This window comes from Narcine bancroftii, chromosome 5 (assembly GCF_036971445.1).
Source record: "Narcine bancroftii isolate sNarBan1 chromosome 5, sNarBan1.hap1, whole genome shotgun sequence".
Classification (NCBI taxonomy): domain Eukaryota; kingdom Metazoa; phylum Chordata; class Chondrichthyes; order Torpediniformes; family Narcinidae; genus Narcine; species Narcine bancroftii.
In genome coordinates this window covers 225,361,262-225,505,440 of record NC_091473.1, presented here as the reverse complement: position 1 = coordinate 225,505,440, position 144,179 = coordinate 225,361,262, and the positions used below count along the sequence as shown (strand labels likewise).

The window sequence follows — 144,179 nt, the reverse complement described above, 5'->3', positions numbered from 1 at the left end:
TTTTTACAGCCACAATTCTTTTCTCCATAATTGGGCCTAGTAGGTCAGATTGCATTCATGAGTAGAAATGACCAAGCAATATTTCGAGCTGACTGGCCATTTCTACCCACGGACGCTGTCTGACTTCCTCTGGCAACTCGTCGTCTGCTCAAGATTTCAGCATCTGCACCTTTTGTGCTTGGCACATTATTTTCATGCTATTGAGAGCACGGCAGTTTGTAGCCCCTTTATCTTCCATCTGGAAATCCTTCAACTTCCAAATCCAAAGACGATCAAGTCAGTTTTAACCTCATGATTCCTTCTTCAATGGAGATGTAGTTGGCTTTTGGGAGCTGACTGGTCTGCGTGTCCCAGAGCAGGTCAAGAATGGTTCAACTCATTCGTAAGAAATACCGTTCATGTTCAAGCAAATTAAAAAGGATAATGGCATGAAGAAGCAGAATATAATTCAGTTCATCAGATAGAACTCTGACTGCTCTCAGGGTGGAGCACAAACAGGATGTGTTAGGAAGTCAAACATCAGTGCTAATTATCGGGAATCGCACATTGGCTGGAGGCATTGCTGATCTTTGTGATGTGAAAAACTGGAACAGAGAGGCCTGTTTGAAGTCTGAGCCTGGCTCTGACTGAGGAGGGACCATGTGCTCCCCTCACTCACTCATGAAAAACAAATGAATGCCCATTAATATTTGCAAAGAGGAAGACATTTACAATGGAAAAATTAAAGCATATTAATTCTGCTCCATCTCTCTGCGCCAAATTTTCAACTCCTTTTTGACGGATGCCGAAATCCACCCAAATAAGTTAAAAATAACACAACAGCGGATACATGAGTGAGCAAAGAGAGGCTGGAGGAACTCAGAAGGTCAGGCAGGATCCATGGAGAGAAATGGTCTGTCAAAGCTTTGGGCTGGGACCCTTTGTTGAGAGTAAAAGTGGAAGAGGAGATGGCAAGCATTAAAACCAAAAGGTTAGGATAAGGGATAATAGGATACTAGACAAATATACAGGGGGGGGAATGGGTATGGAGGAGACCAATGAGGGTTGGGGGAGAGTATTGTGTAGATTGGAAGCAGGTAATGGACAGATAGAAATGAATCCGAGTAGGGGGTGATCTAAAGTTGGAAAACCCAATTGCCATTGGGTTGTTGGATGCATCTGCACAGTGAGGATTATATTTCAGTGCATGAGGTCTGTGAAGTATCCAACTGCAGGTGCAGTTTTACACTAGCTTAAAGTTATGACCTGTTTCACTTGAATGTCTCTCGTGGGATCCCCCCGGGGGTGCAGTGCTGCCAGAGTTCACCGGAGTGATGCTCTGGCACCTCAGAGGGCAGCTCCAGGCACCTCATGGGGAAAGCTCCAGCACTTCATTGTCACCGTTTTTGGTGAGCTCCGGCACCAAAAAAATTAGCTCTGCATCCCTGGGGTCACCCCATAATATCTTCTGTTTTAAATAAATACAATTGATCCAGCCTTCCTGAACCCGAGTGCTCCATTGAGCAACCTCTGTGCTCAAGGTTCATTCCAAGTGTTAATCATTCACTGAGCAAAGTTTTACTCTCCCTTCTTCTCAGACCCACTGTTTAAGCCAGTGGTTCTCAACCTTTTTCTTTCCACTCACATACCGCTTTTAAGTATTCCCTGTGCCATAGGTGCTCTGTGATTAGTAAGGGATTGCTTAAGGTGGTATGTGGGAGGATAGAAAAAGTTTGAAAACCACTGTTTTAATCGTACCTTATTGACTCTTTATGTGCACGGTTTCCTAACTCCAAAGGAAATGGGCCAATGACAATTTTTCTCAAGCAAAATATTTCAGTAACAATTGGGTCTAGAGCTGTGGTTCTCAACCTTCCCTTCCCACTCACCTACCATCTTAAGCGACCCCTTACTAATCACAGAGCCCCAATGACATAGGGATTACTTAAAGTAGTAGGTGAGTGGAAAGAAAAAGGTTGAGAACCATTGGTTGAAGCTCTAATTTCCTGGATTCCCCTCCAGCGATCCTGGGCTCCAAAGCATCACCAGCAAGCTCTAATCCTCTCATCATTTTTAATCCTGGTGATGTTTTATTTTGGCCATTATGTGCTTCCAGCATTGTGATTGCACTGAAGATTAGGATTGAGAGATTAGGAGTTTAGGGACGTCAAAAACAACTGCAGATGCTGAAGATTTGAAGCAAATTTGGAAAATGTGACAATGTGGGAAGCGCCCAGTTGTTGTTGGCCGTGCCCTCACAATATCCGAACAATGTTGTGACAGTTCCCCCTCCTGAAGCTTTGCTCATGATTGAGTCCAGATAGCGTTTGCAGAATTTGCAGACATAAAGACACAATTTGGGCAATTACACCCCTCCAAACTCTTTAAAAGAACCTCCCTGATGGGCTCGTTCTCTATTGCCTTAAGATAATTTACTTTCCATGCCTAATTTTGCTGTTAAATCTGGTTTTGTCACCGTTTCGGATCAGGTACATCGGATCCTAGTAACTTGTGTGAAAAAAGTTATCTAAGTTCTTTGGCCAATTTCCAGTCAGATAAGAATTTCCTTCCTTCCTTTATCAATCTTCTATCCCTATTACACATCCAATTTCCAGGTCACTGCAATGCATTTCCTTGCCACTGCGAAAGCAATTTTAACAAATTTAACTTAATCACTTAGTAAATTTAGTTTAGGTCTTGTTCCTTCAATGTTCGGTGTTGGAGGGTTATGGGCAGGGAGCAGGTAGGTGGAACTAGTTGGAGTTTCACGTAAATCGGTGCGGACTAGAAGGGCCAATATGGCCTGTTTCCGTACTGTAATTGTAATATGGTTATTTCTCTCATCTCCACATAGAGCCACTCCGTTGTCCCTCATCTAATTAATGCACATCTTTTCACACTCTCCAATGTCTTGACATTCTTCTTAAGGGTTGGTGCCCAAGAATAGTGGACACGGGAGCTGAGGCTACCTAATGATTTAAATGTGTTCAGCATAACTGGCTTGCCTTTATACTCAGTCTCTCTTTGGACCTTGCTAAAAGGTTTCAGATTTGTGCCACATCTTCTCACAGCTCAGGTAAAATACAAGTCTACAGACACAGTGGTTGAAATAATAACACAAAGCAAGGGAAACACAGCTTGTCAAACAGTGTAATTTATGTAGCAAAGATAAATATAAATGACACATTTCTGGCTTGAGCCCTTCGTCAAGGTATGAAAAAATGTAAACAATTGCCTGAACATAATGGTTGGGGGAGAGGTGCAGGGGGAGAGGTGCAGGGGGAGAGGTGCAGGGGGAGAGGTGCAGGGGGAGAGGTGCAGGGGGAGAGGTGCAGGGGGAGAGGTGCAGGGGGAGAGGTGCAGGGGGAGAGGTGCAGGGGGAGAGGTGCAGGGGAGAGGTGCAGGGGGAGAGGTGCAGGGGGAGAGGTGCAGGGGGAGAGGTGCAGGGGGAGAGGTGCAGGGGAAGAGGTGCAGGGGGAGAGGTGCAGGGGAAGAGGTGCAGGGGGAGAGGTGCAGGGGGAGAGGTGCAGGGGGAGGAGCATAGTCCCAACAGCATATTAACCTCCTGCCTTTGGGACTGTGCTCCTCCACCCCATCATTTTGTTCAGGCGCCTGCCAACATTTTTCATTCCTTGATGAAGGGCTCGAGCCAAAAATGCTGGTTAGGCTCTATAAAGTACACTGTTTGGCTGGTTGAGTTTCTCTAGCATTATGTCTTTACTTCTCATAGCTAAGATGTACTAAGTCAATTAGAGTCAGCATTTGGTAAAATTCCGACCATTGTAATCAAGACTCTGGTGGTGCCAGATAAGCACATTTTCTGGACTATTGGATATTACTCCCATTAATAACCCAACTCAGTTGCAATTCACTTTTTAAAAATATGTTAAACTGTAATATAATAACATTTGCAGCAGCGTAATCCATTGAACAGGATGAATCTAAAGGGGATGCTGGAAACAGGGTGCTCTGTGAATTGACAGAGAGTTTTAGAACTGGAACCACAATGAGATTAAGGGAGCGCCACATTCGGGGAGTGGTGAGTCTAAACGGGGCACCGCATTCGGTGAGTCTAAATGGGGCACCACATTCGGTGAGTGGTGAGTCTAAACAGGCCACCGCATTCGGTGAGTGCAGAATCTAAACGGCACTCTGCATTTGGTGAGTGGTGAGTCTAAACGGGCCACCCCATTCAGTGAGTGGTGAGTCTAAACGACGCACCATGTTCCGTGAGTAGTGAGTTTAAATGGCGCACTCCATTCGGTGAGTGATGAGTTTAAACGGCGCACTGCTTTCGGTGAGTGGTGAGTGTAAAGCAGGAGTGGGCAAGCTACAGCCTCCGGTCCAACTGCAGCCCGTTGCCCATTTTGAAGTGGGCCATTGGAGAAAAAAAATGGCAGCGCTGCTGGAGTTGTTGTAATAGCAGAGCTGCCACTGGGGTGAACCCGCGGAGAGCAAAGTCCCAGCACTCCCCATGTGGTCCATCCACCTAGTCCGAATGTTGTTGGTTCTGTGCAGGCTTTAAAGAAATTGACAGTAGTTGAAAACTGCCAGGCTTAATATTGGTTAGCCCGTGACTCATTATATTTTTCTGTATGTGGCCCACAACCAAAAATATTTGGGGACCCCTGGTCTACAGTGAGTGCTGCATTCAAGGAGTGGTGAGTTTAGAGGGGGTACCACATTCGCTGAGTGGTGTCTAAACAGGGCACTGCATTTGGTGAGTCTAAAGGATGCACTACATTTAGTGAGTGATGAGTCAGCATCGAAAGTTAACTTGGCAGCGATTCATGTTCGCCGTATCATTGAGAGGGCACAGAATTGCAAGAAAATTCCCACTCTCTAGTGTGGGGTGTACTGAGAATCCACCACACAAACCCTACTGTGGGGACATTCGGTTACCAGAAATACATTGTCCTTCCCATCTTGATATAAACATAAGTATTAGACAAGGACTGCCTAAAGAAATCTCTTGGTGCCTGCTACATTGACCACCGCCAGTGGGCTGATCTCGCCTCAAACCGTGCATCTTGGCGCCTCACAGTTCGGCAGGCAGCAACCTCCTTTGAAGAAGACCGCAGAGCCCACCTCACTGACAAAAGACAAAGGAGGAAAAACCCAACACCCAACCCCAACCCACCAATTTTCCCCTGCAACCGCTGCAATTGTGTCTGCTTGTCCCGCATCGGACTTGTCAGCCACAAATGAGCCTGCAGCTGACGTGGACATTACCCCTCCATAAATCTTCATCCGCGAAGCCAAGCCAAAGAAAAGAAAGAAGACTTTAGTTACATATCTCAAAGAAACTGCTGGTTTTTATAAAAACCTCCCAAAGCACTATAAATAAAATTATGAATTAATTACTCTCTGAAGCTGAAGGTGGACAAATGCAATTTTGTTAATCATGAAAAGAAAAGAATTGAGCACTTAATGGGCCCCGATTTTCTGTCCGATCAACAGCAAGGCTCAATGTGATCAGCTTCTTTGCAAATCATGGTGCAATCTCTGCTGGGGGCATTTGCAAAAGTTGGCGGTTTATTAACTTGGTGGAAGGAGCATGTCGCTGTAGAAACGCATACATTGACATGAAGTTTGCGAGATGAAACACAGTAAACATTGTCATAGGTTAGGATTTGCTTTTCTTTTAACTGAGCATTTTAAATGATACACTGAACATTAATAACTGCCAAATGGCACTAAAAATTAACTGTTGGAAATATAGTTCATACTCCTTCAGTTTAAAATGTTGTTGAGATTTTAAATGGTTCCAGCTGGTCTCTTTTTCTTTCTCATAATCTTGCCTTTTATTCCCTTTTGACCACTCTGTGCACCTGATTTAACAGATGCTCCACTTCAGCAAGCTTCCCATTAGAATAGAGATGATCTACAGGACGAGAGGAAAACTACTCATCTTCCACTCCACAATCAGGCTCAGCCTAACATATCCATGCTAACCAAGTTGGCATTCTGGGCAAGCCCCATTTGCTGGCACTTAGACCACACGAAACACCCTTTGATGTTCCAATTGTACCCACTTCTCTTGCTTCCGCTGGCATTGTTACAGATTTGGACTGCCCTCTGAGTGTGCCCCTCAAGTCCCTTTTAAACTTCTCCCCTCAGGTCCCTTTTAAACCCAGGCCTCTTGTTCTAAAATTTTGAGAAATTTAAATTTTAAATGCAATTTTTAAATTTAGACATACAGCATCGTTTCAGCCCCCAAGTCTGTTCCGCCCAATTAACCTACAATCCCTGGTGTGTTTTGAACACCGGGAGGAAACCGGAGACCCCAGGGAAAACCCACACAGACACAAGGAGAACGTACAAACTCCTTACAGACTGCACGGGATAAAATCCTAGTCTCAATAGCTGGCGCTGTAAAGGTGTTGCGCTAACCGCTACATTAACCATGCTGCCAAATTAGGTTGTGAGCATTCACTTTAATCTAAGCCCCTCATGAATTTATAAACCTCGAGGCTTCCTATGTTCGGAGGGGGGTGGGGGGAAATAAAACAAAAAGCCTATCCAACCTCTTGTTTTCAATCAACTCCTCCAGTCCCAGCAACCTCTTGGTGAATCTCCTCTGAACCCCTTCCAACTTGTTTATATCTTTCCTACAGCTGGGTGACCAACACACAGAACTCCAAGTGTACCTTAAGGTCCCAACTTTGGTGGGAAAAATACATTGTCCATTCAACCTTGATATAAACTTAAGTATTAGACTTCAGTTACATGTCTCAAAGAAACCTCCCAAAGCACTTCAAATAGAGTCTCCATGGTGTTAGTAAAAGTATTCACAGGTCAAAATTCAGGTCAGTTAACTGGAGATGCAGCCTGAACAGACTGGGCAAGCCGTATCGTATGCCTTGATGAAGGGCTCAGGCCCAAAATGTTGGTCATGTATTTTCATTCTTGCTATGTAAAGCACGCTGCATGATTGCTGGGTTTCTCCAGCAATTTTGTGTAAACTACAATCACAGCATCTGCAGGCTTTCTTGTTTAATTCTGAATTGTTCTGTTGTTGGTGAAAGAGACTGCTTGGTGCCTGACTCACTGTACTCAGTCGTTGCACTGTAGTACGCAAACAACGCTTGTGTGCATATGCGTTCGAAGGCTGAGCTCCTATTTCACTGACTTCCTCACTGAATGCTACAAAAGGATAGACCCTACACTAAACATCCATGAGTCAAGGCTTCTCTGTCCTCTTTACTTGACTGATGGGGAGGACAAGGAAAACCCTTCAAGGAGTGGTACGGTTAGCATAGAGGTTAGTGCACTGCCCACCATGACTACCAGCCGCCCCACATCTCCATCGGGCACACAAAACTCAAAACGGTCAACCAGTTTACCTATCTCGGCTGCATCATTTCATCAGATGCAAGGATCGACAACGAGATAGACAACAGACTCGCCAAGGCAAATAGCGCCTTTGGAAGACTACACAAAAGAGTCTGGAAAAACAACCAACTGAAAAATCTCACAAAGATAAGCGTATACAGAGCCGTTGTCATGCCCACACTCCTGTTCGGCTCCGAATCATGGGTCCTCTACCGGCATCACCTACAGCTCCTAGAACGCTTCCACCAGCGTTGTCTCCGCTCCATCCTCAACATTCATTGGAGCGCCTTCATCCCTAACGTCGAAGTACTCGAGATGGCAGAGGCCGACAGCTTCGAGTCCACGCTGCTGAAGATCCAGCTGCGCTGGGTGGGTCACGTCTCCAGAATGGAGGACCATCGCCTTCCCAAGATCGAGTTATATGGCGAGCTCTCCACTGGCCACCGTGACAGAGGTGCACCAAAGAAGAGGTACAAGGACTGCCTAAAGAAATCTCTTGGTGCCTGCCACATTGACCACCGCCAGTGGGCTGATATCGCCTCAAACCGTGCATCTTGGCGCCTCACAGTTCGGCGGGCAGCAACCTCCTTTGAAGAAGTCCGCAGAGCCCACCTCACTGACAAAAGACAAAAGAGGAAAACCCAACACCCAACACCCAAACCCAACTAACCAATTTTCCCCTGCAACCGCTGCAACCGTGTCCGCCTGTCCCGCATCGGACTTGTCAGTCACCAACAAGCCTGCAGCTGACGTGGACATTTACCCCCTCCATAAATCTTCGTCCGCGAAGCCAAGCCAAAGAGTGCACTGCTATTACAGTGCCAACGATGGGGACTGAAGTTCAAATCCCATGCTGTATGTAAGGAGTTTGTATGTTTGTATGTGAGATCAGATGTGTCAGGTAAGTGGGTAACTGTCAGGGGAGGGAAGAAAAATGCCTGGAAAATGGAGAGCACACCTGTGACTATCCCTCTCAGCCACAGGTATATTGTGTGGGATGCTGCTGAGGGAGATGACCTGACAGAAGCTGGCCGCAGTGACCAGGTCATTGGCACTGAGCCTGGCACAGTAGTACAAAAGGTAAGGAGGAATGCAGTGGTCATTGGGGACTCCATTTTCAGAGGTACAGACAAGAGATTCTGTGAGCCAGATAGGTATGCCCGCATGGTGTGCTGCCTCCCTGGTGCAAGGGTACGGGATATCTCAAATCGGGTCCAGAGTATTCTGAAAGGAGGGCGAGCAGCCTGATGTCTTGGTACATGTGGGTACCAATGACATAGATAAAAAGAGGGAGAAGGTACCGAAAAAGGATTACAGCGAGCTTGGACGGAAGCTAAGAAACAGGATCGCCAGGGTGGTGATCTCTGGATTGCTACCTGTGCCAAGTGCAACTGAGGACAAAAATGGAAGGTTAAGACAAATGAATGTGTGGCTGAGGGGCTGGTGTAAAAGACAGGGTTTTGACTTCTTGGACCATTGGGATCTCTTTTGGGGAAGGCATGACCTTTATAAGAAGAATGGGTTACACCTAAACCCAAAAGGGGTCAATATATTGGCAGCTAGGTTTGGTACAGCCGTCGGATGCAGTTTAAACTAATTTGGCAGGGGGGTGGGAACCTGTATGATAGGGCAAAGGACAGGAAAAATAAAATAGGAAAAGTTAGGTTAGGCAGTGAAAGTAAAAAATCAGAAAGAGCAAGGTGGGTGAAAAAAGCAAATCTGAAGGCTTTCTATCTTAATGCAAGAAGCATTCAGAACAAGGTAGATGAATTGGCTGTGGAAATTGAGACAAACAAATACGATTTGATTGGGATTACAGAAACATGGCTGCAAGGTGGACAAGCCTGGGAACTTAACATCCCGGGGCATACAATATTTTGGAGGGTTCGGCAAGAAAGAAAAGGGGGTGGGGTAGCACTGATGGTGAGAGAAGGGACTGACACGATTGACAGGAAGGATATTAACTCGGAAGATGCAGAATCTATAGAACTGAGGAATAGCAAGGGGCGGAAAACGTTAGTGGGGGTGGTATATAGGCCTCCAAACAGTAATGTAGAGGTGAGGGAAGGCATAAAAAGAGAAATTAGAGAAGCGTGCAATAAGGGAACAGCTGTCATCATGGGAGACTTTAATTTACATATAGATTGGACTAGCCAAATTGGTAAAAATACTGAGGAGAAGGAATTCCTTGAATGTTTACGGGACGGTTATCTAGACTAATATGTCGAGGAACCAACTCGGGAGCAGGCCATTTTAGAATGGGTATTATGCAATGAAAAGGGGCTAATCAGCAATCTTGTTGTGCGAGGCCCTTTGGGTAGGAGCGATCACAATATGATCGAATTCTCACTCGACATGGAGAGTGAAGAAATTAAAACCGAGACTAAGGTCCTGAATTTAAATAAAGGGAATTATGATAGTATGAGACGGGAGTTGAGTAAGATTGATTGGATGGTGTTTATGGGGGAGTTGACTGTGGATAGACAATGGAAAGCATTCACAGATCTAATGGAGAAATTGCAGAAATCGTTTATACCGGTTTGGCATAAAAATAAACCAAAAAAAGGTGACTCAACCGTGGATAACAAGGAAAATTAAAGACAGCATTAGGTCCAAAGAGAGAGCATATCAATTGGCCAAAAAAAGTACAAAATCCGAAGACAGGGAACCGTTCAAGATGCAGCAAAGGAGGACAAAGGGATTAATCAAGAGAGCAAAAATAAATTACGAAAGTAAGCTTGCGGCAAACATAAAAACCAATTGCAAAAGCCTTTATAGATATGTCAAGAGGAAAAGATTGGTGAAATCCAGAGTAGGTCCCTTGCAGTCAGAATCAGGGGAATATATAATGGGGAATAAGGAAATGCAGACCAATTAAATTCTTACTTTAGTTCTGTTTTCACAAGAGAGGATACAAATAACGTCCCAAGAATGTTGGGAAACATAGAGACTAATGCAAGGGAGGAGCTAAAAGAAATCAGTATCTCTAAGGACATGGTCTTGGGGAAATTGAAGGGATTGAAGGCCGATAAATCCCAAGGGCCTGATAATCTACATCCTAGGGTACTTAAGGAAGTGGACATTCAGATAGCAGATGCTTTAAGAATTATTTTCCAGAACTCGATAGACTCAGGATCAGTACCCATAGATTGGAGGGTAGCTAATGTTACCCCATTATTTAAAAAGGAGGTAGAGAAAAAGCGGGGAATTATAGGCCAGTGAGCCTTACATCAGTAGTGGGCAAAATGATGGAATCCATTATTAAAGATGTAATAGCGGAGCTTATGACTAGCAGAGAAGGGATCGGACAGAGTCAACATGGATTTACAAAAGGTAAATCGTGCTTGACAAATCTATTGGAATTCTTTGAGATGGTGACAGGTAAAATAGATGGGGGAGAGCCAGTGGATGTGGTGTACCTGGACTTCCAAAAGGCCTTCGATAAGGTCCCACATAAACGAATGGCATGCAAAATCAAGGCTAATGGGATTGGGGGCAAGGTATTGATATGGATTGAGAACTGGCTGGCAGATAGAAGACAGAGAGTTGGGATAAACGGCTCATTTTCTGAGTGGCAGGCGGTGACCAGTGGGGTGCCACAGTGATCTGTACTGGGACCCCAGCTGTTCACAATATACATTAATGATCTAGATGAGGGGGATTGGATGTAATATCTCCAAATTTGCAGACGACACTAAGCTAGGAGGGGTTGTGTGCATTGAAGAGGGGGGTCAGGAAGCTCCAGTGTGATTTGGATAAATTGGGGGACTGGGCAGATACATGGCAAATGCACTACAATGTGGATAAATGTGAGGTTATCCACTTTGGTAATACAAACCGCAAGGCCGATTACTATTTGAATGGCAATAGAGTGGGAGATGGGGAAGTGCAGAGAGACCTAGGGGTTCTTGTGCACCTGTCACTGAAGGCGAGCATGCAGGTACAGCAGGTGGTTAAAAAGGTAAATGGTATGTTGGCCTTCATATCAAGAGGGTTTGAGTATAGGAATAAGGATACCTTACTGCAGATGTACAGGGCCTTGGTGAGACCACACCTGGAGTATTGTGTGCAGTTTTGGTCGCCTTATCTAAGGAAGGATGTTCTTGCAATGGAGGGAGTGCAGAGGCGATTCACCAGGCTGATACCTGGAATGGCAGGAATAACTTATGAAGAAAGATTGCGCAATTTGGGTTTGTACTCGCTGGAGTTTAGAAGATTGAGAGGGGATCTCATAGAGACATATAAAATTCTGGCAGGACTGGACAGAATGGATGCGGATGGGATGTTTCCAATGGTGGGGGAGTCCAGAACCCGGGGCCATGGTTCGAGGATAATAGGCAAACCATTTAGGACCGAGATAAGGAGGAATTTCTTAACCCAGAGGGTGGTGAATCTGTGGCATTCATTGCCACAGAGGGTAGTAGAGGCAGGTTCATTGAATATATTTAAGAGGGAATTAGATATATTTCTTCAGTATAAGGGAATTAGGGGTTACAGAGAGAAGGCGGGTACAGGGTACTGAACTTTAAGATCAGCCATGATCTCATTGAATGGCGGAGCAGGCTCAAAGGGCCGAATGACCTACTCCTGCTCCTATCTTCTATGTTTCTATGTTTATATGTTTCTCCCCATGTCTGTGTGGGTTTTCCCCAGATGCCCCGGTTTCCTCCCACCATTGAAGACGCACCAGGGGTTGTAGGTCAATTGGCTGTAAGTGGCCAGCATGGGGTTGTGGGCCAAAAAGTCTTGTTATCATCCTGTATTTCTAAAAAACAGAGGAGCCTCCTTGAAAAGATGGATCCTCACCAGCTCTTCGAAATTCCTCCATCTTGAGAAGGACCATCGGGGTGGTACCAAGCAGCTCAAACCTCAAGAGCACACCAAATTCTCCTAACTGCTTGTCCACCTATGAAGAGTTGAGATTGGACAACTTCAGCCACCTCAGGCTCCGAGACGTGCAGTGGTAATAGGTTGTCCTCCAAGTTGAGGAAGCGCCCAAGAAGATCAAAAACACTCCTTTTAATTTACACTTGTTTCTCAGTTTTTGGGTCATTTACAGTGTCCTGATCGTAACGTTCAAAGGCAACGCAATCATTTGAGATACAGGTAGTCCTCGACTTCTGACCTATGCAAGTTAAGTCCACCTGCACAGAAGACTGAATTTTAAAAATATCTTTATTAAAACTATTGTACATGTATTTTGTATTAAAAGTACTGTGTACAGTGGCCCGCATTCCCAGCGGCAGACTGAGGCCCCTGCTTCCTGTGGCAGTCCGAGGTCTTCGTTCTCTGCGGCAGCTAGAGGTCCCCGAGTTATGGCCACCCTGTCTGTCCCAATTACAGTCATAAGTTGGGGACTACCTGTACATAAACCTACTGGAGAAACTCGGCAGGTCACACAACATCGATAGGATGCAAAGGGTGACTGATGTTTCAGTCTTGGGCCCCTTGGATAACCCTTGATGAAAAAACATTGGTTACCCTTTACTTCCTATGCACGACCTGCTTAGTTTCTCCAGCTCGTTTGTGTATTGCACTTGACCTCAGCATCTGCAGATTACCTTGATCACAATCAGATGTCCTTTTCACTCAACTCCCTCTGCAACCTCTATCAAGAACTAAATGAGCAGAGGCAAGCCTAATTCGTCATTGATGGCATCCATTTATTTCCTGCAACTAGTTCTGTTTAATGGTGGTGGTGGTTCAGGAAATAGTTTTGGCTTGAAGCCCAAGGGAGTTCCCCTTGTCCTTCTTCAGACCATGGAAAGGTTTTGCTTATGTCCACCCTGGCAGGTGAAGGCAGCCTCAGGTTAACCAAATGGGCAACTCTTTCGTGTGCTAGAACGTCAGCAGTGCTGTCTGCCTGGAGTTGGCGTGCTCTCCACATTACCACCCACCCCCTGCCAGTGTTCTGGTGATCTGGTTTCCCCCTCATTCTCAGAGACATCCTGCAAGGTTAATGGGCCCAACAAATGTGGTAGCATGAGAATTGGAGAAGTTGATGAACATGTGAAAGAGAAAGCTCATACAAAAATGAATAGGGGAAATGGAGCTGTTGGGATTGTTCTAAGAGCTGGCATTGTCTTGATGGGCTGAATGACTTCCTTCTACATCATGAGAAAAATTACTGGGTTTGTACCCTGCATAAGAAGGCTTCTAGGAAAAGGAACCTCCAAAACATGTTGGTTGGCTACCCATTGTAAGAAGTGAGAGATTTAACAAAGACAATGCCAGAAGGTTAGGTTTGATCCCTTATCTTGTCACCAAACCCACAGACAATGGGTTGCATACCTTGCAGAGGCCAGACACCAGCTCTCAGATACCCCTGGACCAAGACCCATGAACAAGCATCAGTCCACTGTTCTATCACAGATCTCATCACATCAGGAGATCTCCGCTCCACAGCCTGCAACCTGTTGGTGCACCCTTCTATGTCTTTCCCAGAGTCCTGGTGAAGGGCTCCCATCCTCATCGTCAACCTTTCCTCCCCCTGATGCTGCTCATCCCAAAGAGGTCCTCCAGCAGTGTGTTTTATCTTCAGATTCCACCACCTGCATTCTCTCCTGTGTCCCCAAATGAGTTCACCGACAACTGGGAGGGTTTCTTTTGCTGATCTCTCATTAGTTGCCCCTGCTAGAAAATGCAATGGCAGCAAGAGTCCTGGAACAGCCTCGGGCAGACTGGTCTACAGAACAATTCAAAATTTATTGTCATGAGCATGTCACAAAATAGGTTGTTTTGCGCCAGCTTTTAACAAGTGCAAATGTGGCTATAAATTGTATTTATAAAATAAATAAACAAATCTGTGCAAAAGCAGAGGAAGTGAGGTGATATCTGTGGTCCACTGTCCATTCAGAAATCTAATGGCAGGGGAGAAGAAGCTGATTTTGTACTGTTGGGAACTCAACTTCAGGCTCCAGTTCATCCTTCCTGATGGTAGCAGTATGAAGAGGGCTTGGCCTGGGTCCTGATGGTCCTTGAGGAGAGATGCTACTTTCCTGAGACACCGCCTCTTGTAGATGTCCTTAATGGATGGTGCTGCTGAGTTCACAACTCTGTATTCTTTCTATCCTGTGTATTGGCACCTCCCTTCCGGACAGTGATGTAAACATACCAAACCTCATGAAACTTCTCGAAAGCTGTGACTGGCTGGGAGAGATACCGAGATGGGGAAGGTGGACAGCAAGAGCCTGGAGGAAATGACATTGACAAAAAAATAACTCAACAAGTTTTAAAAGGTGGTCTCTCAGCTGAACACAAAGGGATGTATCTGACTTCGGTCATGTAAATGGATAATTGACTGCAAGGGTTAAACTGCAAATTGATTTTAACGGACCTCTTTTTCCCCAGTGATTTCCATTGACTGCCACAAAATCCCATACCTCAGAGCGAAGTGTTTTATTCATTCTGTTTCAGATTACTTGGCACTTACAGCTCATTAACTCAAATTTCTGTAACTTTGATCCACGGTGCAGTCTTTTCACTGCAACCCTCATTATAATCAGCTCCACTGACCTCAAGTACTCCTGGTGACAAGATCAAAATGTGGGAATTCAAAAGCTACAGGCGATGCTAATCAGCCACTGATCACGGGAGACGGCTTCTTGATAGTTTTTGATTTAAAAAATAAACCTTTTAAAATATATATAGAAAACACAAAAAAAAATCAGTCCATGTTTTTCATTACATTCATAATGTCATCAAATTAATAGATTCCTTGTGTATCATCAAACCAAAACATGCTAATTTCAAGCCAATAATACAACCCATGTATTGTACTGTAACCCAACACCCTACACTTTTGTTTCCTTATTCCACTATTTGCTGTACTTAAGCATGGGTTGACTTGCCTGGATAGTACACAAATCTTCAAGTCAAGTCACCTTTATTTATCATTCATACCATGCTCACACACAGTAAAGACAAGATAGTGTTTCTCTAGACCATGGAGCATATTTACATACATATGTTAGAATAGAAGTTAAACGCATTAAAATATTAAGATAAACATAGTAACATCTTAGTACATGTATCAGCAATTCCATTCCATTCCATCTCACCTTATCCCATCCCATCCCTATCCCATCCCACCCCTTCCTATCCCATCCCATCCCATCACATTCCATCCCATCCCATTCAACTCAATTCATTTCTTGGAACAACACCTCCATGAAGCATTTGAGAGGCAGTGAGACAGTTCCAGCCTCACAGTTTCCATTGGCAACAGGACCTTCCCCACAAAACCTTTGCACGAGCTATTCTGTCCCACAGTGCATCCCTTAGCATGTACTTCTACAACCTGGTATGTGTCAGTTTGCGTCACTTACAGGCATCTCTTGCACTGGAATTCCAAAGAGATTCAGCATTCTGAGACGACTTCTCGATGGGACACCTGGAAATGCTTTGGAGGGGAGGGCTGAAGTGGACCAGGTGCTCCATTCCTGATCATTTTTCAGTGATCTAGCATGACTGATGCACCCCCCGCCCACCCCCATTTCACTCCTAACTGCCTCTTATTATATACAGTGGCATGAACATCACCTGAAAATGGTAATGTCTTTGATGCTGAGAAGAGGCTTCTCTTCTTGGAATGGGGCGGAGGGGTTGGGGGGGGGGGGGGGGGAAACAACATGGTACAAGAATAACTGCTGTCCTATTTAACAGGGTTGAGGAGGAATTTCCTCTGACGGAAAGTTGCGAATGGTTTGTAACTCTTCTCCCTGACCAGCTGGGCAGGCGAATCACTGAATTCAAGTCCGAGATGGACAGCTTTTTATTCTGGTGGATTGACGTACAGGGGGGAAAATTGAGTTAATCCAAGATCAAATTAGGCATATTAAATATCAGAGCAGTCTTTAGACAGTTCATGGCCTACTCCTGCTCCTTTCCCTGATGCTGTTGTGTGCCTGTGATTTTTAATATTCTCATCCCCACATCAAATCTTGCCCTCAAGGGAACCCCTCCCCCCCCACCGCCATGACTCTGAACTCGCTGAAACGTGCCTTCCCCCCCCCCACCCCCGCAAAACCTAAAACACCACCAGCTCTACCACCTCTGACAAGGTGGTCACCCAGTTGCAGTCTTTGGACTTCTATTGCCTCACAAGTGCTGGGGTTCTAAGGTGAAACCAGCTGCATCTAGTTAGCCAGTAAGCCGAAAAGGGCTCCAAACTAAACTGGAAGTCGCTTTCCGCCTCTTATCTTCCAGCTGGTCCTCAAAAATCAATATTTAATTACCTTGAAGATCTGATACAAAAAGAAATTTGCAGGTTGCTTGCTGTGGGAATGCAAAGTTAAGTTGGGAGCCCCTGCAGTTTACTGGATGACTAAATACCATCGGACCTGCTGTCTAATTAATGCTGCACACACATATGACAAAGCTCCTTTGTGGTAAGCAAACAATGACAAGAAAGAGTGCTCTTGCACTGGATATCTGACTGGCATGTGTCCCTGTGCAGTTTGGCAGCTGGCATGATCCCAAGGACAGCCCTGCTTGGCAACGGAAACAGTTTGACAGCATTGACCTGCCTCGTGACAGCAACATTCTGTTTTGCCTCTTGTCACTGCAGCGCTTTGAGCTCCTGACAAACACAAGCTGGAATTCAGGAAGCTGACTTTTGTTCTTGTCATCAGCTTTGCCCATTTGGAGCTTCTTTGTCAGGGGAAAATGTCACGGTGGGAACTGATGAGTGGGAACGAGTCCTCTAGTCTGGTCCGGGACCTTCCTTCCCACCCCCTCCTGCAATGCAGGATCTTTGATGCAAAGCTCAGAGGCAAGTCTGCGGCTTTGAGTTGTTTCTCTGAGGTTATGAGAGCATAACCAGGGCTCTCGTCAACTCTGACGGGTCTGACAGGCAGCTCTCTCCAGCAACCAATCCTTGTTTCCTACTCAGATCTCTCTTGGGGGGAGTGGGGAAAATGAGGGGGTTATCTGGTATTCACTCAGCCGTTTCAATATTTTCTCCTTTGACAGGTTAATCTGATCAGATTAATTTAACACTGACTTTGAGTCACAGAAATTCCAACTAAAGTATTAGAAGAGATTTTTTAAAATGTGAGTTAAACTTTCAACTCTACTAGTGCTCCGTGGCTTAGCACAGATAGGATTCACATCATCTGTTCATTGAATCTGGTGTGAAAGTACCTCCCACACTCATCAGCTCCAATATCAAGGATAATGTCCAGAAATGTCAAGGGAAAACTATCTAACAGTCCATCCTGACTCTGACCCATACACTCGGATCGCATTCCGAAGGCTATCAAAGCTGATGCAAGAATGTTCAACGGTCAACGTGAATTTATTGTCATACATACGGCTTTTAGACTGCAATGTCGGGAAAATCGCAGAAAAAAAATTAATATAACTACTGCCCGTGTGGTTGTTCACATTGGGCGCCTTTTTAGACTACAAGGACCTGAGTGCAACAGTCCCAGGGGTTGGACGTGCAGTCGGGTGGATAACCATCAACAAATTTTTCCAGAACGATTTACACTGCAGGCTTCCTCCAAAAACGTTTAGGGGTCCCGCAGGATAAATCCCAGTGCAGGAATTGACTCAAAATTCCTGCACATTCCTTTTTAGACTTCCCGCGTAGCGTCAAAATTCCTTGATTGTGCAGTTACATGCCTGCAGTCCAAAAACTATAATACACAGAAATACAACATACACACCCACTGATATTCTTTCTTGATGTAGCCGAACAGGTACGTAAAATACACCACCTAGAATTGCAAAAAAAAATGGATGACCACAAATGCAAGACTGAAAAATTAATAATAAATGTACAATGGGGATATTTTTTTAAATTCATAGTTGCATTTAGTGCAAGAAAAAATAAACAATGTTTCAGTCATGCACACAGATATTTTGGTGGTCTTGGGGCAGTTTATGGTTAGGGCTCGAGTAGGGAAGGATTCAAGAGCCTGATAGCATCGCACAGCACCACACAACCACACCCTGAGCACAAATAATGAATGGGCCTTTTCAATTTGGCAGCTAGAGGGTCGGGAGGTTGCGACGTGAAGTGTGTCCGAAATCTTCTGGGTCTATGTGAAGAGCAGCTGAATTTTCTTTGTTCAGACCAAACAAATTATCTTGCTTTTTGAAGACGTTCTTAATTCTGTTTCTCTTTCTACTTGATTTGCAGAGTGGTTCTAGCATTTTCTGCTTTTTAAAAAATTATCTAATTAATCAACCTCTTGTTGCTTTGGGGATCCATAAATAATGACCTTTCACTTGTTCAGCACATCTCAGTGCAATCTAAAGTTCAGGTTTATTGTCACATGTACCAAGATGCAGTGATGGAGACTGTTTTGAGAGCAGACCAGTGGGTATCTCATGCACAGTACAATATAAAATATAAACAGAAAATACAAAACAATTAGTACGCTTTTCATTGCATTCATAATGCCATCAAATTAATACACTCATGTGTCACCAAACCCAAACATGCTAATTTCAAAGCACTAATGCCACTTGCCTGGATAGTACACAAAATAAAGCTTTCCACTGTATCTTAGTTCTGTGACAGCAATTCCATTCCACCTCACCCCATCGCATTCCACTTGCCTCATCTCATTCCATCCCATCTCATCCCATTCAACTCAATTTATTTCTTTGACCAACACACCCATGAAGCGTTTGAGAGGCATTTACACAATTCCAGCCTCACAGCTTTCATTGGACAGCAGGACCTTCCCCACAAAACCTTTGCACAAGCTATTCTGTCCCACAGTGTATTCCTTAGCATGTACATCTGCAGCCTGGAATGCATCAGTTTGCATCAATTACTTACAGGCATCTCTTGCACTGGAATTCCAAAAGGTTCAGGCAGACAAGATGACTTCTTGATGGGATACCTGGAGGAAGTGCATCAGAGGGGGAGGCTGAAGACACAGTACAAAAGGAGCAGAGTTACGAAGAGAGAGATCAGTCAGTACAAAGGAAATGCAAAAGCACACACAGTTAACGATGGAGGAACTCAACAGATCTCGCAGTGTCCATAGGAGGTAAAGATTCATATGTTTATACCTTGAAGAAGGGCTCAGGCGCGAAACATCAGTAATATATCTTTACCTCATATGTGAGACCTGCTGAGTTCTTCCTGGATTTACTGTGTGTTTTTTAACTACAATCTCATCCTCTGCAGACTTCTGTGTTTCACAGAGGAAAGGCAATGTATCTTTACTACTTTTGGGTTTAATCCAGAATCTGATAACAATAGGAAAGAAACCGTCTTGAATCTGCTGGTGCGTGATCTCACACTTATGAACCTTCCTCTTGATGGGGGGGCAGGGGGGATGAAGAGTCCTTTAATGTGTTGGCTGCTTTTCCAAGGCAGCGGGAGTCAATGGGGGAGGAGGGGATGGGTTTGTTGATGGGCTGAGCCACGTCCACAGTCCTCTGCCACTTCTTGTGGTCTTGGGTGGAGCAGTTCCCGTCCCATGCAGTGATGCATTCATTAGTGATTCATTAGCTGAGGCAGAATGTAAAAGCATGGAAGACATGGTGCAACATGAAGCTTTGATTATGCTCCAGACGGAGTACTGTGCGCAGCTCTAGTAGCCACCCAAGAGGAAGGGTGTGAATGGAGTGGAGAGTGTGTCAAGGAGATTTGCCAGAATGCTGTTTCTTCATCGTGTATTTCTATGAATATAAAAATGGGACAGAAGAGAATTTTAAAAAAAGCAAATGGCAAAAATGTCCTTGTAAATTCTACTTTATATTTTTATAATTTTAGATGCACTGTACAGTAACAGGCCCTTTCGACCCACGAGCCCGTACCGCCCAATTACATCAATTGATCTACAACTACTGGTATATTTTGGTGGGTGGGAAACAGAGCACCTGGAGGAAACTCACGCAGACACGCGGAGAATGTACAAAGAGTGTGGGACTGGCTCTGTAACGGTGTTGCACTAACCACTACGCTAACTGTTCCGCCCTTGGTTGACAGTTGTCATTCCAGTCTCATTGGAATAGGGATCCAGGGATGTTTGGTGGCATTCTTTTTTTGAATATTATATTTTATTAGAAGATAACATTTTAATTTTGTAACTGCGGTTATAACTTTTACAGCTATCCAAAAAACACTACATGGTTATATAGAAAAAAACTAAAAAAGACTACTAAGAAAACCCTACAAGAATTCCTAATCCCCCACCACACCCCCTCTACTAATCCTAAAATCTACTCCCCCTAAAAAAAATAAAGTAAGGAGAATAACTTAAATCATTCCATCACTTACAACGTGGAGGTGAAGCTGCACCCATTGCCATTCTCAAATTTTAAATTTAAAACAAACAAAATATGGGCTCCAAATCTTCCTAAATACATAATATTTAACCCATATATTCTCCAATGGTATACAGGACCTTATTTCTGAATGCCATCTTTGTAAATTTAGTTCCAGCTGATCTTTCCATGATACCACAATACATTTCCTCACTACTGCCAGTGCTATTTGTAAAAATGCTATTTGGAATTTATCTAATTTATTAACCAAAAACATTTCACTAAATTCCTCAATTAGAAAAATCTTTCGATCTAAATTAAATTGTATTTTCAGGATGTCTTGCAGACAATTTCTCCATCTCATCTAAAAACCCTTCACCTTATCACAAAACCAAACTGTATGCAAAAAAATGTATCTTTTTGCTTATTACAATGAAAACACAAATCCGACTCCCTCAGTTTATATCTTTTCAAACATTCTGGGGTTAAATACAATCATTCTTGATTTTGAATTAGCTGGCTGAGGGTCAAAGCCTAATCCAGAGCCTTATGGTCCAAGACTTGCTCCAGTTGTATGATCTGAAGTATATTTTAATGAATCCTGAGATACCTGTCCAAGATCACCAAGGAAATTTTTTTTCCCAATCTCCAAGAAACATCATTGCGAAAGACCTGAATCCAAACACTTCTGGCTGGGAATCTTTCATCTCTCTCTCCCCCACCATCGAGATGACAGTACACATAATCTGGTAGCATTGGTGATAATGGGAGAGACTCCAGATGCAGGAACCTGGAATGAGGAGCAACCTGATGGAGGTCAAGCAACATCTCCGGAAGAGAACAGCGAGTCGACATTACAGGTTGGAAGAAATCTTGACGAAGGGATCCGATTTGAAACATTTCCTCTCACTGACGCAGTCTCGATCTGCTGAGTTCCTGCCAGCAGATCGTTTGTTGCTCCGATTTTGCAGCGTCTGCCATCATTTTTGTCTTCGATCACGACTCCACTGCAAATCTTCATCGAATGCTGATTTCCAAGAAGTCCTTTTGGATGGAAACTCTATGAGTCCCTCCCTTTACCTCTTGCCTCTGTGGTTTCACTGCCAGTCTTTATGAAGGGTTCTACCCAAAATGTCCACCATTTTTTCTTCTCCCCGCTGCTCAACCTCCAGCAGATTTGTTCTTTGTTGAAATTTTAAAAAATATATATATAAATTTATTCAAAACAGGGTAAAAACTGATTCCAACCATTGAAACTCGTGTTGCCCAATTTTATCCAATTAAACAAGCAACCAAACCCACACACATTTGGAGGGCGAGAGAAAGCCAGAGCACCTGAGGAAAACTCACGCAAGACATGGGAAGAACATATAAATTCCTTACAGACAGCATTGGATTTGAACCCAGGTCGCTGTAATAGTGTTTCACTATCTGCTACAAAGAGGGCATTTGATGATATAACAACTACAGCACGAAAACAGGCCATCTTGGCCCTTCTAGTCTGCACCGAACCAAGAACTCTTCTCTAGTCCTACCTACCTGCACCTTGCCCATAACCCTCCATTCCCCTTTCATCCTTAACTGACAAAATGGACTCTGCTGACAAAATGGACTCTGCTGACAAAATGGACTCTGCTGCCACTACTTCTCCCGGAAGCTCATTCCACACAGCCACCCCTCTCTGAGTGAAGAAGCTCCCCCTCATGTTTCTTCTAACCTTTCCCCTTTTCCGATTCACTCTTTCCCACAGCACAAAAGCTGCTCAGAAATATACAGATCTTCTCCCCATCTCTCTGTGAGAGCTACCCAATTTCTCCATTACACGGGAAGTGACTGTTGCTTGGGTGCTTGGTGTGAGAGGAGATTCAGAGATTGACTGATAGGGTGATCCAGAGTCAGGACATCCACAGCTCCTCTGATCCGAAACACATGGAGAGCAGAGAAGATGCCTTTCCCCAGTGAGATGACGGATTAATTTCCTTCCGGCGACCCCAAGAACCTCCAAACACCATAAAGCTGTTGGGCCGCCTAGTTAGCACAGCGCTGTTCCAGTGCCAGTGACGCAGCTTCGAACCCGGCACTGTCTGTAAGGGGTTTGTACATCCTCCCCGTCACCTGCTTGGGTATCCTCCAGTGCTCTGGGTTACTCCCATGTGCCAAAAGATATGGAGTTGCAGGTTCATTGGGTGCAAATGGGCAACTCAGGTCTCAATGGCCAGAATCAGCTTCTAGCAAGTTGTAGATAAAATTTAAAAACTAAACAAAAATTTAAAACAGGGTGCAGTGAGAATCAGATATTTCTAGACCTTGATCTAAAGAGTCTCCCTGCATCCAAACACTTTTCAGATTCTGGCAGGTTTTTTTTCCGTGCTGCAGTACCAAGCTCTGACAAATTATGGTGAATCGTTCTAAAACAAAGCATTAGAACAAAAACTAATAAAATGAATCCTCCACGATAATCGCAGAAATGTGCAACACTGGTGTAAATTCCTTGTTTGTTTTCATGATATAGATAATGGGACCTATATAAAAGTAGGTAAAATGCATGTTGGGAGCGGGGTTGGGGGGCGGGGTGGGCAGTTCCACCTGTAACTTCTCATTGCAAATGTGAAGTTATTTCTGCGATGTGTCTCTCGTGCCTACACTTAAATTAGTGTCACTAGAGGATATGGAGGTAAATCTGCAATAAGTTGGTTCCAGCTGGCAGCATTTTGTTTAAGTGTTTTGCAAGTTCCTTTGTTTTGATCCATGTCCTTTGATCAAGGATGCTCTCACGAGGAGGTAGCACTTTGCCTCCCCTTGCTGGCCAGGCCATGGTACTGCAGGCCTGGGACTCTAAGGTGTCTGTCTTCCCAATGAAGGGTTTTTGGCCAGAATCGTCGACTGCTTATTGCTTTCCACGGATGCTGCCTGAACCCCTGAACTCCTCCAGCACGTGGTGTTTCTTCCCCCACCTTGTACTCGTGGAGGATTCATTTTACTAGTTTTCCAGATGGTTCAGGCACAGCCCAGCTCAACACTGTCCCTGGCCCTTTTGTACAGTGGTCATACTTGCTAAATGTTGACCGTCACGCCCTTTCCTCCACTGGTCTTCTTCGCAATGCTCCACAGTCGACAAATCTCCCAAAAGGAAGTGGCTTATTTGCACAGGGCTGCATTCGCAGGTTGCCCAACAGAGGGTGGACACTGAAATTATGTGCATTTTAGCCAGGAGGGTGACTCCTTGTCCAGGATTCCTGCTGGGACATAGCACCTCCTCCAATGCCAAGATTTAAACCCATTTCCATGCTTCTCCGTTCCGTGACCCAGGTACACATGATCGTGGCTACGTGCCTTGTATAGGTGCTGAAGGCCAAGGATATATATAAATAGCAGAGGATCCAGGATTGTGCCTGTGGGTGAAGTGGGAATAGTCTCCATGCAGCAATTATGTATGCACCAAGGTGCATTGTTTTTCCTCATGTTCATTCTCCTCATTGTAACTCTATAGTCCTTAAACTGTGCTGTATAAAGGTTGGAAATAACCCATTGGATGTTAGGGACAACCTGCCAGACTGCCTGCAGACAAACCCTTGCCACTGTATATAATGCAACAAATAAACTTTGATTCCAGCATCTGTGGTTCTTGTGTTTTCTTCCTTCCCAGTATATTTGACTTAACAAAGCCTCAAAGCTAATCCCAGGCCAATCTCCCCATCTCTGGCACTCGGCTAACTTAGCCAAGTGTCAGAGGAGCAACTTCTTTCAAAGTAAACACTGACCTCGACTTTAAAAGCCTGACCGCATTCTCTCTGACTAAAGGTCAGGTGAGTTGAACCTTCCTGAGAACGGGTGCCAGTTGTTGTGCACCTGCTCCAGTGCTAAGGCTTAAATCCATTTCAACAGTTGTCCGTTCCACGACCACACATGTACATGCCCATATGATGTACTCTCAGTTGCACATGAAGGCCAGGGATGAATATAAATAGCTGAGGACCCAGGATTGAGCCAATGGGTGAAGCGGAAATACTCACCATGCAGCAGCTAAATAAAGTACATAAAAAGACCATCTTCTATCCTTCCGATTGATACCGTATTTCAAATTCATCTTAATCCCTGCTATCCAGAATTCAAGCCACCGGCAGCCTCAAGCAACCAGCAAAAAAAATTGCAGGAAATAAACAAGTTTAAAAAAATGCATAATGTTATAATTGGCTTCCCCCCCCCCACCCCCAGCAGTTAGTTCACCAGTCAGGAAACACGCAATCTCAAGCAACCAGGAAATTTACTTATCCAGCATCTACCAAACCTCATATGGATTCAGAGGGTGGGGTTTCCTGTAGTGGATGATTTTTTAAAAAATACACACAGTGTGATGGGTGTCTGGGATGCATTGCCAGGGGTAGTGGTGGAGGTTGACACAGTAGGGACATGTAAAAGACACGTGGATGGGCACATGGATGCAAGAAAAATAGAGGATTATAGGAGTGAGGGAGGGATTGTAGGGCAGCACAACATTGAGGGCCAAAATGCCTGTATTGTTCCATCTGTCTACAAATTCAGTTAGTGTTCAAAATTTCAACGTGCATATTGGAGTAAACAGTAAAGGACTTAAAAGACTTTGGCCATGAGTGAGCTGCTTGTGGGATAACAATATAACAAGTTCTGATCTGGACATCTCACAAACCTGTTCCTTGTCTCCTCTCCTGTCATCCATCGGGATCTTTCAACACTCCAAACAGCTGGTGAATGAAAGGCAGTACATTTTTAAAAATTAGACTGAACTAAATTTTAAATTGAAATTTAAATTAGACATACAGCATGATAACAGGCCGATCTGGCCCACAAGTCTGTGTCGCCCAATTAACTTGCAACCCCCGAACATTTTGAAGGGTGGGAGGAAATTGGAGCACCCAGAGGAAACGCCACACAGACATGGGGAGAGCGTGCAAACTCCTTACAGAGAGAGCTGGATTCGAATCCGGGTCGCTGGCGCTGTAATGGTGTTGTGTTAATTAACCGTGCAGCTTTGGAAGTTTTACTGATCAGCATGAACCTTGCTGCAATTCCTATTTTATTCCATGGCACAGCCTTAAACTGAAATAAACTGGGCCACCTTTTGAGGCCCAAAACACGTGAAGCAACATTTCATGTGAATCTGCAGGGGTCATCTACTACATCCAGTGCTCACGCAGTGGTCTCCTCTACATCGGAGAGACTGGGATATCTCTTCGTTGAGCACCTCAGCTCTGTCCGCTGGAGAGACCGTGGATCTGCCAGTGGCCACCCATTTCAATTTTCCATCCCATTCTCATGCACTGCCAGACTGAGACCATCCACAAACTGGAGGATCAACACCTCATCTTCTAATGAGCACCCTCCAAATGAATAGCATCAATATCAACTCCTCTGGCATTCATTAACACCTCCCCCCATTGTCTCTCTACCCCCTGTCTCCTTTCGCATGGACGTGATCAATTCTTACCTTATTCTGGATTCCTTCCCCGTTGGTTGAATTCTGAGACTTCCTGCTTCTGGCTTGCTTGTTGAAGAAGGCCTCAGTCCCGAAATGTCGGATAATATAACTTTTTGTCTCTCATGGACGCTGAAAAGACTGGCTGAGTTCCTCCAGCATTTCGGTGGGTTTTTAACTGGAATACAAACGGGCCCTAAAAGTTTCTGATGAGCTGGCTGTCTTTTTTGCTGATTTCTGGGTATTGCTGGGCCCGTTGAGGCCGTTGGGAGCCTCTGGGGCTGCTAGTGTTGGGGCTCAGTTGGCCGAAGATATTTCTCGCACCTGTTCAGTGGACCTCTAGATCCAGCTGGGATGTTGGGAAGAGCCAATTTAACTGTCAGGCGATGGTCTCCCTCTCATCATACAGCAGCCAGGGGAACTAACAGTGATGTGTGGGGAGCTGCCATCTGATGAATGCTGTTTCCAGAAGCTTAAATTTTAGCCCTGACAGCTGCTATGAGATACCGGTGTGGGGCCAAATCAGCCCGCGGCAGGGGCTCTGAGCTCCTGCAGACATCAAAGAGAGCAATTCAGCCCGTGATAATTACCTGTGCGATAGAGGCAGCAGCTCAGAGGCTGAGCAGCTCATGAAAGAATAGGTGCAGCTTCGGGAGCCACAGAGCTGTCCGTCACTCCCCTCCCTCAGTCCTATCAATCCCTGCCCCACACTGCATGTCCTTCAACCTGCTTCATCTGGGTTAACACACGACCTCACCACTCCCCTCTCTCACCCCTCATCAATCCCTGTTTCACACTACATGTCCTTCATTCTGCTTCATCTGGGTTAACACATGACCCAGAGCTGCCTACCTACCTCTCCCCCCACCCCACCCCCCCCCACCACCCCAGCCCTCATCAATCCATGCCCTGCACTGTACATTTCAACATTTCATCTGTTTCATCTGGGTTGACATGGGCCACAGAGCTGCCCATCACTCCCCCCACCCGTGTCCCTCAGTCACGCTAACTGTCCCCAGGAGGTCCATCCCTCCCACTCACCTCGATCAGGTTGGGTCAGGGTGAAGCTCCCCGGAGCTCACCCATCACTCACACACTGACTTGTGCTCGCTCTCCTGGGCCGGGAGTGGGGGGCGGGGGGGGGGGTGAAGAGGATTCTCAGGTTCCCATCAGTCAGACCTGTGGGATGGGGGAGGTGAAGGTTCATTCAGGTTCTGGGCAATCTCCCAGGTAACAGGCAAACACGTATCCATTTGCTGAAAGCATCCAGATGGAAAAGAAGAGATACAATCAAACCCCTAAGCTTAAATTGTGGAATTGTCTGTCACTTTAAATCACATCAATGATTTGCATATATGTATTCCTCTCACAATCTCTTTACTTTCCAAATGCTTCACAGACAAGAGAATGCATTTGCCGTTATGGAGTCAGAGAGGGTCACAGTGCACGGGACCATACCTTGTGCCCAACTTGTTCATGCCGACCAAGTTAGTGTTCAGAACTGGTCTCATTTGCCTGCGCTTGGTCGACATCCAGCCCTTCCCATGTGGGGGTGTGAAGTGTGGACCAGTTGCAGTTGTTGGAAACATGGCTGCCAAATTTGCACACAGTTAGCTCCCAACAAACAGCAGTGAACGGGATGCCCGATAACCTACTGCCATGGTCGGATCCCAAGGCCAGGGGCCAGTTCACTGAGGCCAGCAGTCCACTTCGCACATTACTGTCGATGACCCGGTCGCACATTTCCGTGGTGATGAGGAACTCTGGCCACAATCTGGTTCCAGTATGGGTTGGAGTCTGTCTTGGGTTGGAGAGTGTTGGGGTTGGGGCGGGGAAGCTCCTTCAGACCAGGTCTGGAAGTGGGAGCCTACAGAGGTTCAAGGCCATTGCAAAAAAAAATACCGAGTGTCAATGGTTGCCAGGCCTTTGTCTTCTTCACCCCAACAGTGGTTTCCACCCCACCCACCCCCACTCCCTTGACACGTTTTCGGGCACATTTACCCTCAAAAAGAAGAAACATGCAAACTTTAGACAATTAAAATAGGCATGTAAAGTAGTTTCTGTGCAGACACCTGCAGTGTTCAAGATGATGACAACCATTCCCTTTATCTCACTGTGAAACACAAGGATTGTTGGACTTCCTGTAATGTTCTTCCTGTTGAAGGAATGGGCACAAAATTTGCAGTGCATCTGGCTTCATCTGCTCCACTGGTTTCCAAGGTTGTCTGGATCTGTTATTCCTGTAACTAGGATGCCATACAAGACAAGGGAAGTCTACGCAAGGCCTGGTTCATTCAGCTGGACAAGTATTGAGCCCATTCAAAGGACTGCAATCACCACCCTTGATCTGATGGCAAAGCTGACACTCAAGGCATCAGATCCTTTCAAACAGGTCAATGAGAGGCTCTGATCACCATGATCCAGAGGCTGAATCATCTGTTCTGAGCAAGAAGATCAGGGGACTCTGGTCTCTGCCATATCGTTGACTGTCGGGGCTGTGCTGAGATCTCATTACACAACCAAGGGAACTCTGCCCTGTCCTAAAGCCGGAATGTCAGATTGAGTCTCTGGCCTGGTAATTGCCTAATATTGTTTAAATCTTGGCATTTGGGAATCTCCCTGATGCTCTCTACAGAGGAAAGGAATGCACTCCTAAGATTACTGAAAGGAACCAAACAGGCTGGAGAACAGGAGGACTATGCAGACCCCCAGGAGACCATGGGTTTCTGCATCACTTTTATGCAGTTTTCTCTCTCTCTCTCTCTCTCACACTCGTATTTACACAGTCAGACACATTCTTTTTCACACTCTCATGCACTGACAGACATACACACTCATAAACACACACACTTTCACACATTCACATTCTCTCTCCCACATGCGTTCTCTCCCACACTATCACGCACAATCGCTGTCACACACACTCTCACATACACGTAACCACACAATCTAAACTACACACATAGAAAATCATACTCTCTCACACAAACTCTTACATTCAAAAATCACACCCTCGCACATTCACAAATTCTCACCCACATAACTCATCGTGCACACACTTTCACACACTCTCTCTCTCTCTCACACACACCCACACACAATCTAACACACACACTCTCTCTCACACACAAGCACACTCTCCAGAACACATGCCCACCCTTTTTGTCAGTCTCTCACTCACTCTCATCCACCATTTTCTTGGGTAAACTTAAATTACAACCATCTCTCACTCGCACCCTTTCATACACTATCTCTCTCTCACACACACACACACACACACACACACACACACACACACACACACACACACACTCTCTCTTTTCCTGTTGCACACACTTTCTCTTTGCCCTCCTGGATCCAACACCAGGGTTACATCACAGAGGATACATGCACACATTACACACCCAGAGAACCTTATCATAGTTGCTCAAGTTGATCACTAATGATAAAATTTGGAGTAATCATTAATTAGAGCAGCCATTCTCAACTTTATTTTGATGCTTATGGCCTCCTTATGACTCTGCTCAAAGTTTACAGGTTCCCCCTCCCAGTGAAGCAGTCAAGTTTTGGCTTCTTCTGTACTTCTCTCCGACTGACTACAGAGCAAACGTTAAAAAAAATTCATGTGAGGTGAAAATTCATGTGAGGCTGGCGCCCACATTGAGAATGGCTGAATGAGAGATTTCTCCTCTGAGAGGACATCCACAGATGATGAGCGAACCTCTCATGCCTGAGAAGCAATGATCATATTCATTCAGCTGATTGAGGATGCTGGACACTGAGAGAGATGTAAAGCACAAGTGGCAGAGCTGAGCCATTGTTGAATTCTTTCCACATCCTGTGTCTGCGAAGAGAAAGGTTCGGGACATCTTTGTGCTGGTTTCTCCAGCATGTTTGCGAATTGCACTCGAGCTCAGCATCTGCAGACTTTCCTATTTACTTTTTCTGACATTACTGCAGTTTAAGTGAGCCACACAATGTGGCCACTGGTCCTCAAAGGCTTGAAGAATAAGAATTGACTGTGTCATTTCCATAAGATCATGGCTGATTTCATCTTGTCCTCCATGCTTCTACTTGGTCTTCATAATATTTTAATCTTGCTTATTGCAAACACCTTTTTCCTGCCACTTTGAAAACTTGTTGATGTTTTAACAGTTGGGGATTAGCCTCGGCACAGGTTTTATAGATGGACGCAAGGGTGACAGAAAACCTCTAACATCATCATAGCTCAGCCGGTCAAGCAACTGGCTCAGAGTTCCAGTGACTCATGTTCAAACCTGACCCTGACGCTGTCCATGTAAAATTTGCAAGACCTCTGGTTCCCTCCCTCATCCCCAGCAGATATAGGCTGATGGGCTCATTGGAAACTCTGTCTGGTTAGGGTTAGGTCTATAATTCATGTGGATCAGTCAGAACTCTGGTTGGAGAAAGGCCAATTTTGAGGAAATAAGAAAGCATGGATTTGGACAGGTTGTTTACTGTCAGGAATGTGCTTGGTAAGTGGGAGGCCTTCAAAGGTGAAATTTTGCAAGTAAGAGTTTGTATGTCCTGTCAGCATTAAATGCAAAGATAACAGATATAGGGAACCTTGGTCTGTGAGGAATATTGGGGATCTGGTTAAGAAGAAGAGAGAAGTGTCCAGCATGAATAGGCAACAAGAACCCAATGAGGTACTTGAGGAGTATTAAAAAAAATACAAAATAACCTGAAGAAAGAAATCAGGAGGGCTAAAAGAGGGCACGAGGTTGCTTTGGCAGACAAGATGAAGGAAAATCCTAAGGACTTCTACAGATATATTAAAAACAAAAGTAAGGGACAAAATTAGTCCTCTTGAATATCAGAATGGTTGGCTATGGAGCCAAAAGAGATGGGAAGATCTTAAATAGGTTTTTTAAAACCTGTATTTAGTCAGGAACCAGGTGTAGAGCCTACGGAAGTAAGGCAAACAAGCAGTGAGATCATGGAATCTATGTAAAACAAAGAAGAGATGCTGTCTTCAGGCAATAAGGTGGCTAAATCCCGGGGGCCTAACATGGTATTCCCTCGAAGGAGGCTAGTCTTGAAATTTCCGGGTGCTTGGCAGATATATTTAACGTGTCCTTAGCCATGGGCGAGGTGCTGGAGGATTGGAGAGTAGCTTCTGTTATTCTGTTGTTAAAAAAGGTCTCAAAACAATTATAGGCCAGTGTACCTGACATCAGTAGTGGGTACATTATTGGAAAAGATTGGATATACAAGCATTTGGATGGTCAGGGATAGTCAACATTGCTTTGTGTATGGTACATCATGTTTAACAAATCTTTTTTGAGGAGGTTACCAGGAAAGTTGATGAAGTGTTCATGATGAGGGAGTAAACTAGATTTAACATTGGCTTTATGGGAGAAGTCAGAGAGTAGTTAGTGAATGATTCCCTCTCTGACTGGAGGCTTGGGACTGGTGGCGTCCCTCAAGGATCAGTGCTGGGTCCATTGTTGTTTGTCATATGTATCAATGATCCAGACGATAATGTAGTAAATTGGATCAGCAGGTTTGCAGATTACACAAAGCTTGGCGGTGTTGTGGACCGCAAAGAAGGCTTTCAAAGCTTGCAGAAAGATTTGGACCAGCTGGGAAAAAATGGGCTGCAAATGGCAGATAGAATTTAGTGCAGACAAATGCAAGGTGCTGCACTTTAGAAGGGCAAACCATGGTAGGAGATGCACAGTAAACAGTAAGGCACTGAGGAGAGCAATAGAACAGAGGGATCTGGGAATACAGATACATTATTCCCTGAAAGGTAGATAGGGTCATAAAGTGAGTTTTTGGCATATTGGCCTTCATAAATCAAAGTATTGTGCAGTGGAGTTGGGATGTTATGGTGAACTTGAATACACATTGGTGAGGCCAAATTTGGAGTATTATATGCAGTTTGTAACTACAGGAAGGATATCAACAAGTTTGAAAGAGTGCAGCGGAGCATTACAAGGATGTTGACGGATCATCAACAACCGAGTTACAGGGAAAGGTTAAACAGGTAAGAACTTTAGAATGAGGAGAGATTTGATAGAGATATACAAAATTATCATGGGTATACACAGAGTAAATGAATGCAGGCTTTTTCCAATGAGGTTAGGTGAGATAAAAACTCGATAATATGGGTTATGTGTGAAAGGGGAAAAGTTTAAAGCAATGGTTTTCAAATGTTTTTCTTTCCACTTACATACCACCTTAAGTAATCCCTAAGCCATCGGTGCTCTCTGATTAGAAAGGGATTGTTTAAGGTGGTGAGTGAGTGGGAAGGAAAGGTTCATTTTTACTAATTAATATAGCTACTCCTCTTGCTTTTGAATTTACAACGCTGCTGTTACATGTCCTACCCAATCTCTCTTTAATTTCTTGTGCTCCAATTCAGTTAAATGTGTTTCTTGCACAAATGCTATATCAATTTTTTATTTTTTCAGTAAATTTAGCAGTTTCTTCCTTTTGATTTGGTTATGTATTCCATTAATATTTAAAGTCATATAGTTCAGCGTAGCCATTTCATACTTTGTTTATCTTCCAGTGGGAAGGGAAGGTTGAGAACATACAAACCCATTGTTACTGAACTATTTTGATTGAGAAAAATTGTCATGGGCCCATTTCCTTTGGAGTTATGAAACTGTGCACATAATGAGTCAATTAGGTATGATTAAAACAGTGGTTTTCAAACTTTTATATAGACAAAGCCCACAATTTTTAGATTTTTTTATGGTCATGTAATAAAACAAAAATGTGATATTACACAATTTCACTGAGCCTACTGTAAGGCAGACAAAGATTTGCTATCAGCAGAAATTGACCAGCGCACCTTACATTCGGAGAAAGAGAAGCAAAAGAGAGCCCCTCCCCAGAGTTATTGAATGTCCATGGCTTCACCTCTGAGCTCCCACAGCTTTCACAGCCACATAGCCTTCAGTCCAAACCATCAGAAACCTGAGCTCCAGACATGATCAGGGAGCCTCCAGTCCCATCGGCATCCACTCACATCCCTTTTCCAATACCTTGTATCCCTTCACCCAGTCTCCAGCTGTCCACAGCCTGGTGTGAATCCCTTGACTGTAATTGCCTGCAGCTTGCGTGGTTTCCTCGCCTCAACTCACCAACAGTGTTCTTCAGCCTCAGAACCTGGTCTGCCACTGTGGTCACTGCCCCATGAGTGACTGTCCTCTGCTCTTCCTTCTCAAATGTGAGGTGGTCTCACCATTTCCAAAGCCCTCTGCTTCCCCAGAGTCTGCAACCCATCGTGGCCGCTGTCATACATAGGCACTGACATCTTAGACACACCCTGCGGTCATGGGATTTTAAAATAAACAACCGTCGGCTCCTTTAAAGGAGCGTTTAAATCCTGTATGGAGCTGATGGCAGACAGACTGGGTGGTTTGGACCCTGTGGGAGAGCGCTGTATCTCGCTCCCTATGGATCCGCTGCAGTGGCAGCGTTGCCATTACAGCAGGTCCTGCAGCGCCACCATTTTTTTTTAACCCAATGATTTGCACAAAGAGAATAGCAGAAACATACAAATGACTGGAAATTCTGAAGAATTCACCAGCTGCACTTGAAGCTGAAAATTCCTGGGTGGGCAGAACTTCTACCGCCCCTCCACACATCTATTGTCATTGAAAGATTAAGTAGCAGTCTGCTCTGAGTTGATGCTTCACAACAATCATTAACAATGCCTCCCGGGGGAACAGTGGAGTCTCTCCGGACACCTGAACAACTAAAACTAAAGGAATATCGACCCTGGCCCAACACAGACAAATTCACACTGCTGGCACTGCAAGCAGTCCTTTCATTCCAGACCCTGCAGTCCTTCCTTGATCAGGTTAAGTTCGTAGCAGAGTGTTTCATGACGGTAGGCCATCCGTATCTGAGGGACATTGGTCTTCTGAATGTGGTTGCCTGCTGGCCCTTCCTTATGATAATCTGGACCAAGAAAGTGGACTTTCTCCTGGAAGATAAAACCAAAAGAGTGTGATCGTACCAAGACATCTCACAGCAATGTCGTTGCTTTTTATTCCCACCTGCTCTAGCAGGCACACAGGTAATTACTGCTATACAACCTTCTCCGTGAGAAATGCTGTAAGACCTTAAGACGCTGGAACTTTGTTCATCAGAAACGGCGGACCACAGAGGTGTGGTCAAACACACACTGCTGAGGTCAAGTTGGCATGAGGCCCAAGGCACTTGAAGAAGAAAACCTTTCTGGTCTCTCCCTGCAACTGAACGCCTTCAGTGAGGCAACTAGCGGAGCCCCTCAGCTCCAGTGACTTAGGTTCCCTCCTGACCAGCCGTGCGATCTGTGTGGGTTTTCTCAATGTGGTCCAATTTCCTCCCACTAGCTGGTTTACTTGGCTGCTATTTGATTGCTCTGAGGGTGGAGCTGAATGATAGAATATGAGGGGGAGCTAATGAGACGCAGGAAAAATCAGTGCAGGGATCAGTGCAGGATTGGTGCAAATGGGTGCTTGATAGCCAGCCTAGATCTGATGGGCCACAGGGCCTCGTTCCATGTTGTTTGCCTCTATGACGTCCCTGGATGCAATCTGATAAAGCTCTTCTGTATCTTTGCAAAGGGTTGGTTTCACTCCCGGTGCGGAGGCCGGAGTTGGTTGCAGTCGTCCAGCTCTGAGGTGGACATGATATAGAAAGACAAGGTGTCATGTGTATGCTGTTCAACTCCCTGCACATTCTTTGCATCTTTTATAAGCAAAGGCATGGAATCAAATGATTTGAGAGTGGTTATCTGAGAGAGGTTTAAAGAAAATTTGGGCACACCATGACAGACAAAGAGAGACTGGAATGTGTCAATCTGGAACACACAAGAACATAGGAAATAGGACCAGAAAGAGACCACTCACCCCTAAGGCCTGTCCCTCCAGTCAATATAACCTGCACCATGCCTCAATCCCACATAGTACCATGGAGTGTTCCAGGATGGAAACAGGCCCTTCAGCCCAACTTGTTCATGCTGGCCTATTTGCTTGTGTTCAGGCCATATACCTCTAAACTATTCCTATCCATGGACTTGTCGAAATATCTTTTGGATTTTTAAGCTCCTACCACTTGCCCTGACAGCTTCATTCCTCTGTTTAAAGATGCCCTTTGGGTCTCTTTTCAAATCCTTCTGCTCTCACTTTCAATATATGCCCCCTCTGGGGGCAAAAAAGACGATGTCTATTTACTTTTTCTATACCCCTCATGACTTTATAACCCTCTATAAGGCCCTGTCTTACCTCCAATGTTCTAGGGGGAAAAAAAGTCCCAGCCTCATCTCATAATTCAAGCCTCTGAGTCCCAGAAACATCGTTGTCTTTTGTGCAACTTTTCCAGCTCAATTATATCTTTCCTATTGCTGAGTAACCAAAACTGCACTCAAGTGTAGTCTCACTAGAGTCTTGTACAGTTGCAACATAACATCCCTGCTCCTGTACTCAGTGCCCTGACTGATTAAGGTAAGCATGCCAAACATCATCTTCACCACCCTGTCATCCTGCATTGCCATTTATTTGGAATGATAATACCCTGAGTCTCTTTGTCCCGCAACTTTATCACATGCCTGAGTTAAATTCCATTGGGCCATTCCTTGGCCCATTTCCCCAGTTCTTCTGGATCCTGTTGCAATCTTAAGTTCCCTTCTTCACTTGTTACAGGAGAAGATGGAAAAGGTAAATATTAATAAGGTTAAAGAGAAATGGGAAAATGATTTAGATATTGTTTCGACATGGGAAGAATGGTCTAAAATATATGTAGATAGTGTTACAAAGTTAATTAATGTTAGGTATAATATGGTTAACTATAATTTTTTGCATCAAATATATTTGACACCTGAAAAATTGAAGAGATATGGATTTAGTTTAACAGATTTGTGCTTTAGGTGTAGGAAGCAGAAAGGTACTTTTATACTTTCAGTTTGGTTATGTGAGAACATTAAATACTTTTGGGAGGAAATTATAAAAATTTCTGAGAGATTTTGTTCAAAATAGATTTGCAATTGGATCCGTTGATGAGTTTAATGGGTTATATTAATTTGCCTTTTATAGAATTACCGTATTTAGTTTTTTTAAGATTAGGATAAGCAGTTTGCAAGAAAATGTATTGCTGTAACATGGAAAAATGATATACAATTGAGGTTGCAAATATGGCAAAAATGAAATGCAATCCTGTTTATATTTAGAGAAAGTAACATATAATTTACAAAATAATTTCTTTTTTTTTAACTGATATGTGGAATTTGTATTTAGAGCATATGTCAATAGAAGTTAAGTGAATGGCACTCCAAACATAAAGCATTCAATATAATTTTCTTAAACGCTCCGGAGGTTGGGAGTTTTTTTGTGGGTTTTTTAAAGTTTGGTGGGGGGGGTGTAGTTAATATTTTATTTGTGTTTTGTATGTGTAGAGGATCATCCATATGTAATTTGGAAAATTTAAAATAAAGTTTTCAAAAAAAAGTTCCCTTTTTCATTGTCCACAATAACACTGCTTTCAGTGTCACCCACAAATTTATGAACCACGTCGACTGCTTTCTCATCCAAAATCATTGATGTCAAACAACTGTGGATCCAGCACTGATCACTGTGGCACACCACTGGTCACATGCCTCCCATCCAAGCAACAACCCTCTGCCTTCTACCAGCTTCCTCTGTCTCCATTCCCCAAAGCTCTCAATATTGCAATAGTTTTAAAAAATTAATGGTCCTCCTCCACTTTAAATACCTCCACTGATTTAGCCTCCACAATACTCTGGGGTGGGTTATTCCAGAGATTTATCACCCTCTGCAAAAAAAAATGTTGCCTCTGTTTGCCATTTTGCTTCCTTGATATTGGAAAGATCTTGGACACATTTAAATATCCCCAAGGTGACCATTACCTCTGTGGAGTGGCCGCTCTGCAGGACACTGTTACGTGCTATTTCACACATGTCGCAAGTGCTCAGCTTGAAGACCTGAGCAGCAATGGCATACTCCTCCATCAGTGGCTCCTGTCGATGTGAAACAACAACAGAAGAGTTTAGGAGGATTATGGTGTAATGATTAGGTTACTAGATTGGGAACCTGCAGTGTGGAAGTCATGGAGTATAGCATCGTGCGGCACAGAAAATGGCCCTTCAGCCCATTAAGTCCAGGCTGAAACAGCAGAGCTACACTTGCAGAGATGTCATTGCTTGGGAGGGGGGTGGGGGTAGTGGTGGGGGAGATATTAACCCAGGTCCCATTCAGTTCTCATCCACAGTACAATGTGGCACCTGGGTTCGAATATGGTGCTGTCTTTAAGGAGTTTGCAGGTTCTCTCCGTGAATTGCACCGGTTTTCCCTAGATGCTGCAATTTCCACCCACCCTCCAAAGTGTACGGGGTTGGCAGCTCAATTAGGTGTCATTGGGTAGCAGGGGTTTCATGGGCCAGAAGGGCCTTCTACTGAGCTGCATCGTTAAAATCAAGAAAAATAAAAGCAAACTTCATGGCAATGATTGAGGAGGAGCAAGGGAATCCCTACATCTTTAATAATAGTGGTCCCTTAAGCCACACCAATAAACTATGGATGAGGTGAAACCCTGCTGTGCACTGTAGTATATGCCATTTTACACATATCACAACACAAGGATGTGGCCATACAAGAACCTTTGTTTTCTTGAACCATTTTGATATATGCTGAAGACCTGGAAAGTACTGCCTGAAAGGAGTTGTTATGTACTCCACATGTCTGATGGGTTTTCTCCAAGGGGGCTCTGGTTTCCTCCTACTGTTTGAAATGCACTGGTGGGGGGGGGGGGGGGTGGGTGTAGGTTAATTGGGTGTAATTTTGGCAGCACGGGTGTAAAATGATCTGTTACCATGCTATATGTCTAAATTTAGATTTAAAATTTAATTTAAATTTAGAAAAACAAAGTATTTCCTTTGACAGAATTGTGTTGTGAATGGCTTCCCTTAGTTTTATGGGGAACATGAATTAACTTGGCACAAATGTGTATGCCACTTGAACTACTGGTGTAGCGTGCAATGCCTTCTGGAGAGTCTCAAGGTTGCTTTTCACCCTTCATGCAGAGGGCAGAGTCTGTGTCTTTAAACCGGAAAGTCTGCAATACGCTGGGGTTGAGGAGCAATGCACAAAAGGGCTGGGGAAACTCCGCAGGTCACGCAGTGCCTAATGGAAGAAAATGGTAACCATCGTTTCGGGCCTGGACCCTTTGTCAAGGTAAGAGCAAAAAAAAAGACAGGTAGGCTTGTAAATAAAAAGGAGGGATGAGCAGAGGAAAAAAGAGGGAGGAAAGGGCAGAGGCTAACAGGTAGGAGATCGAGGGTGGATACAGATGAGAAGACAAAAGAGAAAAAAGGTGAGGAGTGATAGGAGAGGGTGTAGCTCTCTGAATGGAGAAGGAAGGGGCAGGGATAGATTTGGGGGAAGGGTTTAGCATAAACTAGAGACGTCTGGGTTAGAGAGCCAAGATGGATTATTGGGTGCTATTTCTCCAATTTGCAATTAGGCTCAGTTTGGCAGTGCATGAGACCATGGATAAACATGTTGGTGTGTGAATGGTGTATGAAATTAAAATGGTTGGCCTCCGATATTGTAGTGGACAGAGCGAAGGTGATCAACTAAATGATCTCCTCCCAGTCGGCACCTATTCTCTCCGTTGTAGAGGAGGCAACAATGGGTGCAGTCGATGCAGTCCACTGACTATCTGTTGATTGGGTGACTGCTGTTCTAACCTTGGTGTAGTGGAACTGCATAGGATCATCAGTGGAGAGCGAGATCTTCAGGCCTTTCTTCTGATACTCCAGAAGTGGATTCTTGGCATACTCCAGGAAGAGGCTGTTGTTGCTGAGCGGGGACATAGCGATGGGGACCTGAGCCAGATAGTACAAGTACTGCAGCACTGGACTCTGAAAGAAAAAGAGGTCTTCTGAATGTTTCATTGCAGTCTCTGGCCCCACATGGGGTGTGACTGATCCACCGGGACTTCCTTGTGTTGAACTATATTTGCCTGTCTTACAAATTGACCACAGGCCTTCGCAAGATAGGGAGGCATTGAGCAACATTTGCATTGCTCACTGAATGACACCAATCGGGCAGATACAACCTCATCCAATCATCTCTGAACTTTAGAGCTTTGGTCATGGACATTGCTAATAAAGAGATGCAAAAATGTAAAAACTATAATATTCTTATTGAATTGAATTGTCATGAGTTCTAAGATATAATGAAAATCTGTTGTGAGTATCATGAACGCCATTGTGAAGAAAGCCCGTCAGTGCTTCTTTCTTAGAAGTTTGTGGAGGTTTAATATGACATCAAAAACCTTGGCAAACTTCTACAGATGTGTCGTGGAAAGTGTGCTGACTGGCTGCATCACAACCTAGTATAAGGCACCAATACTTTTTTTTTTTTTTTTTTTTTTTTTTTTTTTTTTTTTTTTTTTTTTTTTTTTTTTTTAAATTTTTTTTTATTTTTCACACCATAAATCACATTAGCCATGATATACACTATTTCTTTTCACACATATACAGTGACTTTTTCTCCCCCCCCCCCCTTTCCTCCCAAACCACCCCCCCACCCCCCCCCTCTCATCCATTTTAGGTATACAATCTAGGTTGCATTAAGCCAGTCAGACAATGTTGTCATTCAACAAAATTACACCAGAAATTCTACTGAGTCCATTCTTTTCTTTCCTTCTCCTTCCATCAACTTAGGTAATGTTTGTCCCCGGTAGGTTTTCGCTATTGTATTTAATGTAAGGCTCCTATACTTGTTCGAATATTTCAATGTTATTTCTTAACCAATATGTTATTTTTTCTAATGGAATACATTTATTCATTTAAATTTGGTAGTTTCTTCCTTTTAATTTGGTTATGTATTCCATTAATATTTAAAGACATATAGTTCAGCGTAGCCCTTTTATATTTTGTTTATCTTCTCTTTCCGTTTTTCCATCATTACCTTTCCTCCTTTTCCATTTCTGTTTTCTTATTTTCAACTCTTTATAAGACAACATTCCTACAACATCTAACATTTTCCTTATTCTCCTATTTCTATCTTATTTATCCCCAATCTCCCCTTCACCTCCTGAGTTGTCCTTTATCCCTTGTCGGACAACCACATCTCCCCTCTCCATTTGGATTTGCGAATCCACTCGCAAGCGTCAACTGATTTTGCAGTGACCGCTATTTCCCCCCACCCCGCCTCCCCCAGAAAAGATTTCACTTTTCATATGTCACAAAGGTCCCTCTTTTAATTCCCTCCTTATTCTCTCTATTCCATTACCTTCCCTTATTAATTCTTGTCTATACTATCCATATTTTCCTCTAAGTACAGATACATTCATGTATGCTCATTGTCTCTATTCACTCTTATACCTCTTTACCTGCATACATATCAATCGTGATCATTTTTACTCTCATTACCCGTCTTCATCCCTCAGTCTATTTTTGTCTTTACCCACATACATATCAGTCGTGATCATTTTAACTCTCATTACCCGTCTTCCTCCCTCAGTCTGTTTTTGTAATTGTTCTGCAAATTTTCGTGCTTCTTCTGGATCCGCGAATAGTCTGTTTTGTTGTCCTGGAATAAATATTTTCAATACCGCTGGATGCTTTAGTATAAATTTATACCCTTTCTTCCATAAAATCGCCTTTGCTGTATTGAACTCTTTTCTCTTCTTTAGGAGTTCAAAACTTATATCTGGATAAATGAAGATTTTTTGCCCTTTATACTCCAGTGGTTTGTTGCCCTCTCTTACTTTTTCCATTGTCTTCTCCAGTACCTTTTCTCTTGTAGTATATCTTAGGAATTTTACTACAATAGATCTTGGTTTTTGTTGTGGTTGTGGTTTAGAGGCCAATACTCTATGTGCCCTTTCTATTTCCATTTCATGCTGTAGTTCTGGACATCCTAGGGTCTTAGGTATCCACTCTTTTATAAACTCCCTCATATTCTTGCCTTCTTCATCTTCCTTAAGGCCCACTATCTTTATGTTATTTCTTCTGTTATGGTTTTCCATTGTATCTATTTTTTGAGCTAGTAGTTCTTGTGTCTCTTTAGTTTTTTTATTAGATTTCTCCAATTTCTTTTTTAAGTCTTCTACCTCCATTTCTGCTGCTACTGCCCGCTCTTCCATCTTGTCCATTTTTTTTCCCATTTCTGTTAAGGTCATCTCCATTTTAATTATTTTCTCCTCTGTGTTGTTTATTCTTTTTCTTAAATCCTTAAATTCCTGTGTTTGCCATTCTTTAAATGATTCCATGTATCCTCTAATAAGAGCAAGTATATCCTTTACCTTGCCTCTCTTTTCTTCTTCTATTTCACCATACTCTTCCTCTTCTTCTTCCTCTGGGTTGACCATCTGTTGTTTCTTTGGTGCCCTTTCCTCCTCTTCTATCTTGTTTCTATTGTCTTCTGTGGTCTCTTCTTGCTGCAGGTGTTCTGCAGCTGTCGTTGCCGGCTGTGGAGATCGACTCCCCAGCTGGTCCCCCCTCCCGTCGGTGTGTTTTTTTTCATTCGCATCGCGCATGCGCGAAACTTCGCGCATGCGCGGTTGCGCACTTTTGTTCGGCTCTGCGAGCCATTTTTGTAGTCCATTATTTACCGACCTGAGGGAACGGGTTTCTCTCTCCGCAGCGGGCCTCTTCGGACAGGTAAGGCCTTCACCTTTTCCCTCCTTTGTCTTCTCTTCCTCTCTTCTTACCGTTGCTTTCGACTTTTCTTTTTTTGTCGCCATCTTCTTTCCACCTTTATACTCACTTTTCTGTAACTTTTATTTCTGTGCCTTTGTGTTTTCTCTTGTTTTTCCCGACTTTTCTGGAGAGGGCTGGAGTTCACCGTCCGGCCACTACTCCATCGCGTGACTCCTCCAAAAGCTTATTTCTGCACACATCCACCCCTACACCCTATATACGCCTTCACATGCCCCTTCATTCTTGTATTTAACAGGTATTTCAAGCAGTCCTAGTTTTTATTCCAAAATCCTTTTTTGATAATATTGACTCTTGGGGGAAAGTAGTCATCCACAGCATTCTCTGGATCTTACTGGTTAATATTCCTTTTTGTCTCTCATCCCACTGTCATCACAAACTGCTCTCTTCAGTAACTGAGATTGAAAGATTGATCCATGTTTCCACTCAAGTTTGTTCTCATCTACCAAATATATCTCTCTGAAAGTAACATAATCCTTAGACAATTATACTGACATTTTTTGTATATTACAAGAATTGCAGTAGTCACAGAATCTTGATAAGTACTGCTGTTCATCTGCCATTACACATTGACACAAGAACTGAGTTCAATCGTATAAGGCACCAATACTTATGAGCAGAAAGCCCTGCAAAAAGTAGTGAACACAGACCAGTACATCACAGCCATCATTGAGGACATCTATATGGAACGCTACTGTCGGAGACCAGCAGCGATCATCAAAGACCCACACCACCCAGATGTGCTCTGTTCTCGCTGCTGCCATAAGGAAAGAGGTATGGGTGCTACAAGACTCGTACCACCAGGTTCGAGAACAGTGGCTCCCCCTCCACCATTAGACTCTGAAACAACAAACTCAATCAGAGACTCATTTAAGGAATCTGACTTTGCACATTATTTATTACTGAATATTTATTTTCTGTAATCGCATAGATTGTTTACATTTCTTTCAGTTATGTATCTTTCTTTTGTACAGTTTTTGCACTCCCAAAAAGTAGAAATTCTGCCTGGCTCATAGGAAAAAGAATCTCGGGGTTATATGTGAAGTCATGTACGTGCTCTGATAATAAATCTGACCTTTGATCCACGCATGTCAACCTATCTTTAAGTTCTATACTAACAGTTTGATGTTGTTTAATTTGTAACCACATTTATCCTCATTAGATTCATTGCGTTTTTAGCTTGTCTTAATTTTGTTGTAATTCAATTTTAATAATATTTTAGTTTTCATTATATTTCAGTTTTCAGATTTATTGTCAGAGTACATACATGACAACACAAACAACCCTGGGATTCTTTTCATGTGGACAAGGCAGAGTTACCATTTACTGGAAGTGGAATAAAAATTGCACTCATCATATATAGGCAAAAAAATAAAGAAATGAAAACAAACTGACTGTGCAATACAGAGATAGAGAAAAGAAAATCAATCAAGTTCAAAAGTCAGAGTCCTTAAATGAGTCCCTGATTGAGTTTGTTGTTGAGGAGTCTGATGGTGGAGGGGGAGCAGCTGTTTTTGATCCTTTTGGTGTGAGTTTTATGGCACCTGTACCTTTTTCCTGATGGCAGCCGTGAGAACAGTGCATGCGCTGGGTACTGTGGATCCTTGATGATTATTGCTGCTCTTCGACGGCAGAGTTCCCTGTAGATCTTCTCGATGGTGGGGAGAGATTTTACCTGTGATGCCCTGGGCTATCTTTTGCGAGCTCTATTGGTGTCCGCATACCAAACCGTAATGCAGCCAGTCAGCACACATTCCACCACACATCCGTAGATATTTGCAGGGTTTACCAAACGACCATAAACTCCTCTTTTAATATCCTCTCTTTTCTAGATTTCCCATGCTTCAAAAGTCTACTTTGTATTGAGAATCTCTCTCTCTCTCACCCTCTCCCCATGGACTTCCAAAATTTGACTCCAACCCTCTGCTGGACTCTTATGTTGGTTATCTAGTTACCAGTGGTAGAAGGGCCTGCTAGTAACATTCTGAGCCCCTTACTGGAATTGCTTACAGGGACGCCCAACTGGGAATTCTCCTCAAAGTCCTCCATGAGGCTTCCAAAGATCTGCACACACCTTCTAAGACTTGGCCTCCAATCTTCCATTACTCTGGGGCATGGAAGCAGGAATTCCAAGTATTGCAGAATTATATCATCAGCTCCACCACTGGACTGACCTTGCAACTACCATGAGTATTTTGAACAATTTACCACCCTCAGGTTTTCTATGGGTTACTTCCCAAACATTCCCTCATTAGCAATTTCATGAATGGAGAGCCTGCCTTTCAAGTGAGTGATTGCACCAGCTGTTAAGAATGAGGTTATTCTCTCCCTCCCCAAATCCCCCTTCTGTCTGCACACTGACCTTTTTCAGGTTAAGTCCATGCGAGATGTTATCTGCAGTCATGAATGCTGCCAGAAGGTGCGTCACAGCTCCTGCCTCTCCACAGTGGGGCCGAAACATGAAGGTGTTTAACCCTCTTTCTCTGAAAGATACAGAGAGATAAGGCTCAACGATTTTAGCTATTCCTTTTAATTGCCTCGCCCTCAAGAGGAACTCAAATTTATTGAACATTTGCAAAGGATGGGATCCTGACATATGCAGCACTTAGTGTAAAATTCATCTGATGGACTGTGACATAATGTAAAAATTTTCAGAGTTCGGGTGCAGTGTCTTGCTTTGTCAAGGCCATGTTATCAAACTAGTTTCAATGAAAGATACTGTATATTCAATTTTCAACCTGCAACTGTTGTGTGAGGGAGGAAGGGAGCGAAGGGAGGGAGCGAAAGGAGGGAGAAAAGGGAGGGAGCGAAGGGAGGGAGCGAAGGGAGGGAGCGAAGGGAGGGAGCGAAGGGAGGGAGCGAAGGGAGGGAGCGAAGGGAGGGAGCGAAGGGAGGGAGCGAAGGGAGGGAGCGAAGGGAGGGAGCGAAGGGAGGGAGCGAAGGGAGGGAGCGAAGGGAGGGAGCGAAGGGAGGGAGCGAAGGGAGGGAGCGAAGGGAGGGAGCGAAGGGAGGGAGCGAAGGGAGGGAGCGAAGGGAGGGAGCGAAGGGAGGGAGCGAAGGGAGGGAGCGAAGGGAGGGAGCGAAGGGAGGGAGCGAAGGGAGGGAGCGAAGGGAGGGAGCGAAGGGAGGGAGCGAAGGGAGGGAGCGAAGGGAGGGAGCGAAGGGAGGGAGCGAAGGGAGGGAGCGAAGGGAGGGAGCGAAGGGAGGGAGCGAAGGGAGGGAGCGAAGGGAGGGAGCGAAGGGAGGGAGCGAAGGGAGGGAGCGAAGGGAGGGAGCGAAGGGAGGGAGCGAAGGGAGGGAGCGAAGGGAGGGAGGGAGGAAGGAAGGGGCTGTGTAGTAGATTGAACTCCAAATAATTTTATCATTGAGACACTGCCAAGTTGAAAGTTCTGTGAATCAGTAAGAATGGGGGGGGGGGGGGGGGTGACAGATGAATAGGACTTGCTGTGACTTACAATGTATGTAGCTGTCTTTGAGATGCACAAGTTATCAAACCATGGAAAGTGTGAGGCCAGCTAGAAAATAACGGAACAGTGGAATCGGAGACACAAGATAATGTAGCGAAACTAAGCTGCTGGAGAAAAATCATCAGGTCAAGCATGCAAGTGGACAGTCAATGTTTTGGGTTAAAACCCCGCTTCGGGACTGAGTAAGGAGAGGGAGGGCAGACAGTATGACAGAAGAGATGGGGAGAGGTCAGTGGGAGATAGGTGGAGAGAGGAAGAGTGAAGGATGATGGACAGATTGTCCCAGGTGTGGTTGAGTTGTGGAATTACAGATTCCACTGGGAAAGAGCCACTCATGTGGTTTTCAGCATTTTAGGGTTCGGTGGGTGAGGGAGATGGGCAGGTGTGGGCAGTGGTGCAATGAGTTGTCCGCAGTACTTTTTGTGCATCTGAACAGCATGTTCCATGAACTCACACTGCCATGCTTGGCTGGTTAAAGGACTTTACCTCCGCAGGTTGTTGAGAACCATGATGTTAGCATACATGTAGCAGAGATAGTAGGAGTAGGAAGGGTTTTTTGGAATGGTCCATTCCTCAGGTTTTGGGCTCTTTGTGGCGAACATATGTCCACTGTGTTTGGACTCATCATCCACGCTGTCAAAGGCAGTGATCTAGATCAATAAAGAAAAAGAATAATACTTACTGTCCAAAAAAAAAACCGGTGATCGACTATGTAGGCTACAATTACATTAAAGCCTTATGCTTACAGAGCGCGTAATCTCCAAACCTCCTCAATGTACAACCAAAATTATTTTTAAGTAAAGAAAGAAATAGAGCCTTGAATTATTCCAATGCCTTCACAAGCTTATCCAACCAAGTATTTTCTGAAGGTTTAATGTAGGTGAAGTTGTTTGGTCCACAAGATTGGGACTGGTTTGTCTCAGGTAAACAGAGGGAAGCTGTTCCCATGAGCATGAGTTCACGAAACGTAAAACTTCGGAAAACATATAAACAGGGCACATGGGATGGGGTAAGAACATTAACCCAAGAGAGTAGTTACAACCTGGAACTCAATGCCTTGTTGGGTAACAGGAATAAAATTAATCATCGCCTTCAGAAGAGATACTTAATGGAGAAGAGTCTGTGTGCCTCTGTGATCATTAGGTGGGGATTGTTCCATCAGGGGGCAATGTTCTACATTCAAAGCATTATAATTCTGATTTAATCTCATTCAATTTGCACGCAGAAAAATTCTACAAATAGTAACAATAGTTCAATAAAAACTGCAATAATTGTAATAGAGATGGGATAAATATTGATTATAACACCCAACCCCAACCAACCAAATTTCCCCTGCAACCGCTGCAACCGTGTCTGCCTGTCCCGCATCGGACTTGTCAGCCACAAACGAGCCTGCAGCTGACGTGGATATTTACCCCTCCATAAATCTTCGTCCGCGAAGCCAAGCCAAAGAAAGAGATAACACTGAGGACAGTCCCATTTATCTTATATGTCACCAGCTCCACCCAAGAGCAGTGCATTTCCTTTGCAATGCATCACAGGTATTGGCATGTCTTTCGCGCTTGAGGGCTGCAAAAAGGACTTGAACACAGCTTTTAGAGTCAGGGGCAAGAGTCCCAGCAGCAGACCAGTCTTGATCACTCACTGGTGGAAGTCACTCTTGTCAAAAATCTTTATGCTTGCAACCATAGTGGGGGGTGAAGGAGGGAGGGAAGGGAGGGGGGAAAGGGGGAGAAAATGACACTGTATATATTCACTGTATATATTGTGTGTATTTTGGCCAGTATGGTTCATAGTGTGAAGAATAATTTTTTTTTAAAAACAAGTCACAGGCGTTAATTCTGAAGCAGGGTTTTTGACACAGAATACTGATCCCTGTTACTATCCCTATCGATGCTACCCAACATGACTAAGCATTATCAACATATTCAGTTTTTATTACATCTAATTATCAGGCGGTTGTGAAGATGAATGATCATTGATTAGAAGGGGAAAAATTAAACGGAGGCAGTAAAGGGTAAAAGTTCCATTATTGTCATGTAATGCTACATTTAGAATGGAACATACATGACATTTTTTTTTAACGTTTGTCCACCGCAAGGCAAACAGAGAGTCGCCACTTTGTCCAGCGGTCTTCACAGAAACCTGCAGCACCTGATGATCCTGGGCAGTCTCCCCTCTAAGTACTGACCAGGCCTGACTTTGCTTTGCTTCCAAGATCAGACAATCTCAGGGATATTCAGGCTATTCAGTGCTAATAAAACTTTTTGGTTCTTATGGGGCCACAAGATCATGAACAACAGAAGGAAAGGCATCCCATGTAGGACACCTCTTGGCAATGCAGGTATTTTATTCACTCCCTCTTCTTCATCCCTGTCTTCTTTCCACCCCTTTTCTCTCCATTCGCAGAGCCATCCCCCCCTCTTCTTGTTGCTGGTGTGCCCTCCCTCCCTTATCCACCTATTACCTCCTGCCTGTAGGACTGTGCTCCCTCCTCCCCCCGCGCCCCCCCACTCCACATTTTATTCAGGCGACTGCCTACATTTTGTTTGAAGGGCTCAAGTCTGAAATGCTGGTTCTGTATCTTCATCTTTGCTGTATAAAGTCCCACTGTTTGACCTGTTGAGCTTCTCCAGTGTTGTATTTTTACTTCACTCACGGTGTCTGCAGACTTTTGTGGTTTAATACAGTCATGATGATCTGGTAGTAAGTGATTGGTAGCCATTTTTACATCAAGTAAAAACACAACGCTGGAGAAACTCAGCAGGTCAAACAGTGCACTTTATGTAGCAAAGATAAAGATACATAACCAATGTTTTGGGCTTGAGCCCCTCATCAAGGTATGAAAAAATGTAGGCAGGTGTTCGAACAGAAAAGTGGGAAGGGGAAGGGCAGGAGCACATAGGTGGGTAAGGGAGGGAGGGCACACCAGCAAGCAGGCGGAGGAGGAACGGTTCTGTGAATGGAGAGGGAAGGGGGGGGTTAGAGAGCTGGAGGAAAGAAGACAAAGGGAAAGGGAAGGGAGGGAGAACAGAGAATAGGCTAGCAGAAACTCGAGAAGCCAATGTTAATGTCATGGAGATGGAAAATTACATCGCTATTTTTACATCTCCTATTTTTGCTTCCATTGAGGTGAACAAGTGGTTGCCAGCTTGGTCTCCACCATTTTACGCCACTGACCCCACCCAATTGAATTATTGGTGATGCCACAGAACCCATACAAAGGGGAGAACGATCTCACTGGACAGTAGACATCCTGACATCACTACTCACATGACGGAGGAAAATGCTGAGCTTGATGTTATCCTGAGGGTTCACTGTGGCTTCGAAGATGGGTAGGAAGATGTTTCCAAGCATTTTTCCAAAGTGCGGGATGACGTTTTGAGCCCTGAAGATATCGCTTAAAAATAAAATAGAAGGAAAAATGTAATCAGACACAAATAAGACCAGATGAGCACGTGTCTGAAACCCAAGTATATCTAAAGACATGGAGAGCATACAAGGAAGCCATAAGAGAGGTTCGCTTGTACAATCTATTGGGGACCAGGACAAAATAGCGAAATCAGAATGATTAAGAATTAATATGGATGAGGGAAACCTCTCTCTCCTACAGCACTGAAGGGGTGGATTAACTGGCAGTGGATAATGATCTAGAGGGCACACTAACTGAATGGATGCCATGCTGCTGATATTCCATAGCTCGTGAGGTCCAATGACAAGGATCAGGGATGGATAGCTGGGGTGAATGAGAGTGGGAAGGTTTCGCCATTAACCAGAGGAGATTTGGTCAGATGTAATATCGCTTGAAGTCAATAAAGAGTGGGATTTAATGTAATTTGGATGAAGTGCAGATAAGAGAAAAGTACAGTTAAACATTGCAGGGGCAATATCTTTGACAGTGAGGGGTCCATTTAAGAGTCCGATAACAGCATGAAAGAAACTGTCCTTGACTCTGGCTGTTCATGCTCATATATCTTCTACCCAAGAGAAGGGGTTAGGGAAAGGGTGGGAGAGTGTGAGCAAGATGGGGCATGTCCCAAAAATCAACAGCTTTCTCGATGCAGGAGGTATAGATGTAGTTGATAGAGGGGAGGTTATTTGATTGATGGCCTGAGCTGCATTCACCTCTCCTTGCAGGATTTTGTGATCTTGGGCAGAGCAGTTCCTGTACCACACTGTGATATATCTGGACTGGACTGCTACCTTCCTTAATCCCACCGATGAATCCTGGATCTTCCTAATTTTCAACGTTTGTATTTCCCAGGGAAGTGGGATGCCTCTCCCATGACATTTCCTGCCAAATTATTCTGTTTGCACTTTTCTCCCTTCATAATAAGATGCACATTACATTCAAAGTACAGTGATGCTTGGTGGAGTCAATGGGGCTGCCTTTGGGCTAATGCACTTGTCACAGTGAATGAATCAAAAAGCCCAACACTTAGATTCTGCCCTACCATTATGGCTCAGTGGCGAACAGGAAACAAATTCAGAGGTCGGCCAAGACTCTCATATCTCTACCTCATAGCGCCTACTGGTTTTTAATCCTTTTTACATTTCCTTTCAGATACAGAGAACCCATCCATATTTGGACCCATCCAATCCCTCGTATAGGTCTTATCCAACTCCCAACTTACTAGATCCTGGGGATCTGAATCATCCACTTCATGTGGGGAGAGTAGACCCTGTGCTTGATGAACCACGTGGCCAACTTCGACCACTCATCTGGCGACCGCCCATAAATGGACAAACGTGGTTCTGCATACTGATACTTGGCATCTTCGAAATCCGACGCCACCTCCTACCGCACAATAGAGGCTTTGTTAGTATCACTGACAATGCTGTTAAATTCCACCATCAATTTGCATTGGGTAGTCAGGTTAAGTTATTTAATGCATGCTGGCCTATGGACGACTTGAGTTTGGTTTGTAAACCACATTTCCACATTTAAACACAGCTACTTCACTGCAGGGAGTAAAAGTTGAGGACAATGGAGGGAAACTTAACTCAGTAGACACATCAGAAGGATTTAGAACCAATTAGGATTTAACAAACGAAAGGACATGTAGATGTGGTACAGAAAGGGGTTCCACCGAATCTGTGGAATTATATCGGTTATTCCACCTCAGATTGACACACCTTGTCAAGTTCCTCCAGCAGTTTGTTTTGTTGGCACATTTAAGAGCCAAGCAGTGGAATATTATTCATAAACAATCCAGTAGTTATTACAGTAGTCAGAAGTGATAAGGTTATCCCATAGACGGAGCTCAGAATCAGAATCAGGTTGATGAACATGTGTCACAAAATTTATTGTTTTGCAGTAGCTATATTGCGTAGAACACGATGTAAGATTACTGTAAATTACAATTCCATCAAGATTTTTAAAAAATAACTAGTACAAAAAGAGAGAAAAAGTGAGTTAGTGTCCATAGATTCATTGTCGGTTCAGGAATCTGATGGCAGCGGGGAAGAAGCTGTCCTTGTGCTGCTGAGGGCTCGTCTTTAGGCTCCTGTTCCTCCTTCCCAGTGGTAGCAGTGTACATGGCCTGAGGGGTGAGCGTCCTTGAGGATAGAGGCTGCTTTCTTAAGATACTGCCTCTTGTACATGTCAACTTGCAAACAACATGCAGTGCATTCCATCCAATAAAGAACACCTCAAGAGACATTACCCATGGATGCCTCGTCAAGGAAGAGGAGGTTGGAAGGGGTTGACTGTACACCAGATCAAGAAGGTGGATCATCAGAAAGAAAATGCAGAGAGAGGAAGTGTTGAAGGGAGGGATTCAGAGTCTGGTATTAGGGAGGATGAAAGGGGAGAAAAGCAGTGGAGATAAACAGTACACAAGGCCAGAATGGGAGAAGGGGATGCAGGTTGCACAAAAGCAGGGCTGGGGAACTGGAAGGCTTTAACAATAAGGGATTTAGGTCATGGAACAAACTGGGCAGTTTGCAGATTGATAGTTAAGCAGGACTGCGTAAAGAATGGGATCCCTTCCTGGAAATAAACCAAATAAGAGGCCACATACCTTGATGACATGAGCAAAGTATTCTCCATCTATGGCATTCTCTGTCTTCAGGTAAACATCACGGAGCTCACTGGCACCCATTGGGTTGTACTTGGCATTGAACTTATCAAAACGCTGGAAAGTCTGGCGACCCTGAATGAATATAATTTCAGGCTGGTTGGCCTCTGCACTGCATCCAACTTTATTTTAATTTAGAGATACAGCATGAAAATGGGCCCTTCTGGCCCATGAGGCCATGAATCCCAATACTCATGTGACTAATTACCCACTAACCCTGTACATTTCTGGAACGACGGACGAAACCGGAGCATCCGGAAGAAACCCACGTAATCAGAGGGGGAGAGGGTACAAATTACTGAGAGCAGGAGATTCAAACCCGGGTCGCTAGCTCTGTAATAGCTAGCCACTACACCAATCCTTTTCCTTCCACTCACATACCACTTTTTAAGTATTCCCTATGCCATAGGCGCTCTGTGATTAGAAAGGGATTGCTTAAGGTGGAATGTGGGTAGAAAGAAAATGTTTGAAAACCACTCTTTTAATCGTACCTAATTGACTTGTTATGTGCATGGTTTCATAACTCCAAAGGAAATGGGCTAATGATAATTTTTCTCAAGCAAAATATTTCAGTAACAATTGGGTCTGGAGCAGTGATTCTCAACCTTCCCTTCCCACTCACATTCCACCTTAAGCAATCCCTTACTAATCAGAGAGCACCGATGGCATTGGGATTACTTAACATGATATGTCAGTGAAAAGAAAATGGTTAAGAACCACTGCTCTGTACCTGTGGGTGGGACGGTTAGTGCAACACTATTGTAGTCCCAGTGTTATCCAGGTTCGAATATGGCACTGTCTGTAAGAAGCTTGCATGTTCTCCCTGTGGCCTGTGTGGGTTTCCTCTGGGTGCTACGGTTTACTCCCACATACCAAAAGGTACAAGGTTGTAGGTCAATTGGGTGTAAATGGGCAGCACTGGATTCAATGGCTTCTACTTGGTTGTAAATAAAAGTTTAAATTTAATTTTAACCATGCCATCTACTTATGCTTGCATTTTTAATAATCTATTCTTGGAATGCGAATGTCATTTGTAAAACAAATATTTATTGGCCATTCGTTGACTGCATCAGATATTTACTATTTATTTGGCTGATAAGAAGAGTTTATATGTAGTTCTCCCAAGTCTGGTCCTAAAAACAACTCCAGCCCAAAATCTAGCTGTCAAATCTGAATGTCAGCCGAATGTTGTATAAACAGTTGTTATGTGTACATCACCTGTCCTATTTAGAGCTCTGGGACTTAACAAGAACCTACCTTACCCTCAGAGATCTCAATCTGTTTAATTCACCCACTGATCGGTCCATTATTTGATTTTTTTAAATATAATTCTTCGCATTCGACCTAAACTCCTTGGAGATTCATAATTTCCAGTCATGTTTAAACAATATAATGTACTCGCAACTTGGTCAATCACAAGGGGTGTACCTATTTTAATCAAAATTCTCAATTTTCCAATCCAATTGGAAGATCTTTGAAGTTCAAGTAAAAATCAATCTACTGAATGGATTTAGTAAGTTGAGCAGTATCATCTCCATGCAGGGGAAGGTGGGTGGGGAAAGGAGTCTTCGACCCAAATTCCATTGCCCCCACCCAGAAGATGCTACTTGACACGTTGACTTGCTGCAGCAGGATGGGCTTTGTTCCAGACTCTAGCACCTGCAATCTCTTGTGTTTGTAAACCACATTTCCAACCTCTATGAGGTTGTGTGCAGACCTCCTAAGGTGCTCCCTGACCCAATTAGTTCTCCTCGCTTTTGCTTCTTTCATTTCTAGCTTTCAGTCAAAAGTTAGTGGACTTCAATTCAGATGTGGGGATGGGGTGGGAGGGTTGAACAAAGGAGAGAAAACTAAATGGACGTGTGTGTGTGTGTGTGTGTGTGTGTGTGTGGTAGGATCATCTAAAGCTTGAAAATGTAATATGCACAAGAAGAAGGGATCCCATCACCAGTCATGTCCACCACCTCCCATTTCTGCTTTTCACAGGGGCTTCTTTCTTTGTGATTCTGTGGTACGCTCATCCCTGCATCCACTCCTCCCCATGCCCTGGGCCTATGGCTGCTACCAAAGGAGGTACAATGCCTGTTCTTTCATTACTACCATCCAGGGAACTTCACACATCTACCAGGTCAGAGAGAGGTTCCAATGCACCTCTTCCAACCTGGTCGACTGCTTTTGGTTCTTGCGATGTGGCCTCCTTTACACGGGTGAAACCAAGCATAGGTGAGACAACAGTTTTGTAGAGCACATGTGCTCGAACACAAAAGCCATCTCGAGTTTCTGGTTGTGATGGAACCATTGTTAATACTGTTTGTATATGCAAAACTGGCCTGCCCCTTGCTGATTGTACCCGTGGCTCCTCCCCCTTGATTTCCCTAATAAAGATGGCAACGCCATAACCCCTCTCCCAGAACGGTCTCGAGTCAGCAGCACGAGATGTTCCTTCTGTTTACGATAATAAAAGCCTATCAGTCAGATACCTTCTAGCCGTTGGAATTATTGATAGTGCATCACTAGTTGCACGTCATTTCACTCTCATTCCCACTCCCAGAACAACCTGTCTGTCCTTGGCCCTGGTTACTGCTACAGAGAGGCCACGCACAAATTGGAAGAAGATAATCTCATGTTCCACTTAAAGATAATCAAATACTTACAGCGTGCACATCCAAGGAATCGACTGTTAGGTCATAGGCATTCAATTTCAACTTGGTGAAAAGTTCTTTCAGAGTGAGCTTCTCTTGTTTGCTTCTCCAGACAATGCGATCTGAATCCAGCCGAGTTGTTTTCTTTATAAAGCGCAGGAGATGCTTCTGGTTCATGCAGGCTGCTGCATGGATGTGAGTATCCACCTGGGGGGAGAGTGTTGTGACAGATGTAAGAAGAGAGCAGATACGTGTAGTAAACCTAAGGTTGCAAATGTAGGAAGTTTTAACTTTCTGCACATTGACTGGGTCTCCCAGACTGTAAAAGAACTGGGTGGGTTGGAGTCTGGAGTTTGTGTTCAGGTAAGTTTTCTAAATCAATACATTGAAGAACTGACTAGAGAGGGGGCGGTATTGGATCTCCTATGAGGGAACGAGATGGGTCAGGTGACAGGTTTGCATAGGGCAACACTTCGGGTCTTGTGAACATAATATATTAGTTTTGGGTTAATTATGGAGAAGGATAGGGCTGGGCCTAAGATTGAGATTCTTGATTGGAACAAGGCTCTTTTTTTTAAACTTTATTTAAAAGATAAGTAAAAAGTATAACATACAATCTAAATATTCAAACAATGTAATTTTACAAAGATTTATATATAAAGAAAAACAAAACACAACAAACATTTAATTTTTTTAAAACCCCTACCCCCTCCCACCCCTTCAGCTAGCTCCCTTAAGGGGAGCCAAAAATATAAATTATATATATGTGTATCTTTCTTCTTTTCTTTGGCTTGGCTTCGCGGACGAAGATTAATGGAGGGGGTAAAAAGTCCACGTCAGCTGCAGGCTCGTTTGTGGCTGACCAGTCCGATGCGGGACAGGCAGACACGATTGCAGCGGTTGCAAGGGAAAATTGGTTGGTTGGGGTTGGGTGTTGGGTTTTTCCTCCTTTGCCTTTTGTCAGTGAGGTGGGCTCTGCGGTCTTCTTCAAAGGAGGCTGCTGCCCGCCAAACTGTGAGGCGCCAAGATGCACGGTTTGAGGCGTTATCAGCCCACTGGCGGTGGTCAATGTGGCAGGCACCAAGAGATTTCTTTAGGCAGTCCTTGTACCTTTTCTTTGGTGCACCTCTGTCACGGTGGCCAGTGGAGAGCTCGCCATATAATACGATCTTGGGAAGGCGATGGTCCTCCATTCTGGAGACGTGACCCATCCAGCACAGCTGGATCTTCAGCAGCGTGGACTCGATGCTGTCGACCTCTGCCATCTCGAGTACCTCGACGTTAGGGGTGTGAGCGCTCCAATGGATGTTGAGGATGGAGCGGAGACAACGCTGGTGGAAGCGTTCTAGGAGCCGTAGGTGGTGCCGGTAGAGGACCCATGATTCGGAGCCGAACAGGAGTGTGGGCCTGGAAGTCAGCCTGAAGAAAACTGAGGTCCTCCATCAGCCAGCTCCCCACCATGACTACCAGCCCCCCCACATCTCCATCGGGCACACAAAACTCAAAACGGTCAACCAGTTTACCTATCTCGGCTGCACCATTTCATCAGATGCAAGGATCGACAATGAGATAGACAACAGACTCGCCAAGGCAAATAGCGCCTTTGGAAGACTACACAAAAGAGTCTGGAAAAACAACCAACTGAAAAACCTCACAATATATGTGTATATAAAAATTATAAATGTTAATAACAGTTCAAAATATATCCAATTGCATATAATTCAAATACGGATACCACTTATCAACAAAAAAAATTATTATCATGTAGATTATATGTAATTTTTTCCATAACAATACAAGCTTTCAATTCATTATGCCATCACATTATATTAATTTCTACACCATCTTTCCAAGTACTAGCAACGCATTTACGCGCTACTGATAACACCAAACGTACAAAAGCAATTTGAACTTTATCCAAACCCATTCCCCTTAATGAATACAAATCTCCCAACAAAAATATCATTGGATCCAAAGGTAGTTTAAAATTATATAATTTTTCCAAACTATTTTAATTTCTTGCCAAAATGGTTGGACTTTCACACAAGTCCAAACAGCATGTAAAAAAGTACCAGTACATAAACCACATCTAAAGCAAGAATCCGAATTACTAAACCCATTTTTTTAAAAACTTTTCCGGGGTCAAATACAATTGATGTAAAAAATTATAATTGACCATACCATATCTTACATTTTAATTACATTTTCCTGACACATGTTCGCCCAATCATCTTCAGGAAAAGTAAACACTAAATCAGTCTCCCATTTAAGTTTAGATTTTTCCCAATCTGGTTTATCCATATTGTCCTGTAATAAATTATACACAACTGAAACATAGCCCTTCTTTGGTATAGTAGAAGTCAAAGATTCAAATTTCGACAAAGTAGGCAAATACATCTCTCTACCATAATTATCTTTTACCAAAGCCCTATGCTGACAATACACAAATCAAGAATTTAAAGGTGTTTCAAATTATTCTCTCAAATGGATAAAAGAAAGAAATTGTCCCTCTACAAAACAATCCTGTATTGACTTTATACCTTTAGAATTCCAAATCTTTAAATAACTATTAAACATTGAACATTGAAAAAGGAATAAGCCGATTATTGTATAATGGAGTTTAAATTGATAATTTATCTTTTGACCCTAATTTTTTTAAATCCAAATCTTTAATAAATGTTTCAGTATTGGCATATCATATTCCTGTAATAAAATTAAATTCCAACAGAATATAAATTCATGTATCTTCGTTCTAGGTGGACATGATATCTCCACCTTAGCCCAACTAGGAGGTTGATCCAAATCCATCAGTCTACTAATAAACTTCAACTGAGCTGCCTCATAATAATTTTGAAAATGTGACAGTTGTAAGCCACCCAATGCATATTTCCAAGTAAGTTTGTGCAACGCTACTCGAGCTCATTTACCTTTCCACAAAAACTCTCGTACTGCTTTATTCAAATCCTGAAAAAAACTCTTTGAAAGCAAACAAGGTATTGATTGAAATAAATATTGAATTCGAGGAAATATATTCATCTTAATACTATTAACATGTCCAATTAAAGTTAATGGGAGATCTTTCCATTTAGTTAAGTCTGCTTTAATCTGCCTCAATATAGGTACATAATTTAATTGATATGACAATTGATAGTCATTGTCCACAAATACACCTAAGTATTTGATTTTATTCGTCCATCTTAATTTTGTAATATTTTTAAATAGGAATAATCTTCTACTCCAACTGGCAAAATTTCATTTTTATCCCAGTTAACTTTATATCCTGACAATTCTCCAAATTTCAATAAACACTCCTGTAACTGTTTCACCATCTCTCAGGCTCTATCAAATATATCAACACATCGTCTGCAAATAGATTAATTTTATATTCTTCATCCTTAATCCTCATTCCTCTAATATAATTTTGTCTAATAGCCTGTGCTAACAGTTCTATAGCCAATGCAAATAGGGCTGGCGACAATGGGCAGCCCTGACGAGTTGATCGAGTCAATTTAAAAGATAAAGATGTTATTCATTTGTCACCACCCTAGCAATCGGATTAATATATAAGGCCTTAACCCAACCAATAAAGAAAGGGCCAAATTTAAATTTCTCTAATATGTTAAATAAAAAATCCCATTCAACCGTATCAAAAGCTTTTTCAGCATCTAGTGCAACTACCATAGGATGATTAGGTTGCCACCAATATGCATTGATCAATCAAAGTATATTATCTGAGGCATTTCTATTCTTAATAAAACCTGTTTGATCAATATGTACTAATTTAGGTAAATATTTAGCAAGTCTGTTAGCTAATACTTTCGCCATAATTTTATAATCTCCATTCAATAAAGAAATAGGTCTCTATGAAGATACCTGTAAAGGATCTCTGTCTTTCTTTTGGATAACAGTTATTAAAGCACTCAAACACATTTCTGGTAACTTCTGATCTTCAGTAACTTGATTAACACTTCCCCAAATATATTAGAAAATTTGTCATTAAAAAGTTTATAGAATTCCATAGGAAACCCATAATCTCCTGGGGACTTATCATTAAGCATTTTCTGAATAGCTTCCTTGATTTCAAAATCCATAAATGGAGATTCCAACTCCTGAATATGTTTCTCATCTAGTACTGGCAACGTTAATTTAGATAAGTAAGAATCAATAGAACTATTATCCTGTTTCCCCTCAGAAGTATATAATTTTTGATAAAATTAATAAAACTGTTCATTAATTTCCTGAGGCTTATAGGTTATTATTGAATTCTTCTTAACAGTGTTAAATAGTCCGAGACACCTATTCAGCTTTCAATTGCCAGGCAAGTACCTTGTGAGCCCTTTCCCCCAACTCATAATAACATTGTTTATATCTATTAATTTAGCACTCAAACTGGTAAGTTTGTAAAGTATTATAGCGTAATTTTAACTTCGGTAATACGACTTTTTTTTATCTTCTGCTGTATCTTTCTGAAAATCTTTCTCTAGTTCAGCAATCTGATTTTCCAACTGTAAACTTTCTGCCATATATTGTTTCTTAACTTTCGTAGAATAGCTAATGATCTGTCCCCTCAAATAAGCTTTTAAAACATCCCATACTACAAAATGACTCTTTACAGAATTAACATTTTCAGTCAAAAATAAAGAAATATGCTCTTTAACAAAGGTAACAAACTCTGTTTTTTTCAATAACATTGCATTAAACCTCCATCTATACGTCGAATGTACCATCTCCAAACTTTCACAAGAGAAAAATAATAATGAATGATCTGATATAACTCTACTTTTATATTCAGTTTGAAATACCCTATCCTGAAGATGTGCTGATACCAAAAATAAATCAATTCTGGAAAACGAGTCATGCCTTGAAGAATAAAAAGAAAAATCTTTCTCTGTAGGATTAACTTTTCTCCAAATATCTACCAAATTTAAATCTTTCATTTAACGCATTAAGTTGTATTGCCATCTTTGACTTCCTTATACTCTTTGGATTTCTATCTAATAAAGGATCCAATCACCACCCACTAAAATATTCTCATTAGTCTGATTTAACAAGGAAAAAGCTTCTGAAATAAACCACTCATCATCTGTATTGGGTGCTTATAAATTAAGCAGTGTCCAAAATTCCGCAAAAAATTTACAATTCACTCTTAAAACTCTACCAGCATTCCCTTCAGTAGATACCAATTCAAATGCTAAATTCTTATGAATTAAAATCGCTACTCCTTTTCCTTTAGAATTAAAAGAAGAATAAAAAAACTTGACCAACTCAGTCTCTTTTCAATTTCAAATGTTATTTCTCAGTTAAATGTGTTTCTTGTAAAAAAGCAATATCAATTTTCATCTTTTTTTATATACACCAATACTCTCTTTCTCTTTATTGCATTATTTAACCCCTGAACATTAAAAGTTGCGAAGTTCAATTTAGACACAACTTTAACTATTAGTAAATACACACACTAAAAAATTAAACTCTATAAAATAATGCTCCCCTTTATAATCCTTCAAAAATAAAATAAATAAAAGGAGGAAAAAACCCCTCTTAAAAAAATCAAAACAAAAATTTAAAAAACCACCCAAAGGCAGTATTACCCTAAAGACTGGGTGTGGAAAACCCACTGGTGGCAGATGACTTGCAAAGTTTTTGGTGTCATCCACCCCCCCCCCCCCCCAGCAGGATACATACTTATTGTGTAGATAAACACATATGACTATAGTCCATATCTTCAACCCAGTAACTCTAAACCCAACGATTGCTCCGGATCTTCGATATCAAGAGGATTCTGTATTTCTTCTTTCTTTCCATTTTTTCGATTCTTCCCATTTCTACTGCCATTTCCATTTCCATTTAATCTCCTTTTAGGAGACAAAGGCGGAGAACGACCATTTCTTCTCAATTCCAGCAGGGAGTTCGGAAAGACTAGGGCATCATGATCATTTTCAAAAAACTGAGATTGAAAATTTCCATAAAAACCCTTCAAAATTGCAGGATAATGAAAAGTGAACTTATAACCTTTTCGCCACAGAACATCTTTAGCTGTATTGAATTCTCGCCGTCTACAAATAACTTCCTGACTCAAATCAGCATAAAAGAACACTCTGTTATTTTGACCATTAATGGGGATTGGTTTTGTCCTGCCTTTTGTACTGCCATACGTAAAATCATTTCTCTATCCTGGTATTTTAAACAACAAATCAAAACTGCTCTCGGCAGTTGTCCTGGAAGCAGTTTTCTTCTCAGAGCTCTATGAGCCCTATCTAACTCCAAACCTTCTGGAAAGAACTCTTTACCCAAAACTTCTGGGATCCAGTGTTTAAAGAATTTTATAGAATCAGAGCCTTCAATATCTTCTGGAAGACCAACTATCTTCACATCATTTCTCCGACTCTGATTTTCCAAAGAATCAATCTTCTTCAATAAGTCTCTTTTTTGAATTCCCCAATCTACAAAAGATCCTTCCACTTGTTCTATTTTTTCTCTATTACGCTCCACTTGACTTTAACACTCAGAAAACGCTGTCTCAATTTTCTTGAAATTTTCTTGTACAGTATCAAGATTTTATATATCTATTAATGTCACTTTTGACTACATTCATATCTTGCTTCATATTTGACATTTTTTCACATAAAATATGCATCTTCATTTTCACCTCCCTAAATCCTTGATTCATTTGATCTGATATTTGTTTTGACATATTACCCATCTGATAGGCAATCCCTTCCAGAACTGAAAATACTGAATCCATTCCAGGTTCCAATTCCACTTTTTGAGGTTTACCTTCATAGGTTGCTGGCTCCCCCTGCTGGATGTATTCTGCAAAGGTAATTAAGTCCTCTTTTTCTGTCGGTGTGGATGCCTTGGCAGTGAGGCTGCAGGTCTGGACACCCAACACCAGCACTCCGACCTCTTCGGGGCGCCGGTGTTCGGGCTCCCCCGCAGCCCACACCTCATCAAGGAGCTCCCGGACCCGCCACACCACGCAGGCTGGGCAAAACCACGGTGCGCATCGGAGCATCTTCCGATGCTATTCCACGCGTCCCCAGGCCATCCGCCAAGATCGTGGGGCCGCGGGTCTCCCTGTCGACCGTATCATCCGTGCGCACGGCTTCACGTGCACGCGGATCGGCAGCGACTGAACTCACCAAGGTGCCGGCGCCATCTTGCGGGAGCAAGGTTGGCACCCATGTCAAAATCGGCCGGGCTGGGGTCCTCTGGGCCTTAGGAATCGCTGAAATTGGCTCCGAGGATTCCACTATAAAGGTAGACCTCAATTCTTCCGTACTTTTAATTGGCAATTTCTTTTGAAGTTGAACCTTAGATTTTTTTTTACATTAGTTGCCATAGTAATATGTGTAAAAAATTAAAAATATTATTTTTAACTAATTTTAAACAACTTAAAGTCGGGCGTTTAATGTTCCAGCTGGGAGAACGTGGAATACATGTCTTGCCTTTACGCCATCTTGCCATGCCCCCCAACAAGGCTCATTTTGAGGAGATGCAAAAGAATTCCTTCTGGGAAGGATGCAACAGATAAATGGAAGGTTAGAAAATAAAGGGATTTCAAGGGATATTGGGAATTTGGTTTGGAGGAAGAGGGATGTGTACATTAGGTATACACAGCAGGGAATAAAAGAGGAACTTGAGGAATATGAAGAGTGGGAAAAAATCTTAGATATTAGAAAGGTGAAAAGGAGATGTGAGGCTGCTTTGGCAGGCAAACTAAAACTAAATCCAAAGGGTTTCTCTAGGTACATTAAAAGTAAAAGAATAGTGAGGGATACAATTTAGCCTCTTGAGGATTAGAGGGGTAGACTCTGTGAGGAGTCAGAGGAGATGGGGGAAATTTTAAATGATTTTATTCTTCAGTGTTCACTAAGGAAATGAAAATTTAGTCAGGTTAAGTGAGGAAAACGTAGTGAGGTCAAGGAAAACATACAGACTAGGACGTTATTCCTTGGAGTCTATAAGATTGACGGGTGATTTGATAGAGGTATTTAAAATCATGAGGGGAAAGATAGAGTAAATGTAGATAAGCTTTTTCTGGTGAGAGTGGGGAAGATCCAAACAAGAGGACATGGATTGAGATTGAAGAGGGGGTTTCATGAGGGGGAATTTCTTCACTCAGAGGGTAGTAGGAGTGTGGAATGAGCTTTTGGCCAAAGTGGTAGATACGGGCTCAATCTTAATATTTGAGGAAAAGTTGGACTGGTCTATGGAAGGTTATGGGTTGGGTGCGAGTCAATGGGACTAGATGAGAGAAGGTGTTCAGCATGGACTAGGAGGACCAAACTACCATGTTTCTGTGTTGTAATGGGATATGATTAATGTCCTAGATGAAGAGGTGAAAGGATGGGTCAGTAAGTTCGTGGATGATATGAAGGATGTAGGAGTTGTGGATGGTGCTGAAGGTTGCCGTAGGTTACATAAGGAAATAGACAGGATGCAGAATAGGGCAGAAATGTGGCAGATGGAGTTGAATCCGGATGTGTGAGGAAGGACAAATCAGAAGGGTTACTTAAGAGTGTGGATGAACTGAGGGACCTTGGGGTCCAAATCCATACATCTCTCAAGGTCACCATGCAGGTTTATAGAATAGTTAAGAAGGCTTATGGGATGGTGGGCTTTATTAATAGGGGGATTAAGTTCAAGAGTTGCAAGGTCATGTTGCAACTCTACAAAGTGTGCGATTACACAAAGTATTATGTTCAGTTCTGGTCACTATATTATAGGAAGGATGTGGGAGCTGTGGAGAGGGTGCAGAGGAGATTTACCAGGATGTTGCCTGGTTTAGAAAACAAGTCTCATGAGCCAAGGTTAGCAGAACTGCGACTTTTCTCTTTGGAGCGTGAAGGATGAGAGGAGACTTAATAGAGATCTACAAGATGATGATAGGGTGGACAGCCAGTGCCTTTTTCCCAGGGCAGGAATAGCAAACACCAGAGGGCATGAGTACAAAGTGAAGGGAGGGAAGTTTAGGGGAGACATCAGGGGTGAGGGGTTTTTTTTAAATTACACAGAGAGTTGTGGATGCCTGGAATGCCTTGCCAGGGATGGTGGTGGAGGATGAAACATTAGGGGCACTTAAGAGACTCTTAGACAGACACATGGATGGAACAAAAATAGAGGGTTACATGGTATCTTTTAAGGATTATGTGGGTCTGCACATTGAGAGACAAAGGCCTGTATAGTAGTGTTCTATCTTTCTGCTCAGTTTGAAGTTGTCTATCATAATTCCCCCTTTTATTTCAAATATTTTGAAAACTTGTAATTGCGTGTAATAGAGAATAAGAGAAAATACAAACAATGAGATACAAAACATTGCAGATACTGAAATTTTGAAATAAAATCAGTGGGAATATCCTATAGATTTTGCAGCCCATGCAGGGAGAGAATGTTACAGATTGATGACTAGTCGATTCCAATACAAACTAGAAAGGCTGAGATCGGTAAGAGTCGAGTTCATTATTAAGTCCCAAGATACAGTACGTCAAGCCTTAGGATCGAAGTAATTGCTTTAGATAACCAGCCTCTCCAAGTTTGAATTGGAACTGGCTCAGTCATCAACCTGTAGTCTTAACTCTGCTTCTCCCTCCATAGATGTCTCATCTGGTGAGCATTTTCAGCACGTTTACATTTCTATTTCAGATATCCAGTGTCTGTACTCTTTTACTGTTTTGCACCTTGAAGTTCTCATGTTGATTTATTCTCTATTTTCATTCTATGTCACCATCTGGGCAGTTGTGATTAATAAGCCTATATATATATCCTCCTCCTCCTGCCCACTTGTGTGACTGTGTCTCTTGGTCTCCACTCTCTCACAGACATTCCCTTTTTCCTGTCCAACACTAACCATCCCTGCTCCAACCACCTTCCCCCCCCCCACCCCCCGCCCACTTCTCCACAAACTAAAACAGGTTTGATTTCTAATTTTCTGTTGATGGGAAGTGTCATTGATCGAAAACTATTAACTGGATCCGCTGAATGTTTGTGGTGTGCTATTTCAAAGGAGATAGACAAATGATGAGGTTAACCAGAAGATTTCAGTGTTACCAATGTTGCACTTCAAATCCTTTAGATTTTTAAGATCTAAAGAGTACTGGAGGCTGAGGCTTGTAATTGGACACCTTGCAATTCTCCAGAGAACATGTGCTGAGTAGATGAATGGGTATGTGATATTTTGAGATATGTCACAACAAAGTGGCAGACCATTTATTGTTAATATTAATATGAACAACATCAAAATATTACAGATGCTGACAATGCTGGAGACTTTCATTAAAACCTTACAAAGTGAAGGACTATGGTTTTCCGATCCAGAGGAAGAGGAGATGACAAAGTGAAGACCCATCATGGCACAAAAGGATGGATTAATAACAGGGAAGTCAATGGTACAAGGTAAGGTAGAGTGGTGGGGGTGAGAAACAAAGGCCACTATGGAGAACATAACAATAGGAGAATCGGAATCATTACCTGAAATTACTCGAAGGAAATTTCTGCAGATTGTTGAAATCTGAAATAAAAACAGGAAATGCTGGGAAATGTTCATGTTGAAATGTTGAACTCAATGTTGAGCCTGGAAGACTGATATGCCTTGTCAGAGTTGAGGTGCTATTTGTTCAACGTGTATTGAACTACAATAGAACAGAGCCACAGAAGATGGAGTGAGTGTAGAATGGTGAATTGTACTGCCAGAGAACTTCAGGTTTTTCAACGAGGCCAACCATTCTCCATATTGTTTCCCGAGCATTTTGCCAAAAGAGCTATATCAAATTGCAAAAGTACAAGGGAAATTGCTGTCTCACCTGGAAGGATGGGGCTGGGAAGAAATGATCTGAAAGCATTGAGTGGATCAGTTGTCCTGGATGACAAGTGGTGCATGAACTGATGAGTGAGGCTGAGAAGCTCACGCAGACCTGGTCAGTATGACCCAGGAAAAGCAGAGTGCGTACTAGCATACAGCAGGAGAAAGAGGCTGGGGCTTTACCTTTCTGACATTGTAGAAATCTCTGTGAGGATTAATCTTCAATTCTTTTATCTCTTCCATGTCATTCAGCATCTCATGTAGGTTGAACTTAGAATTAAGAAATTTTAAGCGGCGGTGAGTGTATGTCTTTCTGAACAAAAACAAGACAGGAAGGGAAATGGAAAAGAATTTTAGCTATTTCACACAATGTGGATGATTATGCCAACAAGCTTTGATAGAAACTAAAGAAGAGCCAAGAGTTGAAAAGAACTTGGTAAATAATTCCCCCTCGACAGAAACAGATTATGGAGCTGAAGACCATCACTCTGTCCACATCAATGACAGAGATCTCCCAGGAGTCAACCATTCCAATTCTGCTCTCCACTCCCACACTGACATGTTTGCCCACGGCTTCATGTACTGTCAAACCAAAACCCTCCGTAAGTTGGAAGAGCCACACCTAATTTTCTGTCTGAACACTCACTCGCTGGATTTCACTGATGTCGACTTCTCCGGATTTTGCTAGCCTCATTCTTCCTCTTGCTTTGCCATCCCTCTGCCTTGTTTCCTTCAGCTCTCCCATCTCTTCCCTCTCCATATACAGAGCCATTCCCCCTCCCTTTATTTTCTGGTGTACCCTCCCTCTCTCCCTTATCCACATATTACCTCCTGTATATGGGATTGTGCTCTTTCCCTGTGTGTCCTTGCCTCCCCCCCCCCCGCCCACCCCCACCCCTGCCTCCATTGTGTCCATACCTTGATGAAGGGCTCAAGCCCAAAATATTTGTTTATGTATTTTGATCTTGGCTGCATGAAGTATACTGTTTGACTTGCTGAGTTTCTCCAGCATTGTGTTTTTACAGATTATGGGACGCTGTACAAGGGCTACACTACAACAAAGTGACCAGACAAAAAAAATTTCAAATGGCATGAGTGGTCAAGGGAACCCTGAAGATGCAAAAAGAACATCACAGAAATGTACACATTCCTGTCTTCATGAGATGCCATGGACAAAGGAACATGGGTCTGCAAATGAGCAATCTGGTATTATAATTCTTCCACCAGCTCAGTCCTCTGCATTTGTAACATGATGCACTAAATTAACTTGGCATCATGGGATTATTGTGTGATTAGTATCTTTGTCCCGCAGCTTTCTATTCTAAACGTAACATACCCGTTGTTATAATGTAGGAATTTGGTTAATTTCAGTCTTTCTGTCTCTATTGATTACTCTCTATATATTCTTATTCTCACCTTTATCTCTTTTTTTCATTTTATATCTTTCATTCTCACCTTATCTCTTTTCCCACTGGTTGAATGATTGACCCCTGACATTGGCCATTCAGTGAAGTGGATGTGTCCACTCCAGCTCACTTAACTCCATGATGAGAAACACATAAATTGGTTAAAAGAATATCTTTATGGTCTTCATTGAGTCACACAATCTATTTTTTTTTCTTTCACTTCCTTGGTAATTTTCCTGAAGGAATTAATGCATCATTCTTCACGCAGTTAGACGCCAGTGAGGGTTAGGGAGAAGGATGTGGAGAGACTTCAAGGGATAAAGCCAGATTCTGTGTGATGACCAAGGCATAGTAAGTGAAACATAAGATGGAAAAATGTGTTTTTGGACTGGTTTCCATACCTGAAGAACCATGAATTTGCAATAGAGGAGGGCAGCAAAGGTTCACCAGGTTGGACCTCATCCTACAAGAGGAGGTTAGACAGACTGGGCCTAAACTCCATTCGAATTTAGAAGCAGGTGAAGCGATTTCAATGAAATGCCCAAGTCTTCGGGGGGCTTGACAGGGTACAGGTGGTTGATATTTTCCCCCTACATACACCAACAGGGACATGCGGACATTCCTTCGAGGCAAAAGATGCTCCTATTGGTTACTCCTTGCAGAGAGTAGAACAGAGCAAGGATTAAATCTTGGACTGAACAAAGGGAAGGTGGAAGGACCATGCAGGTGAGGCAGCGTCCATGGAGAGATATGGTCAGTTAATGTTTCAGGTCAGGATCCTTTATTGAGACTTAGACCTAGGACTGTCCTAGTCTGGTTCAATGAGTTAGTGAATCATGAGGAAAATTTTCTTCCCTTTATCTCTGTGCTAAGCATTCTGCAATTGTGATAACTTACACAGGCCCCTGGGCGATCAGTGCAATTAGAAAGTTCATGTCATCTATGAAGGTGGGCACGTCTAGGTAAGGTAGGTCTTTGGGTTCATTCCTCTTGATTGAGTCATTATTGGCATAAACATAGATCACACCATCTTTCATCTTACACACGTATCCAAGGTTTTCCGGCAAATCCTTAGGATTAAAGGGATCTTCTCCAGATTTGATCAGTGGAGAATATACTGAAATAAAAATAAATACGAAATAAAAATCAATGACCTAGTCACAAGTGAAGCTCTTCCAGCAGACCATGACACTGATTTTTTAAGGACCAGATTCTTACATCCAACTTCCTCGACTTTCTCTTTTCTTGCTGTGACTACAGCAGCGGCATATTAACCATTAGAAAAAGTAGGCTAAAGCCTAGGGGCCTGGAAGGGAGGGACATCGGGATCGTGGCATTAAAAACTAATATGTTATTTAACATCTCCTTATTCTATTCAATGAAGGGTGGGTGGGTGGGGCAGGAGGGACAAGGTCAGGGGAGCCTGATGAAAGATCAGCAAGGGGCCCGGGTGATAGTTAATCTGCCACAGGACTACAGAGATTGGTCCTCTCACAATCTACACTTTTTCCTTTCATTGTAGAACCACAGGATCACACAGCCCACAAATGGAATCTTATGGTCCTTCTTCACAGATGCTGCTCAACCCAGTGCCCAAAAAAAATACATCTGCAGCCTCTTGTGTTTGCATTCAACCTCCTTGAATTCTTGGTGCTTGGGAACAGCAGATACCATGTTACCTGCAGTTAAACAAGATTATCTGCAGATGCTGGGGTGCAATGCACAGACGAGCTGGAGAAACTCAGCAGGTCATGCAGCATCCAGAGGAAGCAGAGGGTAACCAACATTTTGGGTCTTTTCATCAGATACAAGAGAGAACAAAAAAACAGGGAGGAAAGGGAGGGGAAGAATGAGAGGAGGAAGGATGGGGTAAGAGGTTAAAAAGTGAATACAGGAGAGAGGGTAGAAAAGTCAGAAGCTGAGAAGTGATGGGGAAGAGGGCAGAAAGTAGCTCTCCGATAGGAGGAGGGGAAGGGTATGGGGGGGGGGGGGCTGGAGGAAATGAGGCAGTGATCCCACTTTCGTGAATTGCACATGCTATTTGCTCTTCAAAGCATCCTTCCCCAGAGACCCGAGTTTCTTTCCAACTCAAGCAATTGCCCACATTTATCGGAAGATGTTGGCATGATGGGCATGTGTAAGCAATTTGTTGAGAGGAGCTGAACCCCAAATGTTCACCCCTGCTGATGGATTGGTTGTGGCCCCACTACGTTGTGGGATCCTATGTCCTTAGCTCATTCTTATAAAATAGATAAAGTGGGTTGAATTGGCTGAAGACTGGCTTCAAAGATGCTGGTTACCCCACCCCAGGATCAAGGTTGGCCATCTATTAGCCAATGGACACGAGATGGATAGGAAAGGCTTAGACCAAATGGAAGTAAATGGGACTAGCCCAGATACCAGCTTGGTCATCATGTGCTGAGTCTCTGGGCATTACAAATACTTCAGCCATATCTTTCTCTTGTATTTAAAAACTTGACTGAATGTTGTACTAATAACAACTTCTTTCTTATTCAGTGTCACCAAAACCAAGGAACTGAATGTAGACTTTAAGACAGATGAATGAGAGGTGCATGATCCGGTGTTAACTGGGGGGATTAGCAATAGAGAGGATAAGCAAATGTAAATTCCTGGGAGTCACTATCATGGAGGAACTTTCCTGGACCCAAGAGTCTAATGTTATCGTGAAGAAAGCACATCAGCGCCTCTACTTTCTCGGAGTTTAGAGATTCATTGCGACATTGGAAACCTTGGCAAACTTCTACAGATGTGTGGTGGGAAGAGTGCTGACCGGCTGTATCACTGGCTGCTACGGGGTCCCTGATGCACCATCAATCACTCAGAAGACTATTGTTGAGAAACCAATGTTAGCCTGACATCCTAAAATCAATGTTTGAGGTACACAGACACCCACACTATAAGCAATTCCGCAGATTAATGAATTGCGTTCTAATGAGGTTTCACCGTACTATATATCAGCGTTGCGGTTAGTGCAATGCTATTATAGCGCTAGCAACCTGGGTTCGACTCTGGCTTTGTAGCAGAATTTGTATGTTTACCCCATGTCTGTGTGGATTTCCTCCAGGTGTTTCGGTTTTCTCCCACCCTTCAAAAAAATAATATGGAGGTTGTCGCTTAATTGGGGCATTTGGTCCCGCACTTTGTGACCGAAAGGCCTTGTTACTGTGCTGTATCTCAAAATTTTAAAATGTTAATATTCTCTTCCCCTTCATCCTGCAATTAAATAATTAATCCTTAGGATCCTATGTATTCTCCCACTGTTCTCATTCTGGGTATTATTCCTTATCTTGATTTTATTAAGAATGCAGGAACATGTGAGTTGGATGGTCAAATTAAAAATAATTCTCTCTCAATCTGCATACATAGTAATGTTTGGGTTTGATTTTGAGATAAATAGGAAGTAGTTCACCAGTTAGGGTAAGGGAGTAGGAAATGGAGAGGGTATCTGAAGGGGACCAGAGAGTGGTGAGGATTGGAATACGCTGCCCAAGATAACAGGGGATGGAAATTCACTGAGTGTATTTAAGATGTAACTAGATTTAATTCATATGTTCTGGACTTGTCAGAGTCTTGAGAAATAATTGATTTCAAACTTTCTCCGCTCTTTTTAAAGTTAATTTTAAACCAAATCCCTTAACTGTTGGAGAGAGTGACATAATGTTAATGACATCTGAGCTACATGTATTAGCCTTTATTTCTCTTATGGCTAGGTGGGTGGTGTTGCTCAGATGGAGGGATGTTACCCCACCTAATCATGGTCAATGGCTATGTGACGTCATGTCATGTTTAAACTTAGAGAAGATTAGATGCTCAATTTCAGACTTGAATTTAAATTTTCAAACATGGTGGGGACTTTTTTGAATTACTTTTATAATCTTTGACTTGTTATGAAGGTAGAAATGTTGACTAATGAGGTAATTTATCTCTCTGATAAGAATTCTGTCTTCCTCTTTTTTTGAGTCTAACAGATTCTCTCTTGGTAATGGGTTTAGATTTTCCTTTTTTTAATAATAAAATATTAATACAATGTAATCTGTTTGATTAAATTATGGAGTACCTGTACTCTGTACTTTTGGGTGTCAAATTTCAATGTTAATATAAATATTGAAAAAGATGTAACTAGATGAACTTTTCAACCACCTGTACCCTGCCAAGTGCTAAAAGATAGGATTAATGAGGATGGGTGTCTACTGGTTAGCATGGGGATGGTGGGCTGAATGGCCTATGTCCATGCTATATGACTGTTTCTGAAACTAGCTCTTTGTAAAGTCGGGTACAAGAGATAGTAGGTGTTCTTCTGCTCCGCCGTGTACCCTCACCTGGATGCACTTCATCTTCCTCTCTCCACTGTTCATTTTCCATGGTTCTCAGGAAACGGGAAGTGGTTCGAAAAAATCTCTGAAATGACAGCCGCATGTATTTTTCCCGAATGGTTAAAGCTCGATGCAGACCCTTGCAGGCAAGCTCAAAATCTTCCAAGGTTACCTGTTCACAAACAGAGAAACAAACAACGTCAGAGTCCTGGCTCTCCCTGAATCTTTGATCTCTATCATTTCCCCATCCCATATTAATTCCATTTGAAGCAGTGCCGTGAAAATCTTGACTAGAATTTAGGAGAGATAGCCTCAAGATTAGTAGATTTACGAATGGAGACGAGGAGGAATTGCTTTTCCCAGAGGGTGGTGAATCTATAGAATTCGCTGCCCATTGAAGCAGAGGAGGTGACCTCAGTAAATATATTTAAGACAAGGTTGGATAGATTTTTTTTACAAAGTAGGGGAATTAAGGGATATGAGGAAAAGGCAGGTAGGTGGAGATCAGCCTATCATCATTATTGAATGGCATAGCAGGCTCGATGGGCCAGATGGCCTACTCCTGCTCCTATTTCTTATGTTATGTTGACCATTTGGGCAGGAATGATTGGACTTAAGCCTTTGGAGATTTTGTAATAAGACTTACTTCAATGTTACTGGCAATGAGAGGATAGTCACCAGATAGAGTCCAAGAGACTTGTCTACTTTCTCAGCCCCACTCATTAAACTTCCTACCACCTGAGTTCCCTTCTTAACTCAATTTATTTCTTTTATGACCTACCTCTCAAAATGGCTGTCTTCCATCCATCCTCAAAGTACCCCCTGCTCTCCTTGTAAAGTCAATACCACCCCCGGCCACCAACCCCTCTCCCTTGACTTTCCTCTCCACCAGTGCAAAACTAGACTAGATCTGGTTGAATATAAAATTTCAATAAAATAAGAAGTATGAAGGGATGAGGGAAGGATTTAACCTTTGTGATCAATCCAATCATTCTTCTTCACTCTCTACATTTTTTGATGTTTAATTTGTATTTATGGCACTGAAGTCCTTGTGAGACTTACAAAGTCTGAGTTGTCAACCAACCAGTGTGGAATATCAATTGCTTAAAAAAACCTCATACTTGGTTCATATCTCTCTTCCAAATTCCCTGTCAAATAACTCCGTGTAACACAGAATGTTTCTCATGCCATTAATTTGCTTAATTCCACAACTACCCTAATCATTGTTTTCGATTTCCATCATCTCAAAAGGGAACGAGTCCCACCTTAATTGGGAAGGCACGATGCAAGGTTCATTCGATACTCTCAAGTTCACCTTACCCCTGAGGCATAGTCTCCAGTGATTGAGACTCTCTGGAAATCAGGTACATTTGCGTATGAGGGCTCCATCATCTGAATGGCTGAATCCACTGGTTGAATTACTTCAGGTATGTGGACTACTGGCACTAATGTCTCAATGGTCTTGGCTCTCATTATCTTCTTCCTAATGGGGTAACACAACCCAGGTGAATTAAAACAAAGACTGCGTCCTGGTTTTCAAACAGACCACCACCATCAGCAAAAATACTGAATGACCTGCCCTTGATTCATAATAATTTTACTAAAACAGAGCGTGGTCTCTGTCCAGGACCTGGCTTCGGGAGCAGGGACCTGTGCATCCTTTCTACCTCCACCCTCTCCCCCAGCACCTTGGGGATCCATGTTTATGGGGTTCTGACCCTCGGCCCCCTCCTTCAACCCCACTACTTTGACGCCGTTCTTCCTGCTAAAATTTTTCAGGGGATCTAGCTTTCCCCATATCTAACATAACATAACATAACAATTACAGCACGGAAACAGGCCATTAGGCCCTTCTAGTCTGCACCGAACCAAACACCCCTTTCTAATCCCATATCTGATCCCTTTCTTTCATCAAAGAGTCAATTTTCCTCCCCATGCTATTAATAGTGTTCTCTGTTACCACACCCCCCCCCCCCCCACTCTCTCCTCCATTGCTGAACCCTTTCCCAATGTGAGGGCCCCCTGTACTTTATCCAACTTTTTACCCATAACCTCAGCCCTTTTATCCCTAAAGTCCAACTCTTATCTTGCACTGGGTCACATTCAGCCTTATAGCTACTGAGATTACAAAGCTCCTGGTCTAATACCATCTCTTTTTAAAATCCCTATGCTTGTTTTCCTGACCCTTCTCATTCTGTAATATCTTGCAGTCTTCTGAAGTTTCATGACCTTAATGTTCCTCTAGTTTGGAACCTTGGACAGCTTTTGATTTTAATCATTTCATCACTTACTGCCATACTATTGGCTGTCCATTTCCCGAAGCTTTAGATTTCACTGCTCGAGCTCAACTTTTTCTGACCAGGGATTAGGCATGATTCCTGAAATTTCTTCTCTGCCTCGGTTTCAAAGTTATACTTGGTAATACTCTCGTTAATTCTTTTGCGATTTTTTTTCTCTACATTAAAGAGGAGAGGTCCGTAAAGTTATTCAAACTTTGCGCTTTAGTACCTCTTCTCAGTGGATTCCTTCGACTTTCTGTCAATTAGGTTGTCTTGCATCTGGAGTTGTCCAATGGGACATTCATCTGTCATCCCAAATGGAGAGATCTCATCTCTTTCATCTTCATCTTTAGCATCTTGTGCAAAGACCTTCTCAGCTAAGATCCGTACATTCTCGTCCAGCCCTAAAAAGCGAAGTCACGTGCTTGTGTAAGAAGGTTTAATCAAACAGCACATTTATAATAGCAGTTAAAAAAACCCACCACAGACTGAGATTTTGTTATGTGTGAAATCTGAAGTGCTTCTGTTGTTGTAAAACTATACTTATTACAATTAGATTTGGGCAAATTTTTGCTAAGGGAAAAACTATCTGTTGAAATCCAGCACTTACAAATGATATTTTTAATAATATACTGAATTTGACAAGCAGGAGTGGCATAAAAAGTTGAAAGCAAACTTCTTTAAGAATTATATGTATTAATCGGAAGAATTTTTGACATATTGTGGCATTTGTCATCGAATTGGGTGTTGGTCATCTCCAGCAGAGGATGTTTGGTTTGGATGCAAGAGGGTGCTGAAAGTTTTCTGATTGAGCTGAAGGTTTGAATCTGGAGCTCGGGCTGCCGATGGTTTGGACTGAAATCTGTATGGCTGTGGGGGATGCAGCGGTGCTGTGGGCAGATCCGCGGACACTCGGTGATTCTGAAGGACTCCTTTGTTTCTCTTTCTCTGAGTCTAAGTAGCGCTTCAGTCAATTTCTGCTGATGGTGAATCTGTCTGCCATACGACAGACTGAAGCAGATTCCGTGTTATCTTGCACTGTTTTTATTACATGACAATAAAAGAATGCTATTTAGATGCCTGATGAAGTAGCATAACTTCCTACGAGATAGAGCACCAAATCAATGATAGCTCGCCAATGCTGCAGCAAGAAAACCTTTGATATTGGGCACAATGAAAAGTGGTAAAGTAGAAGTTTAGGTTTTAAGCTGCAGAGGATACTATCTAAAATCCATGCCATCAACGATTCAGTGGGGATGGAAAGCCCGGCCAGATGTGAAAGTGAAGATGGGCCAAGCCAAGGGATGCAATCAAAGGAAGTTGAAGAGTAGATGGAATTCATAAATGAGCAGATGTAGATGAGTACCTGGTCCCATTAGCCTGTCAATCAGGGTCCAAGGTACCCCTTTTCCCAGAGTCAGAGTCCTCCACTGCACAAGGGGTAGAAATCCAGCAAGGATCCTTCAGTTTAATTCTCCCTGCTCCTCAGGTTGTCTCTCCCATGCCCCTACCCCCCCACCCCCCCACAACTTCCTCCTATTGGTTTACAGATCCAGTTTTCCCATCTCTGCAGTTTGTGGCAAAGTCCAACCACTGCATGTGCCCACTCTTCTGGGTCAATCATGACCTCTAGCCACACCCCTCCCTCCCCCCTCCAATCATAGAGAGTCCAAAGTGTATAGCAAGATGAAGATTGGATTTTCTGGCAAGAGTTCTTGATCAGAGCTCAGGACGGCCTTCCACCAGTGGGATTTTTTTTGTATCTAGGGTTGATTGGCCATTCATTGTAGCTGTAAGTTCATTCCTAGATTTTAAATGTCATGGAATTGACTGGTGTGGAAACTATCCAACAAAGTTATAGATCAAAAATAGCTAAGGATGGAAAATTACCAGCACAAAAAATAACTGGAAGGGAGAAATCAAGTTAAGGCTTTAGATTAATGATCTTTTATTGACCTGAAACAGCCAATTGTATCTCCTTGCACTCATGCCACATTTTCTCCTGGGAATTGCTAGGATTTTCTGTCTCAATTTCATTTTTACAGCATATGCATTTTTTGCTTGACTTGATCACACAATGTTCATCAGGGCAATTTCATGGTTGCCTTGGAAAATGAAAATTGAGAGTTCCCTTTCAAAAGATTTTGAAACATTGGTTGATAATTAAAACACAAACACTATGAAAAGAAGTGGGAGAGGCGAGCAGGCATACAAAGACCTGGCTGGCTTTACTAACTCAGCAGTTGGAGATAGCTGTGTGGGCTTAGCTCCTTGACCTATGGTGCTTGAGTTGGGTCAGTGTTGCAAATAAAGTGCAAGAACTTGGGGGGTTTGGATTCGCAATGATAGATTGGGAGTTTTATTTTATACCCAAGTGAACACCTATGCTGAGCGACCACGTTCTCTCACAGCCCTGTCCGACCCACAGACGCCGTCTGACCGACAGACGCTGTCTCAGTATATTCACTTTAATTTTGTGGAGAGCGATCAGAATGATCTCCGGGGATGGGTCGGGTGGTGAGAATTTCTGGCCTTCAGACAGGACTGGCAGCTTGTGGTGGGAGTGGATGCATTTCATTCATTAATGCACTTTGTTGGAGATCCATTGGCTCTGTTTATTAATACTTAATGGATACTTAACATGTGTTAGAAAACTCCAAACTTCTGTTTACACAGGGATATAATGAATCTTGATTCAGCTCCAGTAACAGAGATAAACATTTTGATTTCTTGGGAATTTCAATTTACAGGAGTAAAATGTGACACCATGAAGAGGTAGATGGAAACCAGGGGTGGGGGGAAAGCACATGAACAACAGATGACTGTGAACCAGGATGAAGAAGGAGTAGAATGGGTCTTAAGAATTTCTGCAACAGTTGGAATAATTTCATTACCTCCTTAGTACTGGTAGAGACTAAACAGTAAAGGAATCAAGGAAAGACTTCTACTGAATGCCCCATAAGATGGACCCATGCTGTCATTTGGGATGGGTTTTGTTTATAGAGCAGATGCCATGCCAGCATTACCTGTTACATCCACTCCTTTGCACTTAATTTTACAATCCCTACTTCAGTAGAAACAAACATTGACCGATCTTAATGTGACCAGATCATTAGAAATGCCATTCGGGTAATGGATTGTAAAGGGACTTATCAGCCCTGTTTAATGATGAACTACAATTATATTCAAACTTGATGGCATGACTGTTTTCTTATTCAAAAGCGGAGAAACAAGAATAAAGATGTGTAGAAACCTAACATTTGAAGGCTAGATTTTTGCAAATTCTGTCTTAACAACACAAATTTTGAGGACTTTTCAAATCATACAGTAATTAAAGGCTGTTCCTCACATCAGGGAAATGTTGTCTCTCTTTAAATATGACAGCAATTAGAAGGAAACTGAGGATAAACCCATCTGTAATCTGTGGTTATTTGATATGATGATCTAGATTTCCCCTGAGAGATTCAGTTGTCAACATGAATTTGACATTCAAGAGAATAATCAATTCTAACCTCCCCTGCTTGACAGTATAGATGAATCTAATGGGGCATTCCACAGGATTCTCTGTTGCTTTTCCTGATTCCCTTTCCATTTGGTCTCTGCCAGTATCAAGGAGGCAAAGCAATTATCCCATGGAAAACTTAGTCTCAGCTTTCTCCTTCGTATCCTGGTTTAACGACATCTATAGTTCATCTCTTTTCTCAAAGTCTCTACTTATCGTTTGGTGGTGACATGTTGCTCGGTCCTTCCAATTATATGAGCCATGTTTTATTTCAGACATGGTAATCAACAATTCAGAAAATGCAAAACTCACTGATTCTCACCGTCTCAATGAGGCACTATCAATAACTTCAAAGACTAGAAGTTGCCAGAATGATAGGCTTTTAATTGCCTAAAATTGTTTGGCCCGAGTCCAGAGCTGGTACTTGGGGAGGAATCAGGGCACAACAGCCTTTATTAGGGGGTTCCAAGGGGAGGAGACACTGGTACAGTCAGCATGGAGGCGGGCCAGCCATACACACAGAGATAGTAACCAATAGTAATAGTGGATTCACCACACTCGTTAAACAATATGTGGCATTACGTGGCATCATGCAGCCCAAATGCAGACCATTGAGCCCAAACAATTCATGCTGGCATGAATTGGCATGACCCTTTTAGGCTCTGCTATATTTAAAATGTGTTTAATGAACCATTACTTCATAACATCTTACCAGCAACCCAAATTACAGATGAATGTAATATGCAAAAGAAAATGTTATTTATTAAAGTTAACAGTAAATACATTTCCAGATACTATAAAGCATGGGATCCCAGAGGTGTCCTGAGGTTAGTAAGGGATTACTTAAAGTGGTACGCGTGTGGAAAGAAAAAGGTTGAGAACCACTGCTGGAAAGGAATCTTGGAGAGCAGCAGAGAATCCTGTAAAATGTCCCATTAGGTTCATCCACACGGTCAAATAGGATAGCTTAGAGATGCTTATTTGCTTGAATGTCAAAGGCATGTGACCGAGAGAAGGTCTTTGGGCAAAACTTGGATCTTGATACAAGTACCAACAGATTTAAAAAAAAATTGTTTCCATCTCATCTGCACATTTAAAGAGAGGCTGTGCTTCCCTAATGTAAGGAATAGCCTGAAATACTTCTTGATGAATCTTTCCAAAATTTGTGTTGTTAAAGCAGAATTTTTACCCCCAGAATAATGTGACTGATCCAGTGAGAAATTCACACCAGCAATCAAATCTGCTAACATTTACTAAGAAGGCTGACGTATGATTTTTTATGCTATTGCTACTCTGTAGTCCACTCAGTAAGATAGAAAGGGCACTTAGACCATGTGTTATCACAGTAGTCCAACTCTAAGCACTTAAGAGGCATGAACGCACAGCATTGATGGGTCTATCACAGCTCAATCCCAAACGATACATCAACCGACACCAAAATGTGCTGTGCGTCTGCTTGAGACCACTTCCTACCTGATTTCTGGCCTTTAGACATCTTGACGCGTGGGGCTGATTTGTCACAGGTGGGGGATTTCAGAGCCAGCGACTGTGTGTCAAAGGGAACCCTCTCACGCTGTTAGGTTTGTGCTCAGTGGCTGCTTGAACTTGTCTGGTCATCTCCTATAAAAGGTTGGGAAGTATTTATATGCACCAGCTATTTGTGGAGGAAAAGCCTCACGTGGGAATCTGGTTGGATAAATTTGGCAGAGATATAGTTACTAGGTTACCAGCGTGAATTTTAAAATAAAATACTTTTATTGGATTTTCTCATATGTATGTGCATTGTATAAATATGCACTGAATTTTTTCTAAACCTTCTAAAATTAGGGTTTGGGCTTATCTGCACATTTCATTCAGATCAAAGGTCAAAAATGTCTCCTTCCACTTGATGTGCCTGACCAGTCAGTATTTATTTTCACTTAAGACCCAGCAACTCCCTCTCTGATAAGATGTTATGTAATGGCCCTCGGCCGCCTTCTCCAATCCCAGTGCGAGTTTTCATCAATTCCATGGTCGCGATCATGAGCTTATGCATTGTATAACATGCCAATGTACCAACATTCTTACTTGCTGCAGTTGAACAGGCAACTTGGGTAGAAAAAAACCCACAAACACAACTAATAGTGTACCTATTTCAATTAATAAATTAATAAAAAGATAAATATTCACAGTTACTCTAGTGCAAAAAAAAAGTGACTTTGGGCAATTGTGCAGACAATTATTTCGTGGTGTCAGAGATTAATGTAATAAGGGCATGATCAAGAGCCTGATAACTGTTCGAAAGAAATTGTTCTTGATCCTGGAGGTGCTGGTTTTCATACTTCTGTATCTTTTGCCTGAAGGTAGCAGTGAGAAGAGGTTGTGACCAGGGTGATGGGGACCCTTTATGATGCTGGCTGCCTTCCTGAGGCAGTGCCTCACATCGGTGCATTCAATGGATGGGAGGTCAGAGCCCGTGATGGACCTGCTTATACTTGTAATGATTAGGATTACGTACAAGCTTGGCGATATCGTAATAGTGGACCTGATCGGATACCATAGGGTGGGGCTGAGTGGGGAAAATGGATCCGCTCATGATTAAATAGCAGGACTGACTCGATGGGCTGAATAGCCTATTTCTGCTCTCAGGTCTTATAATCATCAAGGAAATTCGGGGGGGGGGGGTCCTCTCATAGCGTTGTGGTCAGGAATTTCACTTCAGCTAACAGGACTTTGTCAAATTTTGTTGTGGAATATACTTCGCTCCATACATGAAGTTGCCAAGAAGATTTTTTTTTTCTATTCCTTTTCATTGTGTCCATGTACTTAAAGCCAATCCATAAAGGTCCATGATGGTAGTTTCTTTCACCCATTATCAGTCCAGTGAACCAATTCCTACCACTTGATGCCATTCGCCAGTATTTAGCTGGAATAATTAGGACACCACTGCACTGCTTCCTGTCAGATAAGTAGCTTTCTGCCACTCATTGTCTGGCCTTGAATAATATTTCTTTGGGTGAAATGTCTATCAGTTGCAAACAGCAGGAATGGCGAAGGTGGAGAAGAAAAATATCCCTAACCAACATTGGGAGAATGGTCAATGCTCCAACGCAGGAGCCAAACCCTGTGTTTGTTTTCTTGGAAGCCAGGAAGTTGCCCTTGTAATAATTACTAGTGTGTGACCTGCAGGTATTGTGGAAGGTAGCTCAAAGTAGGACCTTTCAAGGGATGGTGAGGTGTGTACTTGAAGAGAGAATTTCTGCAGGGCCGGGAGAATGAATATTCTGGATATAAATGGGTGGTAACAAAACAAACTGCTTTGCACTAGATTGTGTTGATCTTCTTCGAAGCTGTCAAACTGCACTCATCCAGGCATGAGGAGAGCATTCCATCACACCTTGCAGGTGGTAGAAAGGCTTGATGAAATATGACCTTTTGTAATATTGGCAGCTGATCCTGTTGAATTTTGGTTTGCTGGTGGCATCCAGATTGTCGATGGAAGGTTACTTACTGATGGTACTCCTATTGAATATCACAAGCAAGTTATTACATGTCTCTTGCTGGTGAGGATCCTGGTCTTGTTTCCATGGTCCAAGTGTGTCATGCCACTTATCAGCCCATGTCCGAAATGTTGTCTAGGTCCCACCACACGAGCTTGCCCGTTCTCCCACTGACAAAGTGTTTGCTCCGGATGTTCCCTGCCAAGGGAACTACTTCTAGTTCATCTGCCTAGAAATAAAGATTGCTGGAAATGTGAAATGCAAGACTAGAATGGGAAATTGTCCGATTTGATGTTCAGTTCTGTGAAGTGAAGTGGTTTTTATTGAGATATTGTTTGCCTTTTTGTTTGGAACAGTGTGGAAAACCAAAGATGGAGTGGTCATGCTGGGGTTGGGATGGAGAAGTAGTCTGAGAACCAACTGGAAATTCAGGAAATTGAGGATGGAATGACATCATTCAGCAAAGTGGCCACTTGAGGAGAGTTTGATTCGTCCAATGTAGAGATCACATTTTGAGCACTAAATAGAGTGTAGTTAGAACCACAGAACATGACAGCACAGAAAAAGACCATTCAGCCCATCTAGTCTGTATTAAACTATTATTGTGCCTAGTCTCGTTGACTGGACCATACCCTTCCCATCCAATTTTTTCTTAAATATTGAAATCGAACCCACATGAACCACCTCACCTGCCATTTGTTCCAATCTCTCTGCATGAAGAAATTCCTCATAATGTTCTCTTTAAACCAGTGGTTCTCAACCTTTTTCTTTCCACTCACATAATTTAAGTATTCCCTATGCCATAGGTGCTTGTGATTAGTAAGGGATTGCTTAAGGTGGTATGTGAGTGGAAAGAAAAAGTTTGAAAACCATCAGTTTTAATTGTACCTAATTGGCTCGTTATAACTCTAAAGGAAATGGACCAATGACAATTTTTCTCAAACAAAATATTTCAGCAACAATTGGGTCAAGAGTAGTGGATCTCCACCTTCAATCCCCACTGGCATACCACCTTAAGCAATCCCTTACTAATCAGAGAACCGATGACATAGGGATGACTTAAAGTGATATGTGAGTGGAAAGAAAATAGTTTGGAACCACTGCTTCAAACATTTTGCCTTTCATCCTTAACCCATGACCTTTAATTCTACCCTCACCTCAATGTAAAAAGTCTGCTTCCATTCACTCTATAAATACCCATCATAATTATGTACACCACTTTCAAATCTCCCTTCATTCTCTGACGCTTAAGAGAATAGTCCTAACCTATTTAACTTTTCTCTGGAACTCAGCTCCTCAAGTCCCAGCAACATCCTTGTAAAACTCCTATGCACTCTTTCAATCTTATTGCAATTAATTGCAAAAGTTTGGTGAATCGCGCCACTCCATTATCAAACTGTCCCCCGCAGGATCAGGAATTCCTGGTGGCTGGGTGGGGGTGGGTGGGGGGGGGGTGCCACAAAGAACTCTGGAAGGTGCGTGACGATAAGAGGCAGAAAGAAATGGCTGTTTCACCTGTGAAGTTTCTTTGGTACATTTGGAAAGTTCTCTGGAGTGTTGAAGGCTGAGGGGAAACCTGATAGAAATTTAAACAATTATAAGAGAATAGGCAGCCAGAAATTTTCTCCCAGAGCAAAAATCTCAAGTTCAAGAAGAAATACATTTGAGCTGAGAGGGGGAAAGTTTAAAGATGTGTGGGCCAAGTTTTAAGAGTTGGTGGGTGCCTGGAATGGCCTGGAGCGGTTTCATTTAATTGGAGCATCATGTTCAGCACAGACTTTGTGGGGCAAAGGGCCTTTTCTTGCATTGTCCTCGTTTTTGCTCCAGATTCCAGCATTGCAGTCTCTTGTGTGTCTCCAGTGCTATTTCCTAATAAGATATTTTTACAGTCCTTAAAGTTGCATGTGAAAGTGCTGGGAGGAGGGGTAGGGGAATTTATTCGTGGAGATGGAAAAGTGGATCAAAGAACCACAGAGGGGAAAAAATTGGTTCCTTTTGAATGCAGAACGGGTGCTAAAAATTCTGTTGGGATAGTGAGATACTCGGGATTTTTCTTTATGTACCACGTTCTCAAGTATTTCAAACTCTAGCAAAAACTGCTTGTGAAAATTGGCTTATACTTCAATTCCAAATCAGTCCCAGCATTAACAAGTTAAATATAGAATCAGGCACCAACCTGTGGAAAGTGGAGAAGATGACAAGAAGCTAGCAGCCACACTGCTGTCTGCCATAAAGTGATAGAGTGGTGGACAAGTTTCCTTGCACTGGGCACTGCTTGGAGGATCTGCATTCTCGGTTCACCTGAAAAATTTAATATATAATGTGTGGCTACTTGAAGGAACAGGTCACACTTGCAAGACACTCATGGTTGCTTTGTAAAGTTTTACTGACCTGTTTATTGATCTGAGAGCTGCAATCTTACAAATGTTTTAGATTTCAGGAGTATTTTAACCCAGTGTTCATTATTGCTCCTTCAACATCCTTCTTCCCTCTTCCAAAAGGTACTTTTACAGGAGATCAGCAATTCCCCTCTTGTCTAGCCTTCCTGGATGGATCCAGGCTGCAAACATCAGCAAGCTTCAGGCATGACTATTAAATCTACTGCTTTGTTTACCTTTTGGTTGTGCATGCACTGTCTGTGTTCTGGATGAACTCCAAGGTAGATGCAGGTAGCAGGACCAGCTGCTGTACATTGATTTTATGGGGGGGGGGGGGGGTGAGGATTGTGGAGCACTCTCCTCAGAAATTTGTCTCCCTCTTGTGTTTGCTCCTGAACAGCAGGTGAACCATGGGATTAGACCCAAGGCAACAACAGAACCAATCTCAGAGGAAGGCAGTGTCAAATAAGGCTGTGTCATCGCCCAACCATTGTGCTACAATATTGCGCCTCACCTTCAACTGACTTCCAGCAGGAATGGACTTGATCTCCAGCATGAATGGAAAGCTGTTTAACTAATGGTGCATGCATTCCAAATTAAGTTATCCAAAACTCAGTGGTCAAGATACAGTGTGCAGATAACACTTGCATACTGAGCTTCAACACAATGGTCCTGACACTCAACAACAGCAAGGGCAAAATCCTCCATCAATTTTCCCCACACCCTGTCACTGCTCTTTGACCAGCAATACTAATAGTACCCATAATATTCTTGGTGTAACTGTTTGCATAGGTCACGAAGCTCCCTTGGAAAAATATTAATTCTTAACCTTTTAATTACTTTGCTTTTCTGATATTTTAGACAATGGGGCTACAGAGGGCAGCTAATCAGCCCTTCATGTCTGCGCCAGTTGAAAAAGCAAGGCTATTTACTAATGCCATTTTTCAGCATTAGGTTCGTAGCACTGCAGTTCCTTCAACCTCAAGCATTCATCAAAATCATGTTAACTGCAGTGGGAATTTCTACATTAACTACCCTAATCCATCTCCATTTTCCATCTCCCCTCTAATCATCTACCAACTACTTTTCATCTTTATTCCTTAGTTTTTCTTTTCACCTTTTCTGAAGGAGACCACCCTATCTTATCCAATCCTTCCTTACAGTTCATTCTTTTCCAACCCTGGCAACATCCACATCACATTCACCCTCTCTGGTGCATCTCTCCTGTAACATGATGGCCAGAACTATACGTAGTAATCAGAGACTGTGGTCTCGGTCATGTTATATAACACTTGTATGTCCAACGCCTCAGCTGATAAAGCTCCTCTTGTGACTTCTTAACCACTTTGTTGACTTTTAAGCATTTGTAGATTTATGGTCCTATTGTTTGCACGCATTCTGAATCCTGCCATTTATTGTGCACCACCTTCAAGTTTACATGCTCATTGTCACAAGATACCTGGTAGCACAAGGGTTCTACTGCAAACAACATGCATGAAGGACATCTACAACACTCGATGCAGACGGAAAGTAATAAACATTTGTGAAAGACAAATGTAAACTGCATGTAAACTGCTCTCCCTTCTACCATTAGGTAGGAGGTACCCTAGCACTCGGGCCCTTACATCCAGGATGGGAAACTTTTTTTTATCCCCAGGCCATCAGTCTCCTGAACTCCCAGTAGAGATGTGGATAGAGTGCCATGGATTTGCAGTGTATACATCTTAATACCTTAATTTTTAAATGTGTTAACTGCTTTCCTAACATATCCATGTTAATATGCTCCACGGTCCTGGAGAAACGCTATCACACCCTACCATGTGAACATGGTATGAACGATAAATAAAGTTGACTTTAAACAGACCAGTAGGTTACCTCTAGCATTTCATACAGCCATTTAGAGAGCAAAATTTCCAATGAAAAGAAAGATCAATTAGTACCAAACAAGCGTGGCATGAGAGCACTGTTGTGGGGTTCATTCAGGAGCCTGATGGCTGCAGGGAAGAAATTGTCTTTAAGCTCATTGGTGTGTCCAATTACATTTTCGAGCCTTCTCCCAGATGGGTGGAGAGAAGACAATGTGTCCAGATTGTGAAGGGTATTTCAATATTTTGGCCATCTTCCTAGGAAGTAGGAGATATAGATGGAGTCCTTGGAGGGGACTTGACAATTGTGTGATGTTCTGAGCTGAATTCACTCTCCTCTGTAGTTTATTTCGATCTTGAACAGAGCAGCTCCCGTACCATGCTGAGATGCATCTAGTAGGTATGTTTTCGATGGTACATCTTGAGAATTTATTGAGGGACGGTGGGGGAGGAGTGGGGGGGGCGGTCATGCTGAACTTCTCAGAAAATAGAGGCATTGCTGTGCTATCTTGACTGTCACATCAATGTGCTTGACTGGTTGTATCACTGTCTTGTACGGAGGCGCCAATACACAAGACAGGAAACGACAAGAGAGTTATAAACTCGGCCAGCACCATCATGGGTATTAGTCCACTACATTAGCCCTTTTTAAATTGCAGCACCTGGGTGGCTCTCCTGGGTCCCGGTGCGATTACTGGGGCAAAGATGCTGGAAGCACCTTTCAAATTGCAGGGGGATTGACCCATTAAATCGCCCACCTGGTGACTTAAGGGGGATCCTACCCCCACAATGACGCATCACGCACTCACCGAAAATACTGCCGAATGTATCAGATGCTGGATGCCCGGTGGCGCACACACACACGCAAATGCCAACGTCACCAGAATAAGCTGGTCGGCCATTTTCCTGTTCAAATCACCTGTTGGCACAACCTAGGTAAGTTTAACTGGGTTCCCCGACTACCTCTCAGGTAGGTCACAGATCCGGTTGGATTCTGATGAGGTTGACATGTAACTGCCATACAAGTGGGGCGCCAACCGAGCAAATTGCCCAGTTAACCCCATTTAACACAGCAGTTTGAAGGAGCCTATTATGTACAAGGACTCTCACCACCCAGCCACGCATGCCCTCTTCTCACTGCTATCATCAGGAAGGAAGTACAGGAGCCTGAAGACAAATACCAAATGGTACAAAAACTGCTTCTTCCCCTCTGCCATCAGATTTCTGAATAGACAATGAACCACTTTTCTTATCTTTTGCATCAACTTATTTATTTAAAAAATGCATCTAGTAGGTATGTAGGTATTTATTTAAATAGCTGCAATAAAACAAAGAATTTCATGACAAATGTACATTACATTAAATTCTGATGCAGGTCATTGGAGATATTCATTCCAAAGACTCCGGTGACATTAATGTGGACAGGGGCGTGGACATGACCTTGCCCATTTAGCCATCATCTCACACTGCTTGCAATGTTATCCAAATGCCATTTTCTGTTCAGATGACCAAAACATTTATGTTTCAATTTTCTTATATTCGCATTGCAACACGGATGGAGCCGGTTGTTTATGGACATGGTCTCTCACCACCCCACCCCATTCCCTGCAACAGCTATTTGTTCTTCCACGGAAGCTGCCTGACTTGTTGAATATTTCCAGCATTCCCTGGTTTTAGTTCAGATTTTTGACATCTGTACTTTTGCTCTTTGCATAGGAAGTAATCAAATTATGAACAAATTGTGCATTTTATTGTAGGATAGAGATTTATTACCTGTCATAAATAATACAAAATGTTCATTAAAAAATGGATTGGAAGCTCAGGCTCAGTTGGTGTACAGGTTGCATGCTCTCAGTGAGTAACCACATGCTAAAATATTCAGTTTGGCATGCCTACCGGCCACCGTACAGGTAAGTGGAAGTATCTGGTTGAAAGGCGGAAGTGAGTGTGGGAGAACAAGATGGGTTACGGTAGGATTTGTGATAAAGAAAAGGTAATCAATGGTCAGTATGGATTCTGTTGGCCAAAAGGCCTGTTTCCATTCAGTATCTATCACCCCATGAGAGTTAGCTGAAAATGACTGTGGGTATTTCTAAATATTAATACGGGACAATGTTAGAACAGAAAATTTAATGTGTTTTACAAATGTGGAAACATATGTATATAACAGAGATCTAACATGATATGGAACAGCAGTCAAAAGGACATTGGTTTAATTGCTAAGTGCACAGCATAACATCACCATCTTTCAGCAGGAGGCAATGATGTGCTTTCTTCATGATGTGATGGGTCCAGGAAAGTTACTTCAAGATAGTGACTTCCAAAAACTTAAATTTTCTCTGCTCTCTAAAATATTCTGTGACAATATTTTAAAGAGTAGGGAGCTATTTCCAGTGTCCTGGCCAATATTTATCCTTCATCCGGAAAAAAAACCCAACCCTTATCATGTTACGGTGAGAGTTTGCTGTGTAAAAACTAGTTGCATCTTTCCAACCTTACAGTAGATGCTGCATTACTAAAGGGTTTGAGATCCCCTGAGGTTGTGAAAGGCACTCAGCTTTCTTTTTTTGCAAATACTTTATTCACATGGCATATTTTTCTCTTATTCATCAGACCAGGCATCCTTGCTTAGAAAGCAATGGAAGTCTGAAAGCCAGTAGAGAGCAGAAATCTGAATACTCATTGGATTTGGAGATGTCTTATTTCTGGACTGAATATTTATCAGACTTTTCAGATTTCACATTTATTGTCAGAGAACATGACATCACGTACAACCCCAAAATTCTTTTTCCTGCAGACGAGGCAGAATCACCACTTATTGGTAGTGCAAAATAAAACTGTACTCAATGTACAGATGTAAACAAATAAAGAAATGTAAACAAAGTCATTGTGCATTACAGAGAGGAAAATAAAATCAATAAAGTGCAAAATAGAGTCCTTAAATGGGTCCCTGATTGAGTTTGCTGGTGGAGGGGGTAGCAACCATTCTAGAACCTGATGGTACGAATCTAGTGGCACCGATACCTCTTTCTTGATAGTAGCAGCGAGAATAGAGCATGTCCTGGGCAATGTGGATCCTTGATGATTGCTGCTCTCCGACAGCAGCGTTCCCTGTTGATGCTCTCAGTGGTGGGGAGGGCTTTGCCTGTGATGTCCTGGGCTGTATCCACTACCTTTTAGAGGGCTTAACACACAGGGGTATTAATGTCCTCGTACCATACCATGACACAGCTGGTCTGTACACTTTCCACCACTCATCTGTAGAAAATTACTAGGGTTTCCGATGTCATACCAAAAATCCTAAGGGAGTAGAGGTGCTGACGTGCTTTGTTCATGACATCATTAGTGTGTTGAGTCCAGGAAAGATTCTCCACGATAGTGCCAACTCCAAGATAAATCCAAAGATGCAAGTAGGCGATGAAAGAATTCTCTTGGTAACTTTAAGATTTGCAAGTTTGCGTGACATTTGCTGAGAAGTACTCACACCATTTAGTCATGGAGCAACTTCCCTGCTCAGCGCCAGTGACACGGGTTCGATTCCAGCGCTGTGTGTAAGGAGTTTGTATGTTCTCCCAGTGTCTGCGTGGGTTCCCTCCGGGTGCTCTGGTTTCCACCCACCTTCTAAAAATGTACGGGGTCTTTAACTTAATTTGATGTATTTAGGTGGCATAGGGTTGAGATCTGGAAGGGTCCGTAATCGTGCTGTGACTGTCAATTTTTTAAAATTTAAATCATAATATGACAGTGGGTAAAGTGGGAGTTCTCAGTGGCTTTGGATAAACTTGCAGCCGAAGTCAAAAACCCTTCAGTGTGACACCTTCTTCCAGCTGTGGGCAGCAATTGCTGACCCATACATAATGCATGCCATAAAAAGATCCAAATGAAATAAGATCTCCTCCTTTGACCTCATCAGTCCTAACAAGAATTCAGATATTAAGTGACTCGTGCTGAACCCTGCCAAGTAACCATCATCTGAGCTCATAAGGGTATGCGTGGATTAGCATCAGGATGGGACAAGGGATTGTTTGAGAGAAGCTGCGGGGTTAAATAAGATGCCAAAATCCAAAAAACCCACAAAGATTGGACTCCAAGTGAGATACTAGACAGCGGGCTAAATCTGATGGTCTAACATTTATAGGTAGAAGATAAATTTACCAGTGTAAATGCTACCGTTGATAGACAGAGAGGTAACATTTCCTCTCTAATTGGCACGTGAACTCCAAAGGGCAATCGTCATGATGCATGGTGAAGAATTCTGAATGATTCTTTTTTACGCTTGTTGTTCATTAAACTCCATTACAGAAGTGAATTGGGCACAACAATGACCACAGCACTATGGGTAAGCAGGCTGTGGCAGTAATTATGAACACTCGGTTCTCAAGGGGAATCTGATTCCAGAAAATGCAACAGCTCAAGTTATTCTCCAACCAGCAGTGTGGTGTTATTTGGATAAACTAAATTAATCCTTCTTCTTAATCATTCATATATAAATTGTGAACTGAGAGAGTCCAAAATTGTTTCCTATAGAATTCCACTAGCCAAAGCTTCCCATACTAAAAAGAGGACTTGTTTGTTCCTTCTGTTTACCTCCCACATATCAAAGTTGGCAGATGAATTGGCCAGTGTAACATGCCGCTATAACATCTCGGGGGGGTTGCAGAATTTGGATAAAATGGGATCAGCATAGGATGAATGAAAGTAAGTACTTGATATTTAAAGGGTTATTTTTCAAAATGCTGTGCGACTTAACAGAGCCACAGAATGAAGGTTAGTGCTTCAAGTCAGTATTGGAACGAGTTACTTTGAGCTGTGAGGCAGCAGTAGTATTTGCCCCATTTCTGTGCTACACCTTAAAGGTTAAAATCCTCCAAGATCATTAGAGCTGCATTTAATTTTAACATCCTGATCTATATTATGCCCATTACCAACACTATTTGGAGACCTACTATATATACATACCCACCAATATTTTCTGTCTCTTGCTAATTCTTAACGCCCCTCCTCCCTTCCCCAAATTGATTTTATGTTTTGATTTTCTGAGCTGTGACTCAGTCACCATGTTGCACATGTCCCAACCTTTAAAATCTGATCGAATTATTTTACCCAATTCTTCAAAAAGGTACCTGGAATATTTGATCCTAACCTTCGTCACCTACAAACCACAGTTGTAATGGCTGTTAGATCATACCTGTAATTTTCATTTCTGCTGCTTACCTTCTGATCTGCCTGACCTGAAAGGAAAGAATTTGGTTAATTCAGCATATCCCAATGTCCTTCACAGAAAATTCTTCCTTGTAACATAGAACATTTATCTCAACAATATCTTTGCAATCAAACTTAAACCATTTTAAGGTGTTATTATTAAACCTCCACCTCTGTTCCAGATTTATTTACCAGGTATCAAATTGCAAACGTCTTCGTTATCCAAGATCCAACACCTTTGTGGCTCTGCTGTTCAAATTGTGCCTTTAGCTGCATCAGTTAATCCTGCTCCGTGGTTCCAAATTGGACAATGACAACTGAGTCTCTCCTCTCCTCTCCCAACGACCCCCCCCCCCCCACTATTCAAACGTTCATCTTCAGTTCCGACCTTCAGAACTCTTTTTCTCTTCTACCCTCCCACTTATGACACCTTACCTGTTAGCCTGTACTCCTGCCCTTTCCTCTCCTTTTCCCACCTTTTTATTCAGGTGCCTGTCTGCTTTTTCACCATACCTCAACAAAGGGCAGGCCCAAAATGTTGATTACCCTTTACTTCCTCAGAATGCTGTGTACCTGCTGAGTTTCTCTAGCACTTTTGTGCATTGAATGCAGACCTTTCTGTTTAACTTCAGGACTAATCTACTCTTGTTACTTCAGTCTTTACCCTCAAACCCATCCTATGCTCTAGTACCACCACATTCATCGATACGTCACCAGAATCGCTCCCTGTACCACAAGTGCTGTGATCAGTTTCAAAGTTCAAATTTGTCAGAGGACATACATGATATCACATACAACCCTGAGATTATCTTTCCTGGAGGCTAAACTGTTATCGGTAGTGTAAATTATTCTCAAGAAAGACATACAAAAGAGAGAAATGTAAACAAAGAAAGAAACATAAACAAATTGACTATGCAATGTAGAAAAAAAACGTAAGAAATACAAAACAACCCAAATTATCCAAAATGGTCAGGACTGGGCCCATTTCGAATAAACTCCCCCCTCCCCCCCCGAGAACTGGTCATTTTCTTTTTTAAAACAGCCCAGTAGCAACAGCAAATCACTTGTAAAGTTTTATAAAACAACAAACAACAAGCTAAGGCTTTTTAAGCATTAAAATAAAGTTTAATTCTTACCAAAAAATATTGCTGGCCATTGCTGATCACCAAAACTGAGGCCCCGCTCATGCCAGGATCCCAAAGGTCCCGCTCTTGCCCAGGAGCTTGAGGTCTCTGCTGCCACTGGGAGCCTGAGGTCAGCTACTGCTGCTGTTGGGAGCCCGACGTCCCCTGTCCGTTCGGCTCCAAAAGAAATTTCAGATAACTGAGGATTTTGGAGAATCCGATTTCAGATAATCAGTTGTGCTGCACTGCAAGAGTCTCTGATTGGGGCTGTTGTTTTGAAGTCTGATGGTGGAGGAGTAGCAGCTGTTCCTGAACCTGGTGGGGTGAGTCGCTGCACCTATCTCTTTCCTGATGGCAGCAGTGAGAACAGAGCAGGTCCTGGGTGGTGTAGACCCTTGATGATAGCTGCTGCTCTCCAAAAGCAGTGTTCCAAGTAGATTTTCTCAATTGTGGGGAGCTTTTTGCCAGTGATGTCCTGGGCTGTGTTCATTACAATTTGCAGGGCTTTCCGCTCAGAGGTATTGGTGCCCGTGTACCAGGCCATGATGCAGCCGGTCAGCACACTTTCCACTGCACTTCTAAAGAATGCGCTGTAGCATTCTATGGTTCTAAGTTTGCCAGGGTTTCTGATGACATACCGAACCTCTGCAAACTCCTGAGGAAGTAGAGGCACTGACGCACTTTCTTCATGATGCCATTAGTGTTTTGGGTCAAGGAAAGGTCCTCCGAAATAGAGACTCCCAGGAATTTAAATTTGTTCACCCTCTCCAACTCTGGTCCCTCAATTATCATACACCTCTGGTTTTCACTTCCAAAAATCCTTGGCTTTGGTGACATTGAGCAAGAGGTTGTTGTTAGTACACCATTTAGCCATTTTCAATCTCTCTTCTATGGTCCCTTTTTATACAACCACTACTGTGGTGTCATCAGTACCATTGTAAATTGTGTTGTCATATAGTCATAGGTATATAGTGAGTAGAGCAGGGCGATAAGTTCACAGCCTTGTGGTGCTCCTATGCTGATATCATGGTGGAGATGTCCTTACTAAGGAAATCCAGGATCCAATTACACAGCGGGATATTGATCCCCAGGTCTTGGAGTTTGTTGATCAGTTTTTAAGGCGATGACGGCATTGAATATCGAACTGTAGTCGATAAAGAGCATCCTGATGTCTGTGTCTTTGCTGTCCAGGTGTTTTAGGGCTTTGTGTAGAGCCAGTGAAATGGCATCTGCCATATACCGGTTGCTGCAGGAGGCAAATTGGAACAGATCCATGACACTGCTCAGGCAGTGGGTGATATCCTTCAACATCAGCTTTTAAAACACCATCACTGTGGATGTGATTGCTACTGGCAGATTACCACACTCTTTTTGGGCACAGGTACAATAGTGGGTTCCATGCCCTGTCAGTGAGATGATAGAAATATTCATGGTCAGCATAGGTTTTCAGTACTCGGGTGGGTACTCCAATCAGACTGGTTTTTAGATTCACTCTCCTGAAGGCAGCCCACACACCATCTTCAGATGCTGGCAGAAGGGAATCAACAGGGGACATGGGGTTCCTCAGTGGTTCTTCCTTGTTCTGGTGGAAAGCGTTCATATCTGGAGTGAAGTTTTGTTGTCTTCTATTGCACCAGATTTGGTTTTGCTGCAGATTATGGCATGTGTCACAGCTGTCAGTTATCCTTCCATCCTTTGTTCATCCATCTTGCAGTCACCGCTCTCATCCAGATAGACCATAAAAACTCATGTACTTATTGAATGGACTGAGCCTCCTGCAGTGCCATCTTCTGGATGTCTACCTATGCCCTTGTATTGACACCCTCCAAACTGACCAATTCAACATTGCTTAATCTAAGGGGTGAGACAGTTTTCTGGAATAAAGTGCTCAGTGACTGAAGTAAAAACTGTACATATTGGAAACACAGAACAGCTTTTTTTTTTCTATTTATTGTCCAGACTGTCCCTTAATCTGATGCATAACAATGCCTGAACCTTGGACTCCAACTCATCTTAACGGCAGCACAATCAGGATAGCAATTACCCGTGCTGTCTGTAAGAAGTTTGTACATTCTCCCCGTGTCTGTGTGTATTTCTCTGGTTCCCTCCCATTTTTCAAAAACATCCCAGGATTGTTGGCCAATTGGGTTGCATGGGCTCATTGGTCGAAAGGGCCTATTACTGTGGTTTATGTCTAAATTTAAAAATAAATTTAAACTCTGAGCCAAAGTTCTAGGCTTTGGTATGGGATGCCATCACTTCCCAAATATGACAATGCAACTCATCACTTGCTCTACCATTGTTAATCAACTGATTTATTTTAGTCATTATCATCTTTATCTCACTGGAGCTCTCTTGGTCACACAAGTCCAGACTATATTGCTGAGCTCACAGGAAATTCATCCTCAAAAATTAGATTTGCGATATACAATTAGGCAGGAGGCAACAAAATAGTACAACTTTCCAAGTATCTTTTTTATCTTTAATAAGATTCTAGCATTCTGCTAACACAATATTGGGCTATTAATTTCATTTTCTGTATTTTCACTGAGAGATCAAGTTTACTACCTTTCAATTTCCTTGAACTCTTACCAAATCTAGGAATTTCAGATTGATCATTGCAGATTGACAAATGGCTACCTCTTTCAGAACTTTGCTATGCAAGACTGTTAGGTAAGGGGGATTGGTTCAGTTTTAGTCCCCTTTAATTCGTCTTGTATCTTTTCTTCAGTGAAATTAATTGCTTTCTTGCTCTTAAGACTCTTAGTTTCTCTCCATTTAAATTATTTACTACCGTAGATGGATATGAAATGCGTCTAGTTTAGCCATTTCAATCTAATTTCTTTGACCATGGTCTCCAAGACCTGTTTAGGCAGCAGTTGACGTAGCAATTAGCGCAGAACCATTACAGCGCCAGCAATCGGGACCAGTCTGGGGTTTGAATCCTAGGCTGTTATAAGTTTGTACGTTCTCCCTGTGTCTGTGTGGGTTTTCTCTGGGATTTCTGGTTTCCTCGCACCGTACCAAACATACCAAAGATGTAGGTTAATGGGGTGTAAATTGGGTGGCACAGACTCGTGGACTGAAATGGCCTGTTACCGTGCTTTATGTCTAATTTTTTTTTTAATTCAATTCACAATTTGACGATGAACCTCTCTATTTCTAAATGCCTTGCTAAAATTTAGCCAAACCTGACATTATTAACCTCATCTTTTTAAATACTTTTCTTATTCTTGTTTAACAGGTTTTTTAATGTCATCAGGCAAATTGAGGTTTTCCCAGAAATCTACCTTCCAATTGTTTAATGCATTTATATTTCTCAATTAGTTATGTGCCTGCACTATTACACATTGTGACTATTCATCTTCCCACCAAACAACCATTTTGATGGTTTCCACGCAAACAAAAAGTCGTCCTTTCCCTTCCAGCCTCAAGTTGCTCTTAACCTGGTCACAAAACCTCTGGGACTTTGGTCATAGCTGCAGAAAACTGCATCACTATATCTGTACTGAATCACACCACTACCATGCCTCCGTTACAAATAAACTTCCATACAATAATGACATCATTAAACTGCCTTGGTCCCCCTGTCTGTCATCACATCCAGCTTGGCTACCTAATAGAAATAACATGGCTGGCATCTGAATCAAACAGCTAAGGCCCTTCCCTTCCTTAATGGAAATATACTCATCACTTCTATCATGTATGGTTACTGGGAATCACTACAACATTATGTCATTTTTCTTTTAAAAATACAATTAGTTGGATATCACGAAGTTTTGAAACTAATTATTTCCACTAAAATTTGGGCTTTTTAAATTTATATTTAACTTTTAGTCTACAGCAAGCCTTAAAGAACAAGTCTGCAATAAGCACTCACTAATATTTAGATGAATTACAAGATCAGTCACTCATCAAATGGCCCTTCAGTCAATGCAGACTATCAAACATGCATTTTCCGTAATCCTATAATACATTTTATTCTTCCCCACAATCACATTAACTATCCCCAGATTTTACAATTTACCCACACACCAAGGACAATTAATCTAATAACCCTCATGTCTTTGGGATATGGGAGGAAACACACACCCAAAGGAAAGAGGTGCAGTCAGAGGGAGTATGTGCAAACTCCACAGCACTTCTGATCAGCATTGAACCTGGGTTAAAGGTGCAGCGAAGCAGTAATTCTATTCCCTGTGCCATTGTGCTGCCAATAAACTGGAGAATCAAAGCAACTCCTTCTACTTCTCATCAAATTCAAAGTTTACATCCTAGTAAGGATACTTGCACCAGGATTGAAGAAATAATTTGAAAATGAATTAGAAGTTTGTAAAAATAACCTGTCAGAACCTTAAGTACACTGAAATTACGAATGAAACAAATTAATAAACTGACAAGTACAAACAACAGTCATCTACAGAAAATGTTGTTTATTGTCTGACTACATTGAATTCACAAAATGGCTCATGGCGAATATTCCTGCATTCAGGAGAAACACGTGACCATAAAGAAATCAAAGGTCACCAGTGCTTTGATTTTTTTTTAAACTTTTGTCCAAGAGCTCAGTTCATCAACAGAAAACTTCCCAGTTTTTAAAATCTTATTTACAAAGGTCAAGATTTTAGGTGGTGGACTTTTTTTTTGGGGGGGGGGGGGGGGAGAGGGAGAAAGAGTGAAGAAAGCAGTTGTGACATGCAAAAAATATACTTCCAGCCATTTTCACATATTTACGAACCTGCACTTGGGTTCAAGACATGCGTTGGAGTTAAAAAAGATATAGTATTTACATTGTTAAAGACTACACTCAATTACTTCCTTTCACTCAGAAGATCGTCAAATCTGAAAGCCCTGAGTGCAGAAAAAGAAATCAGTAACATTTAATTTTTTTTTTTAAAGATTATAATTATTGAATGTATTTTTTGGAGAATGGACTAGAAGCAGAGGAGAATGGCGAAGAATTTCAGAAATATTAAAAATATATATTCAGGGTTTTTATTACAAAAGAAAAAGCTATGCTAATAAGCCTAAAATCTGGATCAGTAATGTGCTCAGTCCTTGTGATCCAGATTTTAATGGGATCCAATTAACGGATGCCAATATTCAGTTTCTTAACAATGTACTGGGTAGAAAATAACCTGATGATTTAGTTTCTCTAATTTTAATGAGCTCCATCCAGCACAGTGACAGAATATCCAATCATAAGTTATCACATAGGATCTTTGGAGAAAGCAGAGGAAAGTTAATCAGTGCAGTTAGTTTAATGGTTTAACGGTTTAATAACAGTTTTATTACTTTGCAAGGTAAGATTTAAATAGTACAGGGTACAAATGTAGCAAGGCATCACATAGTGCTAATTTTGAGCATTTGTTTGAACCAAAAATACAAATCTGCACTAAGGATTAAAGATTTGTATGTTTAAGGTACAATCCAAATAGATTTTCAAAAAAAATTGCTAGATTCAGAATGTGCCTCCAGAATTGCAATATACTCTGCACAATTCCTCACAGTACAGCCACCTTGCAGAGTTAAAAAGTGCAATTTAAAGCTTCAATGTGCACTTGAATTCTTTCCAAATAAGCAGACTTTCAGTTACATCAAGGTTTACCCAAATCTCTTAAAATGTATTGAACATGCTTATTTGGTGAAGTGCATCTTGGAAATATGTCCTCAAAGAAAATCCCAAAACAAAGTTTTCAGGACATGCGCAGAATAACTGAGAAAAATTCCTGTTCAAAAGTCAGAGACAAGCATCTTTTTTCGGAAAAGTTTTCAGAATGATGGACAATTTCAGACCAAAGCTGAATAAATGAAAATATTAAAGTAATACCAAATGCAAGCACTTCTAAAGTACATTAAACTAGCCCAAGATGGAGATGATTAAAAAAGAATTATGTCTCTGAACTGTACAATGATTCCCTATACACTTAAAGAAAAAACTTACAACTTTTCAATTATACTTCGACTAAATTTAACATTTTTTAAATATAAAAAAATTGTTATGAACTTTAGAATACAATAGATTTGAGGAGATGTGAGAATGTATTGGCAGAAAACATCAAAGGCATCTGCAAATGGATGTTCAGTCTCAACTCCTGCAAACGGAACCAAAAAATGCTCTCAGATCTAACACATTTGAAATCAATGGCTTTCGATCACAAAACCCCTGCCACTATATGTACGCTAATAGTTTTATTACATCAGAATAGGTCATCAGGCTCAAGAGATCAACTTGGACACTGAACAAAACTGGAAAACACATGTCACATTAAATACAATCACAACTGCATACAATACCATAAAGGTTACATACAGAAACTTTCAGAGTTATTTTCAAGTAAACCTATGTAGTTTAAAAAGCTAATGTCTGATTTATTAGCTTCCAGGCAGAGGACTACATTACATGCAGCATTTCATGAAACAGAACATTTGTTCTGATCCAGGACCTTCAACTTAAAATGTTTGGTCTGCTTATCTTTCCACAGATGCTGCCTCATCTCCTGAGTGTTTTCAATATTTTCTGCTTTTATTTTAGAATTTTTGTAATTTATGGAGAAGGTTCTGAGCAGAAAACAGTTCCTTTCAATACTTTGGTGCCTTGATTTTGTTAGTGAATCAAATGAGTCATCGGCAACTTCAACTGAAAGAAAAATAGACAAGCAAAACGAGCCTTCAACTTCTGATCTAATAAGCTTAACAAAAATTAGCTAAATTTACTGAGGGCTCTGGGGCATAGGTGGGTGCATGCAATTAGCTTTCAGTATAGCGACGCTCTCATTTGATTGGCAAAGTAGACTGTCAACTCCTATTGATATTCTCTCAATGTGTGGAATTGGATTAGTCAATTCGTAATACAATGAAACATCAACTATGACTCTAGTGGTTAAGGATTCCAGTTCAACATGAAATTAGTATTTTCAACTTATCACCCGTATGATTACACAGAATAAATATTGGGAAACAGACTTCCCAGGTCTGTTCAACAGAAAACCACAGTGATAAATGTGTAACAATTCACTGTGTTACTGAATATCCTGGATCAGGGTGCAGTTCATGACAGAGATCAAATGAGGAGCCACTTCTAAAGCGTAAATGGAAGGAAAATAAATCAAACTTGAAAGAATAAACAAACAAAAAAAAAATCACTGCTAGTAAATCAAACATTATCTTCTTAAATCTATATTAAGACTTAGTATCTTAGGGGCATTACAATCAATAAAGAAAAGATTGGCCAAACTCAAAATGAGATCAAGCAATCGTGTTCAATGCAAAATCTGACTGTTCTTTTTCAGGTGAAAGGCTGACAGTGGTTATCAGAATATGTCATGTTGAAAGTCGTTCAATTTGTGATTATTTACCTTTATATAAAATAAATGAATAGAACAAATTTAGACCAGAATGGGCCTACTTCTGCTCCTTTGTTGCCAGGTATAGGTACCTCTACAGGCCATAAGCTCCCCAATTTTTGGAGCGTGTCAAAAGCTAGACAATACACACTTCAGGCCTTGCTAACTTAGAGGTTGAGGTAAGTCAAATGTGCATGCAAGACACCAGCCTACAAAACAAAGCAAGAACCCGCTAAAAACTAGAGATCTCATATCACGAACATTACATTTAATCTAAAAGGAACATTTTAATCATTAAGTTGGTAACTGAAAAACTTGCTATGCACATGCATAACTCTGTATGCCACAGGGCATCAGAAAGTGTGCACATGGTGTATTCAGTATTCCACATCATTTCAGTTTGCTAACAATCTCTTCCTCAATCAAACATTCACTCATAGAACTATTATGGAATTGCTCTGTTTTTTTTTTAAATCAGTTACATGGCATTTAATTATATCACCTACACTAAATTACACTGTAATATTTAAAAAGTTTCAACCAATAAAGATGGCTTTCAATTAAACATTGTTCCCAACCAATTATATTTTGTCTTAATTTTATAGTTTCAAAGCAATTTAGGAAAAACCCAGGAGGGTTCATTGATTGTTTTTAAAATAGACTTAAAAGATTTCCCTTCCTCTCTGCACAAAAAGCAGGCAAGTTTTAAATTATCTTTTAAAAAAAAGTCAGACAAATAGTGACTTGATGGTATTTCTAATAAATTTGTTTTAGATTTCCAGCTGCCATACAATTATCATTAAATTATATTCCTGAAACAATTAGATAATGCTGCTTAGATAATGCAAGAAATAAATGTACTGAAAAAAAACTAATGAACATTACCCAGTACAATAAAATGAGAGAAAAAAAATGAAGCACTGATGTTTCTCTCTCCCTTGTCTATTAATGCCCATTATCAACTTCAGCCTTGTAAGCTTGCAATGAAAATAAGCGTTAAAACTAAGGTTTGATCCTTTGCAACAAGGAATTTTAAATAGAAGACAGGTCAAGGTTACCATTTAGAAATTAGTCATGAAAATATTCCAAAAGAAAACTAATCCAATTTTCAAAACAAAATAATGCAGGAACCATGTTGTATTGATTGCCAGTCCTTTGTTACTTGTTCAACGCACAAGACATGCGATGATTAAGCAGGATACTTCAGGGAAGTTAACAAGAGAGCATATCTGCTGAAACATCATATCCAATTCCCAAATCAGGGTTATGGACACCCAGTCTAGTCTACCTCTGGGCTTCAATTATTTAGCAACGGAGCAATATATAACAAGCGTGGTACATCCACTTTTTGACTTTCTGGCACAAGTAAAAATGATCACATCCAATGATCTGCTATAGTAGGTAATTGTGGCTACATTTTAACAGAATTATCTTTACTGGGAGCAGAGTTGCAATGTTTTATTAGCCTGAGTGTCCCTTTTAATACTTGGTGTGCATGCCCACATGAACTATCAATTCACATCTCAACATACTGATATTCTAAACTTCCAGATAAACAAACGGAATGAAAGAAAGTTTGTTTACACATACAAAATCTGTTTGACAAAAGTAGGTAGTTTGAGTAAGCACAAAGGTTCAAAACAGCCAAAATATTTGTTACAGTAAACAGGCACTTTATATTTAAAATAAAAATCAGTTTGCAATCAGAGTAGTATGTACCACAGTCTGATCAAATACCTTCAACACAACTTTGTTAGTGTACTATAAAAATCAAATCCTGTATGCTTAGTGTAATGCACAAAAAGAGAATGAGCAAACAGTGCACCTGTACCTAGTAAACCTATTGTACATCTCAACAGATTTTTTTAATATATAAAAGGGATCAGGTGTGGTCAGCAATTTCACACCAAAGAATTTTGGTCTTCTTTCTTCCATCTTTGCTCAGATTTTGTTTGTCTATTTTACAGACCACATCGAAGGCATCCAATAACCTACAGGAAAAAAAAAATACAAAAATACTCGTTAGAACAGACATGCTGCGAGTTATTTGCAGCCCGACATCACCCTACCCTACCCTTAAAATGAGACACACAAATACATTCAGGTTGAGCTACGGTTTGGACATTCTGCAAGTCCAATGGACATTTCAGACCTCAAAAAAGTTGTTAATTCCTTTAAAATATTCAAGTCTCTGTATTTTCTTATAAGATCTGGATGACACAGGTGGCGCAAATCTTATACCATTACAGTGCTAGCAACTAGGACCTGAGTTCAAATCCCACACTGTCTGTGACGAGTTTGCTGTTCTCCCCATTTCTGCGTGGGCTTCTTCCAAGTGTTCCGGTTTCTTCTCATTGTTCAAAACATACCGGGGACTGCAGATTAACTGGGTGTAATTGGGCAGCATGGGCTCGAAAGGGCCCATTACTGTGCTGTATGTTTAAATTTAAAAAATTTTAAAATTAGAAGGACCTGAGGGCAGCAATGGGAATTTTCTGGCATCTTCCATTTTTACCCATTAGAAAAATATTCAGGCAATGTTAAAAATGCATTCAAAAGTAAGATTCCTTGTGCCTAAAGAATTCAAGCTCTGATTCGGAGGTTTGTGGTGCAAACAAATGACTATTATTTGCAGACCTCGATGGTTAGCATTCTAATAATGCACTTTAATTTTCTATAGTACAAACAACCTTTCACTGAAAACAAAAACCAATGCTAGCTATAGAAAAAAAATCTTTTCAGCCTGGATTATGTTCTGATATACTGGCTAAATTAAACTGATCTTTAATAGGCATTACTTACCTAATTACATAATGATGCATTTTAATCCCAAGCAACCTTGGTTTCTATCATCTTGGCTGTTGAGTTTTATCATTCTATACTGCCGAATCTCTCGTACCAGTGTGTAAAATGCATCTTCAACTCCCTTAATATAAAGACAATATTCATTTAGATTCTTGGAGTACAAATATATTCATAAATCTTTTGATTAAAAATTTATTTATTTATTTTAAAAAGTGACAGTATACAAATATAGGTTCAGCCAGTAGTGTGTATTTATAGACAACTAAATTGTTTTACATCTTCGCATTATCGCTTTAATGGAGTAAACGATGAAAGTCTACAGACACTGTGAATGAAGTGAAAAGATAATGCAGGAGAAACTCAGCAGGTCAAAAGTGTACTTTATATAGGTATACCCTGCTTTACAGAAGTTGAGCATTTCTATTAAACCTTTCGTAAGCTGAAATAGCACAAAGCGAAGACCCATTCACTACGATGAAAGGCTATTTTCGTGAAAGCAAAAACCCATTCAAATGTCTTTCAGATAGCAAACAGTTTTCTTCATAAAAAGTGAATTTTCATAAAGCAATTATTCGTTAAGCAGAGTATATCTGTATAGCTAAGATAAATATAGATGATCAACAATTTGGGCTCGAGCCCTTCATCGAAACTTTGGTAATGCATCTTTATATTTGTATAAAGTAGTTTGACCTGCAGATTTTCTCCAATCTTACATGCACACACAATCTGTCTATATAGACAAATTCTTGTGGATCTTTCAAACTCCAGTAAACTATCAAATCTCATCCCAATAAGCACTGTGTTGAAGAAATTTGGTCAAGCCTTCCCTGCAGTAAAATCTCTGGCAGTAAAATCCCATCAACTGAAATGTTCATTTCACATCAGAAAATGTTTAAAATTAGCCAACAACATTTACCATTCACACGGAGTTAACTACCACAAAGATATGTAGCATGTTAAATGTACTACATTGGCCAGATACATGTTAACTGAGTGTGTCACATCTTACAATTGCCTGTGACAGTTAATTATTGTTGATGCTGCTTATTGAATACATAGTACATTATTAGAATCCTAATCACAAAACAGTTCAATGTTTTCTGTCACAATTGTCTGAGAAAGAGAGTGTTTGAAGACAAAGTCTGCAAACCATGCATGAAACTCATTGTTTACTGGGCAGCAGTAATCCATAAACCCAAATCTTTGCCTACCTACACCAAGCACTTCAAAGCACTGCAGAAATACTACAAATAGTATCACTACAAAAATATCTAAATCCTTCTTTCTTTGGCTTGGCTTCGCGGACGAAGATTTATGGAGGGGGTAAAAAGTCCACGTCAGCTGCAGGCTCGTTTGTGGCTGACCAGTCCGATGCGGGACAGGCAGACACGATTGCAGCGGTTGCAGGGGAAAATTGGTGGGTTGGGGTTGGGTTTTTCCTCCTTTGCCTTTTGTCAGTGAGGTGGGCTCTAAATCCACTGGCAAGGTAAATGAACCAGCATCATAAAATTGAAGAATATGTTAGACTAATAGATTAATATTGAGCAAGTTGGTGGATCCATTGTGGTTCCTGATGACTACATCTGCAGCAAGTGTTGGTAGCATAGGGGAGGTAAGGTGGCTCACATCCATTCACTGGGAATGCAAAGGCCCACTGAATATGGTGGAAGGAGTGCACCAACTGCAAAAGTACTCCCCAACCAGGTCCCCACACTGGTGTCATCAGGTGGCTCAGAATTGACAGAAATGGAGTTGCCTGGGGCCTAACAAAGAAGAGACTGCCAACAACAAAATCTCTCAGAATCCGCTCCAACAGATTTATGCAAATGGGCAGTTCCTTTTACATCTTACATTAACAAAGGAAAGAAGGAAAGGCTGCAAAGAAGATATATATTGTTTACAGAAAGTAATGGCAACTGCATCTAAATGTGCCCTCAAAGCACAGTGGGCAATATAGTACTGAATTTACTATGGAGAAAGATTAAAGACAAATTCTATACCAGATTATTTGATCTCTGCTGGAAGTTCCAGTTCTCCATAGAATAAGACCATAAACATAGGGGGGCATAGCCATACGAAGGACCTAGCTGTGTTTTGAGCGAGAACCATGAAGAGTATTAAAAAGATGTTTTAATTTGTAAAATTAAGAATTTTTCACTAAAAAATGGTCAAATAAGTACAAAGAAACCAAGACAGATGAAAACAAAAATTGAAGTTTCTACTCAGCCAGGAACATTGAGCGAAAGCCCAAAAAGGGCCTCAGGACTAGTGGACCTCAGCAGAGATGGGGAGTCGGAACAAGAACCAGTCCTGGTAAGACTATTGAGTTACCAGGAATGGGAGACAATTCTGGGAGCAGCATATGAATACTCTAAGCAACAAAAAAAAAAAATGACCTACCCAAAATTGATCATGAAAAATTACTATTTTTCCAAGATTTTATTCCTACTGTGGCGACGCACAGCCTAATGGCAAACCAGCCCCGCTTGTATCGCCTCATGGCGGGGCAGCCATTAAGAGATGGCGTCATCAGGGGTTTCTTCTCGACTCCAGCATCCCTTCCAGCGGGCGCCCTGGGCAGCAATTATGACATCACAATGCACCAGATGACTGAGCTCACGCAGCCCTTAAAGGGGCGCGCTAAATTGGAATATAAACAGTTGTTAACGACCATCGGTGTGGTGGCAGTGATTTACTTCAGCTCGTCAGAGCGCCACACTACTTTGATTAAGCAAAGGAAAGGGTTTGATGATTTAAAAAGACAACAGCATTCCAAAAACTTTAAATTCCTCTGGAATAACAAAGTGACGAAAATTTCATTGGAAAAGATAACATGGGATTTTAAATCGGGAGGACTTAAGACTTCTGGACTTTAAGAAACACAGTACTATTTATCAGTGCAAGCAAGACATTTATCATTCTTTTTGAAGAAGATAATCCCTTCTTGGATCCAAATGGGATTGAATTCAATAAGAGACAGCGAAGGACTTTATTTACAAGTAGAATGTTAAGTTAATTAAAAAAAATAACAGTATATTAATACATATGATTAGAATATGGCAGGAAATAAATGAGTTTATTGGGGAAAAAAAGCAGGTATATCACTGAGGATACCATTATGTAAAAATGTATTGCTGATTAGGAATCTGGGTAGCAAAATATTGAATTCATGGTATGATAAAGGAATAGGATATGTTGATGATTAAGTTTTTTCAACAATTAAAAAATAAATATGGAGTAGCTCATAGGAATTTTTGTTTTCTCCTAAGTTTGGCCCCACTTGAAATTAGTGAAATGGAATGAACGATTTGGTTGAGGAATACACCTAAATTTATAACCAAGCTGTACTATGCTCTCCAGAATGAAAGTGCAAAACCAGGTTTACAGAGATCGGGAGAGAAAGATAGAAGTCGGATCTAGGTGTTGCAAAAATGGAAAGATGTTGGTCTAATTGGCATTTGGATAGCATGATGTTAATTATAAATGCAAGATACAGATGAGTGCAATATTAGAAATTGCATAAATAAAAATCTGAAATATGAGAAATGTGTTTGGGCAACTTTATTGAAATAAACAATAAATTAACAAAATTCCAATTTTTATTTGTTAAAATAGCCTTGGCAGTGGCTAAGAAATGTACTGCAATTACTTAGAAATCCGACTCCCCTCTACGTACAACATGATGGACTGCTGAGATGAATAGTTGCATTCTTCTTTGGCTTGGCTTCGCGGACAAAGATTTATGGAGGGGTATGTCCACGTCTGCTGAAGGCTCGTTGGTGACTGATAAGTCCGATGCGGGACAGGCAGGCATGGTTGCAGCGGTTGCAAGGGAAAATTGGTTGGTTGGGGTTGGGTGTTAGGTTTTTCCTCTGTCTTTTGACAGTGAGGTGGGCTCTGCGGTCTTCTTCAAAGGAGGTTGCTGCCCGCCGAACTGTGAGGCGCCAAGAAGCACAGTTTGAGGTGATATCAGCCCACTGGCGGTGGTCAATGTGGCAGGCACCAAGAGATTTCTTTAGGCAGTCCTTGTACTTCTTCTTTGGTGCACCTCTGTCTCAGTGGCCAGTGGAGAGCTCGCCATAGAACATGATCTTGGGAAGGCGATGGTCCTCCATTCTGGAGATGTGACTCACCCAGCGCAGTTGGGTCTTCAGCAGCATGGATTCGAAGCTTGCGGACTCTGCCAGCTCGAGTACTTCGATGTTGGTGATGAAGTCGCTCCAATGAACATTGAGGATGGAACGGAGACGGCGCTGATGAAAGCGTTCTAGGAGCCGTAGGTGATGCCGGTAGAGGACCCATGATTCGGAGCCAAACAGAAGCGTGGGTATGACAACGGCTCTGTACACGCTTATCTTTGTGTGTTTCTTCAGGTGGTTGTTTTTCCAGACTCTTTTGTGTAGTCTTCCAAAGGCGCTATTTGCCTTGGTGAGTCTGTTGTCTATCTCTTTGTCGATCCTTGCATCAGATGAAATGGTGCAGCCGAGGTAGGTAAAGTGGTTGACCGTTTTGAGTTCAGTGTGCCCGATGGAGATGTGGGGGGGCTGGTGGTCATGGTGGGGAGCTGGCTGATGGAGGACCTCAATTTTCTTCAGGCTGACTTCCAGGCCAAACATTTTGGCAGTTTCCGCAAAACAGGACATCATGCGCTGGAGAGCTGGCTCTGAATGGGCAACTAAAGCGGCATCGTCTCCAAAGAGTAGTTCACAGACAAGTTGCTCTTGTGTCTTGGTGTGAGCTTGCAGACGCCTCAGATTGAAGAGACTGCCATCCGTGCGGTACCGGATGTAAACACTATCTTCATTGCTGAGGTCTTTCATGGCTTGTTTCAGCATGATGCTGAAGAAGATAGTAAAAAGGGTTGGTGCGAGGACGCAGCCTTGCTTCACTCCGTTGTCAATGGAGAAAGGTTCGGAGAGCTCATTGCTGTATCTGACCCGACCTTGTTGGTTTTCGTGCAGTTGGATAACCATGTTGAGAAACTTGGGGGGGCATCCGAGGCGCTCTAGTATTTGCCAAAGCCCTTTCCTGCTCACGGTGTCAAAGGGTTTGCTGAGGTCAACAAAGGTGATGTAGAGTCCTGTTTTGTTCTCTGCACTTTTCTTGGAGCTGTCTGAGGGCAAAGACCATATCAGTAGTTCCTCTGTTTGCACGAAAGCCACACTGTGATTCTGGGAGGACATTTTCGGCAGACAGGTCCACATCCTCCCCCTCAAAAGATGCACACAAACTCAAGCTAGCACGTTGGAACATCAGAACCATTCTAGACAAGGCTGACAGCCACCGACCTGAACATCGGTCTCCCCTCATCGTACATGAACTCCTCAGACTCGACATCGACATAGCCACTGTCAGCGAAGTCCGCCTTGCAGATGTAGGCAGCCTCCAAGAACACGGCGCGGGCTTCACACTCTACTGGTCTGGCAAGCCTCAGGTTGAACGACGCCTATCTGGTGTTGGCTTCATGGTCAAGAACTCCATTGCCTCCAAACTCGAAAACCTCCCGAAAGGCCACTCGGACCAGATCATGTCCATGCGACTCCCCCTTCAAAACAAGCGACGTATCACTCTCGTCAGTGTCTATGCTCCAACCCTTCAGGTGGAACCAGCAGAAAAGGACAAGTTCTACACTGATCTGCGCAACCTCATCCAACGCACCCCTACAGCTGACAAGGTTGTTGTCCTTGGTGACTTCAACGCTCGCGTCGGCAAAGACTCAGAAACCTGGCCAGGAATCCTTGGCAAGCATGGTGTCGGCAAGTGCAATGACAACGGGCACCTCCTGTTGAAACTCTGCACAGAACAGCAGCTTGTCTTTACTAACACCCTTTTCCAGCAGAGAGACAGCCTGAAGACTACCTGGATGCATCCCCGATCCAAACACTGGCACCTCCTGGACTACGTCTGGTGCGAGGAAGAGACAAACGAGATGTGCTCCAGGGTCAAGCCCAGCGCGGAATGCCACACTGACCACCGGCTGGTTCGCTGCAAGTTCAACCTTCACTTCAATAGTTGCATACCCATGGAAAAAATTACATACAACTTAAAAAAACAAATATGACATTAATCAAGATATGGCAGCCATATTTTGATCATATAGTGGCCCAAATGTAATTATAAATACAATAATTAAAAGGATAGTAGTAAATTCTACTATAGTAGAACTGCAAGTAACTTCCCTATATATAGAATTTTTGATGATCAACATAAATGTGAGCCCTGACAGTGTGAGGATTTATATTGTTGGGAGGGTGGGGGGTGGGGAGGAAAGAAGAGGGATTATTTTGTTTTTATTTCTTTACAATATATATTTATTTAATATTGGAGAGTTTTCTATGCAAATTTATGGGAAAAAAAACAAAAATAAAATATTAAAAAAAGACCATAAGACTTAGAGCAGAAAAAGAGCCCATGTTCCCATTCAGCCCCATTGCCCAGCCTTCTCCCCATAACCTTTGATGCCCTGGCTAATCAAGAACCCATCAATCTCTGCCTTAAATACATCCAATGACCTGGCCTTCACAACCACCAGAGACAATAAATTCCACAGATTTACCACCCTTTGGCTGAAGAAATTCCTACACATCCTAAAGTTGTGGCCTCTTGTCCTAGATTCTCCCACATGGGAAACAACTTTTCTACATTTACTCTGTCCACAACTTTCAACGTTCGATGTTTTAATGAGATCTCACCCCCCCCCCCTTCCAATTCCAACGAATATTGGCCAAGAGCTGTCAAAAACATATAACTCTAATTCCCAGAATCATCCTAGTGAACCTCCTTTGAACCCTCTCCTATGTCAGCACATCTTTTAAATGAGGAGCTCAAAACTGCTCACAATACTTTGTGAGCTCTCACCAATGCCTTATAAAGCCTCAACATCAATGCCTGCTTTTGTATTCTATTTCTCTTGAAATGAATGCCAGCAATGCATTTGCCGCCTTCATCACAATCTCAACACGCTACTTGCTATCCTGCACAAGGACCCCCCAGGTCCTTTTGGGTCTGGGAGTTTTCAATTTTCTCCCCATTAAAAAAAAAGTCTGTTTTCTAACATTCTATTTTCCACTTCTCTGTCCATTAACCTAATCTGTCTAAGTCCTTCTGCAGCCTTCCTGCTCCTCCAACAACCTTTATATCATCTACAAGACTTGGCCACAAAGCCATTAATTCCATAATCCAAAGAATTAATATACAACATTAAAAGAAACAGCCCAACACCAACCCCTGTAGAATACCACTAGGAACTGGCAGCCAGTCAGATTATGATCCTTATATTCCAATTCTCTGCTTCCTGCCAATCAGCCAATGCTCCACCTACACTAGTACGCTTCCTGTTATACCATGGGATTTTATCTTAAGTCGTCTCATGTGCGGCATCTTGTTAAGTGCCTTCTGAAAATTCAAATACAGAGAAACCTCGTTAGAACGCGATTCATTAATCTGCGAAGTCGCTTATAGCGCGGGTGTCTGTGGACCCCAAACTTTGCAAATAAGTTGATTAAAATTCAGAATACCAATATTAAAAGAATGTGCTTGCTTTCTTTCATTGTAATTGTTAGTTTTAGGTGGAATCACCAGGAGAATGCGACTCCAGAGCTGGCTGCAGGTATCTGCAAAGGGACGTTCAGGTGGCAGCGATGAAGGCGGTGTTCTGCCACTTGAAAGGTCCGCAGCGGGGAGCGGTGCCATGGAGCAAATGCCGGCTCCTGAGTCGAGGCAGGAGCAGTCACCTGACAGCCCCCCAGCATGAGACATCAGGGCTGGAGCAGCCGGCCACCCCAGCCATGACGTCCCGCACCAAGGAGGGCTGTCGGGCAATGGGAAGGGGGGCTATTTGGATTTGATTATCCGTGGGCACTCTGATATATGCATCTGTTCCGCGACTCGGCTGTAACACAGTATGAAATTTTGCACCCCAACTACCACATTCTAACAAGTTTTTAACTGATGGTTTGTCAAGGAAGATTTTCCCTTAAACAAACCATGCTGGGTTTGGCCTATCCAGTCAGGTGCCTCCAATACTCAGTAACCTCATCCTTTACAATCGACTCCATCTTCCCAACCAGTGACATCAGGCTAACCTGCCAATAATCTTTCTGGTGTCTCACTCCCTTCTTGAATAGTGGGTTGACATCTGTGTTTTTTCAATCCTCCAGGACCATGCCAAAATCTATCGTTTCTTGAAAGATCATTACAAATGCCCTCACAATCTCTACCGCAACCTCATTCAGGAGGCAAGGGTGCAATCTATCTGGTCCGGTAGATTTATTCACCCTTAGACCATTCAGCTTTCTGAGCACCTTCTCTCTTGAAATAGTAACTACACTCATAAATCCAGTGATCTTGCTGGCGAAATAGACACATTTTTAACTATGGTGGAGCAAGAAACACAACAAAATTACTCCATTACATTAAAAACTCCAGAAGTATTTTCTATCCATTCACCAACCTGGTGTCTCTGGATATGCCAACATTTGTTGTCCATGCTCAATTGGCCATGAACGGAGTGGTTGCATTGGATATTTCAGGGGACAGTTAAGAGCTAAAATTACTGTGGGTTTGGAGTAAAAAAATAGGGTATATTGGTTAAGAACAGCAGATTTATCTCCTTAAAAGAACAGTAAACAAAGCAGTTTTAATGTTTCCTGGTCTTGCTGTTGAAGTATTTTTTTTTTAAAATTCCAGATTAACTAAATTCATATTTCCCATTTGTCATCACGGTACTTGAAAGTTACACCTCTGGATTGGTAGGCTAGGTCTTTGAATTACAAGTCCAGTCTCGTTACGAGTTCTGGGATGTCAGCATCCAACAAGGAGGAAGTGGAGGAATAAACAGAGTATTTTACAGGGATACAGAACTTCACAAACTGACAGACAAGAATAGGTTTCCATTTTTATATAAATTGAATGTAGGCAAGTATAGTCTAATCCAGTGCACGGAATAAAGATTGGTCAGGCAAGTTCATTGATCTTTTTTCCCCCAATATATGGTAGTGTAAGATTGCCATTTGAAATCAGAAAATGTGGTTGGTTTAGTGTTCTGGCAGTTTTCAACTTGAGTTTTATAAACAAGTAAGAGAAAGTACCAGATTAGTTGGTTAAGAAATTAGATTTGAGACCTTGAGGAAAAAGTATGTTTGAGAGGAAGATTGAATAGCTTCTGACTTTCCAGCAGGAAGGGAAACAAGGAGCTGAGAATGATTGCCTACAATATTAAACTATTTTGACAAAAAATGTTTTACATGACAGAAGCTGTTATTAATCTAAATGACATCTCCTACTTGAAAATACGGAATAGAAAAACAGTGGAGCCTGACATTTGTACATACAAAGACAAGCAATTCTGGAAACGCAAGCGAGATTTGGATCTCAGCTAAAAAAAATGTTCCATCCTTTTCTCCCAAAAGTTTTGCGAAGGTGGAGTCACATATGCAGAGTGTGCAGTAGCTAAATGCAAATTCTTCTAACATCAGAGTCAGTATCTCATCTGATTGCTGCCAAGCCAGTCCTACTGTAACAAACATCCACATGGTCACGTTCTCATCAGGTTACTGAAGAGAAGAGCTAGCCCATAAAGAATAAATTCAATTGTGGCATCCCAACTGCTGATGCACTGGGAACTGTACAAACCAGAAATGGAACCTTCGTACATATGCTTCTACAGAGCCAACAGAGCTCACTACACTCAAGGCAAAATATGGAAGAATAATGTAAAACAAAGATTCCTGCAAAAGCTACTGAAGATTTGGTTGCAGTATAAAAATAATGGACAGCAAATTCTGCAGTTTGCCCATTTCATTTGGTGTCTCTCTCTCTCTCTCTCCCCCCCTCCCAAAAAAAGAGGTAAATTTTAAGACTTTTACGCACCAATAATCACTCGTTAGCTCTAAGAAGTGATCTCACAATTGCAGCTACATGTGCCAACATGGTTAGAACATCCATCCAGGAGTCATCCCATCATGACTACAAGTTGCTCCACGTTTTTTTAGATTTTAAAAAATTGCAAGCATCTATAATTATGAATGTTACATTGATTCTTGTCATTAAATGGTGAAAGGTCAAAAATGAATTGTCAGTAGGTTCATACAAATGTACCCATTTTCCAAAACTGATATTGTCAAGAATTTTCCTTTTCCAAACATGCAATAGGTATTTTTCCCCACCAACCATGAATGGAGAGATCAGCTGCTTAACCTCTTTCCCAATGATATTTTCTGAGGTGAGAAGTAAAAAGGCATTAATGAAAGAAGAGTTCATGATCAGACTCAACTTGTATCTCCTCAGTCTTTGTCAGGTGGAAAGGGGGACAGAAGGACTGGGGTGATGACTGTGTCTAAATAAGAACAGAAACATTATGGTCAGATGCTAGGCCAGGACAGCTTTCAAAACAAATAAAAGATATAGTCCATATTGTTGCTTTCGCCAGCACCCAGATTCAAGAAAATGAATGTTCCTCTATCTCAAGTTCATTTTCATACTCAATCTTCATATTCCTGGATACCTTTGGTGATCAAGTTCTCCAGATTTTGAATAATCTTCTGGGACAAGGAATTCAAGAGATTTGCAACTTTAAGTAAATAAATTTGGCATCAAATTCTAAATACCTAACCTCTTATCCTGGTTAAATCTATGTACAGGTCCTTTAGTTATCAATTGCTCTGCTCAGGGAAGATTCAAGTGTCCCCTGCCCCTTACCCAGGATTCTCAATTTTAGACATCTCAACTGAGATTCTCCTGAGCCTTCCTCATTCCAGAGAGTTTATTCTGGTTTCTCAGAACTATAATTCTCCAACCTTGCCAGCATCCTCAAATTTTCTCTGTATCCTTTGATATATTAATCTTCTACAACAGTGACCAGATGCATACACAGTAATCTTCACCATTTCATCTACCCATTATTTTCTGGAATCAGAAGATTTTTTTCAAAAACTGTCTCCAACCAGCATTGCCTCAAACATTTTTCTCAATCATTTGCCACTTTTGGACCCACCTGCCAAATGACAATGACCTGTATCTTTTTTATTTCAATACATCCTTAGTTAACATTGAAATACTGAAAGTAATTGATTTGATTCATCTATTACCTTAGCATGAGTCTTTCCCAGCACTCTCATCTAGCTTACCTGTCTTGTTTTTGCTGAGGTTTCAATGAAAGGTATCCCATAACTCCTAGCCAGTTCCTGTGCTTGTTTTACATCTACAGTCCGGGAAGGTAAATCACACTTGTTTCCCACCAAGACCATGGGGACATCTTCAGAATCCTTCACTCTTTTAATTTGCTCTCTAAATAAACAACAAACTAAAATTCATTACATGTTCACGTTACTCATATTTCAAAAGGTGTCTAGAATCAATTGCATTTCTTAGATGAGCAAAGAAAGAAACCAATGGAGTACCAAAATAGATGGTGGACAAGTTTACTGTACTGAGGCTGGGCAAAAAAAAATGACAAAAATTTCACAATTCAGGCAAATAAGGTAATGTTTTCAATTTAGCTGTAGAAGAGTCAACCTGACACATTTTCATATCTACAATATAATGGATATCAAGCTTTAATTTTACTTTCTAATGCATTAGATATTAAGCTCCATTTAACATTTTCTAATTTTATTCCCACATACATTGGTCACGAAGGCCATATTTGACCATCTGGATATTGTTCATCCTTGCACAAATTATTAAACACAAACCAAACAAGTACTGCCAATTTATCTGAAAATATTCAAATTAAATTTGAATATATAAACATTTACTGTATATTAGGTTCTAAGCCCAATGCACCAATATTACAAATTTATTCCATTTTATTTTGATTATTCAACCAGGTCTAATGACTATTTTTTTCCCCTGGCTCCTAAAATTAACAAAAGATAACCCTTTATTCATTTGTGCACCTGTGTTCAATAATAAACTCATTTTTAACACTGTTTCTGGGTTTCAAGTAAAATTTACTGTGAGTGTATCACATACAATCAAGTCAAAGTTAATGTACATAAACAATTTTAAATATCAGGTAACAATTTACAGTATTCCCCACATACCAATTATCTAACCAAATTGAACAACATTCTTTTGATTTTTATTGCCTGCCACTTATAAAAGCCAATGCAACAATTTATTTATTATTTTTATCCTGTGTCCTGACTACCAAGCACACAAAAATTGTAACATTATGAATTTGCACTGATTATCAAATTTAATAACAACTTAGAGTGACCTTTTTAGTTCTACAGAGGACATTTTGGAAGTTTTTAAAAACATTCACCATCTTTTTTAAATATACTACTTAAATTATTACCTTTATTTTCTCTTGTTAATTTTTGGTCCTTTGCCAGTTTTTCCACAACTTTTCTCCACATCCTAACACTTAGCCCTTAACTATTCTAATCAACCAATTTTCCCATGATATTATTTGTCAACATCAATTATTTTCACTGATAATTTTGAAACTTCTTTCAATATTTGCCATACTTTGAAAATAAATCTCCCAATTCACCCAGACAATTTGGCATTATGCTGTTTCTACAATTATATTCAAACTCTATAGAAGTGGTTTTCAACCTTTCCTCCCCCCCCCCCCCCACTCAAATACCACCTAAAATAATCCCTTACTAACCACAGAGCACCAATGGCATCCTATACACAAGGAATCTAAGCCTTTTCTCTTGCCTTCTAATAACATGTATTTTTGAGTCTTTTCAGGTGTATGTTGATTACTTTTACTGGAATTAATTAATCTGCTAAAATAACTTCACACACTTGGACTCAGTCAAACTTCAAACAATACCCTAACTCTTAAAATAATAAAACAGACACAAGAAGCAGGTTTTTAGATATGTTTATCTCTTGCATTTTGATTTAATGGATCATGTGGGACAGGCAGTAATCTGGCACTTAAATACACTTGCTAGTAACCTTTTCAAAAAAAAAGCTAAATAAAGAATAATCTTTCCACCTACCTGTACAAGTGAACATCTGCAAATGATTTATGATTGTTTATGGCAAAGACACAGAGGAACCCTTCTCCTGTCCTCATGTACTGATCCCTCATAGCACTATATTCTTCTTGACCTGCTGTGTCCAGAATGTCTAATAAACATGTTTCACCATCAATCACTACCTGCTTCCTATAGGAGTCCTGAAGAGAAAAAAAAAGCAGAACATGAAACTATTTTAAATTACAGTTGGACAATCATTTCATGAATTGAAAACTAAAAATGTATATCAAAAATTACTGATCAGACCACAATGGAGGAATTATTGCCAAATCAGTCTACTCCATTTGATGAAAGCAATAGAGATTATATAAAAAATGCAAAAGATTTACTTGCAATGGTTAGGGATGAAGGATTGCAGCTTGAAGATTTGACCAAAGAAGATTAGTGTTCCCTTGCAGCAAAGAAAGTGGATACGGATTTTGCTACAGTTTTACATGTCAGGTCCTTCTCACTGCAGGTAGTTCAAGGGCAAGGGAACATGATCCATAGTAATGGAAAGGAGTGAGAGGAAGAAATTTTAAAAAAAGGAACATTAAACAGATCTCTCAGGAACTGTCCAATGCACGGGGAGTAGACATATTTACATCAGGGCTTTCAAAAGAACTGAATAGGGCATTTCAAGGCAAACAATTTTCAGGGTTAGAAAGACACACATGTACTCTGCAAAAAAAAAATGCCAGTATGAACTTGATATCAACAGTCACAACAATTCAATATTTCAACAAGTCCTGTCACAGAGTATTTCCAGTGTGTCTCTTTTGACTTTAGATCAAGCAGCCAAAGTAGTTTCCTTCTGGGTTAATGTCATCAGCACAGATGATCCACATTTCAGAGTTTAAACAGAAGCACCAAACTATTTTCCAGAGTTCTTTGTAAACAGAAATTGTATCACATACTGAAGGGTGTTGAATGTTACTTGTTTACTCCATAAGAAGGGGGGAAAAAAGCAAACAACTGGGCAATTGCTGTTAATCAGTATTGCCTATCACTCTGGCTCAATAACAAGCTGTTCATGGAAGAGATTAGTAACACTTTACAAGTACTTTAACACTGGACAATGAAGATTTTGATTCTGAACACTTTTTTTTGATGTATTTTATGGATTTTGTGCTGCTGATCACAAAAATCACCTTGAAAATTTCCTATCACATACTGTTTTTAATCAGTAAGTCCCCATCTTGTGACCTACGTGACTTACAGCCATCCATACTATGACCAAATAAAATGAAAAGATATAAAATTACAGCAGATTGACACCACAGTATATGCTCTACTACAGGAGACCCGAGGTTAACATATATCCGACTTGCGTTCATTTCGAGATCCGACCGGTCTGTCAGAATGGACATATGTCAGGAAATACCTGTAACCTATTTTTGTGATTTCCTGTCATTTTTTAAGTCTACATCAAGCACACAAATCGTGAAGTGCAGCACGTTGTTGAAAATTCTTGTTCTGGATTCACACTTGGGCTTCTTCCCAACTGATCTTGGTGCATTCTGTGACAAATATGGCAAAAGATTTCACCAGGACATTGCGACCATGAAAACTTGGCCAAATGGTGCACCAACGATAACCTTAAACTTAATGTCTCCAAGATCAAAGAGCTAGTTGTTGACTTCAGGAAGGGAAAACCAGATGTGTACAATTCAGCAACCATTGGGGGAGTCAGAGGTAGAGGGGGGTGAGCAAATTTAAGTTCTTGGGCGTCACCATCTCGGAGGATCTTTCCTGGACCAAACACGTTCATGGCATCATGAAAACAAAACACAGCAGCACCTCAGGAGTTTGCAAAGGTTTTGTATGTCATCGAAACCCTAGAAATTTTCTATAGATCTGTGGTGTAAATAGTGCTAACTGGTTGCATCACTGTCTGGTGTGGGGATACAAATAATGCCGAGCAGAAATCCCTGCAAAAGGTAGTGGACACAACCTAGGACATCACAGGCAAAAGCCTCCCAACCCCCCCCATCAAGAATATCTACAGGGAATGCTGCTGTTGGAGAGTAGCAGCAATCATCAATGATCTACAGAACACAGAACAGGCTCTGTTCTTGCTGTTACCATCAGGAAAAAGGTATAGGTGCAACAAGACTTATACCACCAGGTTCAGGAACAGCTGCTACCCCTCCACCATCAGACTCCTCAACAACAAACACAATCAGGGACTCATTTAAGGACTCTTGTATACATTATTAATTGTTCTTTTTCTCTCTGTATTGTAGTTACCTAACAGTTGTTTACATGTATTCGCCGCGTACAGTGTTTTCTCTACACTACCAATAAGTGGTAATTCTGCCGGGCTTGCAGGAAAAAGAATTTCAGAGTTGAATGTGATGTCATGTATGTACTCGGACAATAAATCTGAAATCTGAAAATTCAACTGGAAAACAACATTGTTTAGATTCATGCCCATTGTAATAATAATGTCAACTGTAAGTCAGAGTGCTACTGATTCAAATCCTGGTCCAAGGACTTGAGCACTTCATCTTGGCTTGCATAGTCGTTGCAGTAACAGGAGTGTGTTGAACTTAGAGGAATCCCACCATTTAGATAAGGTATCAAATTGAAGTCCTTAAAGTAACTATACAGCTTCATCCTGAGCAAGGCTCTTATTCCTGATATCTTGGCCTGGCTTTAATCCCTTAATATTAAAGACTGTTATTTGTGGAACTAGTGAAAATGCTTTTTGACATTTCAACAGTGCTACTCTTCAGAAGCATTTAAGTAAAGCACTTTGAAGATGCAGAGGTTGAAAAAAAACTCCCTTTAAAGTCACAGCACGATTGTAGTGACGACGGAAATTTAAGAGCATAACTATTTTCTACAGTCAAGATTTAGCCAAGATCTCTTTTGGGACTTACTCCCTGGTTATTTAACAGAATGAATTAATCTCAAAATGTGCTTATATTTAGGTTTAGTAAATGAACGGAACACCAAAGGCAGGAGGATACAAATTAGTGATCGAATTGCAGTTCATTACAGACCCTTGTAAAGTTCCAAATAATTCCGCTATCATTTGAACAATGAGAAATGGGAGTTGGTCTTTTGGTCTCTAACCTGAGCCAATATTATATAAAAATCATGACCGATCTTGTACCATAGTGCCTCTTTGCATCATCCACAATCCATATCACCACACTGCTTTATTTCATCAGCTTAGTGAAAATTGCTGCTCTTTCATTCAAACCTGCTTGACAAACAACTTTGATGACTGTGCAGCATTCAATCAGTACTACACAAACAGTCTGAGGTGAGATTTGAGCCCCAAATCATCTAAGATTCAAGAGTGAGCACCAAGCTAAGCTTTAAATAACTTAGAATAAAATCAAGTGAAGAATCTGTATTCTATTTTGACACAAGATGGTTGGTTGCTGTTTCTGATACCAGTAACAAAATCTTTTGAAAAATTCAAAGATGTTACAAGGTTGCTTTTGTGACTACGAGAAAGAAAACAGCATTATAGAAGTTAAAAAATCCGGATTGCTCGGGGATTCGGTCAGTCCAGATTTTTACATTTTCTGGATTCTCGGGCAATATTTTTACAAATTTAATGAGGAATAAAGCTGCACTGCTTGTAAATGGAACACTTAGTTTCTACTGCATTCCCTGTACTGCTTGATACTTTTGTTTTCTTTCAATACTTTCATATATTATCTTTTTTTAAACTTTGTGATAAGATTATTCTGCACCAAGTGTGCATGCATGGCATCTTGAAGTCTGAAGCCATGTTTCTGTTCTACTAATTTAATAACCATTTCCATGGGGTTTTCTGCAGTAGCCATTTTTATATTGTAAATTGTTAACTTTCCCCATGTCATATGTTTCCATTAGAACAGTATTGCTCACACTACATTCTAGTTTCTTAATTATGTTTGTCACTCAATTTCAATGTGTTCTTTCTCTTCACACTGCAAAGTTTATCTACTTTAGGATCCATTATTATGGGTTTGGAAGTACATATACTATATTAATGAAATATTTTTTCATAAAATACAAAGTACAAAAAAAAACAAATAAAAATGTATTCTTTCATTTCCATGACTTCTTTGTATCTGTGGCACTTACACATGCACACACAAAAATCTGCTAAATATAAAAAGTTTGAGAATATTTGAAAAGTCAGGTCTCCTGGCATCCAGATTTTTGGACTTCTACTGTATTCCAAATACAAAGAGGAATAAAAATCTGTCAAAGTTACTTTAAGAGCCTACCCTCTTTCCAAGGCACAGATCTTACCTCTATCGTTGGGTCATATTCATCCACAAAGTGGTTCTGAATCAACTGGATAGTTAAGGCACTCTTTCCCACGCCACCAGCTCCTACAACTACAAGTTTGTATTCCGTCATTTCCTGGTTTCCTTTGCAGCTAATCTGAAAGTGGGAAAAGATGGGAATATTAGTCAGATTTAACAATAAATTTTTAAAAGGTTGAATTGGTAGCTATGTAGCACTTCAAAAAGAAACATGAATAGCAATCAGACATGTTCTTTTCAAATTTTGATTGTAGCCTTGGCAATATGAAGTCACAAATCTGTTATAATAGGTAACAGTACTAAGAAACTTTATAAAGAGCATAACGCCATTAAACTATGGTAAGAATTGCTTCTTCTGCCTCTTATTCAGTAAGAACTGCTACATTTCTGTAATCAGATTTACTGATAATGTGATACACTGTTGGAGATGCTATCTTTTGGAGGTGACATTTCAGTTTTGTAAGGGATTATGAAGATCTTGCGTTAATAATATGATGAGTAGGGAAGTTTTCCCTGCATCTTGATTAACGCTTATCCCTTGAACAAAATCATCATAAATAAAGATCTAATCATTGTCTCAGTGAGTTTATTGCGTAAAGAACAAGTTTTTTGCTAGTGGTGAGAGAAGGATTTATTTTGTGAGCAGCCTACCAGTACAAAGTAGAAGAGCAAGATCACATTAGTGTGTAGTATTACAGGGAAAAGATCAATACCTGCACAACCAGAGCAAGACTAGATCACTATTGCAAGGTTCATGCAGGAGCCTGATGGCTGTGGGGAAGAAACCTTTTTAAAATTGTTGGCACATGACCTCACACTCTTGTTCTGATGGAAAGAGGAGGAGTGTGTGTCCATAGTGGGATGGATCCTTCAGTACATTGGCTGCCTTAGAAGCAGCAGAAAGTGCAGATACCTGGCATGTTTCCAACATTAAAACACCAGCTATGCTTCTCAAGCACCAAATTGGCTTTAGAACACTTTCTAATGACAGAAGTTCACTCAAGGTGCTCTATGAATATATTTCTATTGTCCTTATAAACATAATTAGCACAAGAATAAGAACATTAATGTCAGAGAGCTTTTTGAATTTTCTTTTCCTGACCAAATCTAACTGCAATAATGGCTGGGAGCAAGAATAAAGTGGATGGGTTGACATTTGCTTACAAATACCCTACTTAAGACATGTAGAGCAGAACAAATTAGAGACTGTTATAAAAATCAAAGTAGGGATTAACCCTTTGAAATCTGGCCATTTTAACCTTTCATAATATATACTCTGGGTTGGGTCCATGGGTAAACTATATTACAAACACCAGTAGGAACGAGCTGATGGTTGGGTATAAAACCAGAAAATGGGGACACAAGAGTTTATGCACTTGTTGGAAGTCCCTGACAACAGAGACATGGAGTCCAAAGGGCAACACAAATAGCCAAGTGGAATCAACCCACCACTTATGGGAGACAACCAAGGAGCAGTCGAGATCAGACTCACTTCCAACCCTTTGGCAGATTGATCATTAACATCTGAATGCACAGGTGTCACTCTTGCCCCTTATTCTTAGTTTCCCAGAACCACCAATAAAACTGATCAAACCAAATATAAAATAATGTGCACATTAACATGAAAATAAATTACTTGGGAGTGAGAATGATTTTCAAAATGGTTCTACAAATTTGCATTGCAATGCTTGATAGCTATTCTTCTGAGTGCCCGTTACATTTCAAGTTACCAATTAACAGATCTTGATGAAATCTTAGTGGAATATTAAAAAGGTAGTGATACTTCATATATTTTGCCCTAATGTCTCTTTAAAATTGATCACATAACAGTAATACAAAAACACATTCATCCTTTTGTTTTATCTGGAGCATGTTACAATGGTGTATCAATAAACTGCTGAGCTGGTACTAACAGCAGCAAACCAGGACCATTAATGATCATTTCAAGCACCCATTATATTTCACACATGTACAACAACTAAACTCCAGACATTTTTTATTCTTTTTAAAAGTTACCCCGTGGTATAATCTAACAAAGCAATAGAGCTTAATATTATGCACCAAGGAGCAAATAGTTCACCTGAATCTACTCTATATTCCCATTTTTAAACACATCTCCGTGGGGAAATATCCAGCTAGGATGAGAAGACAATTAAAGGTAGCGCAAAACTACTTAACGTATACATTTAACACTCCAACTATCCAAAAATGTCAAAGTCTCAAACAGATGTTTGTGGAGATTTCTGATTCCTTTCAAAAAGTGTACTTTGAGTCCACTACCAGAAATGTTCAGAAAGCTAGCAATTGTGTCGGGCAAAAGATTTTATTTTAAATATCTACAATTATTTGTTCCAAGGAATTACCAACGGAGTACCTGAATGGATAGTTGAAGTAGAAGTCCTCCCACATCTTAAAGGTATGTGTATTTAAATAGCCTTGACTTACAAATATATAGATCAAATACTAGATGACGGGAGTCCATTGCCTAACACTTTTTCAACCATATTCTATAATAGTGTTCTGTATCTTCACAGAATTAGCTTGCATCTAGCGTAAAACAATCAAAGAAAAAGGAATTGTGTCTTGGGCCTGAGCCCTTGAAACGTTGGTTATATATCTTTACCTCGTATGAACTCTGAGATCTGGTGAGTTCCTCCAGCATTTTTGCATTTTTACTACAATCCCAGCGTCAGCAGACATTCTTGTTTCACATAAAACAAAGACATACTTTTTTTCCCCTCCCATTGATAATTTCCTCCAGTTGTGCGTTTAAAGAGAGAAAACAACATACTGACTGCACTACAGACCAGCCATGCCTTTACCCTAATTGTTCCACTACAATTACACCAGCAGTTCGAAGTGCGTAAATTGGACCTAGTATATCTAAAAAACAAAACAGGAGAAAAATTCAATCTGGCTAATTACAACAAAATCAATCCATTTCCAATCAGCAGTAAAATACTCAGTAACATTCATTTTCTGTTTTGCCAGGACTACAAATCATTACAGCTGTAATCCAGAATTGGGGCAGAACAGAAATGTTGTTAACAATTCAAACAACCATTGTACAATCCTACTTCTGGTGCTGCCTCTGACTACACAGTTTTCCTTCATACTCCAGTTTCTTTCCACTTACCAAAGATATATGAATTGGTAGGATAATTGGCTACTGCAAATTGCGCCCATTGAGTAAGTGAATGGTTGAATCAGGGGAATAAGGAGTAATGGGAAGGAGAGGGGGGAGTTATCGTAAATATGGGGTGAACATATTGGGACTAGCATCATGTAAAGGATAGTTGACAATGATACTTTGACAGTAGGTCAAAGAACCTGTTTCCCTGCTGTATGAAACTGACTAAATAAAGCAAGAGAGGCCGCCTGCAACATAATCACAGTATTTGAACAATTGTGGCATCAAGTTACAGATGTTAAAACTGAAATTGGTGGTCATCAAGGAAAATGAACTGCAAAAGTCCTAAGTCCCAATAATTTTCAGATGCTTTATTAATGACCTTGGAACAATCAACCATCTTTAACAGGATGGAATCCAATCACTTGTCTTGGATTGATAATAGCATAGACAAATCTCTTAATATTACCACCCTGCGGATTACTAATGATCAGAAATGCCATTTATTCCACTAGAATAGGAATTTATTGTCATGAACGTATCACAGAAGTCATTTTACGGCAGCACTACAGTGCAAATAGAGCTGCAAATTGCATTAAAACTAAATAGTGTAAGAAAATAAGATAAAGTGAGGTAGCATCTGTGATTCATCGTCCATTCATCAATCTGATAACAGATAAATATTAGGGCCACAAGAACACACATTCTATGATCATTGGCATTATCTGACAATCCACTGACATTCCACCACCAAAAAAACACTATTAAAATTACAAGTACCTGGCTTGGGTTGGAGTTCTCAACTATCAGCCCAGAATCAGGCGTTCAATAGAACTGAATTTAAAACAACGTTGGAAATTATTGATAACAAAGTTATTACTAAAACACATTTGGTTCTCTAATTCTTCATACAGAGAAGGAAAACTAGTAATATTACCCAGTGGGAGAATGTAGAACTGCAGCAAACCCCACCCATATTTCCTCCCACACTCACTTACTCTGGCCCTCATACTCCCATTCTTCTGCACTCACCCTGGCTAACCTACACTAACATCCTTGGTCAGCTTCCACTTTCTCTCCCTATTTACCACCCCCTGTTCTGCAATCCAACACTTCTCTTGCTCCTGACCTCCCATTAACACCAACACCTCTACCCCCCCCATCCTCCTCTGACCCTCACCACCTCCACACCCATCTCACCCTGCCCACTCACATCCCTCTTCCCAACCCTTTTGCACCCCTCTCTTCCGCCCTGTTCTTACCAGGCCCTGGTACTCCAACTCTCTTCCCTCAAACTCCACTCTCCCTACCTCTTACTATGAGATCCTCCACTCTCCCTACCTCTTATTATGAGATCCTCCCTCCCCATCTCCACATGCACTCCCCCTTCCGTTCCCCTCCCCACTCCGCCAACCCTGCCCACTCTCCATCCTTTCCCCCTCCCTCCTTCCACCCTAACCGGTGGTGTCTCCCCTTCCTACCACCCCCTAACCACATCCAAATCGCCTTCCCCATCCCTTTCCCCCTCACACCACCCCTTCACTCCAGCCCTCTCAGCCTCCAGACCCTTGTCATACCTCACACACCCCTTGCCCCTGCGCCCCCTTCTCAGCCCCCACACTCCCGCCCCCTCCTCAGCCCCCGCCCCCTCCTCAGCCCCCGCCCCCTCCTCAGCCCCCGCCCCCTCCTCAGCCCCCGCCCCCTCCTCAGCCCCCGCCCCCTCCTCAGCCCCCGCCCCCTCCTCAGCCCCCGCCCCCTCCTCAGCCCCCGCCCCCTCCTCAGCCCCCGCCCCCTCCTCAGCCCCCGCCCCCTCCTCAGCCCCCGCCCCCTCCTCAGCCCCCGCCCCCTCCTCAGCCCCCGCCCCCTCCTCAGCCCCCGCCCCCTCCTCAGCCCCCGCCCCCTCCTCAGCCCCCGCCCCCTCCTCAGCCCCCGCCCCCTCCTCAGCCCCCGCCCCCTCCTCAGCCCCCGCCCCCTCCTCAGCCCCCGCCCCTCCCCTCCGCCCCCGCCCCTCCCCTCCTCAGCCCCCGCCCCTCCCCTCCTCAGCCCCCGCCCCTCCCCTCCTCAGCCCCCGCCCCTCCCCTCCTCAGCCCCCGCCCCTCCCCTCCTCAGCCCCCGCCCCTCCCCTCCTCAGCCCCCGCCCCTCCCCTCCTCAGCCCCGCCCCTCCCCTCCTCAGCCCCCGCCCCTCCCCTCCTCAGCCCCCGCCCCCTCCCCTCCTCAGCCCCCGCCCCTCCCCTCCTCAGCCCCCGCCCCTCCCCTCCTCAGCCCCCGCCCCTCCCCTCCTCAGCCCCCGCCCCTCCCCTCCTCAGCCCCCGCCCCTCCCCTCCTCAGCCCCCGCCCCTCCCCTCCTCAGCCCCCGCCCCTCCCCTCCTCAGCCCCCGCCCCTCCCCTCCTCAGCCCCCGCCCCTCCCCTCCTCAGCCCCGCCCCTCCCCTCCTCAGCCCCCGCCCCTCCCCTCCTCAGCCCCCGCCCCTCCCCTCCTCAGCCCCGCCCCTCCCCTCCTCAGCCCCCGCCCCTCCCCTCCTCAGCCCCCGCCCCTCCCCTCCTCAGCCCCCGCCCCTCCCCTCCTCAGCCCCCGCCCCTCCCTCCTCAGCCCCCGCCCCTCCCCTCCTCAGCCCCCGCCCCTCCCCTCCTCAGCCCCCGCCCCTCCCCTCCTCAGCCCCCGCCCCTCCCCTCCTCAGCCCCCGCCCCTCCCCTCCTCAGCCCCCGCCCCTCCCCTCCTCAGCCCCCGCCCCTCCCCTCCTCAGCCCCCGCCCCTCCCCTCCTCAGCCCCCGCCCCTCCCCTCCTCAGCCCCCGCCCCTCCCCTCCTCAGCCCCCGCCCCTCCCCTCCTCAGCCCCCGCCCCTCCCCTCCTCAGCCCCCGCCCCTCCCCTCCTCAGCCCCCGCCCCTCCCCTCCTCAGCCCCCGCCCCTCCCCTCCTCAGCCCCCGCCCCCTCCCCTCCTCAGCCCCCGCCCCCTCCCCTCCTCAGCCCCCGCCCCCTCCCCTCCTCAGCCCCCGCCCCCTCCCCTCCTCAGCCCCCGCCCCCTCCCCTCCTCAGCCCCCGCCCCCTCCCCTCCTCAGCCACCCGCCCCCTCCCCTCCTCAGCCCCCGCCCCCTCCCCTCCTCAGCCCCCGCCCCCTCCCCTCCTCAGCCCCCGCCCCCTCCCCTCCTCAGCCCCCGCCCCCTCCCCTCCTCAGCCCCCGCCCCCTCCCTCCTCAGCCCCCGCCCCCTCCCCTTCTCAGCCCCCGCCCCTCCCCTTCTCAGCCCCCGCCCCCTCCCCTTCTCAGCCCCCGCCCCCTCCCCTTCTCAGCCCCCGCCCCTCCCCTTCTCAGCCCCCGCACTCCCCTCCTTATCACTGACCCTTGCCCACTCCCCCGCCCCCACACCCCCTCCCGCCCCTGACCCCACCCTCCCTCCCCTGACCCCTCCTCCCTCCCTCCCCTGACCCCTCCCTCCCTCCCTCCCCTGACCCCTCCCTCCCTCCCTCCCTGACCCCTCCCTCCCTCCCTCCCCTGACCCCTCCCTCCCTCCCTCCCCTGACCCCTCCCTCCCTCCCTCCCTGACCCCTCCCTCCCTCCCTCCCCTGACCCCTCCCTCCCTCCCTCCCCTGACCCCTCCCTCCCTCCCTCCCCTGACCCCTCCCTCCCTCCCTCCCCTGACCCCTCCCTCCCTCCCTCCCCTGACCCCTCCCTCCCTCCCTCCCCTGACCCCTCCCTCCCTCCCTCCCCTGACCCCTCCCTCCCTCCCTCCCCTGACCCTCCCTCCTCCTCCCTGACCCCTCCCTCCCTCCCTCCCCTGACCCCCTCCCTCCCTCCCTCCCCTGACCCCTCCCTCCCTCCCTCCCCTGACCCCTCCCTCCCTCCTCCCCTGACCCCTCCCTCCCTCCCTCCCCTGACCCCTCCCTCCCTCCCTCCCCTGACCCTCCCTCCCTCCCTCCCCTGACCCCTCCCTCCCTCCCTCCCCTGACCCCTCCTCCCTCCCTCCCCTGACCCCTCCCTCCCTCCCTCCCCTGACCCCTCCCTCCCTCCCTCCCCTGACCCCTCCCTCCCTCCCTCCCCTGACCCCTCCCTCCCTCCCTCCCCTGACCCCTCCCTCCCTCCCTCCCCTGACCCCCTCCCTCCCTGACCCCTCCTCCCTGACCCCTCCCTCCCCTGACCCCTCCCTCCCTGACCCCTCCCTCCCCTGACCCTCCCTCCCCTGACCCCTCCCTCCCCTGACCCCTCCCTCCCCTGACCCCTCCCTCCCCTGACCCCTCCTCCCTGACCCCTCCCTCCCCTGACCCCTCCCTCCCCTGACCCCTCCCTCCCCTGACCCCTCCTCCCCTGACCCCTCCCTCCCCTGACCCCTCCCTCCCCTGACCCCTCCCTCCCTGACCCCTCCCTCCCCTGACCCCTCCCTCCCCTGACCCCTCCCTCCCCTGACCCCTCCCTCCCTGACCCCTCCCTCCCCTGACCCCTCCCTCCCCTGACCCCTCCCTCCCCTGACCCCTCCCTCCCCTGACCCCTCCCTCCCCTGACCCTCCCTCCCCTGACCCCTCCTCCCCTGACCCCTCCCTCCCTGACCCTCCCTCCCCTGACCCCTCCTCCCCTGACCCCTCCTCCCTGACCCTCCCTCCCCTGACCCCTCCCTCCCCTGACCCCTCCCTCCCTGACCCTCCCTCCCTGACCCCTCCCTCCCCTGACCCCTCCCTCCCCTGACCCCTCCCTCCCCTGACCCCCTCCCTCCCCTGACCCCTCCTCCCCTGACCCCTCCCTCCCCTGACCCCTCCTCCCCTGACCCCTCCCTCCCCTGACCCCTCCCTCCCCTGACCCCTCCCTCCCCTGACCCCTCCCTCCCTGACCCCTCCCTCCCTGACCCCTCCCTCCTCCCCTGACCCCTCCCTCCCCTGACCCCTCCCTCCCCTGACCCCTCCCTCCCTGACCCCTCCTCCCCTGACCCCTCCCTCCCCTGACCCCTCCCTCCCCTGACCCCTCCCTCCCCTGACCCCTCCTCCCCTGACCCCTCCCTCCCTCCCTCCCTGACCCCTCCCTCCCTCCCTCCCCTGACCCCTCCCTCCCTCCCTCCCTGACCCCTCCTCCCTCCCTCCCCTGACCCCTCCCTCCTCCCCTGACCCCTCCCTCCCTCCCCTGACCCCCTCCCTCCCTCCCCTGACCCCTCCCTCCCTCCCCTGACCCCTCCTCCCCCCTGACCCCTCCCTCCCTCCCTGACCCCCTCCCTCCCTCCCTCCCCTGACCCCTCCCTCCCTCCCACCCCCTCCCTGACCCCTCCCTCCCGCCCCCTCCCCTGACCCCTCCCTCCCTCCGCCCCCTCCCCTGACCCCTCCCTCCCTCCCCCTCCCCCACCTCCCACCCACCCCCTCCCCCCGCCTCCCGCCCCTGCCCCCTCCCTCCCCTTCCTCTATCCCCCTAGCCCCCCTCCCTCCCCTTCCCTCTCCCCCTGCCCCCTCCCTCCCCCTCCCCCTCCCCCCTCCCTCCCCCCTCCCCCTCCCCCTCCCTCTCCCCCTGCCCCCTCCCTCCCTTCCTCTCCCCCTGCCCCCTCCCTCCCTTCTCTCCCCCTGCCCCCTCCCTCCCTTCCCTCTCCCCCTGCCCCTCCCTCCCTTCCCTCTCCCCCTGCCCCCCTCCCTCCCTTCCCTCTCCCCCTGCCCCCTCCCTCCCTTCCCTCTCCCCCTGCCCCCTCCCTCCCTTCCTCTCCCCCTGCCCCCTCCCTCCCTTCCCTCTCCCCCTGCCCCCTCCCTCCCTTCCCTCTCCCCTGCCCCCTCCCTCCCTTCCCTCTCCCCTGCCCCCTCCCTCCTTCCCTCTCCCCCTGCCCCCTCCCTCCCTTCCCTCTCCCCCCTGCCCCCTCCCTCCCTTCCCTCTCCCCCTGCCCCCTCCCTCCCTTCCCTCTCCCCCTGCCCCCTCCCTCCCTTCCCTCTCCCCCTGCCCCCTCCCTCCCGTCCCCTCCCTCCCCGTCCCCTGCCCCCCGTCCCCTGCCCCCCCCCCGTCCCCTGCCCCCCGTCCCCTGCCCCCCGTCCCCTGCCCCCCGTCCCCTGCCCCCCGTCCCCTGCCCCCCGTCCCCTGCCCCCCGTCCCCTGCCCCCCGTCCCCTGCCCCCCGTCCCCTGCCCCCCCTGTCCCCTGCCCCCCCTGTCCCCTGCCCCCCCCTGTCCCCTGCCCCCCCCTGTCCCCTGCCCCCCCCTGTCCCCTGCCCCCCCCTGTCCCCTGCCCCCCCCTGTCCCCTGCCCCCCCCTGTCCCCTGCCCCCCCCTGTCCCCTGCCCCCCCTGTCCCCTGCCCCCCCCTGTCCCTGCCCCCCCCTGTCCCCTGCCCCCCCTGTCCCCTGCCCCCCCCTGTCCCTGCCCCCCCCTGTCCCCTGCCCCCCCTGTCCCCTGCCCCCCCCTGTCCCCTGCCCCCTGTCCCTGCCCCCCTGTCCCCTGCCCCCCCTGTCCCCTGCCCCCCCTGTCCCCTGCCCCCCCTGTCCCCTGCCCCCCCCTGTCCCCTGCCCCCCCCTGTCCCCTGCCCCCCCCCTGTCCCCTGCGCCCCCTGTCCCCTGCCCCCCGTCCCTGCCCCTCTGTCCCTTGCCCCCTCTGTCCCTTGCCCCTCTGTCCCTTGCCCCCTCTGTCCCTTGCCCCCTCCCTCCCTCTCCCACACTCACCCGTCCTTCCATACTCCCACCTTCCCACACTGCCCCTCCCCACCTCCCCACTCCCACCTTCCCCATCCATCCCTGCCAAACGGCAGCCCCGTTTTCTCACCCGTTCACTTCAGCCCCGGGAGTGATGAGCGTGTACGCGCTGGGACAATTCAGAGCATGCGTGGTGCCATCGGCCCGGCTGCTAACGGCTGCTCTCGCGCCCCGCTGTCCCGTCCTCGCGCCTTCACCGAAACTTTCTGCCCTGAACACACCCTGCGTCAGGACCCCAGCCAGTTGCCTAGCTGCATCCTCCGAGCAACTCTCAACAGCGCCGCATCACCGCGGTGCCGCACCGATGCGGGCTGCACCGAGCCTACTATTTCTGCGAAATAGTAATATTAGCGGTTTCCTCGGGGACGCGAACGCTAATTTTTCAGGCAAAGGAAGCCCAGCGTCCGGTAGGACCTTCGGCGACGGGTGCTGAGCACGCGCAGTCCGCCGAACAGCCCCGAGGGGTTTGTATTGTTTCGCTGGTGGGAAACGGCGATGACGTAATTTTACGCGTGGGGTTATAAATAGCCGATATAAAAGCAGGCGCGAAGGAGCCGGTTGGCAGTAGGTGGGAGGGAGGGCGGAGAGGTGGAATGGGGGAAGGGTTCTCGTTCCGAAATCAGAGATCTTTTATTGTATGTTTTGAATAGATTTAGCTTTGTTTATTGCAGAGCGGGCTTGAGATCCCCCCTTTTGTTTTCACTTTAAACTTTACAGGCACTTTGGGTCGTGGCCAACATTTTTTGTTATGAGCTGGGCGCATCCATTCCTTGTTCCTTTGCTCTCAGTTGACTGCCCAGTTATTTGGGGCTGAAAGTAATGTTGAATGGCACAGCGGGTGGTCTGCAGAAAGCTCTCCACTGAGCTACTGTTTCAAAGGGGGCTGGTTGGGAGAGTTGGGTGGTGTGCCCCACTGAGGGCTGCCACTTCATCTGGAGGTTGAACACAGGATGCTGTTGACACTGGTTAAGTGGGGGAGAAAAAGAAAACACACACAAATGCTGGAGAAACTCTTTATAAAGATACCTTTTGCTACTTTAAGGCACTGTGGGTCCTGCTGAGTTTCTCCAGCATTTGTGTTTTTAATCATCTCGAGGCGGTGTGAGCCGCAATATTCGGATGTGTGGAAGAATGTCCATGGTCCTAAATTAATATGTGGGGTGCAGCAGTTGTGAAGAAACCCCCGTGGTGCTTTTGACTAAAGTCGTACTGACTGATCTTGAGGCCTTAATATCTGGGTGGGGGGGAAGAACTGTTGATCACCAGTGCCACTCACTACAGTTTCTAGAGTTGGAATGGAGATGAGGAGGAATTGCTGTTGTGATTTTTTTTTATTTTGTCCAAGGTGGCAATAAACCAGTAGGTACTGAATAAAAGAAAAAAATCTGCTGGTTGAAGTAAAAACGCAATGTTGGAGAAACTCAGCAGGTTAAACAGTGTCCCGTACTCTTAAAAACCACCATTTTGTTTGGGTGCCTGCCTACAGTTTCAGATTTGTCAAGTTTGTTCGTACCTTGATGAAGGACTCAAGCCTGAAATGTTGGCTATTGTCGGACTCTGGATTTACCCTACCCTCAATTTAGTTTATGTGTCGTCTGAGTCCAGCGTGCTCGTTGAATGAAGTGATAGGAGAAGGTATTCGGTTAAACAATCAGTTTATTATACAGCAGAAGAATAAAACTTAACAGAGCTCTGGGTCAGTTGTTAGTTCATAGGTCACCTGCACAGTGAGCTATTCCCCAAGACTGACCCCTATTGTCCAGTCTGCTCAGTTTATATAGCTACAATTTACCATACAGAGCAAAAGTTGGCTTCCTTTGCTAGATTTTTACATAAAGTATATCACCAGCAATTTCCTTATTCTACAGTTTATCTCTGGTGTAGGCCTCTTATCTTAAATTTTCCAGACAGACCATCCTATTGTTTTGACCAGAAATCAATTCCTACCCCAGATATTTCCAATCATCGTTCTGTTCCTGTCTGGCCAATGTCTTCTGTTCTCCTTAACACCTCCTCATGCCTTAATCTTCTTCCTAGACTGGCTTTCCATTCCCTTTGTTTCTTACAGGATATTCTTTGTTCTGGTCTGTCCTGTGTCTCCTGTGCTACTCAACACCTCCTTCAGTTTGAGCATTCCTCCTAAATAGTTTCATCCATTTCCTCTCCCTTGTATTTGGGAGCAGACAATTCTACCCCTACTGTACTCAGCCAACTTTGCTCCATGCTGTGATTGCCACTTAATTACCTTATACTTTTCCCTTAACCATGAAGTAAATATAAAAATTGTTACATAGTCCTCTATTCTGTGATATTTTAGCCCCTAGATTCCAACATTATTTATCCTGGTCATTGCTGAGTTTCTCCAGATTGTGTATTTACTTGGGTTCAGATAGAAACCTGTACACCAGCATCTCTACTTATAAGAAGAGTTTCTTTACAACAGCTACTAGATTCTTGAACTGTCCCTTTAACACTGTCCCAACAGCACAAAAGGATGGCACTAGGATTACTATGAATATTCTATGTATTAATTGGCTTTTAATTCAATTAAATTTATTATTTTAGTTCTTTTTACTTTAGTACCTGTTTGGCTGTAGCAAATAAGAATTTTGATGTAGTGTGAATAAAAGCTCTCACGACTAGAAGGAGAACAGTTGCTTTTCTTAGCTTATAACAATGGGTAGGGTCTCACAGTAGTCTTCAGAAGAGTTCTGGATTAAGGTGAGAAACCAAGGTTATAAGTGAGTGATGGGGCGGAGCCGGGAGGAAAGGGCCAGCCATTAGCACAACACGCTACCAGTGAATCCCAGTTCACTGCAATGTGTACACTGTACAATCTATATGGCAGACTCGTCATTATCAAAACTGTCCAGGATACTTCAGTTATGATCTCATCAAGAGCCTATATACTGGCAGAAAAAAAAACCCTCAAAATTGAAATTTATTGTTGGGTGTATATGAATGATATATGTAGCCATGCAGAATATATTTATTGGTAAATAAACCTCAACAAAAAAAGTCTTCAAAAGAGAAAACGAATCAAAGAAAGAAATGTAAAAACAAAAACTGCAAATACAGAAAAGCATATATTCAGTAATATATATTGTGCAAAGAGTCCTTAAAGGAGTCTCTGATTTAGTTTGATTGGAGGAATAACAACAGATCCTGAACCTGGTGGTTTGCATCATGAGGAACCTATACCTCTTTCTTGATGGCAGTAGCAAGAACTGTGTGTGTGCTGAAAGGTGTGGATCCTTGATGATTGCTGCTGCTCTCCGACGGCAGTGTTCCATATAGGTTTTCTCATAGGTTTCTTTTATTGTCACATTATTGTGGTAACTTTTATCTGCTATAAGGCAAACAAAGAGTCACCATGAGCCTGGAACCCCTAACTAGGAGAAGGTGGCTCTGAAGGGGCTCTCTTTTGTTTTTTAGTCTGTGGATTTGCCTCCTGAGTTCCTGCAGACTCCTGCTCAATTCACCGGCAATCCAATCTCTAGATCCAAACTTCCGATGCGATCAGGGGGCCTTCAGTGCCCAAGGTCTTTTGGGAGCCCTTTTTGTCCTCAGCACCCTCTCAAATCCAAGCTCTGTTACCTGGTTCCCATGAGCCAATCTCCAGTAGCCTTTGAGGGCCCCACAAACTTAAGTCGCCCACAGTCTGCATGGGTCTCTCAGCCGCTGAGCCCCTAGTTGGTCTGCTGCAGTGGTTACAGTCCTGTAGGGTAATCTCCTCTCAATAAGGGGTGTTACCCTGGTTTCTGGTGCCTTGCACTGGTCCGCTGCTTCCTGTATTCTGCCACCCCTTGTGGCATAGGCATAGATCTTGCGGTTACAGGACAAACACTGCTGGCTACATTAACCGGCCATTTAAAGCCTGTATGGAGCCGCTGGGATTAGAACCGGGTGGTTGAACCCTTCGAGCTGCGCTGTCCCAAATCTCCACTCTCCCGAATCTGCACCAGCGTCAGTACTGCTGTTGTTTGTGGAGAGTTTTGCATATAATGTACTGGGCTGTGGCCACTATCTTTTGCAGGGCTTTCTGCTCAGAGGTATTGGTGCCCCCATACCAGGCTGTGCCCTTTCCACTGCACATCCATCAAAATTTGCTAAGGTTTTCGATGTCATGGCCAACCTATGCAAACTCCTGAGGAAGCAGAGGCACTGAGATACTTTCTTCACAATGCCATTCATGTGTTGGGTCCAGGAAAGATTCTCCGAGATGGTGACTCTCAAGAATTTTAATTTGCTCGCGCTCTCCACCTCTGATCTCCCAATGATCACTGGATGGTACACTTCTGGTATTCCCTTCCTGAAATCCACAATCAGATCCTTCAGCTTGGTGACATTGTGTACAAGGTTGTTGTTGGTGCGCCATTCGGCCAAGTTTTCAATCTCCCTCCTGTGTGTTGACTCATCACCTCTTTTTTTTATAACCTCCTACAGTGTGGGATCATCGGCAAATTTGTGATGGTAGTGTTGTACCAAGCCAGACAGATAGGTGTATAACAAGTTGAGTAGGGGCTCATAACTTAGTCCTTTGGTGTTCAGGAACTGATGGAAATTATGGAGGAAATGTTCTTACCAATCCTTGCTGATTGTGGTCTGGAGGTGAGGAAATCCAGGATCCAATTACACAGTGGGGTATTGAGGCTCATGTCTTGGAGTTTGCTGCTCAGTTTTGAGGGGATGATGGTGTTAAATGCCAAAATGGATAGTTGATAAAGAGCATCCTGATGTTTGTGCCGTTGCTGTCCAAGGCCAGTGAGATGATCTGTTACTCCAATAGGCAAATTGAAACAGAACCATGTCATCGCTCAGACAGGAGCTGATATGGTTCAATATCAGCCTTTCAAAGCATTTCATCACTCTTGATGTGAATGCCACTGGTCGGTAGTCATTTCTGGAGGTTACCACGCTCTTCTGGGCACAGGCACGATTGATGCCTTTTTGAAAGAAGTGGGTACTGTACCCTACCAAATTGAGGTGTTGAAGATATCTGTGAATACATTCACATGTTAGTCAGCATAGATTTTCAGTACTCGACTGGTTTCTACATCTGTACTGGATGCTTTCATTGGATCACTCTCCTGAAGGTAGCTCACGTCATCTTTGATATAGACAATAGAGGATCATCAGGGACATTGCGGAGGGCAATGGCTCTTCCTTATTTGGTGGTCTTTTGAGTGTTCTGCTATCTTAATACCAGCTCAAAATACAAGTTGTTGTTGCTATCTTAATACCAGCTCAAAATACGTTGTTGTTGCTATCTTAATACCAGCTCAAAATACAAGTTGTTCTTTTAAGCTTGTGAATTTGAAATTATGGTTTATTGTGTCAGTGACTTATTGGTTCCAAGCAGATGTGGATTATTTAGATATTAGGCATTCTTGTGATAAAGTTCCACTCAAGACGTTGGACAAGGTTCATCTGTGTGTGAAGCTTTGCTGACTCCTACTGCACCAGATTTGGGTTTTTTTAAATTCTGAATCTTTCAAATTTTTGTCCACTTTGTTTATAGTTAATGATTGGGCCTCCACACCCTTGGGGGCAGAGAAATCTTGAAATTCATTGAGAGAAGAAATTTGTTCGAAATAACTACCTTTGTTTTGCAGCCATGTCTCTTTATTTGTGACGATCTCAGGAGTGAAAACACTCTGTCACGTTTTATTTGGATCTAATATTTGAATAAGATCAAATTCAAAGAAATACAGACCAAACTGTTGACTTTCTCTCAATACAACATACCTCTTATCTCAGATATTACCCTTGTGAATCTCCTTTGTACTGCTCTAAACTTAATGTGTAAGTGGACCAAAACTGTGCATAGTATTTCAGGTGTGGCCTTGTATAACTGTAACAAAACCAGCCTGTTCTTCAACTGCAACCCTTTTGCAATAGAGACCACATTTTATTCCATTTGCCGTCTTCTCACTCACTTAATTATATTGTACCTTTGCATTCTCTTCCAGATTCACAAACAAGTTTTAACAACTTGTTGGAATTCCTGCTAACTCTATGTCATTCAAGCACAAAAACTCTTTGCTCTGACTTCATTTCTTTGCAGTCTCTCTATTTAGATAATAATCTGCCTTTTGATACTCATTGAAATGAGTGGCCTCGTGTTTCCCCATATCAGATTCAGATTTATTGTCAGAGTGCATACATGGCATCACATACAACCCTGTGATTCTTTTTTCTCTCTCCCTGTGGGCGAGGCAGAATGACCACTTATTGGTAGTGCAAAAAAATTCCTACTTAATGAACACATGTAAACAAGTAAAACAAATGTAAACAGTGAAAACACAATGCTGGAGAAACTCAGCAGGTCATACAGTGTCCTTTATATAGCAAAGGTAATAATACATAACTGACATTTTGGCTTGAGTCCTTCAAGGTATGGAAAAATGTTGGCAGGCATCTGAACAAGAGTTTGGGGGGGGTGTAGGGGTGGTCACAAAGGCAGGAGGTAATAGGTAGAGAATGGAGGGAGGGAGGGGACAGCAGCAAGCAAAGGGAGGAGGGATGGCTGGGTGAATAGAGAGGAAAGGGAAGGGGAGGGGGGAGAGGAGAGCAGGTTAGCAGGAACTGGAAAAGTGGATGTTAATGCCATTTAGCTGGAGAGTGCCCAGTCAGAAAATTGAGTGTTGTTCCTCCAATTTACAGGTGATCTTAGAACATAAGGCTGTGGACAGACATGTGAGTATGGGAGTGTGACACAGAACTGAAATAGTTGGCTACTGGGAGGTCCCTGTCACTGGTGCGGACAGAGCGATCTCCCAGTCTGTGCCCAGGCTCTCCAATGTAGAGAAGGCCACAAAGGGAGCACTGGATGCAGTAAATAAATTCTGTGGATATACAAGTAAAGTGTTGCTTTTTCTGAAAGGCCTGTTTGGAGCCCCACAAGATCATGAGGGAGGAGGTGTGGGCACAAGTGGCACCTCCTGCAGCCACAGGGGAAGGAGCCAGATGGAAGTGGGGGGCACGATTGATAGGGAGGGATGAGTGTAAAATTCCCATTATCCGGAATTCAAGCAACCAGCAGCCTCAAGCAATTAGCAAATAAAAGTGCGGAAAATAAATAGGTAAAAAAATCAAAAGTCTAAAATTGACACCTTCTAGCAGTCAGTTTGCCAATCCATGTAATACATAATCTCAGGCAACCGTAAAATTCACTATGGGCATCTACCAATCCCCGTAGGTGCTGGATATTGGAGGTTTTACCATACCAATCTCTGCACAGATTACAACTTGTCAACCTGACAAAGATCTGTTTGCTTTTGTCTGATAACCAATTCTAAATCCATCAGTGTATTTTCATGTGTTCTGACCTTGTCCAACGTCTTGAGTGGAACTTTATCACAAGAATGCCTAATATCTAAATAATCCACATCTGGTTGGAACCAATAAGTCACTGACACAATCCTCCATCATTTCAAATTCACAAGCTTAAAAGAACAACTTGTATTTTGAGCTGGTATTAAGATAGCAACAACAACGTGTATTTTGAGCTGGTATTAAGATAGCAGAACACTCAAAAGAGCTTCGTAAGAGGAATATCAATAAAAATACCACATATTTCAGCGTACAAGTTGAGTCATGAAACCCAAAAAAAACTCTCAAAAAATGGGGGTTGACTTGTATGCTGGATATACTTTTGAGACTGTAAATTCAGCTCAGATTTTAATCCGCACTAATCCGCTGTATAAGCTGAGCCTTGAAAAAAACCCAACTGCGAGAGATTTTTATTGAAAACAACAACACAATTAGCACCCTTCAAAATTGCTATAATTGTTCGAAAACAACAACACATTTAGAAACCTTCAAAATCACTCTCTCTATCAACGACTGAAGCAAAGATGGCAGCAAGTACATCCATTCTCTCACTGTTTAAACAGATATCATACGGGACTCAGTCTGTATCTGATGAAGCAGTTTCAGGTTCATCATCTGTGTCCCACAATAAATCATCTTGTGTCCCATCAATTGCACAAGAGATACTGCACTTTTTAAATGATTTTATCACAGTCTCTACTTTAACATTGTCCCAGGCCTTGAGCATGAAGTTATACAGCACATCAAGTGATGCAGCGTGCATTGCCCCGTCTTTTGTAAACAACTTTACTGCACTTGACATCCATGTATTCTAGTCCTCATGTACATGGTCTTTGAATAGCTTGTTCAAGCAGACATGGAGAGATTGCAATATAGCCGTCAAACCACCCAGTATAACTGCCATGGAAGTATTGTGTAATGCTAATCTACTTTTAGTGTTCTCAGTTAAGTGGCTACAAAACATTATCCCGGACCAGCAAATTCCGTTCTTTGCATAAACTGCCTGGCCGCCTGTGCCACACATTGTCTATCCATAATTTTACAGCATTTTCATCCATCCATCCTTTTTCATGAAAATGTACAAAAATACCTGCAGGGAATTTCATTTTCTGTTTAATTTTGTGTTTGAAGATTACCATGGGTCTTTGTCCCGTCGGCCATGCACGATAACACCATGGTAAACCTGGTCCTTTCATGACCTGTACTTCTGGTTTGCAGAGTTTCAACACCTTTCCATTCCACTGTTCTATTGTGTATCATGTCAAAATTTATGGAGGTTTTGTCCATGTTTCCGATATTTGCCAATGCAAACTGGTGTTTCTGCCGATTCCATACAATTAACAGGCGAAAACTTAACTTTATGATCAATATCTTTTGGTAGTTTCTATGCAATTTTTGTTTTTTGGCATTATACCAGATTTTTCCTGAAAAATTGCATCAGCCGTATCATCACTGAGGTCTGGGTGCGACTTGGTCCACTGCAGAGCAAATGTTCTTATTTTATTTTGGGTAACTATGTAGCGATCTTGTCTCTGTTCACATGACTTTCCAACTGGGCAACGAGTGATTCCTTTTCTCAAAGCATATGCCATTTTGGATACTGTTGTGGAGGTGGGGGGGGGCGGGGGGGAAGGTGGGGAAATGACCTACCAGGAGCAAGCCACGGTGATCAGGTCTCTGGCACGGAGTCTGGTCCTGTGGTTAAGAAGGGAAAGGAGGAGAAGAAGCAACAGTAATAGAGGATCCATAGTTAGGGGGACAGATAAGAGGATATGTGGAAGAGATCGATTATCCCAGATGGTACTTTGCCTCCCTGGTGCCAGAGTCTGAGATATCTCAGATCTCAAGTTCACCACATTTTCAGGACGGAGGGTAAGCAGCCAGAAGTTGTAGTCCATATAGGGACCATATAGGGTAGGAAGGGTGAGGAGGTCCTGCAAGGAGTGTTCGGGGAGTTAGGGGCTGGATAGAAGGGCAGGAGCTCCAAGGTTGTGATCACAGGATTACTACCCATGCGACGTGCTGGTGAGGAGAGAAATAGGAGGATAATGAAGCTTAACATGTGGCGAAAAGACATGGTGCAGGAGGGAGGGCTTCAGGTTTCTGGATAATTGAGCTCTCTTCCAGGGAAGGTGGGACCCATTCCAACGGGATGGTTTGGATCTGAACTGGAACGGGACTAATATCCTTGCAGGAAGGTTTGCTAGTGCTGTTCTGGCAGGTTTAAACTAGATTTGCAGGGGAATGGGAACCAGAGCAGATAGAGGAGTGCAGGAGGGAAAAGATGATGTGAAAATTGTATGCATTGTTAGAAGTGGAAATTTTCTCAGGCGCATCTATTTCAGATTTATTGTCAGAGTACACATATGACATCACATACAACCTTGAGATACCTTTTGAATTACCATTCATTGGTAGTACAAAAAGTAGACTGTGGACAATGTAAAACATGTAAACAAAAAACTGTAAACAGATAACAAATGTAAACTAACTGACTGTGCAATACAGAGAGAACAAAAAGAAAATCAATAAAGTGAACGAGTAAGAGTGCTTAAATTAGTCTCTGATTGAGTTTGTTCTTGAGGAGCCTGATGGTGGAAGAGTAGCAGCTGTTCATGAACCTGGTGGTGAACCCTCAAGGAGTATTGAAGGAAATGCAGATGAGCTTCGAGCATGGATTGGCATGTGGAATTATGGCATTGTGGCCATTAGTGAAACTTGGTTGCAGGACTGGCAAGGGACCAATTTTGTCCCTTACCATCCTTTTTTTCTTAATATTCCTGTAGAAACCCTTAGGATTTTTCCTCACATTGTCGGCCAAAGCAACCTTGTCTTCTTTTCACCTTCCTGATTTATTTCTTGAAGTCTTTCTTGCATTTTTTATACTCCTCAAGTACCTCATTTGCTCCATGTTGCTGGGCTACTGTTGCTTTTGACACGATAGAACGGGGGGGTAGGGGGAGAAGTGGCATCACTCATTAGGGAAAATAGCACAGCTGTGCTCAGGCAGGTCAGACCAGAGGGCTTGTTTACAGAGGCTATGTGGGTGGAGGTGAGGAATGGAAAAGGTATGACTACACTCATGGTGTTGTTATAGACCACCCAATAGTCAATGAGAATTAGAGGAGCAAATCTGTAGAGAGATAGCAGAAAGCCTCAGGAAACATATGGTTGTGATGGAAGGCGATTTTAATTTTCCATATATTGACTGGGAAAGGGCTGTAAAAGGGCTGGATGGCTTGGAGATTGTCAAATGTGTTCATGAAAGTTTTCTAAATCAATATATAGAAGTAACAACAAGAGAGGATGCAATACTGGATCTCCTATTAGGGAACGAGACAGGACAGGTGACAGAAGTATGTGTAGGGGAATATTTTGGGGGCAGTGATCATTCTGCCATTAGTTTCAAATTAATTATGGAGAAGGATAGGTCTGGGGCTCGGGTTGAGATTCTAAATTGGAGAAAGATTTTGAGGAAATAAGAAAGGATTAAGAATGTGTGATTGCGAAAAAGATGTTTTTCGGGCAAAGTTGTGCGAGGTAAGTGGAGGACCTTCAAAGGTGCAATTTTGAGAGTTTTTAGCTCCTGTCAGGATTAAAGGCAAGGTTAGCAGGCTTAGGGAACCTTGGTTTTTGAAGGATATTGGGGATCTGGTTCAGAGGGAGAACGAGGTGTACACCAGGTAGAGGCAACATGGAGCAAATGAGGTACTTGAGGAGTATAAAAAATGCAAGAAAAACTTCAAGAAATAAATCAGGAAGGTGAAAAGAAGACAAGGTTGCTTTGGCCGACAATGTGAGGAAAAATCCTAAGGGTTTCTACAGGAATATTAAGAAAAAAAGGATGGTAAGGGACAAAATTGGTCCTTTGAAGATCAGAGTGGTCGCCTACATATGGAGCCAATGAGATGGGGGAGATCTGAAATTTTTATTCATCAGTATTCACTCAGGAAACAGCCACAGAGTCGTGGGTGGTAAGGAAAACAAACAGTGAGGTCAATCAACCTATACAGATTAAAGAAGAGGAAGTGCTTGCTATCCTAAAACAAATAAGTGTGGATAAATCCCCAGGGCCTGACAAGATATTCCCTTGGACCTTGAGTAGAAATTGCAGCGGCTCTGGCAGAAATATTTAAAACATCCTTAGCCACAGGTGCTGTGCCGGAGGATTGGAGGGTAGCTCACGTTGTTCCTTTGTTTAAAAAGGGCTCCAAAAGTAATCCTGGAAATTAAAGGGTGGTGAGCCTGATATCAGTAGTAGGTAAATTATTAAAAGGTGTTCTAAGAGATTGGATATACAATAATTTGGATAGCCAGAAACTGATTAGGGATAGTCAACATGACTTTGTATGTGGTAGGTTGTGTTTAACCAATCTTAAAGAAATTTTTGAAGAGATTACCATTAAAGTTGATGAAGGAAAGGCTGTGAATGTTGTCTACATGGACTTTAGTTAGTCCTTTGGCAATACACTCAGGAAGGTTCAGACACTCAGTATTCATGGTGAAGTAGTGAACTAGATTTGACAATAGCTAGACAGATGGAGCCAGAGAGTAGTGGTGGATGGTTGCTTCTCAGACTGGAGGATTGTGGCCAGTGGTGTGCCTCAGGGATAGGTGGTGCTTGGACCATTGTTGTTTGTCATCTACATCAATGATCTAGATGATAATGTGGCAAATTGGATCAGCAAGTTTTCAGATGACACTAAGATTAGAGGCATTGTATACGTGAAGGATTTCAAAACTTCCAGAGGGATTTGGACCAGCTGGAAAAATTAGATGAAAAATGGCAGATTGAACTTAATTCAGACAAGTACGATATGTTGCATTTTGGAAGGACAAACCCAGAAAGGACATATGAGGTAAATGGTGGGGCATTGAGGGATCTGGGAATGCAAATACATAATTCCCTGAAAGTGGCATCAAGGGTGGACATGGTTGTAAACAGAGCTTTTGGCCTTCATAAATCAAAGTATTGAGTCTAGGAGCTGAGATGTTATATTAAAGTTGTATAGACATTGGTGAGGTCAAATAGGGAGTATTGTGTGCAGTTTTGGTCACCTAACTGCAGGAAAGATATCAATTAAGATAGACAGAGTGCAGAGAAAATTTACTAGGATGTTTCCCGAATTTCAGGAACTGAGTTACAGGGAAAAGTTAAACAGGTTAAGACTTTATTCCCTGGAGCATAAAAGAATGAGGGGAGATTTGATAGAGGTATTTAAAATTATGAGGGGGATAGACAGAGTAAATGTAGATAGTTTTTTTCCACTGAGGGTAGGTGAGTTACAAACCAGAGGACATGGGTTAAAAGTGAAAGTTTTAGGAGGAACTTCCTCATACTGAGAGTGGTGGGAGTGTAGAACAAGCTGCCAGCTGAAATGGCTCAGTTTCATCATTTATGAGGAATTTGGACAGGTACATGCAGCCAAACGAAGTGTCACCATGAACATTGCCCAGTCCCACAAACAATAGGAGGAAGACAATCAAAAAAGAGTCCCTTCAGAGACTCTGAATGTCCATGGATTCTCTGCAGCCACACAGTATCCAGTTCAAACCCGAGCCCCAGCTCCAAATCTCCAATAAAATTGGAAAGGCTTTAGCACCCAGGCCGCTTTGGAATCTCTTCTTGCCATCAGCACCCTTCGCATCGCGGTTCCGATACCTGGTTCCCATGAGCCAGTCTCCAGCAGTCTGAAGCCAGTGTGGGTCCTTCGACCTCAAGTCGTCAACAGCAGCCTACGTGGGTCCATCAGTAGCTTAGTCCCTTGCTGGTCTGGTGTTGTTGTGATCACCTTCTTTTAGCGTTGTCTCCTCTACTTCTTCTCAACAAGGGGTGTTCCTCCCATTTCCAATGCTATGCGCCAGTCCGCCCCTCCTCTGAATCTGCAACCCAGCACAACCGCTACCATCTTGGACATAGACCCTGATTTTTCTGGAATTTCAAAAAATTCAGGCAACATCCTGATGAACCTCTCATGCACCCTTCAAAAGTCTTCCACATTCTTCCTATAATATGGTGACCAAAACTGTGCACAATACTCCAAAGGAGGCCAAACCAAGTTGTATGCAACTACAATTACTTGAACACCTTGACCAATGAGTTCAAGCAAGCAGTCCACCTTCTTTACCACCCTATCTCCATATGTTGCCATGGTCAGGGAGCTAGAGACTCATGTGATCAATTGTTTATCTTGTGGTCTGTGACGGAATTGCTATTATTAATCTTTGGTTAGAATTATTTATCTATTATATATATGTGTGTGTATTTTTAGGAAAGACTGTGTGGGTGGGCAGGGACACTTAGACACAAAATTCTTTGAGATGGTGGATGGCAGGTCTTTTGGAGTTGAAGCATCTGGTAAATATGTCAATAAAACAAGAGGCAATTGTTCATTGAAATATCTCGGACAATAGGCTTTGCTCAAGGAGGACATCTGGTTGAACAAAAGATTCAATTATCTGAAATTGGATTTTCCGAAACTAAAAAAAATTTGATAGATGCGGATATCAAAAGCAAATCAGAAATTCTCATTTATCTGAAATTTTTGTGGAGCTGAATTGACCATGCAGGTTGAAAAAAATTCACCCAACATGAAATTAGAACAACGATTGTCCTCGTTTCAGGTAACTCCCTCCCCTCTCTCTTTCCATTTCTTCTTTACCTTCCCCTATTGACTTTTCTCTCCAACTCTCCCTCTCAAATTGCATGCCACTGTCTCCCAGCTGCAAGCAATCAGAAGAATCTCTGGTCTCGGCATCATGAAGGAGAGCAGCCTCCTAGAGAGGAACGGAACCTCGGGCTCAGTGGCCTTCCCTCCCCTCCCCTCCTATCCTCTTCCCTCCACACTGGACGTCAACTCCGAATCCTCCCATCGGCCTACTTCCCCGGTGTGCTCGTGCGGTAGGCTGAGTGGAGGAGTCAGAGTCAGGACTCCAGCGTCTGGAACTCTGGAGACCAGGGAGGCAGGCGCCCGCCGACTCGCCAGTGAGTGTTCAACTGGCGTGGGAAACCTCTCCAGGGATTATCTGCAGCAGTGGGTTCATGTCAGGGATCAGCAGCAGTGGTTTGGGTGATCTCGGTGATCAGCGGCCACTTTGGGTTTGTCTCAGTGACTGGCAGCGGCCAGCATTTTTTTTTTGGTGAGAACTAAATATTATGCTGGATTTCTATATAGGCAAAAAAAAGTTTCACGTTAGAATTTTTATTTAATAAAATAACTCTGTTTGCATTTGTTGTTTTTGCAATATGGTTTAAATTTAATTTTAAAAAATAATAAAAAAATTTTGAAACACAGTGAATATATATGGTAACCTATGACCATGTCCAGGGCCGGCAACAAAGCAAGGGTATACGTGGGTATTGCTCCCCAGTTGAGTTACGTGTACCCCCACTTGCAGCACTAATGTCACCAGCTGCAGCCTGTGATATCAACATGCCCCCCCTTGCTGAGAGATTTTTTGAACATCAGTTTGTTTCCCCCCCCCCCCCCCCCACAACTGTGGTTACCCTAATGCCCTCCTATTTGACTTGTTCTGACACAGACCAACCCTGCATGTCTTTTGTTTTGGAAATTTGGAAATGATCACCCTCATTTAAAGAGAAGGAAGCATTTTCTGGCTCAGACCCAAAGCAGCTTGCCAAAGATTAGGATAACATGAGTCCAAGTTTGTGTAGGGTACAGGTTGCAGAAGTTTGACTGGACTAAAGTTAGAGTGGGTTAAAAAAAAATTAAGGCTTACAAGGAAAATAGAAGGAATAAATAACAAGGCTAATAGCAGACATTTTAGCTATGAATGGGTTATTGTTGGAGAGGAAGTGGTTAACATCGTAAAGTTGGAAGCAGACGGGTTGTAATGGAAAGGGTACAAGTGCAAGCTGAGGTCATACAAGAAGCGGAAATTGTTTGACAAGCAACCGTAGACAAAATTGATTGCATTTTCTTAAAGCTCAATAAAAGGTAGCAAATAGTGTCAAATTTGCGAAATAGATGAAGATCGAATCAATGGTCAGTTTCCTTCCATAGTTGTTAATTTTAACATGTCATCCATGAACAGACCTAGAAATTGTTTCACATTGAGTAAAAGGTGTTAAACGAAAAATGCATGGCTTTCACTATATATTGAAAACCCGTGGTTTCCACGATACTGAAAACCCGTGGTTTCTTGTGCAATAGAGGTCTTCGTGTTCACTGAGTGTGCATCAAGGCATTTCCTAAATCACCCTAACATTTGCAGAGGTAGGTTTAAGGAAGTGGGAGGATGAGCTTGCAAGGAAGCAGAGTTGCTCTGCAATGGGGGATGGGGAGAGTCAAAGCTTCAGTTAGAAGGGGATCAGGTCACTGAGGGTTAGGTTGGGGTTTGGATTAAGCTATTGCGATTGGTACTGGATTCAGGCTAACAATCCAATGGTAATTTTGATAAACTGCTACTTCATTGTCTTTTTTCCCAACAAATCAATTAGCTACTGATACCCCCCGGCCTAAACCCTTCAACAACTACACCTTCTTTCCTTAAGGTCAGATAGACACTAGTGTAAGTAGATCTAGCACACAAAAAACATAAATTTTCATTTATGCTCCCCCCCCCTCCCCTGTTGCCTTTCCCCCAGCTCTGTCTCTCTCTTTTCTTCCCTTTTCCTTCTGTCTCCTTACCCAGAGCTAAAATCAATTCTCATCTCTCCTCATATCATATCCATTAAGATCTTTTGTTAGTCTGGACTTCTCTCCCTGCCAGTCTTTAGTCTCTTTATTCTGATGCCGTTCTGTTCTTTGCTTGTACCTTGAAGAAGGGCTCAGGCCTGAAACATTGGAAATATATCTTTACTTCCCATGAGCACTGCAAGACCGGTTGAGTTCCTTCAGCATTTTTGTGTTTTTACCACAATCACAGGGACTGCAGACTTTTGTGTTTCACTCCATAAATGGCCATATATATAAATCATCTTTGATCCAGCCAAGCAAACTATATTTTGAGCTGTACCTTCACATTTGAAGCCTCAGGGCTAACGCTAACTCCTTCTCTCAGCAATCCTTCTGCATTCCCCTCGACACACATCATCTTGTTCTTTCTCTTCTCTTCTGGTCACTCTTTCATGAAACTATTGAACATTAATCTCCCCCACTTCATGTCATTGGCCATTAATGCTACTGACCACATTTCATTTTATTGACTATTTCCTCAATGCCATGTCTTAGGGCAGCCATTCTCAACGGGTGGGCAGCATAGATTAAAATCATAAAATTTTTTAAATTTTTTTTTAATGTCGTCGGTAGGAGAGAATATTGAAATAACCAACTGAATGGGGAAGGGGGCTCATAAACTTTGAGCAGAGTCCTAACAGGGCTATAGCCAAAACAAAAGATGTAATGATAAGTCTCTGATCACTAATTCAGATGGTTTTGGATGAAAA

General features: G+C 43.1%; 2 protein-coding genes across 5 annotated transcripts; both read right to left on the bottom strand.

The window, feature by feature from the left end:
- Positions 1-32,675: 32,675 nt before the first annotated feature.
- Positions 32,676-77,816, bottom strand: ampd1 (adenosine monophosphate deaminase 1 (isoform M)). The gene is made up of 15 exons (XM_069936439.1): positions 77,690-77,816; positions 72,944-73,118; positions 71,756-71,918; positions 70,442-70,607; positions 66,999-67,218; positions 64,879-65,008; positions 53,910-54,104; positions 51,199-51,330; positions 49,810-49,973; positions 48,449-48,575; positions 45,662-45,825; positions 44,071-44,191; positions 38,727-38,900; positions 36,888-36,998; positions 32,676-33,965 (listed from the first exon to the last, which is right to left on the bottom strand). Exons 1-15 carry the CDS (start codon positions 77,709-77,711, stop codon positions 33,807-33,809), a joined length of 2,223 nt encoding a protein of 740 aa, XP_069792540.1. The 5' UTR covers positions 77,712-77,816; the 3' UTR covers positions 32,676-33,806.
- A 16,861-nt stretch (positions 77,817-94,677) lies between these two features.
- On the bottom strand, positions 94,678-127,907 carry nras (NRAS proto-oncogene, GTPase). Of its 4 annotated transcripts, XM_069941494.1 has the most exons (7): positions 127,506-127,903; positions 121,583-121,636; positions 117,656-117,790; positions 113,378-113,556; positions 111,542-111,701; positions 100,413-100,536; positions 94,678-99,601 (listed from the first exon to the last, which is right to left on the bottom strand). In XM_069941494.1, exons 3-6 carry the CDS (start codon positions 117,764-117,766, stop codon positions 100,417-100,419), a joined length of 570 nt encoding a protein of 189 aa, XP_069797595.1. In that variant the 5' UTR covers positions 117,767-117,790; positions 121,583-121,636; positions 127,506-127,903; the 3' UTR covers positions 94,678-99,601; positions 100,413-100,416. The 4 variants fall into 4 exon arrangements, 3 of the variants coding, with proteins under 3 accessions (XP_069797595.1, XP_069797593.1, XP_069797596.1); XM_069941492.1 differs by lacking the exon at positions 121,583-121,636; XR_011358390.1 differs by lacking the exons at positions 94,678-99,601; positions 121,583-121,636 and adding an exon at positions 108,868-108,969 and having other exon boundaries at positions 100,449-100,536; positions 127,506-127,904.
- Between the last annotated feature and the right edge of the window lie 16,272 nt (positions 127,908-144,179).

What these genes read in the sequence shown, in the direction of transcription:
- nras (XM_069941494.1), bottom strand. Translation starts at nt 117,766, where the DNA reads ATGACGGAATACAAACTTGTAGTTGTAGGAGCTGGTGGCGTGGGAAAG. An exon ending in AATATGACCCAACGATAGAG is followed by an intron (nt 113,557 to 117,655) that starts GTAAGATCTGTG and finishes TTTTCTCTTCAG; the next exon opens with GACTCCTATAGGAAGCAGGT. An exon ending in CCTCAGCAAAAACAAGACAG is followed by an intron (nt 100,537 to 111,541) that starts GTAAGCTAGATG and finishes CTTTATATTAAG; the next exon opens with GGAGTTGAAGATGCATTTTA.
- ampd1 (XM_069936439.1), bottom strand. Translation starts at nt 77,711, where the DNA reads ATGTCTAAAGGCCAGAAATCAG. An exon ending in GTCTAAAGGCCAGAAATCAG is followed by an intron (nt 73,119 to 77,689) that starts GTAGGAAGTGGT and finishes TTCGCTTTTTAG; the next exon opens with GGCTGGACGAGAATGTACGG. An exon ending in CTGGAGACTATGCCTCAGGG is followed by an intron (nt 70,608 to 71,755) that starts GTAAGGTGAACT and finishes GTTTGTGAACAG; the next exon opens with GTAACCTTGGAAGATTTTGA.